This window comes from Pieris rapae, chromosome 13, assembly GCF_905147795.1.
Source record: "Pieris rapae chromosome 13, ilPieRapa1.1, whole genome shotgun sequence".
Classification (NCBI taxonomy): Eukaryota; Metazoa; Arthropoda; class Insecta; order Lepidoptera; family Pieridae; genus Pieris; species Pieris rapae.
In genome coordinates this window covers 3,522,390-3,631,362 of record NC_059521.1, presented here as the reverse complement: position 1 = coordinate 3,631,362, position 108,973 = coordinate 3,522,390, and the positions used below count along the sequence as shown (strand labels likewise).

General features: G+C 33.1%; 2 protein-coding genes and 1 long non-coding RNA gene across 5 annotated transcripts; all 3 read right to left on the bottom strand.

The window, feature by feature from the left end:
• Positions 1-223: 223 nt before the first annotated feature.
• On the bottom strand, positions 224-54,216 carry LOC110991785 (talin-B). 3 transcript variants are annotated; one of them, XM_045630664.1, is made up of 86 exons: positions 53,957-54,216; positions 52,469-52,606; positions 51,873-52,022; positions 51,594-51,697; positions 51,174-51,309; positions 50,476-50,667; positions 49,644-49,725; positions 49,226-49,394; positions 48,852-49,024; positions 47,968-48,123; positions 47,567-47,652; positions 47,167-47,252; positions 45,207-45,300; positions 44,602-44,679; positions 44,250-44,368; positions 43,365-43,478; positions 42,816-42,938; positions 41,820-41,934; positions 41,564-41,641; positions 41,102-41,226; positions 40,915-41,019; positions 40,368-40,529; positions 39,898-40,111; positions 39,392-39,531; positions 38,961-39,063; positions 38,815-38,886; positions 38,085-38,224; positions 37,702-37,794; positions 37,404-37,565; positions 37,024-37,234; positions 36,627-36,760; positions 36,446-36,548; positions 36,277-36,348; positions 34,944-35,065; positions 34,679-34,771; positions 34,206-34,370; positions 33,697-33,907; positions 33,480-33,628; positions 33,306-33,402; positions 32,913-32,984; positions 32,731-32,843; positions 32,427-32,519; positions 31,826-31,984; positions 31,260-31,470; positions 30,782-30,924; positions 29,320-29,428; positions 28,918-28,995; positions 28,294-28,415; positions 28,063-28,161; positions 27,175-27,333; positions 26,410-26,608; positions 24,321-24,388; positions 23,714-23,794; positions 22,845-22,970; positions 22,299-22,406; positions 21,854-21,943; positions 21,573-21,689; positions 21,233-21,351; positions 20,647-20,779; positions 19,957-20,108; positions 19,281-19,410; positions 18,834-18,934; positions 17,762-17,924; positions 17,129-17,221; positions 16,293-16,367; positions 15,867-16,026; positions 15,443-15,555; positions 15,158-15,283; positions 14,032-14,205; positions 13,270-13,412; positions 12,783-12,917; positions 11,995-12,081; positions 8,208-8,310; positions 7,733-7,842; positions 7,061-7,185; positions 6,572-6,714; positions 5,827-5,889; positions 5,536-5,647; positions 4,929-5,007; positions 4,097-4,232; positions 2,889-2,975; positions 2,661-2,781; positions 2,316-2,428; positions 1,862-1,952; positions 1,165-1,229; positions 224-792 (listed from the first exon to the last, which is right to left on the bottom strand). In XM_045630664.1, the coding sequence occupies exons 2-86, from the start codon at positions 52,602-52,604 to the stop codon at positions 700-702; spliced, it is 10,356 nt and encodes a 3,451-aa protein (XP_045486620.1). In that variant the 5' UTR covers positions 52,605-52,606; positions 53,957-54,216; the 3' UTR covers positions 224-699. The 3 variants fall into 3 exon arrangements, with proteins under 3 accessions (XP_045486620.1, XP_045486621.1, XP_045486622.1); XM_045630665.1 differs by lacking the exon at positions 53,957-54,216 and adding an exon at positions 52,823-53,016; XM_045630666.1 differs by lacking the exon at positions 53,957-54,216 and adding an exon at positions 52,724-52,743.
• A 2,070-nt stretch (positions 54,217-56,286) lies between these two features.
• Positions 56,287-91,439, bottom strand: LOC110991768 (apolipophorins). Its single transcript, XM_022257255.2, has 59 exons — positions 91,284-91,439; positions 87,627-87,653; positions 86,736-86,932; positions 86,370-86,534; positions 86,144-86,293; positions 85,746-85,938; positions 85,447-85,610; positions 85,166-85,236; positions 84,405-84,570; positions 83,561-83,743; positions 83,133-83,285; positions 82,640-82,787; positions 81,752-81,872; positions 81,412-81,574; positions 81,060-81,254; positions 80,805-80,984; positions 80,178-80,715; positions 79,891-80,067; positions 79,462-79,808; positions 79,152-79,367; positions 78,735-78,855; positions 78,237-78,612; positions 77,636-77,864; positions 77,128-77,282; positions 76,464-76,623; positions 75,099-75,320; positions 74,458-74,630; positions 73,970-74,078; positions 73,698-73,854; positions 73,260-73,429; positions 72,673-72,818; positions 72,066-72,317; positions 71,113-71,254; positions 70,815-70,959; positions 70,168-70,359; positions 69,678-69,916; positions 68,261-68,359; positions 68,083-68,136; positions 67,838-68,003; positions 67,284-67,465; positions 66,452-66,651; positions 65,479-65,608; positions 64,918-65,089; positions 64,515-64,633; positions 63,951-64,079; positions 63,630-63,773; positions 63,319-63,484; positions 62,262-62,467; positions 61,744-61,875; positions 60,956-61,060; positions 60,627-60,811; positions 60,226-60,457; positions 59,142-59,289; positions 58,663-58,803; positions 58,381-58,496; positions 58,091-58,205; positions 57,369-57,484; positions 56,836-57,030; positions 56,287-56,580 (listed from the first exon to the last, which is right to left on the bottom strand). Exons 1-59 carry the CDS (start codon positions 91,354-91,356, stop codon positions 56,563-56,565), a joined length of 9,885 nt encoding a protein of 3,294 aa, XP_022112947.2. The 5' UTR covers positions 91,357-91,439; the 3' UTR covers positions 56,287-56,562.
• A 9,570-nt stretch (positions 91,440-101,009) lies between these two features.
• On the bottom strand, positions 101,010-105,701 carry LOC110991778. Its single transcript, XR_002600143.2, has 3 exons — positions 105,619-105,701; positions 104,973-105,015; positions 101,010-101,218 (listed from the first exon to the last, which is right to left on the bottom strand). It is a non-coding gene; the product is annotated as an uncharacterized LOC110991778 (long non-coding RNA).
• Positions 105,702-108,973: the final 3,272 nt, after the last annotated feature.

Here is a 108,973-nt window from a genome sequence, read left to right as displayed (position 1 = left end):
AAAAAGGTCGAATGTCTTTGTTTTGAAGTGTCAATGAGATTTGTGAACCCTTAGATAAGCTAAGTTAGTTTTTGTTAGCATCGCTAACTAACTACCCCTAATTTTATGTTAGTTATAAACATTAAAGTCAGCTGTTACCCAGCTGCAAGCGAAGTGTTTCAATTAACATAATATATCTGAACACTAATAACAGAACTTCAGTAGAGTAGAAATAAAAAACATATTAAATAGATATAATTTATTTCACAATGCGATATAAAATATTCATGACACGTTAAGATACCAGATACAAAAGTAACGCTTATAGTAATTACTCTTATGTACAATTTTTTTTTCTATTACAATTATTTAACTGACAACCATTTTCTTTAATGTATGCGCCATTAGGCATTATTACGTGGTGGACTGACAATGAATTTTACGTTTAAGAAGACTAGATTAACGAGTTCATATGGCGAAATAAAATACTAGTTCACAAAAAAATATTATTGTAAAGGAAATTATAGCCTTAAAAATACACATAACGTATGTGGAATGTAATAAAAATCTCTATAAATCTAAAACTACTACATTTATATATATCGTATATTTATCAAAAATATACAACAGATTATTAAATCTATCATTCTCATCATCCGCAAATCGAAAAAAGTATTATTTACTACGATTTTATTATGTCTTCTTGAATTGCAGTCAGCTTTAGTAGTATCGTCTGACCCATCGAATTCTCCGTCCACGTTGGGACATTATCTTCACTGATGCGCTCTCAGCCACCTTCACTATCTCTTGTATCTATAAATATATTTCCAATCTTACATACACATATCTTTAATTTTTAATTAAAAGTTAGTGTGCGTTTCAATATTTTTCGATAACATTTTTAATCTAAGCTTTTACGAAACGTTGGTACGAATATTGTGCCCTTTAAGATTTGATTTTAAGGTTGATTTATTGTAATAAATCTGTAGACTTAATTATCCAATTAAATTCTTAATTGAATGTAATTTTTTTAATATTTCCTATGTCCAGTAAAAAACCTCACAAATGCAGCGTAGGTTTTATGATGATATTTGGATGATATTTTTAGTGTAACACAGCTTTTAAAATATGAAAATATTTATCTCGTTTGTTACGTGAAATGTCGAAATCAAATGCAATACTCACACTGGTCATTAGATTCTGTGCATTGCCAACAAGCATGTTCATGGCTTCCTTATCCTCCTCCGAACCTATAATAAATCTCCGATTATTATAAAAAATAAAACATGAGATGCGCCATGAGTATTAAAAGCCGAGTATCGAAGTTCATGAAAAAGATGAGTCGTAAGGACAAAATTACAAATTACATCTAGCGAAGCTCTGCATTATCGCTCTTTCGTGCTTTATCAATATTAAGTAAAATAAAATAAACATTGTTATTCATCTAAGTATTAGACTTAACGAATAGTATATTTGGCAATATACCGAATGGTACCTGAATATTTGTTGCAAGTCTTCTAAGTACAGTATATTTTTTTATTTTACAGAATCAGTCATATTATATCATTACATATTAGGTACATAAAATTGTGAAGTACTAAAAAAGTTACCACTGAAAATAAAAAAATAAATACTAATAATTACTCGACAAGCCGTTTGATTTCATTATACAGCTTGTCCTTAGACATTCTTATATAATATAATTAAAAAAAACTAAATAACACGTAAATAATTGTCTCAAAATGAAATATATTACGATTTTGTAAATTTTTTAAATTTTCTTAGGCTAGAGCAACTTAGCTAGACTAACTTAATTTGACTGAACAGTTATCATTGAGTTAAATGATTCATATACTTCAATATCATTGTGATATAAACATACCTTGCTTTCCCAACGTGGATCCTTTGACGGTCGTCAACATTTTCAATTGTCCACTGATTAAAGGTATTCTTTGGCAGACTTGTAGTAAGTTCTAGAAAACATGTTAAGCTTATTGATGAGAACGAAAGTTTTTCTTTCAATTTCTACACAATAAAATAGTTTTTGAAACGATTATATATAGATACCTACAGTACCTAACCTTACCACCTAAGACACCAAAATGAATTTATCGTTTGTAGATTTGGTTCCTTAGATTTAGTTTGACTTGACACACGTTGCGTCGAAATTTTATACCGTATTACTATTTCGGCAATGTTTCTATATTATTGTACCTATTTTATGATAATAATATTCTTCAATAGATATATACGGCATATTTTGATATATTCTTGGGAGTATACTATAGTTTAATTAAACAGTAGATATATAATTAAAAGGAAGTTGAAATACATACGTTTCTAATCCTCAAATCACTACACTCCATGGCCAGTTTCCGGGCGAGAGCTGCCACTTCGTGGGATTTGGCCACTATCTCCTTTGACGTCGCTATCAGCTCAGATTTGCGATCTACATTAAACAAACGTATGGGTCACTAGATATTGTTAATTAATTACAATACTGATATTGATTGTTTTCATTTCCGTCTACTGATTTCGCGGTGTCGTGAGGTCGCATCCGCCTAGTAACTTGGCGAAAATAGAATTGATTTATTCATAAAAAATATACTTTATCATTTTCATATTAAGTGACAAGATAATTATTGCTAGTCTGTCTATCTATCTATTTATAGTTGTCTTACCATTATACATATGGTGCGCCAGCCTGGCCATAAGTACTGCGACGCGTTTGGCCACAGCAACCACTTCGTTATCTCGGGCTGACCAATCGCGTACTGCCGCATGCAGCCCATGAGCGGCCGCCTAAAAAAACAAAAAAATTGCCTCATAGGATTCTAATTGTATTTGACAAAATTTCATAAAGATATTCGTGTTTTCACACATAAATAATGTTAATTGAAGAATCTTACAAAGATTGGCTGATCGGCCTCTGGCTCCTTCTGGAAAATTGTTTCTCCGCCGAGAGCAGACTCCACCTCCCCAGTCTTACGAATAATCTATAAAAAGGAAATGTATGATTTATCCAACCTTGTATAGATATAGAGATATACTTTGAGTATTGCAACAAATTAATAAAATGATTTTTAAATAGTTAAAATAGTGACAAGCAAAACACTTATTACACAATTATTGTCTTAAGATTCTGCGAACTACATCGCTTGCGCAAAAATTATTTAAGATTTCTTTTAACAAATACAAATGCAAATATACCGACTCTGCAACAAAATATTCATTCTTTGTCCTAAAGTTTATTTTATTATGTACAAAAACGAAAACCTTCTTTAGTATAAATTTAGTTTTTGTGAAAGTCTCCAAAATACATATGCAAACTTCTTCAGATCATGCGATTAAATTTCTCTAAAAAGCGTAGTTATAAGACTTTGAAGTTGTTAACAATATCGTTACACGCGTTAAGCAAATGACGTCACATTATGCGTGATACATACGATGCGTACGCGGTGCCAAGTACGTATAAATGAGTACTTAAATCGCAGTAAGATCAAATGACATCATAGGTAACAATCTGTAGTAAATTATCCTTCTAAAATAAACTTACAACACAACAATAGTTTATGTGTATGTCTCAGTTTATAGATCAATTATTATATTTTTATTTATTTTTAGACCTATTATTTATACAAATATATAAATGTCCCTTTTAACGGGCCTCAGATTTCTGTACCTCATCATTTGTTAATCTAAAGGCAAGCCGGTTTCCTCACGATGTTTTCCTTCACCGTTCGAGGGAATGTTAAATGCGCACATGGAAAGTAAGTCCATTGATTGAGTTCGAACCTACGACGAGACACCATAGCATTAAATATACAGTCAAAATCTGTTTTAACGACATCGACTACTCATATTTGGTAGTTAAAACCGATAGTCATAACAGCCGATGACGTTGTTATTCAGAACCTAATACAAAAGAATTCAGAACCTTTGATTTTGCTTAGCATAACAGGTAGAGGTCGTCGTAAACGGTTTTGACTGTATTATTAACAACATCATGAGTCTTCTTTATTTTGGTCGGCGAGAGATTAAGAGGAAGAATTATTTTAAAGAAGTAGGCGAAAATAATAACACGGAGCGTCTTAAAGAAGTAACAACAATATATCACCTCAGCAGCAAGATCGGTCTTGGTGTGATGTGCCTCTTTGATACTCTTCTTGATGCTGGCCAGGGTTTCTTGAAGCTCAAGGTCCTTCTGTACGTTGGCGCTTGACATACCTGCTTCCACGACTCGGTTACCTAGCCTAAGCATTACCATAATAACATTCTCAATATTAAAAGAAAACAAACTGGAATAAATTTCCAGAGGACAAAAGAGGATGCCATAGATTGTAATGAGAGGGATATTTAAAGCGCTTAAGGCACAACCTTAAGAGAATCAATCATTTTGACTTCTCTCGAGCGTACATATAATAGTTATTATTCGCAAAGTTAACGTTACAGAATACTACTACTGTGTTATTTTTTTAGCTGCGTGATCGTATTTAAAACTAAACGGAACCATTCGTGTAGCAATGTTAACCTAAAGTCAGGCAGGTATCGTATCAGGACCGTAAAATCGTATGGCGTCTACGACTAGAATATCTATAGAAGTTATAGAGCAAAATTATCGTAACGACCAGAAGTATGACCAGTTATATCGTACAATCTAAGTATGATAGTAGTTTACTATCGTACTTGGTTTTAAAAGCATCTCACATACGATAATATACATTATTGGACGTTGTAATTTAACAGAAAAGGATCAAGACCAGCGCTCTTAAAGTGTTAGTTATTCTCTATTAAAGTTAATCTCTGTAAATAGGTGTAATTATACGTATTACATTTTAACTATTTTCAAACAATCCCGTTAAATAGACATATAAAGGACAAAATAAATTTAAAAATATACATATATTTTTTAATTTATTTCTGGAAGTAAAATATGTAATGTTTCTTACCTAGTTATAATAGATGATGCAAAAGCTGCTTTAATGGGATCATTTTTAGAAGCTTCTTTGATGCGGGCCATTGTTTCAACTGAAATGCCACGAAAAAGTAAATAAAATAACAAACATTTAATTACAGTGTGTTACGATATTTTTTCAACAATATAGATACGAATCTTTTCTGGCATAACGTACACGGGTCGCATACGACGATGTTTATTATACTTACCATGATTATTTATAATTACGTATGAATATTACGAAATAAAAATCTAAAGGGTATAAATAACAGTACAGATTTTTTTATTTTTGATTGAATTTTATTAATTTTAAATTATGCCTTTGTTCAAAAATATTTTTTTTGTTCATCTTATACATTTGCAATTGAGTGTTTATTATAAAAAGGGTTATTTTTGTATCGTTTTTACAAAAATCCATGTGATACGATAAAAAAACATTACTTTACAAACAATATACCTGCATCGGTTTAAGTCTCATTCGTACGTTCATAAAAAGAACATTCAGTATTAATTTTGTTAGGACCACAGTTTATATAGTCGTTGGCGACACAGATTAAATTTTTATTCTCAATTTAAAAAAATAATTATAATTAACTTACCCGCTGCTTGCGCGAAGTCCACGGGATTCACTGCGCGGTCACATAACTCCCGAACCCGAGAAAGCGATTCAGCGTATTTCATTACCATATCTCTATAGTTCTCTATCGCTTGCTATAGAAATACAAAAAATCTCAGATGTATCTATCTATCGCACAAACAAATATAAGTGGATATTACGTATGCAAACTTCTAAATGAATATAACTAATGATGCAGAAAACAAATGATTCATTTGTTTGAATCTTAATTGCAAAGTAAATTTAAGAACAAATAATAATTAGGAATACTTACGTCATCTTGACTTTTAACCGAATCTTGTGCAGCTTTCACAAGCGATGGAGCGAGAAGTTCTACCTATTAGGGAGATAGTTTAAAATTATTTTACAGAATTCGTTATTGTTTTCATTTTGTTAAAACTTTTAATTGCAAAACTAAAAGTATTACGTTAACTATTTATATGCAACAAAAATGAGATTCCAGTTTGATTCACGACGCTCAAAAAAGAGCTTATTAATGTACAAAGAAAGGTAATCGCGCTATGTTCTGTTGGGAAGATACGACAATTCAAGATATAATGAAGTGTGATTTTGTATTGTATTGTGTTAATCATTTTACTTTATTTATTACGTAATCAATAACAAGCAAGTACACAAAAATATAGCCAAAGATGAATACATAATATTTACAAAAAGGTTTAAACATTTACAAAACAGAAAAAAAATCAATAAAAATTATTCTATAGGTACATTTAGATAACGAAATTTTGGTTGTGTTGTGTGATGGTTTAAAAGTGAGGGTATGTACGTGAAGGTGTGTATGTGAGATAATAGTGCTCATGATGCTGTAGATATACTCATTTTAACCATATTCCACAATAGCTTGAACAAATCAAGGCTTAAATATTTGTGGTATTTGGGCTGCGCAATACAAAAATGATTTTAGTGTTGATGTGAAGAACATCAAATCAAGCATGAAGTGGGAAACAATTTTTACTTTAATTACTAAATATAAATAAGCCATGTTTTATTTTTTATACCTGTTTACTGGTGTTTATAATGTCATGTCTGATCGGTGCAGTGGTGGTGTCAGACACAAACTGAGCGGTTCGTGAAACGCGGCCAAGTTGTGCGAGAAGTTCTGCTATCTTCTTGTCCAACAGTAGGTCACGCCGTTTCACGTCTGATAATAATTTAAAAATCCCCTTATAGCGATCAATTTTTTTTTGTTATAATAATCTTAGGGCTAAGTGAATACGTCTAAAAAGATGTGGACTAACAAATAATATGTTCAAACAATATGTTCTTTACGTGTGAAACAATAATTACTGAAACGTTTAAATATTATTATTAGGCATTTTTTTAATACATTTAAAATCTAAGCCTTTCTTAGTTGGTTAAAAATAATCGTAGACATCGAAACGAGAAATGTTATTTTACTTTTATTTGTAAAGTTGTACACAACAACCTGAAAATATATATTTATTATAGTCGATTTTTCAATTAAAAACTGTATGTACTATCCATACCTGTTTCTTTACGTATATTCTCGATATCTTCTAAGGGTTGTTCTTCAAGGAATTCCTCTACGACCCTCGTTACTACGCCTCGTTCTAACATCCCCTTAAGTTCTCTCAGTCGCTCCAATAGAAGGCTTGAATAATTAAAATTGCTATTATAAAATCTATGAAATATAAAACTGATAGTCATATAAGCGCATATCATCATATTAACCATCTCTGGGTCGTTAACTAATATGAGGATCGGTGAAGAGCAGTATACTGTATGATTTGGCGCGAATAATTTGCTACCACTAATTCCAGTCCTTTTATACGTCAATGCTTCTTTTATAATTTTGAAGATGACGAGTAGACTTTATCTTGATGGCGAACGTCCACGCGATATTTTCCCTTCGGAGTTGCCAATCACGATGAGCTTCTGTAAGCTCTCGTCAGAAAATTACAGAAGAGAACGCTAAGAATATTGCCCCCTTATAATGCTTTTTTAATTTTATTTATTGGCCAACCTCCAGTAATGGAGTGGCATTTGAAGAAGAAGAAGAACTTTATAATGCCTATAGATTTAACTTAATATCGAAATGTGTTATAGAACTTATATACGAGTATAGACATAATACAATCTAATCAAATCTTAAGCAGATTTTTCTTGTATTCTGTTATTTTTAACGGAAATGTACAAACCTCGCTTTCGCACTTTGATATTTCACGGAACACTCTTTAAGAAGTTCTTTTGACTCTACGACAACGTGAAGCATCTCTTCTTTCTCCGGATCTTTTAGATCCTCACATATCTGAAAAATAATGAATACTGTTAATAAAAATGAGAAAGAATAATTTTAAAAATTATGTAGTCCATGTAGCCTCTGATTTCTGTATCTGTTTCATAATAATTTGTCAATTTAATAGGCAAGACACATGCCGTCAACTTTATGGGTCTAAAGCAGGTCTCCTCTCGATGTTTTCTTATACCATTTCAACGAATGTTGATTGCGCACATAGACAGAAAGTCCATTGGTGCACAGCCGGGAATAGAACCATCGACCTCAGGGATGAGACTCGCACTCTAATGCCAATAGGGCAACACTGCTCTGAATTATATATATATCCTTTATATATGTATAGAATTTAAGAAAGTTTATCAAAAAGAGAAGTATACCTTGTCACCCATGTCAATAATATTCTCAGCTGCGCGTATCGCTTCGTTCTTGACATCTTGTTTGCACGCCGGGTTCCGGAGCCATTTGTTGATCAAGTCGATTCTAGAAGATGTTTACATATGTTAAATATAAAAAAACAGATGAGAAATACAAACAAAATTGTATCATATTTTTAAAGATTTTTCATCTATTCTTATATAGATCTTCTGTGCCTGTATTTTGCTTATTTTTGAAAGCTTGGGGGGTAATGGGGGAGAACGGACTCAACATCTTTCCGGCCCCAACTGTCAACCTCACCTGCACGCGCGGACAACATATCATCCGCGGCGGTATTCCTATACCGTGGTCCCCCTGCTAGATAACGGACGAGGCAATGGCGACCGAGCCGTGGCGGTATAACCACATTCCTGACCAGAGGTCAGAAGAGGCTACAGTGGCCTTGGGGTTCAAATAACCCCTAAAAGAACTGGCGCAGAAGGCAACGGGAAACCACTGCAGCTTATCTCCCAAGACAATCGCTATGGAAGTACACACAATAGAATCACGATTGCCATGCGAACCGCCTAGCCAGCGGCGCCGCGTCGCGTCCGGGGCGAGCGGTGGGAAATGGACTACCGGCCATGTTGGAGTTAGAGACCAGGCTCCACGTGGAGATAATGCTACTGGAAACTCCGTAAAGTTGCGAAAAATCCAGAGAATAGGCACGTGGAATGTTCGCGGGTTGCTAAATACCGGTAAACTTGACATCGTGGAAAGGGAAGTCACTAGATGTGGTTTATCCATTTGCGGTCTAACAGAAACGCACTGGAGAAAAAATGGGCACTTCTTTACCGACGCCCATGCTGTTTACTTTTCCAGTAGCGATGACAGTAGCCGAAACGGAGTAGCGATTCTTATTCCTAAGCATGAGAATAAAAGTGTGATAGGGTATGAGGCAGTTAGCGACCGCATTATATCTATGAAGCTCAAAGCCTCACCTGTAAACTTAAATCTAATACAGGCATATGCCCCTACTAGTGAAGCTCTACCCCTCGTACTGGAGAGTTTTTACCAAGATTTACAAACAACAATTGCCAAAATCCCCAATAGAGAATTACTTATAATAATGGGTGATTTTAACTCAAAAATTGGCGCAAACTCTGCCCAGTACAGCAAATGTGTAGGAAACTTCGGACTTGGGGTATGTAACGAAAGAGGTGAAAGATTCATGCAGTTCGCAGACGAGAACAACATGGTAGTGGTAAACAGTCTATTCCAACACCATCCCCGTAGACTGTTCACCTGGACATCACCTGGAGGTAGAGCCAAAAACCAGATTGACTACATACTAATAAGATCACGTTGGCGTACCTCCATTCTTAATGCCCACACGCTCCCTGGGGCTGATTGCGGTTCCGATCACCAACTCGTCATCGCAAAGATGAGGTTGAAGCTCAAGGCCACTCGATCCTCCAAGATGACAAGACGGATTGAAATAGCAGATAACGAGAAATTCACTACATCCATTGAACGGAATTGGCAAGATTGGAACGTTGTGAGCCGCAATGAAGCAACACCAGACACGCTATGGAATAAGGCTAAACAACTCATCCAAAATGCAGTCACTGAGTCTAATCCGAGATCAGAAACACGCAAACGTCAACACTGGATGACCGACAGTACCCTTGCCCTTATAGAAGAGAGACGCCTAAAGAAAGCCGCAGGAGCAGACATAAGAGAGTTGAATCAACTGTCTGCTAACATACAAGCCTGCTGCAGGCGAGACCACAATTCCCACCTTCGTAGCATTTGTGACGAACTTGAAAAACATGCTATGAAGCACGAGTCTAGAGACCTTTACCATAAAATTCGTCTTATTACTAAAACTCTACCTGCTAAAACCTGGGCTATCGAGAACGACAAAAATGAAGTGGTAACAGAACTCGAACAAATCTCTGAAACGTGGAGGACCTATTGTCAATCATTGTTCCTAGATCCGCAGTCTCGACTGTCTATAAGCACAGAACCAGAGCCAGATAATTTGGAATCAGACATCCTTCTGTCCGAAGTAAGAGCTGCCATAAAACACCTGAAAAGCAAAAAAGCAACTGGTAGAGATGCAATTCCTATAGAGACAATTAAAGCCTTAGGAGAACGTGGCGACCAGATGTTTCATCTCATCTGCAATAAGGTGTGGCAGACAGGAGTATGGCCTACGGAATGGACACACACCATATTTACACCCCTGCATAAAAAGGGCTCAACGAGGAAATGTAACAATTACCGCCTCATTGCTCTAATACCACACGCTAGCAAAATATTGCTGCACATCCTCAACGAGCGCTTGAAAACCTATCTCTCTGGGGAGATCGCTCCGGAACAAGCAGGTTTTGTCAGGGGAAAAGGCACTCGGGAACAAATCCTCATTTTACGCCAGATTATAGAGAAGTCAAGAGAATTTAACAAGCCCGTATTCATTTGCTTTGTTGATTTCTCAAAAGCATTCGACTCAGTGAAATGGCCGGTGTTGTGGAAGACCCTGCTAGATATGGGCACACCGAAACATCTTGTGCACCTTTTAAGACGGCTCTATGAAGAAGGTACAGCTTCAGTTCGCACAGATGATGTTCTATCAGGTGATTTCCATCCCAGTGCCGGAGTACGCCAGGGGTGTATAATATCACCGCTCTTATTCAATGTGTACACAGAGCTAATAATGTGGATCACTTTGGAGGACTGGACAGACGGTGTAACAATTGGTGGATACAGGATTGCGAACTTGCGTTACGCGGATGATACGACTTTGTTTGCATCCAGTTCGCAATACTTGGAAGAGCTTCTGTTAAAGATGGAGCGAGTGAGTCGTGAATTTGGCCTCAGGATAAATCGTAGCAAAACCAAGGTGATGATTGTTGACCGTGCCGGAAATAATTCGCCTCAAGTGGCTCAAGTCGCGAAATGCAACGTGGTCCAATCGTACATTTATCTTGGGGCCCAGATTTCGAGCAATGGCGGCTGCATCGACGAGATCAAACGTCGGATGGGCATCACGAGAACGGCGATGGACAAGATGCAGAAAATATGGGGAAACAGAAATATAACAAAAGCCACGAAGACCAGGCTCGTGAAGGCACTCATATTCCCCATATTTCTGTACGCAGCCGAAACGTGGACCTTGCGAGATGTGGAAAGGCAGAAAATAGACGCTCTCGAAATGTGGTGCTGGAGAAGAATGCTTGGGGTATCGTGGACCGAGTTTCGTACAAACGTCTCGATACTTCAAGAACTCGGTGTTAAGCAGCGTCTATTTTCAACAGTACAATCTCGCATCCTTACATTCTTCGGTCACGTATCTCGGCGTGGCGATCAGTCCCTAGAACGCCTTGTCGTCCAGGGGAAGGTGGAAGGCGCTAGACCGCGCGGCAGGTCACCTACACGCTGGACTGATCAGATTAAGTCCGCCGTAGGAGAAACACTGAATCAGTGCAGCAGGATGACCTCCAATAGGCAGCGGTGGCGGAGCGTCGTGAAGCGCATTACATCTGCGCCTTCTACTTCTACTACATAGCGATCACGACCGCTCTGCCAAGAGCGAAACGAATGAGAAGAGCCTGTATTTTAAACTCTTAAATGGCTGTACCCACGTTGATTTAGTTTTTTGTGTTTCAAGTTGAGTAACGTTTAAATGAGATGATGATTTTTTTAAGTTTAATTTAAGAAGTGTACCTACAAGAAAATGTTTTTCGGGTCCACTTGTTTGTTATTAACGAGAATTTCTGTAATTAACAAGAGTTAAAGTATACTAACTGTGTCTGGAGATGACTCTTCTGTGGTTCTTGGTTGTCATTAGATATTTCTGTAGCTTGGAGTACCTTCATCTCACTTCCTTTATTTCTGTAATGTCAGTTCTATGTTAGTACCAGGGAATTATGTATTATTTAATACATAATTCACTGACAAAAATTGTTTGCCTAATAAAAAACAATTATTAAATTTAACATATTTATACAGTTTTAAAGTTTCGTGAAATTTGTAGTCTCTGGAATTATCTAATAATACTATTATTGCTAAGTGTCATAACATAGGGCTTGTTTAATTTTGTCATGAGGTATGTGACAGATTTGAGTATTGACTTAAGTACTGAATCAAGCATTGAAACAACGCTTGAAATGACGAACATCTTTACAATTACAATTTATTTCTTTATAACAGAAATTTGTTATCAGAGAAAGTAAATCGAAAAATTATCTTTAATGTCATATAGTAAATATGTGAATAGAACAAAAGCCAAGCAATTGTTTAGTATTAATAAAAATATATTATATCCACCATTACAAAGTTAACTTATTTAATTTTTTAAAACTTTAATGAATTACTAAAATTATAACACATGACGAGATGTTTATTTATATATTAAACTAATTTTTTTATTTTTTTTGTCGTCACTCATGTGATCCTGATCAGCCTTCTGTGCCAGACACCCGCCATCGACTTGACGATTTCCTTACGAGGTTTTCCTTTAAACCGTAACAATAAAAACACTAATTTGCAAATTCTAAAAAAACTTTTTATACTTCTAAATGTAATTGTGTTACCTTATGCAAGTGAGTAAGGCCTCGTATGATTTGATAACTTGTTTACTGATAGCCCCGTACATCACCCACGTGAGTACTTCTTCCTCTGATGACGTCACTTGACTCACCAGACGGGATGTGTCATTTAAGAGGTTTCTGTAAGTCAAGGAATAAATAAAATTTTCTATTTAAACTTTTAAACAAATAATAATAGTGCAAGAGAAATTGAAAAAAATGGAATAAGAAAAAAGCGTAAAAGATCCAAAAATCCCCACTACTACGTATATTGGATTTTTATGTGGAACTATCCACGTGGTAAAAGCATGAGCTTCTCTAAAAGAAAAAAAAATCAAAGAATGACCCCAAATAAATCAAACTTTCAGGTCCTTCGAAACAGAATTTATTTTGCTTCCTTTACACAGGTAATCAAACAAAAGTACATACAATAACAGTGTATGGACTCTATTTTAAGTCTTAATTAACTATAAACAAAGTTAAATAATCGTACTTAGCGTTTTCCATAACTATGCCAAGATTGTGTTTTTCTGCTGTCGATCCATTATACCGAGGCGTTGGCGACCGCTTCATTGTTAATTTCAAACGATTTATAGCATCCAGTAGTTTCAAACTTCTAGAAATGACTTTATCATCCTAAAAATATACAGGGAATATAACGCAGGCATAGAGAAAATGTGAATTAAAGAACGGGAACTATAAGGCTATTTGACAAGATTTTAAAAACAATTTCAGCTATTCTGTTGGTTTTAAATCAAAATGTATCATTTCTAGATCCTGTCAGAACGGTTCTCTATCTATCCTAACGGTACCCAGCCTATAAACATGTAAACAAACTTCGTTTCAAAGTTTTTCGAGTTGATCGTTCTAAGTTACATAATTAGTTCCTGTCGAAATTAAACTCCAAGACAGTATAACTATTAGACAGGCGGAAACCTTATTGAAAAGACAGCAACGGCTTAGTATATTATTAATTTACGATTACTTACAAGTTTTTCTCTATAACGCTTTTGTGGGCATGTTTTTTAAACATATATACCTAAAATAATTTATTTTTCATATTGTTTTATGGTAAATAAAAACCAACAACATAAAATCTCTGTTGTGAACAAGGTTTACGAACAAGCTATTAAGTCAAAGTCAAAATACATTTAATCAGTTGAATCACATTTTTTTGAATAGTCAAATCAACAAATAGTATGGGTGGAAAATGGCTGACTTACAGTTTACGAAAATTATTATATTCCAAACTTACCTTATAGGATGAGGCTTGTATTTCATGTTTGAGTTGATCCATAGCTGAATTAATGACAATGTAGTCTTTTTTAACTTTTGCACTTTCGTCTTCGTTCATTTTCATGGTACAGTCGTCAACAAATTCAGATAATATTTGTATGTGTTTACTTAAAACCGGTTCCAAAGATTTCGCCTAGAGAAAATACAAATCCGTAAATCTACATACATTTAGATTAGATTCTTTAGATTTTCTTAGTCTTACTACAAAAATCGCCAAAGTTTAAAAGCCAGGGGATTTATTTATCACTAGCATTTTTAGCATAACATTTTGAATTTTGGTAGCATTATTGTAAATAACACTTCATACTTCACATAGCACTGTCTCAAAATTATTTTATGTTTAGGCAGAAATCACGAATGTCCACTTACTACTGTACTGACATACCTCTCTCCCTTCATTCACTTTCATGACACTCACCATGCATGGTCGGCGGTTACATGGGTACAATAAAAATCATATCCTATATTTTAAGATATATATATTTTAAGAACACACAGTAACAATTGATAGAACAGTGTTAAGTACAATAGCCGCATCCACACCGGACAATCCATTGCGATCCGATCGCGCGCGGTGTGTACCGTTGCGGTTTTGAATCGCGTGATTCGTAACTTTTATTTATTTTTAAGCATTAATATTTCGTTTTCATAATTTTTGAATATAGTATACAATATAAGTAAAATGTAGCTTGTCGCTGCTACGGCTATTTGTCGCCGTCATTTCACATGTGACTCCATAGCCAGACAGAGTTCATGTGAATCAGTATGGATCGGCTGGAGCGTGTTGGAGCTGCCAGTCAGCATTGCTAAAGATTGCTGTTGGATCGGCCTAGTACGATCCACGCTCCACGCATCGCGATCTTGAATCGTGGATCGCGGGATCGCCGATCCATTTTGGATCGTCCGGTGTGGATGCGGCTAATTGGCATGAGGTCATAGAGAATGGTGATGATAGAGGTTAATAGGTTAAACCGAGAATCGAGCGGTATGGAGTTATTAAGAAAGTATACTAGGAGCATACTCTTAGGCAATAAACAGTCATTAAGATGATTCAGCTTCATCATACTTGGAATGATGGAACAAACCTGTTCTTTATCTCCAGAAATTATTTTCGAGCAGACTTCATCAACGTTGTCTGAAATTTGGTTCAATTTATTGTGGTCTATTAGTCCTTTCTTCGCCGCATCTTGGTTCTCTTCCGAAATCGCTAGCTATGATTAAAAATATTGTGTGTTAATAAAAATTAAATTTAAGATATTTTCAAACAAAATCTTATCAATTGTAAATTTCGACATTTAAGTTTTAGAATTTTTTTTTCAAGACATCTCGACGTATAATAAAGAGTATATAAGTACGAACGATTTCCTTACCAAATAGGTGGAATGTGAAGCGTATTGAGCGCTTGCGCAGGCAGCCGCTGCAACGTACCGCAATGTAGTGCCACACTCAGACTGGGACATCGTTTCTTCGCTATCCAGCTTGTCTATTTTTTATTAATATCAATTACTTTAGACTTAATAAATGTTGATCTTTTCTTTTTATATTAAGAAAAAAAACCGATATCGGTAAATATTTTACGTTGATATCGTGCAATTGTTGAATTTTTTAAAACTTACTGAATGTACAAACACAATAATAAAAAATATAAAAAGTTTTAGATTAACTCATGTATACTCTGGTGAAATCGGAAACAACATTCTGTATTTAAAGGCATCAAATGGTTTTTAATTAAAAAACATAATTTTTTCATAGGATATATAAAAATACTATACATTTACAACGATAAACACTCACGTATGATCTCTCCTTGCGACTGTAATGCGTCTAAAGTATCTTCCAGACTGAGTGCACATGTGGGCAGATTAGGACTAAGTAGAACCTGTTGGAGCTGAATATTGCGTTGGAATTCTTCACCATCACGCTTCGTTTTGTCAGCACGGGACGATACTTGAGCCTAATATGATTAATTTATGATAATCAACATTTAATTACATGTTTACAAAACTGTTGTGGAAAGAATAATTACTAAATACCAGAAACATCTTTAGGGTAAGACAACATTCATGTTTTTTTTTTAATTTTGTTTAAAAAACAGTGTCAGTAATGGTAAGTTTTGGAGTAATAATCGTGGTCATGCTTTACACAAAAAGCGAAAACTAATAAAAAATCCAACTTAATATATCGCAAACATTACTATTGCCCGATTATTAGTATACTTACAAGTTTGTTCAACGCTTCAGTCAGAGTTCGACACGCATCGAGCAGTTTCCTTCGTGATTCTGGTTTTTCGAACTCCTGAGAATTTTATTTACATATAGCCAACAACAAACAACTTAAAAACTCTTAAACTAGATGGTTGGTACTTTGTCGTTATACTCTTGATAACATGGTTCAAAAAGGAATATAAAATTAATCTATACAATATTATGAAATATTGATAAACTATGTGTAGTATAGTATGTGCTTAATCATGACATATACTTTGCAGCTTATTCTAAAAAAAAATTAAACAGACGCGCTACAACCTTTTGAGATCTGGACCTCAGATTTTGTATCTATTTCATGATCATTTGTCATTCTAAAAAAGTAGGTAATCAGCCAGGTATATCCTGTGCCTGACACGCGGTCCACGTTTTGGGTTTAAGACATGTCGGTTTCCTCACGATGTTTTCCTTCACCGTTCGAGTGAATGTTAAATGCGCACATGGACACAAAGTCCATTGGCGTACAGCCGGGGATTAAAGCTACGACCTCAGGGAGATAGTCGCACGCTGAATCTACTAGGCCAATACTGTGCTTATTCTACTAGAGTTACCTCATTAATATAGGATTTTTTTTCTTTTAAGTAAATCATCGTTTCTGAGGAGTTCAACGACATCGTGAGGGATTTTTATTAATACATACAGAAATGTGTGTAAAGTGTATTTGTTTTTAATAAAAGCGTGAGAAATCAAATATTTCTTTATTATAATCTTTGATAAGATTGAATCATAACACTAGCTTTATTACAGCAAGTCTTTGTTGAATAACCTACCTGATTATACCTATTTGCTTACCTGACTGACAGATTCTGAAGTTTCGAGTAGATTATACATCGCAGCTGTCAAATAATGTGTCGCTTTCTCCATTTTTTTCCCCTGGATTACGTCCTATGCGAATGAAACAGATCACACATTATTTACGCTAACGTAGACGGCAATTTTTTTACTTATTTACATTTTATGCAAAGAAATATCTGTTTAAAAAAGGTCGTATTAAAAAATCCAATGGTGTTTCAACCTTTTAGGGCTGGATTTATATATCTGTCTCGTGATCATCTTTTGTCCAATAGGCAAGTTTGTGATCAGTCTTCTGAGCCTGACACATGCCGTCGTCTTTTTTGGGTCAAAAGCATGCCGGTTTTCTCATCATGTTTTCCTTCACCGTACGAGTGAGTTTAAAGCGCACATATTTATATTATTATTAAATTAGTCCAGCACAGACATAGAACCTACGACCTCAAGCATAAAAGTCATGCTAAAGCCAGGCCAATAATGCTTGGCTGTAACAAACAACTTGCTTGTTATTATAAAGTATTCTATATCAATCTAATAATCGATATTTGAAATATATCATTACAATTTGTTTTGAATAAAAAAAATTTCTTATTAGAATTTCGTAAATTTATAGAATTTATAGACATGCCGTACCTTATTTCTGATAGCTTTGGAAAGTGCTGATATCTCTGCGACCACTTCAGCAGTACTGCGAACGGCTCGCGTTATTCCTTCAGGCTTATCACTATTTAGGATGACTGTTCCTATCATAAAGCTCAGCTTTTGTGTTTGTTGACTGAGCTTCGAATTTAATTCACTGCGGAAAGATCATAAATTAAACATTTAGTTGATTTTTCGAATATGGTAAATATTATTAAATGTTCCTTATCCACGAAGTAAAATAACTTTTTGTTGGCCAAAACAGATCATAAATATAAGTAACATTTTATTAAATCTTTCAACGTAAAATACAAAACTTCAGCGGATATGTTGCAGCAGTATTGTAAATAAAGAAATATCTATGTTATTGAAACTCATACCCCACGCACCGTTTTCGCGGTGTGGCGAAAAAGCAATGAATTCAAGTGCATATAGTATGTTAGACTAATAATATTTATACCGTCCCTGGGTCAGGGGGCTCTCTATATTTTACAGTCACGTCTAACGAAAGGTTTAATGATATGATTGTGTGCTTGTTGTATGTCGAGCATTCTCGGAGAGTAATGCGTAAACATCCTTGGCTCGTACAATATTAAAACCTCTTATACTTATGTGTTCTTAGTGTTAGTAATAATTTAAGCTTACAATAGCAAAGCTTTGACATAAACCAACATTCATTATAACATCTAACGATGAGTAGTAGTCGAGTTAGATTTAAATTCTTAGTATTATTCTTTTGTTTTTTTTAATGTAAAATTGTCTTTTAATGCGCTTGCTTGTTTTCTGTTTTTTCTGCATAATTTGTTAATCTATGTAATCTGTTTTGGCTTTCTGTATTGTATTAGTATTTTGTATAATAATATGTATTAAGTAAGCTGTTAGATTACTTATAATTAAATAAATAAATAGATTCTACACATTAGATTTCATTATACAACATCAACAATTCAAACGTAGAATCAATATAATGAAGTATTTTTCATGATCTTTCAGATAGTTCTATGTTTTTAAATCATATTGATTAATAATTTATATATAAGATTATTTTAGTAGTTTAGAAACTTACTTAATATCACCGTCAATTTCACCATCTTTAAATGTCATCAAAGTCTGGAGATAATTTCCATCTGTAGCTTTCTTATCTTTTGGTATGTATTCGTGAATTTCCTGAAACAAAGTGAATCAATGCTCCTTAATACTTATTTAGTGTAATTCTTTGTATTGACTTTTCGTTCGTTAGATTAAGGTTCTATATTTCTTTTTACATATATCATTTGGTTATGCACTTCTTGCCTTTTACGCATCTTATTTTTTTTATTTTTTTTCGCGTACTAAGTTTGCCGGGAAGAGAGCACTTGTTAGAGATAAGGCCGCTCGTTGCAGCCTTTAAAATTTATATGTATTATATATAAAAACACATACATATAAGACAAACTGGTAACCTCATCCTTTAAAGCTGGTTAAATAATTTTTATCATCTAAGTCTCGTTAAATTAAGGAATGCAAGACTTACTTCCACAATTTGCTTGGTGATATCTGTGACGTCATCGCCATCTGCATCTTGCCAGGTCGCTACTCGTCTGCCACTGGCTAGGTTCCGTTTCTTTAGTAAGCTTAATAGCTTCTTCAAGTGTTCGTTTAATCTGAATATAACATTATTTTAGATGTCTTGGTTAAAATATTAATGAGTTTTATTTACGGGTCAACAAAATGAGTGTTTCTCATAAATAAAGGTATTTTACTAATAAATAACAAATCATTGCCTAGCATCATGTTATAAAGATGACGATTTTTTTTGAGGGACGCGCTCATTCCTAATTGAAAGAATATTTTTGTCCATTTACCGACAAAGGAAATATACAATGCATGACAAAATTAGTAAACATACATGTTTCAACTAGCTGGCTGTACTTTGAAATGAGTTTTGAGTTCCTAACAAAAATCTTTTGTTTTCATGATATTAGAAAGAAATGTTTTTTCAGTCACATAATTTCTTTTTTTTCTTAATATCATAAGTAGCACTTTTCCAAGAAATATTTAATTTACGAAGAAATTATGTATAAATTTAAAAGAATATAACTTTTATAAGCAGTTAAATGATTATTTTGCGTTTACATATATTATATGGATTTAAATATTTCCGTATCGGTAATTTTATAAAAAATTTAATTCAATAATTATATATTTACTTGAGTTGACTGGCTGGATCCTTGGGTGTTGCAGCCAACATCCTCATAGCATACTGAGTAAGTGCATGCGGTACATCATCTTGTTTCGCTATCACAGCGCTAGTAAGTGGTTTTTGTGCTGTTTTAATTGCTTCGATATTTACAGGTGTATCCTAAAAAAGTATTTTAAACATGCATAAACAAAACCACAAGAAAACCTAATTAATTGCGTCACCAAAGCGATCTCTTAGGCGTTGATGAGAATAATATGGTAGGCAGTGTTCTGAACACAGATTAAAGACGCTATTGCCAATTAGGACTGAACTGCCTCGGGCGATTGTTGGTGGCTCCGTGGGGTTTCAGTGGGTTTGCACGGAGCCGAGTCCCACATAACCCTTCACAGGCAACCGTGCCGCGGCAGGGTATGCGTAACGCATTTATTTCCCCACGAAAAAAAAATTTTTTTTTTACCATACCATATTGGATAACAAATAATATAAGTCACACATAACTGTAGTTACTAAACCTGAACAAAAATCATATTTAAATAAAACTGATCCTATATAAATGAGAGTTTGTTAGATTATTTACAACTTGACTTCCGAGTGTTCTTGTGACAATTAAAATCAATGATTGTTATTGTAATTTTTACGAATTTAAATTAAATAAATAAGTCGACATGTTAATACACGATACAATAAATGAACATACGTTGTCCGTAGCTTCGCTCATTTCATTAGCTGTCAGCAACAATTCAATTTTCTTTTCGGCATCTGTCAGGTTCTGTAAGTCCTCCTCTATCGCCAAGCCGGCTGCTGATGAAACACTGCCTTTTGCGGCGAACCTATTAAGGTTCATGAATTAAAAAATGGATATTAAAAGAAATATATAAATACTTTGTTCTCCCTCAACGCATGGACTAATAGTAATAGTATAGGTAGAGAGGAGGAGGATATGCTGCAGCTAAAAGCCAGCAAGTGGCGGGAAGTGAGACAAGGAGGGCTGAGGCCTCGTTTCTGAGGCCAAGATACATTTTAGGACGCAGAGGAGTGCGAGTAGTGAGTAACTCCTTATCGGCTTGAATCTGATAAGTCCTTCCGTATTATAATAAATAATTATTTTAGGTTACAGATTACAAGGTGACTTGCCTTCTTTCATTGACCCTTCATCATCTACAAGCCTTCACATACTGGTTTCCATACGTACTGGTAGCTTTCTTATAGAAAATAGGCAAACGACCAGGAGGAGAAGCATAAATAAATAAATACAATAAATAAAGTGATAAATCTAAACTTACTTTAACAGATCGCACTTTTCGATCAAAGCGCGTAGTTTTTCATGAAGCAAATTCCTTGAGTTATTGTCAGTTATCATCTCAACCGAGTCCTGGATAGCTTTTACATTAGCATCGCATTCCTATTAAATTAACATAAATTATAATAGTAAAATAATAAATACTTAGTCTTAATTACATAAAAGCGATTAAATAAAAAAAAGTTTATTTTTAATCAATACAAGATGAAGCTTTGTAAAGCCGAAAAAGCTACGTATTCACTATAATCTAATTTATTTTAATTTAAAGGGAGTTGAAATAATTAAAAGTTAATTCATAAAAAAAATTTAAATACTCTCACTACCTGAGCGAATTGTTCCGTAATCAACATGTCATGCAAGATTGAATCTTCTGGAATGTCTGGAGTGTTTGACAAATTTTCGGCTTTTCCTATTATATCGTCGCATGCGTCTCTTATATTCTGAAACCATTTACTTACATTAAAACCATGGTTAAATAAACATTGAAGGGTGCCAGGATCACATTTCATTTCATTACAATTTTGGTTTGACCTATAGGCTTTTATTATTAACTGGGACTGTCTAAGCACGTCTTGTAAAAGTTATCTATTGTATTGAAACTTACCACTAAAGCTTTCTTAGGACAATTAGGGTGAACAAACTCCGTCGATTGGTAGAGTTCATTGGCAGCTGTCATCACGTCTTTGACAAATAACTAAAACACAAATTTGATTAAGACTACATAAATTATAATATCCTTTCGTTATCAAGATCTTCATCTTTTATTTTCTTTAGAGTAGAGTTGATGATTACAACCCACTGAAGTATTTACGAACCAAATTGACTTAAAATGCTGGAAACGCATTTGCGAGATCTCCGGTAATCTATGGGCGGTATCCTGCCCATTTGCCTCATTTTTATGAGCATGTCGGTGTCCTTAAAAAGCCAAGGAAAGCGAGGGGTTCATTTATCCACAATCGGCGTTAAACGACCTTAGATATAATAACCTCTCATAAAAGCATGCTCTTAAATCGGAAGGAAATAAATGAAACAACCTAAAAAGTACTTACCATTAAATCAATTATATTAGTTTGCGCATCGGCTTCTCTTTGTCCTACAAGGCAGAGATGCTGAACGTTCTGTATAACGTTTTCTAAGTCTTGACGCTTCTTTGCATCCTGAAAACATTGAAATAATCACCTTTGGCACAATAAAGGTTGAGTTTCATCATCGTCGTCAAGGCAGAATACGTAATACCATCACCTCGATGTCAGTTATGGCATAACTGAGCGTTTTTCTAAGGCAGTTTTTGCCCTTCACCACCACTATGTGGAACCAGCTGCCCACAAAGGTATCTCCGAACCCATTCGACTTAGGGTCTTTTAAGAAAAGTGCATACCAATTCTTAAAAGGCCGGCAACGCACTTGCAAGCCTCTTGGCAATGTGTATAAAACACGTGTCCATGGGCAGCGATGTTACTTAACATCGATTGAGCCTCCTGATATATAGAAACAATATTGTAGATTTAAAATAATATTGTCTTTAGTAAAATACTCGCAATGCCAATGTTACATATCTCCGCATCTATAAAAAAACTTAACATTTAGAGTCTTACCACGGGATCTCGTTTACAGCGTGCAGTTGCCAGGTCCAAAGCACAGAGGGCGGCAGTCAACTCATTGGTGAAGCATTTCAAGGCACTATGCTTCTCTACTGAGAGGTTTCCGTCTTCCAATTCACTCTAAAGAAAATTATATATATACTATTGGACCCCACCGATACTGTCCTGTACACAGGTCTTAAATAAAATAAAACCTAATTGTAAATCCAAACAATTTTCCGAATCCACTTGAACTAACACGAAAATACATCAAAAACGGTTTTTAGGAGTTTAATTATAAATAAAGATATACAAGTGTTTTTGTTGTTTTTTATTTTATATTATAAATTATTCCTTTTGTTTTAAATTTTAAACCTTCTCTGAACTCCCACTATTTATCCCACTATTATATTAATATTTAAAGATCAAAATCAGCCAAATCGGTCTAGCAATTCTCGAGTTATAGATATTTTAACGTAATGGTAAACTTATCTTCCTCACAAAGTCAAGATACCTACAGTCTCGGTAGTGTAATGTGTCTGAAGTCACTAACTAAACTAACACTAACGTCACTAACGACGCATATACTCTATATGCGTCTTTATCACATACAGAAAATAATCAACTTCTACACATCTGCAAATGACAGCGGCCAACTTATTAACATCTAACTCTATTATTAGTACCTGCATCAAATCGATTATATTTCGGAGAATCTGTAAGTTATGTTAAAAATTAGAAGACAGGGCTTTACAACAAACATTATAGCGACGGCTTTGGTTAGATAGACTTTATTATATAAAAAAGAAAGAAAGAATATCATTTGATAAATGAATTTAAATGTATACACATTATTAGGTAAATAAATATATAAAGCACAATACCTTTGCTGAGTCAAGAATCTTTGATGCCAATTCTTTAAGAGGTGTGTCTTCTATCAATAAATCTTTGTCGGGTTTCGAATCCTGTAATATAGGTTATATTATCTCTTTTGTATGGATTATATTGTAATTATTGCAATTTAAATAAGTATAATGCGTATAATACGAGTATATGAATTAACTGTTGTTTACCTGTAAATTCAGAAATCTACTAGTGATTTTTATAAACACAAATTTATAAATAAACTTGCTCGTATCTGATATGTATTTAATGAATACGAAAGTATATATTATAAGTGATAGGTTTGCAAATATATATTGCAGTAATCTTATTTCAATCGCATTATTCACAATATATTATATACATTATATTCCTGTTATGATATATTATTAAAAAAAACTAAATGCAATAATTTTAGATCACACATCTAACTGGTGGTACAGTTTGGGAAGAAACGTTTCCAGATTAAAGCCTCGAGGCTTGAATGTACTACTACTAATTTTAAAGGACTGCACTACTCTTTCGAGGTTAACTTGCATTTACGCTGTGATAAAAATATACTTTCGATATTAGATGTTTTATAGGTAGGTAATACTAGTATGAACTTACTGAGTCTATTTTCTTATTCGTATTATCATCAATCTCAATATCCGCTTGTGGTATCCATTGATTGCTTTCTATAAACAAAAATATTAATAATGGTAGGGGAGCCCACGATGCTAAATGGGGATTTACTCGAGCGTCGTGGAGACCTATTGGGTTGCAAAGCTTAGATGATAAGAAGAAAAAAATGTTATATGATATATACCTTTTCATCGGTGGGGAAAGCGGCTATAGATGTTTAAATATGTAAAAAAAAACTGTTGCATGGACATACTCGAGCGCGTCAGATATTGATAGCATCAATGTCCTACGTATTTTTAATAATGTACGTATGTTAATCTGATCATTTGCATGATGGGGGTGGTTGTACGTAAGGGTTAAAAATGTAAAAAAAAAAAAATTTATCGAGCGCGTCAGGTTTTCTAAGGGGGGTGTTAAGTGCACCAAAAAAAAAGCTCTCATTCAATAATCTGACGATTTCGATCTGACGCAAACTCTCAGCCATTATTATAATGTGCAAAAAAAATTCGCCATTTTGAAATACTCGAGCGCGTCAGATTAAGATATATATGGTTCAGATTTATATTCTAAACGTACTGTCTCATAATCTGACGATTATCTAGAGGGATTTGCCTGATCTGACAAAAAAAATATTAGAAAAACGGTTCACCCTAAAGGCCATCCCTGCAATTCCATTCCTGGGTGCTTAAAATAGTACTTATGAGCTCGCAGAGTTCAAAGAAATAATATTTCCATGCGTTTGAGTTCTCCCAGCTCGAAAGTTTGATAGAAGTTTCATAGAACACTATTTTTGAAATTTTCAAACCCCAATAACTTTTGAATGGATCAAGCAATTTTCCCGCGGTTGACGGCGATCGACGCATTTTTTAAGCTTTAATTATTTAATTTCATCAAAAACGATAATCCGATATGAAATGTCGAAGTTATGTGATAGAAACACTTTTTTCGGTTTTCTTTCGTTCACGATATCTCTCGAATGAACCAACCGATTTTGACCAATTTGGTGGCAATCGACGTCGTTTTTCAAGCTTAAAGGTGGATTAGTTTTTGAAGTTGATGGATAAAGCCGTTTAAAAGTTATTGCAAAAAAACACTTTCAAAAAAACAAATTGTTATTTTTTTAGATTTATCAAAATTTCTCAAAATTTATCGGTCCGAATCGGTTCAAATTCACATGAAATCTATTTTTGAGGGAAACGCGGAGAAGGAAATGTAGGCATCACGCAGCTGCACGCGTTTATCGCACGAACTTTATCGACGAAATTTTGTTATTTCGGCTTGCGGAAATCGTCAGATTATATATTTTTCAATATTCTTGAATTATTTCATTCAAAATAAAAAAAAATTAGCTACGCTCGAGAATGTCCAGATGATGTTTTTTTTTTACAACTTTGCTGCCCTCCCCTCTCTTTACGTCACTCTCAAATTGTCAGATTAGTGGAATATACACTTTTTAGGATGTGATTAACTCACACTACCTTAATCTGACGCGCTCGAGAATGTCTGATGATCAATTTTTTTTTACTAATCTGATCCTGTATCCTTCACGGGCGGCCTTATATATGGGCCTCATATTTGGTGAAGGTACTTAACCGGGTACAAGGTATCCCCCTGTATATTAATCTGCCGCGCTTGAGTAAATCCCGAAATCCCCTCTTGGGCTCCCCTACTATAACTAAATGCACTGATAGATTACCAAAGCGAATGTCACCCATGTCCGTAATTCCCTCGACAAAGAGTTTGATTAATGAAATAATCAAGTATACTTGAACTTATAGAGATAACGGAATATATTAAATCCGTTTTAACTACAACTCTCACTAATTTCAGAAAAATATTCGCACATATCTATTAAAGAGGTTATTTTTTTAAATAAAATAGTTGGCGATTAAAAAGAGTAGCGGAGAGTTTCTTAGTTTCTGTTGAAAGTCCTTGATTTGAGAACTCTAAGTAAAATTACAGTAATTAACTTTTTGGTTTTCAAAAATAACCCAAATTAATAAATGTATTTTAATTATGATTAATAAATTGATTGGATTTAAATTCGTACTCTTTCATCTTTATCTAAACATACCACGAATGATGTCCTTGAGTCTGTAAAGATCAGTCTGCAGGTGCTCAAGATCTTTATCAAGTTGTTGACCCAGTTGTTCATCAGACGAAACCAATGGAGACCAGGCGTTGCCAAGCTTTTCAGACAGCTCATTAACTTGGTTCACTGAGTCTTCGAGTACAGATTGCGAACATTCAAAACGTATACTTGGGGATGTTAACTAAAAGAAAATTACATAACACGTCCATATTAGAAAAATCAATGATTTTTAAATGCGTTTAAGTTGTGGGGTTTTAAAACATTTACGCATATTGACAACTTATTTGCCAGGATTCGGTCACCAAAACGGATTGTTTGTTTTAAAATATTATAAATATTATATTTAGACTTGAGAAAGACAGAATAATTCATAAATATACTAAAATTAAATTTATAACACATCTGCCTCCTGTAAGATTAAAAAAAAATAAAGGGTGGCAAAAATTGTATAATGAATAAAATAGGCCACACGGTTAAGACGATAACAACATGTTATTATCATGAAAGTAAAATTATTATAATTAGGGCCTGTTTCACAATGTATGGATAAAGTGCCAAATACCTATGCAACACATAAATTATTCGAAAGATAAAAATTCCAAATAAGATACTTCGAATTTCATGACGTATAGCGCTATCTGACAGTCGTGAAACGCAAAAATACTATTTATCCTACCTATAAGTAATAAATAGCTTATTTGGAACTTATCTTGAAGAAAATACAGTAATTTATATTTTAAATTATACCTGAGCATTAGTGAGTAGCGATTGCGCAGCATCAGCTAGTTGTACTCCGGTACGGTCCAATGGCTCTGCTTCAGAAGCGTCTAGGGTTTGAGCGAGCCGAGAGACGCGAGACAGCATTAAGGACGTCCTCTCACACGCTGAACGGGCTGTGTGTACGATCTGATGACAAATACATTGTATTGTCTTTTATTAACATAACTTTTACACATTTAATAAAACACTTTTTTACGGATTATAGTTATGTATTATTGTATTTAAACTTATAATTATTTGGACATAATTTTAAATTTAAACCGTCACCGTGACCACGCACGCTGTAAAGCACGCGAAACGTCGGTTTAAATTTAAAATTATGTCCAAATAATTATAAGTTTAAATACAATAATACATAACTATAATCCGTAAAAAGTGTTTTATTAGACAAATACATTTATTCACAACAATACATATATGTATTAGATTACTTTATATTAATGAAATTGAAATAATTTTACTTATGAAAATCAGCACATGTGCCATTAAGAATATATCATTCTCTAATACACATATTTGAATTCCAATAATAACATATACAGAAAATACTAGTTTTAGGCTTGGGCCACAGATTTGTGTATCTGTTTCGTGATCTTTTGTTTTTCCTTTTATGCAAGTGCGCAGCTGTGTGTGTGTATGTTACACGCCGTCGACGTGTTTGTGTCGAAGACATGCCTCGAGATGTTTTCCTTCACCGTTTAATTTAAATGCGCATATAAAAAGTCTATTGATGCATAGCCAAGATTCAAATGCACGATCTTAAGATTAAGAGAGGCACGTATCAACCAACTTTAGTTTAAATATACTAATACATAATAGGTACTTTTCTACATGATAGGTTTTTGTGAACCTTACCTCCGCTTCCTTCTTGCTCTCTGCTTTCTTGTAAGGGCTAAATATGAAATACAGCTTTCCAGAGGAATACGCATACTTCGACAAAGCGTCTGATAACTCCTACAATCAATCAAAATATACAGTTAAACTTAACATACTAAATACAGTTTTAGAATTCTAGAATAGTTCTTTTTTACACTAGAACAACATTTATTTTGACATCCCTAAAATCTCGTGCCAATTATTACCAACCTCAGTATTGTCATTTTCAAAATTGCCAAGAACTCCTTGAGTGGCCTCGCACAGAGCTTTGGCTTCTGCAATCATTTCTTCCTTCGCGTTATCTTCTAAATACTTATGCGTCGATAAAATATCTGTGAAATATACGAAGACTCTGTTACCACGGCACGCACCAAATTATTATTAAACTTTATTTAGGTTCATATCTCTAGATTTTTTTTTTATAGAACAGGGGGCAAACGGGCAGGAGGCTCATCTGATGTTAAGTGATACCCCATGGACATTCTCAATGCCAGAGGGCTAGCGAGTGCTTTGCCGGCCTTTTAAATAATTAAATCTGATATTGCTTACATCCGTCTCTTTCTTTAAAAGAGACGGATGTAAGCAATGCTTACGTTGTAGCAAATAGAGAGTATTAGTTTGTTGTACTTTGATATGACGTATTAGAATCTTAAAATATCATTTTCAGTATATTTCAGACAAAAGAGAAAAGGCACAAACTGTGACCCGTATTATTAAATGTTCAATACATTTAATACATACGGAAGTCACACACAGCACTCTGATTATTATTTAGACTTCTAACGACTCAGTACCAACTTGTATAGGTTATGTTATTTTAATTAAATAGCTTACATTTTATAGTCTCCGGTGCCGTTTGCGATATATTTTGCACGAGTTCTTCTTGGACTTTATAATCAATTTCACCACGGCCTGAAATTAAATCTCAAATATTAAAAATATAAATATTTTCGATAAGAGTCGCAAAAAATCAGGCTAATTAAAAAAACACTATCAAAAATCTGATAAATTTCTTTGAGCGGTTTGAGTCTAAGTCAGGTCGGTGTTCTCAAGTGTTTTCACCGAATGAGACAGTTTTAGATGTGATGTGTGTCGAACGCACGTCTTAACTTGAGTCATGATTAAGCCTTCACTGATGATGTCTATATACTGTCAATGTGTTGCATTTGTAGTAAAACTTATTAACGACATTACAACTAAAGCTGAAATTTATACTTGAATGAAAATTAAACTCACCCGTCATAGCACGAACCAATAAAGCGATTGATTGATTTAATTGTGATAATCTTTCGCACAGCAACAACTTCGTCGGTTCGATTGTCGTTTTTTCAATACATCCTTGGTCCTTTAATAAAATACAAAACCATATTACTATTGTGATGAATTCTCACAATTCGATTCTCGGTGTATAATATAAAACGCCTGCTTTGTTACAACAATCTTAATATATATATTTCTTGTGTGCGTGTGTATGTGACTGAACTCCTCCTAAACGACTGGACCGATTTAGACGAAATTTTTTGTGTGTGTTCAAGGGGATCTGGGAATGGTTTAGATTCACAATTTTGTCCGCTGGACAATGTTTTTTTAATTAATTTTCAATTTATTAGTTGTTGTTGATTTTGGAATGTTTTACATTGGATCCGACAGACGGCGCTACCATCGCAGTGTCAAATTTTAAATAATATTCGAATTTTAATTTTAGTCTGTCCCGAAATTTAAAAAAAGTTTTGTTATGATTGTGTTATATCGTGTGTGACCATGTGCTGGATCGTTAGATATTGTCATAACATTTGAATAATAATTTTCATCAAAATAACTTACTAAAAATTGAAATTTTGAAATTAAAGACGTGTCGACAGGACAACGTCTGTCGGATCCGCTAGTAATTATATATATTTTCAACACTTCTTATCCTTAAACAACCACACAGCTTACAATTTAACGTCCGTCTTGGTCAAGCGAATTGGTCCGAATACCCTCACTTATTTTAGATCGTTTTAAGACGACTCGTCATTCTGTTCGTAACTATCGGTATCGAATCAATCAACTTACTTACATCGAGTAAAACATATTAAACAAATACAAACATCAAATAATCTATAATGTAAATTATAAATATTAATTATAAACATAATAAAATTGTAAAATAATAACATATTATCATAAATACGTTACATCGTGAATCAAGTACAATCATCAAATAAAGTAGCTTGTAAATTGAATATAAATATTATTAAAAAATAAACGTGTTTTAAATAATAAATTTGTAAAATAATCATAAGTAATCTTAAATTTATTACACTATAAACATTTGCATACGCATTCAAAAATGTGACAAAAATTAATGTTACGAGTTAAACATGGTAAGTAATGTTACGAGCTATGTGATTATATAAAAAAGCCGTAAATTTCTAATAAATGATAGAGCATTTCTTGAAACGGTCAAATTACATTACAGCTTCCTGAAAGCGTGATTCTGTTGTAGAAAAATCTAGAACATTTCATTCAACTACTTTCAATCTTCGTAACAGTATATATCTCAAAACTATATACCGCGTTATAATTTTGACAGATTAAAATGTAATAAAAATACCATTAAAGACTTGACGTATAACGCACAAATTGTTATCTAATATACTGTTAGTAATCCAAGGCGCAGTCAAGATGTAGTAATTGTTAAAAAGTTGATACCTACCTTAGTCATAATAGAAACAAATTCCAATAGTGGTGGCTCAGGCAATTCCCTCAATCTCTCTTTGGAGGCCAGTTTTTCTATTGCATTTAATTTATCCTTTACCTCCAAAACTTTCGTTTGTAGTTGTTCTTTATCTTCATCGCCTGTAGAGAAATTGAACCAACATCATTGCACATTGTATATTCGAAATTCAAATTTGGAATCCATGACAGGACATAGTGCAATTTGTAATAGAATAAATCATGTTATTACATAGGTAATACAAGTTTTGTACTTTATAATTCCAAATAGGATTTGTCAGAATAAATGATAATTCAATTACTGTATTTCTAGAGCTTGAAATATTTACGATGCTTAACTAAATAAAATAAAAAAAAATATCCATATGGAACGATCCGTTCGGAGATTTATACAACATTTAATCATAAAAAAAATATTAAATAAAAAAACAAATATAAACTTGCCAAAAAAAACATACCACTATCAGACGTGCAAACATTTCTCAACTCGTTCAGAGTTTTCTGGAGCTTATTGGAGTCATTTTTCATTTGATCAGCCAAATCCTTATTGTGGGCTCCAGTAAGGGGTGCCCACTTGTTGTCCAAGTCGTGAATTTTCTTTGAAAAGGTGTCCGTGAATGAAATTAGTGCATTCTGACACTGTGGCTCCTCCATTGTTGGTGCTGTTACCTAAATATACATAACAAGGATTTTTTATCAATTGACACGTATATATATTATTATATATATAAATATATTTTTATATATATATAATATATATATATATATATATATATATATATATAATTATATATATAATATATAATGAATATATTATTCTATATAAATATAACATTTTTGAAAAAAATAATATTGAGTAAACCACTATAGACTATCGATATTTTTTTTGTTATTGTTTGTATACTAAGTTCATTTTTACGGTCCAGTTCGGTTCATCGTATTAAATTTAATGTCGCTTTTATTAACGCCCTTACCAATTCTAATTCGACGCATGATGTGTTTATAGTAGGTAGGTTTAACTTACTTGTGCAGCGGTCAGGAACACCTGCGCAGTGTCAACTATCTTCGCTCCACAGACATCGAGTTCTGTAGCCTCTTCAACACCGACCTTTTGGGCTAGTTGATACACTTTTGTAAGGTATACCGATGCGTCTTTACACGCACCCTTTGAAAGGTCTAATATCTATAAATCAATAATAATAATTATTATTAATATAATTCATGAATTTATGTCTAACCCAGGCGTGGGATATTTTGGAGCACTTTATTATGTTCATATATTTTAAAATAATATACAATTTTATTGTCTTTACTTCTACAAAAAGGTCGTTGAATATATTTATATTTTATTATGTAATTAGAAACATTTTTTGCTGTAAAAGTTGTAATAAACTTAATATATTTTAAAATATCGGCAAAAGCTACATTTTAAAATTGTAAGAACAAATTGTAACATTAAGTTATGGTAGACCGGACTGACAAAGTTATATTTTACTTAAAAGTGCCCTCAAATTTATAACCAATTTTTGAACGGTTGTATAGAATGTAAATGGTCTTAGAAAACATGAAAATAAAATATCTAATTAGCTGAATCCAAGTCTTGTTATTAATATTAAAGTACATACCCGATCTTTCTTTCTTTCATTTGATTTAGGACTACATTCTCTGTATATTGCTTCCGACTGGTCAGCATACTGCATCGTGCTATTGTTAAGGTCCTAAAACAGAATAATGTTCTTAATTTAAAAATAAGCCGAGTCATCGCTCTTTAGGTTTTCTTGCAAAACCCATTTTAAACAGTCTTCCTATTTCCAAGACACCTTTATTACTGGTGCCAAGTACAATTTTTGTATATATTCATTCCCAACACAGAAAATCTTGGAATTTTAAGCGGAAATATCAACAAAGTAAAATTATTGACTCGCTTACCTTATACCTATCCTCTTCGGCGCTTTTGCATATCTCTTGAACAGTCGTTATCATTGGTTTAATTTTTTCAATCATACTTGCTTTTGGGTTTTCACCGTCAATACACTCTCCCGCTAAAATTAAATCACATATAAGTATATTGTGTTGCAAGAACATACAATTATTACCGATAAAAAAAATACCTTTAACGATTTTTGGGATGATGTTGGAAATCGAAAGAAGAGCCGACGTAGCAGCATCGTAGTCTGGTGTATCTGAACGAAAAAGATTTTTGTCAGTTATTTGCATATTAACTTGAATGTCTTTAAGCATTCATTTATTTAAAATAAGTTGAACAATCAGTAAAACAAATGAGCAGTGTTGGTCTCACATCCATAGTCATACGTTTGTTTTATTGTATGGAAAGCATTGAAAAGACGCCATCATGCCTGCGATGTATAAAGATGCCTGCGTGTGTCAGGCACAGAATATCTTGCCTTTACAAAACAAATGATTACAAAACAGATACAGAAATTTAAGACCCAGAACGAAAGGCGCCACTGTTATATAAGCAAAAACAATTAAAGAATTGATACCTGTTGTAGCATGTAGTAGCGATACAATAGCTCCATTGAGTTGTGCTACGTTTTGTGACAAAAACGCTCTAGGCGAGGTATTTGACTCAGATCCAACCTAAAAAAATAACTCTAGGTTTGATTTTTCCTTTTACTATTTAGTGTAAACAATAGAATTATAAAGTTGAAACGTACCATTTCAAATTGTTTCACTCCATATTCGCTGTCTCTTTCTAACTGTTGGATCGCTTCCGACAAAGCTTTTTTACTCTCTGTTAAACTAGCCTTGAACATACGTTTTGGTTCGTCCTCGATAGTAGACTCACGAGTGACGTCACAATCCTCTGATAAAACAATATTAATTATGTTATAATGTTTAAAATAATTAAATGACTAACAAATTAGTACTTACGTTGTGAAGCGGCATGATCTTTTAATTTATCCAAAGCCTCCATGACTCCCATAGTTTTACTAATAATAATTTCTCGATTGTTGATTTGATTCGGATCCTCTAATAATGGTTTATATGCTAAAGCTAAACTTTGTATTTTATTCGCTAGATTTTTCGAAGCTTCTGTCAAAGCCTCTTGGCAAGACGGCTCATAGAGGAATGGCGCTGTAAGCTGGACATAAAAGGATTTTAATACAATGCAACTTATTATAAATATTTGGGCAATATTTGTTGATACAAAATTGCGCTGTATTATCTAGAAAAATAATTCTTGATTAAATAAAAAAAACGGGTTTGCAATATAATACGTTTAGTCAAGTGATCTGAGAAAAGCTTTGAATTTATACGATGTTATAGTTTTCATACATAAAATGTATTCGGTTCAATCATATATAATTTTCTTTCTCATGAAACTGATGTTTTAATTTATTAATATATACTTGTTAGTACGTAGAATCGATTTGACATACCTGAGCACAAGATTCAAGTTCTTTCGCCGCGTATTTACAAGCCATAATAGCGTCGTTTAGTTTTAAATATTCTGGTTTTAGCTCATCATCTGCCCCAATCAGTCCACGTGTCTGGTACAATAATACAGACGTCTTGTCTCCCACATCCTTGGCCAAGTCTACTGTCTGGAAAATTTAAGAAGTTTTAACATCATATTTATCGAAATTAACTTGACTAAAGATAAAGAAAAGTACAAATATAACATTCAAATGTAGAATAGCAGTGATATATAAAGTCCCTGGACACTATGGCAGGGGAGTAGAGTGAAAATTAATTTAAAAAAAAAAGATAAAGAAAAGTACAAATATAACATTCAAATGTAGAATAGCAGTGATATATAAAGTCCCTGGCCACTATGGCAGGGGAGTAGAGTGAAAATTAATTAAAAAAAAAGATACAGAAAAGTACAAATATAACATTCAAATGTATTTACCTGATTTTCTTCTTTGGGTTTTGAGTGACGCTTGAAAATGAAATTTAATTTTCCTGATGACTTTCCAAACTTTTCCACCGCATCGGTTAGACCCTAATAACATAATATGTGATAAGCTCTGCATTCCGATAGACAAGACAAATTTTCAATCTTATTTGACGACTTTATAAAGCACCGTATCACACTTGTGAGCCTGGCAGTGTAAGTGCTCATGAGCGTTGGTACTAGTGGGTCTCGTGCCCGTTATTTCTATAAAAAAACATACCTCATTGTCATGCCCCGCGGCGTGAGTACATATATCGTGGGTTGCATCAAGAATGTGTTGTAAGTTTTGTCGTAACTCTTTCTGTTCGTTACCATCGATGTGGGCCTCAAGAGTTCTGCCATCTAAAATGTTATAAACGTAAGGGCCTGTTCCACAATGTATGGATAAAGTGTCAAATAGCTATGCAACACATAAATTATTTGCATTTCATGACAAATGGCGCTATCTGACAGTCGTGAAACGCAAAAATACTGTTTATCCTACCAATAAGTAATAAATAGCTTATTTGGAACTTATTCGGACATTGTGAAACAGACCCTAAATCTTCAATTTTTATATAAATGAATAATGAATAAACATTAGGTTATTCATTATTATCACAATATCTTAATATATATATTTCTTGTGTGCGTGTGTATGTGACTGAACTCCTCCTAAACGACTGGACCGATTTAGACGAAATTTTTTGTGTGTGTTCAATCTGGGGATCTGGGAATGGTTTAGATTCACAATTTTGTCCGCTGGACAATGTTTTTTTAATTAATTTTCAATTTATTAGTTGTTGTTGATTTTGGAATGGCGCTACCATCGCAGTGTCAAAATAATATTCGAATTTTAATTTTAGTCTGTCCCGAAATTTAAAAAAAGTTTTGTTATCATTGTGTTATATCGTGTGTGACCATGTGCTGGATCGTTAGATATTGTCATAACATTTGAATAATAATTTTCATCAAAATGGCTTATTAAAAATTGAAATTTTTAAATTAAAGACGTGCAGACAACAAGAGGACAACGTCTGTCGGATCCGCTAGTTTTTATATAAATGAATAATGAATAAACATTAGGTTATTCATTATTATCACAATAAACAAGGTATAATCATATATAGTGGACACATATAATGTTAATTTACCATATTGTAAACAAATAAACTTGACATAATTAAATAGGAGGCCAATAGCCATATAGAGTTGTAGCGTAAGTGTATTACCTACTAACATTTATAAACATTTTCAATGAATGCATCGTCAAGGTCTACATTACTATTAAGATTTTCTCTTTAAATTGTAGGCGTGTTTTATTTAATTAATTATTTTTTCGTTATCTTGAATAATTTTAAAATTAACCGCGATATGAAGAGAAGGTTCTAAACAAAGATACGATTGCCTACTTTGGTACAGTTGTCTATATATATAAAAAGTTATTAAAATTGTTGGCTATGGCTTAAATTTTATTTCTTATATATGTAACGGGTTCATAACGTATAAAGTCGTGGGTATCTAATGTAGTTAGCACATGCATTTAAACAATTTGTAGTTTAGTGAGTACTTACCTCTGATAATCTCGGGTGTAAGTTCAGCAATAGTTTCAATTGCAGCATTCGTTTTTTCATAATTGGGAAGTCCTGTCAAATTAAAAGCATTATATTTTACAATTTGATTTGACACAAAGATATATAGATATAGAGATAAATAAGAGAATAGTTGAGACTGATTTATTACCCGATATTGAATTACATAACTGAGCTATCGCAGCATTCAACTTTGCTATTTTCTTTGATAACTCTTTCTGAAGATTATCACGATTCGCTTCACTTTTTACGTCCTGTAAAAAAATATATTCAATATAAAAAATAGTACTTTTAGTAATATGTTTGCCTTAAGTACGAAGAAATACTCTTACATCATTGGAAATAGAGGGATTGTTTAATTTGTAGTCTGCATCTTTCAAAGCGTCATTAAAACGAGATAAAGACATCACAAACTTGAGTCTCTGTTCCTTTTCCGATTCCGGCAATGTTTCGGTATCTACCATATCTGTAAATTAAGTATCATTATAATTAATCCATTATACTTCAAAGTATTGTGCTTTTGCACTGATGACGTACAACAGAACACCTTCATTCACACCTATGTTTCCTGTGGATTGAAATTGTGAAGTAAAATTGACTGTACGCACATAACTTCCAAACAATATTTGTTATATAAGGCTAGGTTTCATAACGAAATTAAAAAAAACAGTTCAATTCACTCTTATGATTATAATATTTTTGTCATTTGCAAATTTAGAACTTTCTTACCATTTCTAGCACAAAGGTCCTTCAGCTTATCTAAAGCTTTCACGAGATCCTCGTTTCTTGCCGCGAGAGTATTACCGTAGTAATACCGTTCTGGTTCTGACACTATTGGTTTGTATGTATCGTTAAGAGTTTGAAGAGCAGACTCCAAGATACCACATGATGCTTTCAATGCGGATTGACTAGCGATGTTCTCGATGGTAGGTGTTGTCAACTAATGGTGTAAATTTAAAATATTATATAGATATCTATTGAAAAAAAAGTTGGAATAAAAAATCATTCACAGTAGTAAAACTATAGTAAGTAAGTTCATTTTAATACACACTAAATTAATAATATTAAAATAATTTATTAAGATTATAAAAGCTTAAATATATTTCTACCTCAGCACAAGTAATCAAATCTTTGGCAGCATCAGCGCATCGAACTCCAGCTGCTTCCAGGTCTTCAGCGCGTGGGTCATTACCGATGGAAGTGAGTAACTCACTGGTGTCCATTAAAAGTGCTGATGTCTTGTTACCCACTTCCTTGGCTTGCTCCATAACCTAATTATGAATTTGAGAGAACAATCAATGTTAACATTGATAAGAGAGAGAAAAGATAAGTCGGTATATAATTTTAATTCAGATCAAAGTTCGTTTTATTAAATTATTTGATAAATAATTTTTAAATTTAACTTACCACGTGCTCCTTATTGACGTTTGTAAGGGGATTGTACATCCATTGAAGTTTCTTCGTAGCTTTCGCAAGTTTTGATGCAGCAGCATTAAGATCCTAAGAGCATAAGATAAAATATACCTAAACGAACAGTTTTTGAGAAAATCTCAATAATTCTATATATAACTAAATATCCAGCACATAAAATCTATTATTTATACCAAATACATCTTGTATGATGCAAGGCCTTTATCTAAATTTTTGATAATTATGCAATAATGTTACGAAAAATTCTTTTGTATAACGAAATATATATATATATATATATAATCTAAAACCACATCCAAGAACTGCAACAATAAAACTTTGGTCCATTACAAAAATACTAATAATATAAATAGGCCTACTGTTTTGTTATCATCTTCCGCACTAGCGCAAACTTCTCTAGCAGCGTGGAGTATATCGTTAAGATTGTCTAACAGTTTTTGTTTGCTGGTTTCATCGCCTCCTCCTAATTCATGTAAGCGTTCATCAAGTGCCTTAGAATCTGAAAAAAATCAGTTGTCTGTAACGACTCTACTGAAGATGACTCTACTTGAACGTGACAACGTCATAAGAAAATACTGATAGAATGGTTGCATTTTTCAAAAGAAAATTTTAATTTTATTTGTTTGATCGATATTTTGTATGGATATAGAGAAGGAGGTAAATGGAAATTGAATTGATCAAGTTAAATTTATTTGTACGCATAAATATGCTTGCACTTTTACAAGCTTTAAATGGAACGTATAAGAGGTAACGACGCGACGCGAGGTAACGCTGCATGCCGCCTCCATCGAATTATAAGACGTTGCCACGTCAAAAATAAATTATCACTAAAATAACCAGATAGTGTTGGCCTAGTGGCTTGACAGTGCGGCTACTAAAATACAGGGCGCAAACAGCATTTCTTAGATCCAAAAATCGATGGCGTGTGACAGTCACAGACCTACGTATCATTTACTTGCCCGTTAGAAATCAAATATCACGAAACAGATACATAAATCTGAGGGCAAGATAAATTGTTGTAGCGTCACTATTTTTTTTAGCTCTCAAAATATCACTGTTGTTACTACGTATTAGAAAATATATATTTACCTTGTATGATTTTTGGAGTAATTTGTGAAATAGTATTGATTGCATCATGTATCTTTTCATAGTCAGGTGATTCTGTAACATTGAAATGGTATATACAACTATCATTTCAAAATTTATTTGAAACAATAAATTGAGACTGAAAATACCTGATGACGTTGCTTGGAGCAATGTTGCGATTGCAGCATTTAATTTTGCAATGTTTTGACTTAATTTAGATTCAATCAATTTTATATCCGCCTTTTGTGGATTCTGAAAGAAGATTGGAACTGTGCTTATATCTAGTAGTATATATTAGAAATTTGAAGGCATTCTAGAGACATAGTCCTTTCTTACGATTTTATATGAATTGAGTTTGAAGCCAAAACATTTAATTATTTCTCTACAGTCTACTAAATTATTTTAGGTCCCAGTAGAACAAACAAACTGAAAATCCAACTGAGATACAAAAACATACTATACCTAATAAAGTCTTTCCAAAAAAGACCTCACCTCATTTAATTGATTTACACTTTATTTGGTTGCGATTTAAGAACTACGTGTTTTTTTACTATACATAATATTTTGCTTTCATACATACTTCGGAATGCCTTGGTTCATCAAAATCACTTAACAGCTGATCCTCCATATCTACTAAAGCTTTACGGGCTCGTGATAGGATAAATTTAAGTTTTTGTGTCTTTTCATCAGAACCTCCATCAGAATTATCGTTTTCATTTTCTGTAAAAATAGTGTTTGATGTAAGATGATAAATATCATCCAGAAAAATGTATTGGTTGCGGTATTTAACCGCAAGGTTGTACAAATATTTTTTCAAGTCCAAGTAGGTAGATAAATTCTTTTACCTTTTCTACATTAGGACGTTATTTTAAGAATGTCTTATATATTAAGAGAACTGCATTGATTTGGATACATAAACGTTGAGATTGGTATCGCATTCGCTTTTGAATTATGTTTAAAATAATTATTATCTCAAAGTTTCATTTAAGCTTTGACGCAAATTCTCGTAAATTTGACAAAAAAAAAACAACCTCATTGCTGTGCTTTATTGGAACATGCAGTTCAATTAGAATAAAAAAATCTTACCATTTAAATTAGCATACGCATTCATCAATCTTTCTAATGCCTTATTTAGATCAGTTACTTCATTAGCCAGCCTTTTGCCATAATAATGTCGGCCAGGATCATCAACTATAGGTTTATAGATTTGAGACAAGTGCTGTACTGATGAAGTCAGATTTTCGCAGGCCCCTGTTAATGCACTTTGACAGTGAGGTTCATGAATCGAAGGAGCGATTAGCTGAAATGTGAATAACATATATTTATATGTTATTTTCTTACAATAACAAAAATTCCTTCAAATTTTAACTTACATGGAATATAATATCAGTGTATATAAGTTTTAGGGCAAGACTATGTTGCCTAATGCTTACGAGTAAAAAAAATGCAACTAACTGCTCAAGTATTTCAGATTCAAGAAGTAAGATTCTAAGATATTAAAAAATTTAATCACACATATACATGTGCTAGAAAATGTAATCTTACACACATCTTACCTTCGCACACTCGTATAGTTCTCTCGCAGCATCAGCGCACTTCACCCCAGCAGTGTCAAGTTCCTCTGAGCGCGGATCTTCATTAATGATACTATTTAACTCACTGACTTCAATCAGGAGTTTTGAGGCACTTTCGCCGACTTGCTGAGCAAGGTCCATTATCTGTTGAAAAAGGTTTGTTAATGCCTTATTGTTGATTACGTTGTTGTTATCAAATATCCTGAATAATAAGAAAATCATTTCATTCGAGTTATCCAATAAAATAATGGTTTAATTTATCTAAATTACGATTAAACTAAGCCTTAATTTAGTAGGTTTATCTGCAGAAGAAATCTTATTTAAATTAAAAATTGTTGCACGACCCATAAAATAATCATGATTTAAATAAAGACAGGCGTTTGTCTGCATTTCACTTGACGGAAGGTAGGATACAGGCTAAGTTATATATAGGTATAAGTACCTACTCTTAACTTGAAGAGAGTCATTTTGTAATTATCATCATGTTGGAAAAATGGACGCAGAAGAAATTATTAAAGTTAAATCTTACCTCGTTTTCTTTATCAGCGACTAAGTTCATCTTCTTTCCACGATTAAATTTGTAGATTAAGCTTCTTGATACTTCTCCATAGGCATTGCCAGCTTCTTGTAGTTTCTGTGAAATACAACAAATCGTTCTATATAGTCTAATTACGTGGCTGTGACTTAAACATCTTTTTCGATCTCAATCACATTACCTGTGGATCATCTGTACCATTAAGTCTGCAAAGAGCGGCCGTTCTATCAATCAATCTCTTTATTTCATCAGTAAGAGCTAATCTAGCTTCATCATCTTCGGTCATACTATTCAAAGCCTTTACATCTGCAATAGAACCAAAATATATTACAAATCCGATATTAAACGCGTATGCATTTTCTCATATAACATAATAATAATAATAATAATAGCCTTTATTTCCAAAAAACTTTACAATTTAGGGATGATAAAACGTTATTCAGTTAAGTTTTGGTTTGTCCACCGTTGGACATAGGCCTCCTCCTTCCGGTTCCACTCGCGTCTGTCGCGGGCCAGGCGCGGCATATTCATTTATCATATCTCTTATTTTTTTTTTCAGTTATAATTTAGTTATTTCTCTTTACCCCTGGTATTGTTGGTAACTTTTCGACATTTATTATATCCTTATTTTCATATAACATACCTTGTAGTAATTCTGGGACTAATTCCTTGATAGTGCTCATACACGTTACAGCTGTTGAGTAATTAACCTCTTTGGGGTCTGCAAATCGTAATAAATATTATAATAAATAAATATAGTATCTTAATTCATTTAAACTTATCGTTATAAGACCGTAATTTGTAAGAAACATGTATTTTATGTACAAATTGTTGATTAGAATTATCAAAGAATAAAGATTGAGAATATATTATAAGTAACGATTTCAGAACCAACATACCTGAGTGGGCAATTATGAGGGACGCAATTGCAGCATTTAATTTTCCCAATTTGTGATTAACACTCTTCTCCAAAGCTGAATAAATTAATGGATCTCCACTTGTACCGGCGTATTGCTAAAAGTTAATAAGGATTTTTTTAAACTGTGGCAAATTAAAAATCCAACTACCATATCCATAAATTTAGTTAAAAATGAAATGAAATACGTTTATTTGGAACATAAGATCATCATGGTATCACTTATTCCACGTCATTAAATTCGAACCTGTTGGCATCCCTACTCATCGGCAAAGAAGACAGAGGGTGTTGGCCGAGAGAAAAAGCCGGCGTAAAAAACTCTCGGTACTCTTAAAAAAAGCAAATGATCAAACAATTCTGCAAATTAATTAGAAATAGCCTATCCAGCACTAATCCCAGGCCCTTATATCAACTAGATCTTTATTTATGATCTATATTTATTTTTATTATAAGACTCAATATACAGGAATGTTTCGATAAAGTAGAGTGCACTGGCCCCCACAGTAGGACTAAAAAAACCTTTTTACACAGCTTTTCTTTAATACATTTCTTAAATTTAATAAAAGGCAGAGATAAAAGAGGCTCTGGGATTTTGCTAAAGAAGAGTACGCCTTTTCCCAAGAATTACTAACTTTAGACAGTCTAGTACGGGGAAATTGCAGCCTGCGTTTGTTCCAAGTATTGACATTGTGCGTATGTTCTATTCTAGTACACTTATCACTATTGTATACATACATAATATTTTCATAAATATATTGCGAGGGAAAGGTAAGTATATTAATTTCCTTAATTTTATCTCTCAGAGATTCCCTACATTTTAAATTATATATTGCAGGAACAGCTCTCTTCTGCAGAATGAAAATAGATTCGACATCAGCAGCATGACCCCATAATAATAAGCCATACGTTATTAAGCTGTGAAAGTAACTAAAATAAACAGGTGCTTTTAGCTGTATGGACATCAGTCAGTTCATATTACCTGGTCCAAAACAGAGTAACAGCTATCAAGAACGTCGTGAGTACTTTCAACGACTGTTCTAAGTGACATCCTTCTAAGATTTGCTTCTGTTTGTTCATCAGCTATAAAACTGTTGCGCGAGCTCTAGAAATTCATAATTTTCCTTTTATTGTGGAATATTCTTACATATTTAGAAGCAAAATTCTAATGTAGGATATTATATCAAAAATTAAAAACATTTTGAATATAATTACTTAGTACTCATTTTAATTATATTATAAATATAACATAAAGGTTAAACGAAATTAAGTATAATTGAACACGTAAATTGCGCCAAAAAGTAATACGACGCAATGCACCATAGATAAAGACGGCGCTGCAACATATAAGTAACCTTTTTAATAGGTCATAGACAATGCATGCCTCTTAAATGCGTATAATCGAATGTAAAAAATATGGACTTTCTTTTTGATTCTTTTTTCAAATATTTATATTGTACGTCAATTAGTTGTTTAGTTTAAAATTAGAATTTACGATACAAAAAAGTTTATGCGCAAATTGTTAACTTACATTTATAAACTGAGACCGCCTCTTGCTCTTGGGGTCCAGTGACAGATACATCTGTGCGGAAATATCTGCTAACTTTTTAGCTATTTCATTTGCCGATTCCAGTTTATCTTTATCCTAAAACATTCCATAATTGTTATGAACAAATTACTGAAATAACAAAATTAATTAGACTTATTGTCCGTATTAGTGCTGGGCAGGCTACTTCTAATTAATTTGCTATATTTGTTTTAAAATATGTGTTGTTTGATGATTTTCTTTTTTAAAAGAGTTCCGAGAGTTTTTTACGCAGGCTTTTTCTCTCGGCCTACACCCTCTGTCTTCTTTGCCGATGAGTAGGGATTCCTACAAGTTCAGATTTAATGACGTGGAATAACTGATATTTTGTCTATCTAATGTTCCATAATAAACATATTTATTTAGGTTTTTTTTTAAATAGAGTTGAGTAAAAAAGTACAAATGGTGCCCATGGTACATAAATGAGTAGGGATGCATACAGGTTCGAATTTAATGACGTGGAATAAGTGGTACCTTGATGATCTTATGTTCCAAAATAAACGTATTTTATTTATTATTAATAAACGAGAAAGGCAACTTAGAAGATGAATCGACCAAATTAAAGAAACAGCAATTAGTACATGGCAAAAAGTAGCATAGCGCAGAGAGCAATGGTGGGGTTTTGAGACCCTTGTTAAAAAAGGGTACAAAAAACCTAAAAGAATTGAAACAGACACTTATTTAAATATAATATTATCTGAATTAAAAGGTTATTAAAAGAAATGTCCTGCATCCTCCAGAGTTCCTTTTTTAGTAAACGTTACATTAAGGGTATATATGTAGGATAAGTAAGCAATAGCAAGGAATAAAAATGGGCAAGCTTAAACTTACGTAATCCGAACTTTTGGCTATATTTGATAGATTGTTAATATACTCGCACAATTCATCCAATTCGTCAAGTAATTTCTTTGATTGTTCGTCGTTAACTTTCTTTGCTGTATCTCTTACGCCTTAAAAAAAACAAAGTTAATTTATGTTTATTATTAGAACTGGCTGGAATTTTGGTACATCCAAAATTCGGTAAGATGTACGTTAGCAAACCCTAGAACCTTATCAGTTAATTGCCAGCAAAAAAGTTAAGTATCCACGAAATAGAAAGAAATGTGACGCCACCAAGAGTTGCAACAAACTCGACACATAATGTTACTAAACTGAGATAAACCACATTAGTTGGAACTTTTACCTTTAACCACAGCAGGCAATTCATTTTCCATGTCTGACACAATATCATACATACTCCCATAGTCCCCTTCATTTCCATCTGAAAACGTGGCAAAATATAAATGAGAAAACTAATTTAATTTTTTAATATCTTAAACAAGTCATGTTCAAATCACGGAAACAAGTAACATTCTAAAATCCAAATGAAGGAACCGGCCCAGATGGAAATCAGTCACACTTTGGAAAATCGTGTTCTCTCAATGCCGTTAACAATTGCTTACAGTAAATCTTTATCATTGGGTATTTTTCCCTATATATGGAAAACAGCAATTGTAATACAAGTAAATCCAACGAATATACTATAGGCCTATATATATATATATATATGTATGTATGTATATAATTGTATTCTAAAAACTTTTGATTAAGTATTTGATGAGTCATATATCCCAAAACAGCATGGGTTTGATGAGGTTATAGTTTATTTTTAGTTATTGATTTCTTTTTTTTGCGGTTGCTTGTTTAAATTTTTCTCTATTTTATCTAATGTGATTTATGGCTATGTGTATGGGTGTTAAATTTGTAATGAATTAATGAATAAATACAAACCAATTTCAAACGTTTTACCTGACAGAAGAACAACAGTTTTGACAGAAAGAGAGTTTATTCTGTTTAATCTCCTTCCAAACATATGAGGGGGCTCGCCGAGGGTTTCTCCTATCTGAGAAATATTATATTTCAGATTGAAAATTGTATTTTATCTAAGTATTTTTCTTTACAGTTTTCTATTACTATATTTAGAAATGAATGAAAAAAAGATGCATTCGTAATGTCTAATATAAAGTCATTGGGTACTCCACTACTTCTACTGTATTGCATTGTCATTCGTTTAAGTGACACGACGCATAATAATGTATACCTATCATTACAGCGAAGTTTTATAACTAAAAATGTTAATGCTAACGACTTTAAAGCCTTCATGTCTATCACCGATATTTTTGCATTTTTATGTACTGAATTCTCGTAAAACATGCTCTGTGTTTTCTACTATATACGACGTCAGACGACTTTAAGGACTTACGCGGCTTTGTAAACTACACTTTATTTATTTATACTTAGTCTGGCCATAAATACTGATACAATTAAAAATAAACAAAATATTACATTTTAATTTGGAATCTGTTATTTTCATATGATTGTGCATTAAGTTTTCTCATTTTGGCGCCAATACTTTGTATAATATTTTGCTATATTAAAATGCAGTGGGGTGATGAAGAGAACCGAATCGCTGTGATTTCATTACCAAAGTAGGTATAAAGCTAAATGCCCATGAGTACTGGGCTATTAATAGGTACAATGAGACCTCCTCTATTTGTGACAGAAAAATATCTGGCCTTCCACGTAGTCTTCTTAAGAAAAAGGTGGTCAAAGCAGTAAGGGAAAGAATTCGAAGAAATCCTGTCCGAAAGCAAAAGATTTTATCTCGGGAGACAAAGATAGCACCTAGAACCATATTGCGTTTTTTAAAAGATGACTTAGGACTTGTAGCCTATAAGAGACGTTCTGGTCATTTCTTAAATGATAATTTAAAAAAGAATAGGGTGATAAATCGAAAAAATTACTGAAGCGGTACGCAAAGAGTGGTCACAGAAAAATTTTGTTTACGGATGAGAATTTTTTTACAATCGAGCAACATTTTAACAAACAAAATGACTGTATTTGTGCTCGAAGCTCTAAGGAAGCTTCCCAATAAGTCGCCAGTGTGCAACGTGGGAACTATCCGACTTCAGTGATGGTTTAGTGGGGTATTAGCTATGAAGGAGTGACTGAGTCATACTTTTGTGAAAAAGGTATCAAAACTTCGACACAAGTGTATCAAGATACCATCCTTGAGAAGGTAGTGAAGCCATTTAATAACACCATTTTCAATAACAAAGAATGGTCCTTCCAACAAGACTCGGCAACGGGTCATAAAGCTCGGTCTACGCAGTCTTGGTTGAAAATGAACGTTTCGGACTTCATCAGCGCTGAAGACTTGCCGTCGTCTAGTCCCGATCTTAATCCGCTAGATTATGATTTATGGTCAGTTTTAGAGAGTATGGCTTGCTCTAAACGGCATAATAATTTGGAGGCCCTAAGACAATCCGTACGATTGGCAGTGAAGATTTTTCCCATGGAAAGAGTGCGTGCTTCTATCGATAACTGGCCTCAACGTTTTAAGGACTGTATCGCACCCAATGGAGACCACTTCGAATAAGCTTTTTATATTATAAATTGTTGTTTATTTATGTATTAAACTAACACACTGTAAAAGTAAGAAAATGTTATTTGCAACAGAAAAAAATATATTTTTCTTTGTTTCAGTATTTATGGCAAGACTAGGTATATTAACACTTCGTTGCATTACATAAAAGATAAAAAAACTTTAGTAAACTGAAGGCTTTAATCTTTAAAATCTTCCAACATTAGCTTTGATTAATTAAACATTGTTTGACACAAGAGTGACAGGGACAAAGTATTCAACAATTGTGGATCTATATATATTACGTGTATGAATCAAGGTTATGCTAATGTGAAGTTTACGTACCATTCCTTGTTGACTCCTATCCCCTCGATTGACGGTAACAACTTCATGGACCGTTGTTATTGTTGTCCCTTCACTTGACCGGTGTCCTGAAGATATAATTCAGAGTTAGTGATAAAGTTATACTTTACCCTCAGTAGGTCTTATTTTTCCTTACTTATGTTACTAGGATGCAATCGCTTATTAGAAATAAGGCTGCCCGTTGTCTAATATCTTAAACTATTTTTATATGTATGTTTAAGGTAACGAACAAAAATAAATAAAGTGGTAAACGTGTTCATAATAATGATTATAGATTTCGTTACAAAGACGCCGTATCAAGCTAAAAAGTACCCTAGCCTATGCTTTGTTTAATAAGTAAAATTGGTAATAATTTAAAATAACCATCTTATTAAGAATGTACCTTGCTGCACTGAAATTATACTGCTAGGCCCGACGAATGATTGTTCGACAATTTTCGACGGTACTATATTTTGGATTATCGTACCCCTGAAACATTGATAAAGCTTAAAAAAATAATCAATAATTATGTATATTATTTTCTAAATAATTACTCTGACATGATATTATATATTTGTTATACAGTTAAACAAAATTGAACATATATTACGTATTAAAATATTCCTTGGCTATTTCCAACAAAGCTTATTTGTACTAATTGATAATCTGTCTTTACATATAGAGATTAAGATATAACAAAATATATATAATATAAAATATACGCAAATATTGGTATCCGGTTTCCTTACATTTTTTTTAAATTTTTAAATTAGTTTACACACTGCATTTGTAATATTATTTTACCTCGATATCTCAACATTTTCTTCGCAAATGACATCTCCCTCGGTGTGCACTACGTTGTAAGGAGCAGCGAGCTTCTTGCGAATTATGTCGATGTAGCCTTGGAGGATATCTTTTATACGGAAAGCCTCGTTTGTTTTCACTGCATACTCTTTTTCACTAAAATTTTAATATTATAATAGTAATAATTGACATACTTATTCTTTTTATGAGAAAATTATAATAACTTTCAAAAAATAACATTGTGTTTTATAGAGAGGTAACTTTCATTTATTTATAGCACGTTATGATGATTCAATTTTATTCTATACTAATATAAACGTGTGTTTGTAACAATTTGGCTCAAAAAGTACTGGACCGATTTTAAAAATTCTTTCATGAAAGATATATTTTTATTGCATGACGCTGTTTAATATAGGCTATTTCAATTGCAATAAAACAAAATAAGTATAAGTAAGGTACTAAAACTACAATAATTTTACCAAAGTTTAAAAAATATCTTTCATCGCATGCGCTGCGATAACTATTGATGATAGAAAAAAAACCACAACATTAAAGAACATATCTACAAAAAAATGTTTAAATAATACATGGTGAAACCAGGAAGGAACGCTAGTTATAAATAAAGATAATAGAGTCGCAGCCATATAATAAAAATGCCATCGTTTCCAGACTATCTATGTTATTACTCATCACATATACTCGCTAAAATTATCTCTTATTTTTCAGTTTAATAACTGTAGTTTTAAAAAAAATCTTACTGTTTTAAAATAATTATACACCATATTATATGAAGTTCTCTAGTAAATAAATCTTTAATGTTACTAAATTATTTAATATAAATAAATAATATAAAATGAGGAGATATCTGGTGAAATTAAAGATACCTATAATCTCCAAAATCCAGGGTGAACGATTCACTAGCAGCACGGTAGCTTTTCACCTGCGTTAGTGGCCACACTTGCAAAATCTCTTTGGTGTCCTCGTCCAACCGTAGTATAGAGGATGCGTTTATTCCCAGCAGACGTGGAATGAGTTTCTTTTTGCCCTTATGCTTCTCCTGTAATGAGAATATTTACAAATGAATCCACTTATAAAGCAGCCATGCGTTTAACTGTTTATATAAACCTTGACTTTTTTTATAGAACAGGGGGCAAACCTGAGGAGGCTTACCTGATGTTAGGTGATATCGATGCCCATGGACACTCTCAATGCCAGGACATTAAAGATTACAATGATCTAGCCATGACATAAAATTTACCTTAACAAGGAAGAACGTGACTCCATAAGTAGGCAGCTCCCGCGCAGTTTTTGTATACAAATTCTTTGCCTCCAATGGACTCAAACCTTGGTGTTTTCGGTGCTCTTTGAATATTTTCTTTTCAATACCCCATGATGTTGCATATTGTGCCGGGAGGAATTCTCTTAAGCTAAAATATAAATTTAATTATAGATAATTTAACCAACCCGTAAATATTGTCGTAAGTTAACAAATACTATAGAAGGTGCAACTTATGTACCTGAATGATTATCCGTTAAGTTAACAATTGATTTAAGAAAGCATAGGTTTTATCGTTAACAAATTTACTTAATTTCATATATTTTTTTTGGAAATGTTATATGGGAGAAAAATAAATAAATAATTATAATTATTATTATAAACTACACTGATTACTTACTTTTCTATAAAACCAGGCTTGTGTTTCTCCTCATTAAAGTCTTCGAAATGTACTTGACATTGCAGTCCCGCAAATTCGATGGCTAAAAATAAAAAGGCTTTACAATCTATATCGCTGCATTTTGAAATAAACCGATACTTTATATAGAGCCATAAACTATGGACTGTTGATAAAGCACGTAACAAACAAAGTTATATTGAACATTCACAACTATCGCGGAATATGCTTAAAAGGAGTATTAAAAACACACACACACACACCCATACGTATACATACATGTGCAGGATATGCTTCACACGATCACACAACACAGCAGAATTAGAATTAGCCGAATTATTATATTATTGCTTAGTTAAATGTATTAATTATTTTTATTGAAATTTCTTTAACATTTATTTATATATTATTTATTTCTTCTTAAGTATGTTTTTTTTTGTTAAATATAATTTATGTTAGCTGTCTCTCTCTCTCTAGCTCATGTCTGAGCGTCGTGGTCAGCAACGACGCATCTAGAGCGGACTATCTGCTTCTATCAGTTTCTATCCAGCGCTACTCTTATGACACTTTGAAGACGATGAGTCTTTCTCTTGATCGGTCCATCTGGCTGGTGAACGGCCACGTGATCTTTTGCCTTCTCTGTGGTTGGTGGTTGGTAGAACCACGTGGTACCAACCACGATCAGTTTCTCCAAGTTCTCATCGCCTTTCCGCATTGTATGGCGGAATACGATACGATTCGCTTTAAGCATACGGTAGAGAAGCGAGTTCGTATGCGAAGTTGGGGTCAGGATTGATTGATTGTTGTTAGGATTACGAAATAAATAAAAAAATACCTTTCGCTTCCGTAACAATCTGCCGTCCATCTAAGATAGCATCCCTAGTCTGGACATATAGCAAGTTTAATTGAACTGGGTCCCGTGCATCCACCTTGCGGTCAGAGTAGAAGAGCCTTCGCTTGAATAGAAGAGTCTCTTTTGGATCAACACGAAGTTCACGCAATGTTTTGTGTTGGTCTAACCATTCCACTGAAAGAATTATTATAATTATAATTAAAAAAATATTAATAAACATGTATATTAGTATAATACACAGACTAGGGTTAATAATATTCTGAACGTTAGCATTAAGTTTTAGCATATCGGATTTCATGGTTGCATTGCAGCGCAAAAAACATACAGACATAGAGCCCGTAGTGTCATCGGGCAGACAGGCATTTCCGTTGTCCACTTATGTTATTTCTGAGAATTCGTAATTAATATAATGAGCAGTGTTAGCGTTCGAATCACTGCACCATTTGATTTTTCGTTCTGCGTGCGCTTTCAAAACTTGGCTTACGGTGAAGGATAATACCGCGACCATGTTAGGCACAAAAACATTAGCCCTTAACCCAGAAATAGAACCAATCTGAGGCACAGATTGAATTGTTACAGCAGATTATAAATTATTATTCGTAAGTAATAATCAAGTATTACTGTATTCAAGGAAACCAAACGCTTGGAAAAAAACAGATGACATTAAAAAAAGAATATACCATTGTCATCCGTTTTTAGTTTTTTGCTGAGCTGTTCCAGTTTGGCGTCTTTTTCACGTGCTTGGGCTTTCCTCTTTAGAGTGAGTGTTCCGGTCATTGGCTTAGTTTCTTCTTCTATTTCCATATGCTCACGGCACTGAAAATGTATTAATTGTCTTTTGAATAAGCCATTTATGTTATACCGAAACAGGTAGTAATGTTTAATAACGTTAAACAAATAATATATTATCTTATGTTGTCCATTAATTACTTATATGTACATATATTTATTACCCTCGTGATACGCTTATATGCGAATATCACCGAATTAATACACATGATTAAAAAATAAAAAGGATAAATTGTTCAGGACTAGAAGCTAATATTCTACTAGGTAAGCAAGCAATACACAATATATTTTTATAATTAAATTGAACCTACCAGACCGTATTCTTCGTAATTAGTAGTTCCTATCTTGTCACAGATGGACAACATCAGGTCTCCTATTGCCTTCGATTCATCCACTTGAAGAGTCTTCACTGAACCTTTTCATCCGAAAAATATATGTTTTAGAATTTATAAATGAAATATAAATGAAAACGCGTATTCCAAAACTACTTTTTCGACCTTTTAGACATAATAAAAAAAAAAGTTAAGTGGCAATACTTTACGTGGAAACTTCTTATAAGTGATATAACACGTTAGTAAATAAAACTGTACCATCTAACATTCGAAGTCGTAGGTTCCTCATTCTCTCAAGGTAGTAGAGAGAATCACCATCACGCAGCATGTAGTACTCTAAGGTCCTGTGATCCTCTAGCCATACTCCTGAGCACTCGTCATCAGCAGAAGTCAAAAAGAATCCATATTCTATAATAAGGAAAATACTTTGCAATATACAGCATATCAGTGAGTACCTACTTGGTCCAGTGTAAGACAAAACAAGATAAAGAATGATTTAAAATATATGTGCATAGCAAAATATACCTTAAGACAAAAGAAATAAAGACATCATAAAAATGGACGAGAATTCAAGCCGAAAATCAATATTTCAAATTTATTTTCTAAGCTTAGATAACAGATTCTAATAAAATTTGGTCAATTATATGTATAAAACGCGCATTGTATTGCTACAGCATTTTTACTTCGCAATTTTATATATAGCATTATGCCTGATATGTCAAGAGACTGAGACTGCACTGAGTTCAAAAACCCTTGCAGGAACAGTTTTGTCATTTGCAACGATGTTCGAACTTCGAGAGCATTGACTTGCGGGTCATTCGTCGGTTATAAGAAAATATATGTATGTACTGTACCTTTATCTGGATTTAAAGAGACAATCTTGTCTTTAACGATGTCGTGGACATGTGAAACTGTGGTTCTTGTATCGAATAGTAGGGTCTTCGTCACCGAGGCCTCATCTAGGATTATTTTCAACGAAAGAGGCGCCATTGCTGGAAAAATATATTGATTATTATAAAATTTTATTCGTAAATTTGTTTGTTTGTATTTGTTACACTCAGACCGTATACTCGTATAGAGCATTACGATTTATATGGATCTTAAACTACCTTCAATACTTTGTTGCTATAAAATGCGGTTTACATTCCACACCAACCGAATTGGTAAATTATGTGATTATATATATACTTAGTAAAATGAATACATACACAGTTATAAAGGTAAAAATTAAGTAACGAATTATTAAAGCAGGAAAACCAAATAACTATACGTCTGGAAACCACAAACATAAAATTAATTTAGAAACGGAATTATCGAATTATTATTTAAGAAATATTTAAGCCCGCGTTTTTTGACGTTTTGGACGTTTTAACTGCGTACACACACTACACACAACTTCCGAATGTTAGCACAATCTGATGAGAGAATACGCTATTAAACCGGTTTAGTACTCAATGTTTTCGTAGTATAAAATTCGTCATTGTATGATTTCATCACCTACGCAGGTGACTGTTCCTTACAGCTGATAGGAGATTAATGAATCATAGCAAGATTTTGATTAAAGCTGTCATCGTCACTGACGAAATTTCCCGTTACGCATTTCAAAATACATATTCAAACATATATATAAGTATATCCTTATGCACTCTCCTATAGGAGGATGTTATTGGTAATTATTATAATATGCCGTTATCACCTACCATTGGTATTTTTCAAACATACAATAATAAGAAAACATTATATTTGTAACATACGTATAAGTTGTATAATTACAATTTTCTTAACCTACAAAGTAATAATAAAAATAATTTAAATTATGTAAATAAACATAACAAATAAAATATGTATTTGAAATTAAAATAAGAATTAAATATTATGTTGTCGAACTGGCCTTATCTTCCAGAAACGCCGAATGAAGATCAATAATAACCAAAACAAATCGAAAACCGAAATAATTAAAAACAATAAGCAAGTCGATTTAAATGTTACTGATATTACTAGGAGTTCGATTTTATTGTAAGCCACAATTTATGTTCATATATACAAAGACGTCTTATTATTACTGTAGTTTCTCTAGTGCATTTAACATGGTACTGCTAAACCAATTTGTATGAAACTTTATAATAGCATTTTACAATAGCTGAACTTACGAATTTATAACGTTTACAAATGATAATAATGTCTAATTTTAGAACAGAAAATAGTTGTTACAAATTATTCTAACAGATGTAATCTAGTCAAGCACAATAAGAGTTTTATAGAAAAAATAAAAGTAATTCTAAATATTGTTATTTATAAGTTAAATATAATTTAATATATTAATTAAATAAACTGTGACTGACCTGAACACGTCCTCTCCGCAGCACTAATTAGTTAACATTGTCCTGTCCTGTGAGTCAGGGATATTATATTATCGTAATGTTTTCCTTCTCGTACTTTGAATGGCTTCTGCTATATTAGTTCGGATTTATTGTCAGGATAGATTGATAACGCGCGTAAATAACGTTTCTTTCGTATTGAATTTGTTGAAAGTTGTCTCAAGGAGCTAGCCAAGTCAAGGTTTACCTGATTGAATTGATATAAGTACTTTGATGCCTTTTAGAGTGATGGTATGGGTTCGATTTGCATTAAATAAAATTTTGCTAGAATAATAAATTTTAGCATATTAATACTAAGTCCCTATTATATGTTGATAGTTGAGTAACATACTTAATTTTGCTAGAATAATAAATTTTTGCACATTAATACTATGTCCCTGTTATATTTTGACAGTTGAGTACCTAATCTACTTTTTTACTTAACATAAAACAAATTACCTAAAGATTTTTCCTCCAAATCCAGTAGTGGCTTACTGAAATAAGTTTCCAGAAAGAGTAATTAGTGCATCCTCTTTAAACTCATTTAAAAACAGACTGGATAATTTAACCAAATCCGCACGCTTCAGCTTGTAAGCGGCTTGTGTGTTTAACTATTAATTAATTAGTACATAATAATATCGTTAGTTAAACATGACTTAGTGGTAAACGCATATCATGTAATAACGAAGTCATAAGTTCTATTGCTGGTGAAACAATAATTGTTCCACGTTCATAGAAATTACTGATCATCTAAAAATACTAACAAAGCAGTCGCAGCAAACATTGTCGACTAATGATTTTAATAGACTTGTGATATAACATACACTAAATTATGTTTATACACTTACTTTAATTGTTATTTTATATAAATATATTTTAGAAATCAATAAGCGAAGCAATCGTATTATTAGCATATAATTCGTTTGTGTCGTCCCGAAATCACGAGCCTCGGCGAAGAGGGCCAAATAATACTAAGCGTCAAAATAAAAAATGCTTCTTACCGGTTCGTCTCAAGTGCAGTGACCTATTTATAGTTGTATAGGTATGTGTCGGTCAGTCGTACAAACACGGCCCGTGTGTGACGCATTATGACCTCACGCGCAAATATTATGGAAACCACACGTTATTAGTATGGAATAGATATGCTAATTATCTTTTGTTTTGCTTAGTAGCAATTCTTATAGTTAAACGACTAATTATATAGGTAGTTATTGTATTTAATTTTGATTGGATTATGTCTTCGTATATGTGTTGTTTGCGGTTTTAATTTTAAACATTTTAGAGATTCGTTGGGTTTAGAGGATTTGATTTAGAGGACTTAGCCAAGATGTCTTATTGTAGTGTATTTAGGCAGTGAAAAACTAAATTTGTATAAAAAAATGTCGGCACGAACACGAGTTCGTATACAGTAGATAGAGAGAGTATACAGTAAGATACGAATCTTACTGTATATCTAAGCCCCCAGGCAGATGTGATGTGTTATTTTTAAATTTATTATATTTATTCAAGCAATTAATTCTGATATAGATATATGTACTAAAGTTTTCATTTTGTTTGCTTATGACTGTAATTTTTTATCGTTTAGTTTTAGATATTATTAATTTTTAATAATTTTTTTTGTTTATTTTGTGGTTGTTTGTTTAGTTTTTTCTTTAATATATTGCTTATGTAGGTACTAATGTAATTGATGTGTATGTGTATTAAATTTGTGATTTCATATTTATTGTATTTTTAGGCATACACTTTTTAGGTATATATAAATAAATTAAATAAAATGATATTTAATTTGTGATAGGATTTTAAACAAACTTTCTTGACGTGCCATTTATATATGTATAAGAAATTTACAGATACAGCAGTGTTTCATTATTGTCCAAAAATAGCCAACATTATTTTATAAGCAATAGAAATATCAGAGAATTATTTTAATTTATGAACTATATACAACGTATACACTATCACATTCTTCTGTAGAACTCTAAGGATAGAAACAATATGTGGAAGTCTCTCTCTCTGCGAATAATCAGGAGCGGACTATCTGCGTTCCCCGTTTTCTGTCCGGATCCTTCTTACATTATACAGTTTTAAGAAAGATTTACATCCACCGGCCACCGGATCATTTTGCTTGTGTTACCAACCACGATTAATTTCTCTAAATTACCACATACCCTCCTGCGTTGCATAGCCGAAATGTTTGCTGATTCGTTGTCGGCATATGGTAGAGGCGAGTTGTTGAATGTATTGGTGTGCTTAATCTTCTATGTATGGTGTATATAGATATTGGTATGTTTAATAGAAGCAATGAAAAACAAAAGTATTACATAATTTTTTATTTTAATACAAATTAATGGTTACTTACAAAAACTGCGCTATGGTATAAATAGTTTTAAAAATAATGGCCTTGAACTCGTCATATTTTAATCTAAACCAATTTAAAGATCTGCCATCTGTTGTTGCGAGAAACGAAACAAATAAATAATTTAATAATACCAATTTTGTTATTTAACAATAGGTTTAAATTCGAAAGAGATTTTTTTACTATCCATATTTCAAGGCCCTTGTGGAACTAATGTAGCGATCACAGTTTTTCTCTACTTCCTTTTGCGAGACTGTAACAAAGAAATGTTATGTTATTATTATTATCAATCATCAAGTGAGGAATTGAAATTTTCAAGGGCATTTGGATAAATATATATAGAAGCGAATACAGTATAATATATAAAAAAAAACAAAACAAAACAATGGCCGATCGGGTCACGTGATTTTTTTTTGTCCAGTAAATCATTAGATTGGGAACCAATGAATACCATATTTTAAGCTTTAGACCTAATCATCAAATGGGAGTTATTAAAATTATGACTTACAGCATCCTTCTTGTCCTCGGTGACACAGAGGGAGCGTACTCTGAAGGGGTCGACGTAGGTGCAAGTGCAGGACTGCACAGACGAGTACTGTAGTAAACGGTTGGTGATGGACGCCGCAGCCGTTTGAAGGAACTGCTTACGCTGAGCGGGGCTAAAGCCTCTGTATGTCGATGCGGAGAACACGAAGCCGTCGGTCTAGAAAAAATAAAAAAAAACTTAAGATTTCTACCGCTTTTGTGGTAGATTAGCAAACGTTGGATTACAGAATTATATGGATTATAGGATGAACTGCTTCATGTTGTGTAAGTATGATTTGCTTTATAGATGTTTTCATAGACATTTTCCTGCGTACGAAAAATAAGACTTGTGAGCGAAAATGGGCGAGGTATATAATTTATCATTTTCAATAAAGTAATCTTGATTTTCCTTCCAATAAAGGTAATTTATTTGTTGAATATAAACCAATGTGCCTGGATTATTTTATAAAATCAACTAAATTAAAAAAGATTTGCTTAGTTTAAAAAAATACTTACGTCTTGTGCGAACTCAACACATCCGTCCCTCTCTCCAATGTCAAGGTTGGCTCTTTGCTCTGTCGTGTCCCGTTGCTTCTTGTCACCCAACACTAGTACGGAGTTCCTAGAGAATCCTGCAAATTATAAGAAAATTTATTAAAAAGGTAGCTTTTCATAAAAAAAGTATCAAATTCTAGCAATTTCGTAAGATTGTTCATACAAGGAATATACGCAACTGATATTGTTGATCATAAAATTAACAATAACAGTTATATTATTACTACACGAATAAACACAATTTAATATAAACAAAGTTAATATTGAAACTTGCATTCTATTGGGTATCTCTATTGCACAGACGTGTGTCAGATCAGCAACGAACAGCGAAAGACAACAGTGATGACAAAAATTATGTTAATATTAGTTCTATAACATTTTACAGTTTCAATTTATTAGGCGCGTACACACAGAGCGAGTAGCCTCGCGAGGCATTTGCCGCGCGAAGCAGTTCCGTTAGTGTGGACGTGCCCGGTCGAGGCAAGCGCGCCCGAGACATCGAGTATCGGCTTTTTGATTTGCTCAAGGCGTTTTGCCGCGCATACTCTGGAGGCTCGGACTTACCGCACCCGGCCGCCTCGCGATAAGTTTCCTCGCGCGGCAAATGCCTCGCGAGGCTTCTCGCCCTGTGTGGACGCGCCTATTTGTAATTTGTAATAGCGCTGTCTAAAGTAAATACTCACCGACAACTGGTTTTCCTCCAACTGGCGCGAATTCCTTGGTATCAGTGATAATGGACACACTGTACGCGTTGTTTTGCATCCATATATTTTGTACCGCTGTACGGAGTGTTTCCACCTGAAAAATATATAAGCTTGATTATCTGGTCTAAAATATCAATTTATAATGAACATTACTGACAAAGTAAATAGGGACACTGTAAAAGGCTTGCTTAAATTTGTGACAGAAATAAGAAGAATTTCTCGTGATATTAAATATTAAAAAATTAAAAAAACAAATAATAAGGACTTACCAAGAACAGTTGTGGTACGCATCGTCCTCCAATGGAGCTGATCAGATGTTTGACAGCGCCGGGTCTGAGCGGCAGTTCCAGAATGGAGTTGTACGAGGTCATAATGTTGGTCAATCCTAGGGAATTTAATTGAATGTAAATTGAAAATTTAATTTACGTGTTATATAATTCCTAACTCGGGGGTAAGCTAAATATTGAATATACCATATTTAAAAGTAACTTTTTATACATGATTTACATTATTAAAGAATTAAAAATAAAATAAATTGAAGGAAATCTTACCAAGTGTCTTGTGCAGACTTTCGACGAGGTCAAGTACCATTTTTTCCGCAGTGTCGATGTATTTGTTTCCTGTGACGACGCCGTCATAGCTCTCGTACCTGCTTTCATCATCGAACACAACCTTTGCGGTCTTCAGTTTCACTGTGAATAAAATTCATAGTAAAAGGTCTGTTGATTTCTTGAACCCTGAATTTATCTACACGTAGAAATTATGACTGATGTGTCTTTTAAATTAATCTATGTTATATATCTATCTAAATCTATCTTTTATATTAATATTAAAAAACTGATGATAGTTTCGCTAAACATTCCCGATTCCAGTTTAAAACACCGTATTTGATTCCAATTGTCTAGATAAGTTTAACAATTGGAAAATTAAAATTAACTTTTGAGCATCATATTAATAATTTAAGTTTTAGTCTAGATCAGACTAAGGTATATGTCGCTGCAGAACATAGCTGTCTTAAAATTATACTCACGGTCAGTGTCGTATATGATGGGGTATGGGTACTTGGAAGTAAGCCCCACGAGGTACACCTTAATGTCAGATATGCGCTTGCTCTTCAGACCGTCGATCACTTGTGACACCAGAGGGACAATCAAGTCTTTGTAGTTTTGTTCATTTGCCTGTGGATTTAAGAGAAATTAGTCTTCATTGGTATTCATTCTATCAAGTTAAATCGAGTTATGGTTAGGCGTGTCATCACGTTATAAATATCAGCGCAGGCGCATTTTCTTGTGTTAGAAAGAGACGAGTAATTTTTCAAAAAGATAGAGAGACACAGAGAGTAAGTAACACTGTAGTTGCATGAAATCTATTAACGTAAGTTTTAAAGCTCGTTAAAAATTCAAAATTCTATAATAATTTATTTATATATGTAACAAAATTTACAATTATGAACGTCAAAAAATAAATATATATGAAATGCTTCTAATTTCACATTTACTGTCAGTTCTCAAAACAAGGCCGTAGAACGGAAGAGAAGAATTTACAATAAAATTTCCGCCACTTTTTAATCGCCAAGTTTTTTACACAATGTTTGTGAGGTGTTGCAACCTTGTTAAGTTCCACATGACATCTTAAGTAATCACTTAAGACAAAACAGTAAATTAATAAAAATAAAATAAATTAAAAATAAAAATTTGTCCTCTACCAGCAGGAGGCATTGTGAAATAGGAGCACACACTTACATTCTCGTTATTACATACGATATAAATAACATTACAGACGACTAAATTAATCTTGGGCTTAGATTGAATTTTTTTCTTTGATAATCCTGTTTATAGACCGTTAAATTATAACCCTTCTGGCACACATACAAAGAAAGAAGTCCTTTGTAACGACCGTAATTTATACGCACTTCTACCTCATGATAATGGTTAACCTATACCAACGCCCTCTGTCTTCTTTGCCGATGAGTAGGAATGCCAACAGGCTCGAATTTAATGACATGGCATAAGTGATACCATGACGATCTTATGTAAAATAAACGTATTTTTTTAAATAAATAATACGAATGTACCTACACAAAGAAATTGCCTTGACAGTTAAAAAGAATTTACCTTGGTAACTTCAACAGAGACGACAATATCAGCCTGTTTGGCGGGTAATTTGAACTCGTACTGGTCTCCGACTTTCCTTGGCTGGTCTGCATCCGTGCATTGCACACATTTCTCTGGGAGGATGGCTGGTAACATGCCAGTGAGGGCTAATGCTGTGTAACCTCGGGCGAGGTCACAGGCCTGGTGTAAGGCTTCCTCACCTTCTCCGGAAGCCGCGTGAATACAGGCTTGTCTGTAAAATATTTCTTCCGTTAGGTAAAAGTCTTTTCCTGGACAACTTTGTTTAATACAAACAATGCTAGAAAATTTTAATTATTGGGAGAGCGAAAAAGGACTTCAGGCAATCAAGCTTTATATTAGGACAACATTATAGTGGGTGATCGATAGTTATTCAACATTACCTGAAGGGAGTGACATCGAGTAGCAAGGACAAGGGTCTAAGAGTGGAGGTGCCTCCGAAGATAGCCTCACAAGCAGGTGGAAGAGTGGAGTGAAGTTGGTGGTGGGAGTGCTCCGGAGTCTTCACTTGTGGACAGCTTCCGGCCGTACGGTACGCGTTTCCGAAGTCGCTTTCAGAATTCGTGATCTGAAAACATCTCACATGTAAGAAAGACATCTTAAAAAATAAAATTAACTTTAAATTCTTAAATTTAAATTAATGCTAGAAATAATAATAATATTTTGTAATGTTGTTAAAGTGTATTTTTAAAACTCTAGGAAAATTACAAACCTTGCCATTGGGAAGCCTGAAGTCATCGTATGGTTCGTTATTGCCATCTCCAAGGAGACCACGGAGTTTGCCAAGGTAGAATCCTGACACTTCAATGTAGCACACCTTTAATAAAAATCAAAAACAAATATTTTAAATCTATGATAAAATATTCAGAATTGAAATAAATAATCGCAATAAATCACTTGGTAATTCTACAAAAAACATTATTTTAATCCTCAATACTTTTTTAAACGTATAATTCAACTGTGTCGATAATACGAATGCAATTGGAAAAATATAGGTTGTTAGAGATACATTAAGATTAATTGAAGGGCAAGAGATGTATAACAATAATTTAACTTGTATATTTATACAGCATAATATAATTTTTTATATTATATTGCCACCTCCATGTATACGTATTATTTTTATACTTGATTTTATTAATGCTCTCAAACATCTCATGTTAAAAACAAGACAATCAAACAATGTTAACCTCGCGTAAAAGATATCTAAGAATACTCTCTATTCAGCATAAGCCAGTACAATAATTGATATAGTACATTTTTGGAACCTTTTAGTTTATCAACCTTAGCATAGTGTCGCTTACTAGCGTTATTGGAAAATATATATTTGTATATATATCCGGTACGGGCTTTTTTATGTATTATCATTAAATTAAATTTCATATTTCCCTGGCGCTTGTCGTGTCGGGAATTTCATACATATATTTTGTTAAGAAACCTCGCAAGATATATATTTATATATATCCATTGGTGATTTTATTCTTTAGCGTAAATGCTTACCTCAAGTTTACTTGTACAGAGAGCCATGAGTCCGTACGTCGATCCCATTCCGATGCGCCCGTTGGGTTGTTTGAAGGCAAACGAGGTTTCTGTTTGGACCGGGTAGCCGTGGTTAGCACCGTTCAGGGTTACCTGTAAAAAGACAAATTTATCTAATTATAAAACACTTCAGATTAGCTTTAATTTGTAGTAACAACAAACTATTTTCTGTCTGCTTTCTTTATAAATTAAAAAAAATATTACTAAAATATGGCATCGACAACCCTAAACTAGAAATGCTAAGAAACAAATCTACCACATTTTCATAGCATGGGTCAAAGTTTTTATATGCATAAAATTTCTCCTTATTCATCAACCTGTTTTTATAGTTTAAACATCCATAAAAATAATTCAAATCAAAATTTTGTCTTAAATATAAACAAATTAAATTTAGTGAAAACAGTATAATTCAACGAATCGAAATCAGTTAAAATTTGTTTTAACTACTTTTAAGTGATTTTTTTGTATCAATATAATACCTGTCCGTTCTCCTTGAGTTCAATAACTGTGTTGTCCTTGCCTTCCATAATAAGGGACTTGGGGTTTCCATTCTGCATTTGGAGGAGCAGAGTGAAGTTGCGGTCGACGTGATCGTGTGCGAGTACGTAGCGGCAGTTGCCGGGGAACGTCAAGTGACGCCCATCGAATGTAAATATGTGTTGGCCATTCACGACCACAGCGCGCACTAAGAAAAATTAATAAGTTAATATGAGACATTTAACATGTGATTTTTTTTTACAATTAACTTCACAAAAAAGCTAATAATAAGCTAGCTAGAGCTTATTATTAGCTAATAGTTATAGCTAATAATAAGTAGGTATATGTGAGTTTAAAACCAAAAGATTGATTACAGGAAAGGATCTCAATGACAAACTGCAGTGACCAGATTTTTTTTAGAATGGGTATTATTTTTTTTACATTTTTTTTATGATGTGAAGTGACCGCCGCCCATGGACACTCAATGCCAAAGGGCTTGCGATTGAGCTGGTTTTTTGAAGGACTACAAGTCGAAATAATCATTGTATACAGAATAATCACGAGGATTGAATAACGAAAGTGGCCTAGAACTGAGATCCTGAGTTTGGGGTACGAATGTTTGTGTATGACAAGCGTATATGTCATGCTCCATTGGTGGGTTAAACATTCTTAATATCAGTACATATTACAAATTGTTTGTACATTCGATATGTTTTATTATAAAACTAGCAGACTCGGCCAAGGCTAAAGTTTTCGTTATAATACATAGTAGTAAACTATTCAAGAGAAACGGTAGAAGAACTTATGGGAAACGTTGGTACTTTTAACACAGCGGCATCTGTTAGAATTGTATCAAATAATAAACTAATATTTGCAATAAAATAAAATTGCGACTATAATTAAAGACCTAAGCTATCCTATCTCTTAAGTTGGATCAAACTGTTCACGGTGTGCCAATTTAATTTAAAATCGGTTAAGTAGTTTAGGAGTCTTCTATAATGAAATACAATTTAATGGATAAGATCATCTTTACTTTAAAACCAATATTAAGAAACTTACTCTTGGCTGGCACCTCATCAAATGGGTTGAAGCTACGTGGACGGTAGGTGTAGAACAGCCTGAATGGATCAGGGATGTCACCGTGGATCATTTGAGTAATGAAGCTAAAGGCTGCAGATCCACCGAAGGTTGGAGCTGATACAGCGCTGGGGCTGGAGAACGATGGCTGGAAAAAAAAAATATTTCTCTATACTTGTTTAATTTATGTATAAATATAACATTATTTACTATTAAGTTGTGGTTACAAATGAAATAGACTAGAATCTTGAATCGTATAGCCAAAACCAAAGATTATTAGTATAAAATCTTACCAATCCGAAGATAGGTGTAGTGGAGATACCCAATTGACTGAGGTTTGTTCTGACGAACTGTACCAACGACGTGACCGCAACCACCAACTTCTCGTATACGATCTTGAGTTCTGTCTGTTCGTCAATCTTCTCTTGCCTAAGTTTCTATAATAAAAGAGTAATTTAATTTTAAAGGAGAAATATAATTAAAGAAAAAACATTTCTTTTCGAATATAGCACTTTTATATTTTATTAGATTTTGCGTCAGTGAATTAAAATTTTGTGATATTATCTTAGACCTTACTTCTTCTTAATTTTTATGTAAATATTTATTTTGTATACCTTTTGTACATAGTTGAAGAGGGCATCAGAGAAGTTCTTGGTTTCCTCGGTAGGAAGGAAAGCGCGGACTGTTTGATGGGCCTCTTGAACGATAGCTAAAGCTTGTTCTGGGACTGCCAGTTCAGTCCACTGAAACATTGTATTATACACACATTAAACTAAACGTATATAATGTTAATTAGTGAAATAATCGAGTATAAATTGGCGTATTAATTTTGAAAAATTCTGAAGAAGCGTCGTTCAATGTCCCATAAACACAATATTTATAAACCGCTAATTAAAAATCTCTTATTGTTGTACTAAAAAGGAGTTTTTCAAAAAATATATTACGCAAATTTTAAATGAAATTTTATCATGCTATTACGATTATACATTAATTATAGATTTTATAAAATATTATAAATGGTTACGTTATTTTCAATTGAATTGAACTAAAAAACTGAAACTAAAATATGTCGAACACGCGAAAAATCTGGAAAATCTGTAATCGCCGCTCGCACAATGCAAGTATGCATATATCATTAAGTTTGTGATTTTAGTATTATATTAAACATTTTTAGTTACCTTCTCCTTGATCATAGCTAAGATCGGAATTTCTTGAATTTGTTGTGTGACTTCTGAGCATATTTGAGAGATTCGTACACGCCATTCCTTCATTTGCGCGAAGAGAATGCGGACGATATCTAAAAATATAATATACATGAAAATCTATACTATTGTAGGACTAAAACAAGTATTAATTGAAATTATCTTAATATACAAGTCAAAGTTAAAAAAAATATTAATTCACATAAGTAACATAATGTACACTTATGAACGTCAAAAAAATTAAATGGATCAAATTTTACATTTACTGCCAGTTCTCAAATTAAGGGCGTAGAACCGAAGAGAAGAACTGGTAAATGTATATATGATCAAATGGGCTTACAAACATTGAATTTGATTGATTTAAGCATGAATCACTCACCCTTGAAGATGTTAGAGATGGTGTTGATAAGTTCATCAACCTCAGGCTTATGTTTCTCAAAGAAATCAATGACGATGGCAGACAGATGCGCGGCCGTATCGATAATACCGTCTAAGTACTGGTTGACAACTGCGGATATGTTTTTGTAGAGCTCCTTCAGTTGGGGTTCAACCTGGAAAGTATTTGCTGTCGTAGATATATGGAATACATAGTAATAGACCAATATAAATTCATCATTTTAATTAGTCATATACAAACAATTCCTAGGGAAATTAACTAGTAAGCCTATTAAATTAGAAATTATTATAATTAAATCAAACTGTAATTTAATAAATAAATTTAATTTAATAACTTATGTATTTGATTAAGTCGTGATTATATCTATTAGCTTCTGTTTATCTAATAATATTATTTAATAAATTCAAGGATATAACAAGATAATTATTTTTAAAGTTCGTTGTCATACATAAATATAATACATGGTAACTGGCGACCTCATTGAGAGAAATCTCTATCAGCCAACCAATCACAAGAGATATACCTTTAGTTTAGAGTTCTTACCTGTTGCTCATATAATTCGCAAATCTTCTTGGACACCGTAGTAACGGCTTCGATGGACTTGTCTACGAGTGGCTTGGTAACAGTCACTACTTCGTCGATCATCTTTGCGATGATTTGGATCAAGTCATGTCTAAAAATACATTCTATACTAAAACATCGAAATTTAAAGAATTTTTTTTTAAATCAAAAAATTTACACACCATCACGTACACACCCACACTTTTACACCTTTACACAACACAACCAATATTTATTAAATTTAATCACAGTTAATTGTATTAAATACTTTGTTTGTTTGTTCCCTTTCATAAATCTTTTTGTTATATAATGTAGCATGTATTCCATCTGTGGCTATATTCTCAGTGTATTTGTTTGCTATTATATATAATTTATGTTAGCTGTAGGAGTACAAAATAAAAAAATAATAAATAATAAAAATAATAAATAAATCTTACTACATAATTGTATTTTTACACTGCACAGACACGTACACGTACAGCAACGATGTACGTACGTTGCTGAACGTGCTGAATCTACATTACAATGATATGATATGATATGATAATATCATTAGCTAGGTTGGGTCACTAAAACATTTCGTTCATTACTATTAAAAAATTTTTAAATCCACACAAATTATAACACATTTGAACATCCAAAAATAGTGCGTGCATCTTTCATTAAAACGTGTGAATTTTTTTAAATACTAATAATTCGGTACTCTTATAACGCCTTTCATATAACGCGATTTTAGTCCCTCGTATAACATGGGTATTCCGTTACGTTATATTTCTCTACTTTGACATTTATGATGATTTGTACGCAGATATTTCGTTAATCCCCTTTAACGTAAATCATTTGTACGTACGTAAAGCGTTATGCGAGAAAACTCCTACGACGCGTTTCCTATAACGCGCAACCAATCAACCGTGTTATGGAAGGGTACTAGGTACTGTAATATTTGACAACTTACGCAGCCTCTGAGAGCTCCTTGATGGTCTTGTCGTTGGTGATCTCTTGCATCAGTTTCTGGAAGTCTTCGCGGTACATTTGTTCAAGCTCCTTGGCTTTGGGTTCAATGCGCTTCAGCATTTGCTTGAAGTCCCCACTGGCCTTCTCATGGATCTCCTTGGACTTAGCCAAAAGTGTGTCCAAATCACTTCTGAACGCAGTCTGTAACATAATTTCAGATTTATTTATCTTAATATGTTATGTTACATAAGTGTTTGGCTGTAAAACAGTAAAAAGTAGCTAAAGGCCGGCAACGCCATGACGAAACTTCCGGCAACGCACTGGCGAACCTTCCGGCAATGTCAGTGTCCATGGGTCGATGGCATCACTTACCTATTACATAAAAAAATTCTATAAAAAAGTAATAACTAGATAAGGCCGGCAACGCACTGGCGAGCCTTTCGGCAATGTGAGTGTCCATGGGCCGTGGCATCACTTACCTATTTCATAAAAAAATTGGCTATAAAAAAGTAAAAAACTAGCTAAAGGCCGGCAACGCACTGGCGAGCCTTTCGGCAATGTAAGTGTCCATGGGCCGTTGCATCACTTACCTATTTCATAAAAAATTTGGCTATAAAAAAGTAAAAAACTAGCTAAAGGTCGGCAACGCACTGGTAAGCCTTCTGGCAATGTGTGTCCATGGGCGGTGCTATGACTTACCTATTACATAAAAAAAAACATTTTCCACAGACAATCTGCTCTAGTAACACAGATTCGTATTTGCCATAATCTTCTTCAAGGAAAATAATACCCACTGGCTTTGTGTAAAAAGTGTTAAGTAGTATGAGGCTTACCACAAAGTGGTTGTAATTGTCCCGCGAGATACCATATTCTGAGTTAACGAGATTGTCCTTCATGAATAGGGCTGCGTGTACGATGTTCTTCTTTTGTCCTGGCAAAACGATGTCAACGGAGAAGTCTACGCGTTTTTCGGGATCAATGTGACCGATTACGGAAAGCTTGCGTTCCTTTTCATCTAAAAACAGAGATAGTGTTAAATAATATATTTTTATTTACATCATTGCTTTTCAAATGAACAAGACTATAGAAGTCATTATTTATTGAAAAAATCGTATGGCCTAACAGAAAACATAACTTTCCTTGAAAATTTAAAACCGTGTAAATTTAAAACACTACATTTTATAAGATTTCGGTAAAAAAACTACACTTTTACTTTATTCATTTTAACAAACTCTTAAACTCAACTCGAATTAACAATTATATAAAAGGCCGGCAACGCACTCGCAAGCCATTGTTCGTTTATTATACATCCGTTTCCAGTCAGATCATAAAATCTTTTCTAAATTAATTTCTATATAAATACTTTTTATATCATATGTTTACTTACCACTGTATCCAGTTGTGAACTCGTAGTATTGGAAGTCCTTCACCACGCCGTAGATTTGTACAGGTTTAAGCTGTAAGATGCTGAAGCGGACATCCGCCTGTTGTAGATTGTCCTTAAACACGGCTGATCCTTCCAGGTCAATGACCTTCACGATTGGGGTGTTCCACTAAAACCAGAGAGTATAAATTAATAGACTATAAAAGAAATGTAAATGAACATTTATATATGTACCTTATAATACATACCAAAAGTTTGACGTGAGTTGGATTAGCTTCCAGGTTGAATTCGGCTTTGCGGTCCTAAAAATTTAAGAAAACATTTGTTATATTGTATAATATAATAGGTAAATAATTGAATCATTTATAAAAATTGTAAAACTCTCATAATCTTAAATATCCAGTTATCATAGTAATTTATGCTTACGTTTCCAAGTAGCGGGTGAGAGATGAGACCGGAACTGGAGACCTTAATGGAGTTCTCAGAGGGACGTTGTAGTCCACCACTCAAACGGACCAGGGCCTCCTAATAGATAATAAACCTTTATTACAACCGTCAAAAAGTGTGTATAAACGCAAATATTTTGAAGGATTCAGACAATGTTTCAAGTTTCTAAGCAATCGAGTCATTAGTTGAATAGAAATGTTGTAAGGTATATTGCCAACAAAATGTCTGATTGAAATAAAATCTAGATTTAAGTTAAATACAACTGACAGGAGCTAAGGAGGTTTAAGTATTAGTGTTAGATATTCGGTTATACAAAGGATCTCTTTATTTATGTTTCTTTAAATTGTATTTTTTTCAAAGCATTATCAATATTTGAACTTCTTAACTACATACCAATTAAGACTAGTTAACAGTATTAAATATGTATGTGTTATGTATGGCAGTGTCAAAAATTTCAGCAACGTACCAATGTTTTATAAACCATATAACGGTTTTGAACTAATTTCACTATGATATTATTTAATTATAATGAAAATGGCAGCCGATACCAGCGCCATTGTTTCGTCATATCTTAATATATATATTTCTTGTGTGCGTGTGTATGTGACTGAACTCCTCCTAAACGACTGGACCAATTTTGATGAAATTTTTTGTGTGTGTTCGTGGAGATTCGAGAATGGTTTAGATTCACAATTTTGTCCGCTGGACAATGTTTTTTTTAATACATTAGTAGTTGTTGATTTTGGAATGTTTTACAGACGGCGCTACCATCGCACTGTCAAATTTTAAATAATATTCGAATTTTAATTTTAGTCTGTCCCGACAGTTAGCGCTGCGATCAAATTAAAAAAAAGTTTTGTTATCATTGTGTTATTGTAGACCATGTGCTGGATCGTTAGATATTGTCATAACATTTGAATAATAATTTTCATCAAAATGGTCCAGAATGTTTTAGGTTATTAAAAAAAGTTTGAAATTTTCAAATTAAAGACGTTTAGACAGGAACGTCTGTCGGATCCGCTAGTATAATATATATACATAAGCGTAAGTTCATTATTAATTTTGATAGTTAAATAATAAGAGTGAATGCTAGTCAAAACAATCTTAACATTTTCCTATTATTATTATTTTTTTGCGACTGGACGCAAACTATCTGCTGTGGTCTCTGGCAGAATGATCAGCGCTATGGAACTGTCTGCTCCTAAGCATAATGCTGATGGCCAGTTACAACCACCGCACACACGCATTAAATACTTAAAACGTACCTTGTTCTTTGAACAAAAGAATGTTCTCTCATTAATTTTTTTTTTACGATTAGTTATGTTTTTGTGTGTGTGTTTTGTGAGTAATAAATGTTATCTTTATGTCCATTTTATTCGAAAAATAAAGTGTAAACCTTGCGTATCTTCGGGTGAACGAATCCAACTTCAGCAACACCGTCTCCGCCCTTGTCGTTAACGTTGAGGTCCACCAGGAATCGGGCTCCAGTCTTAGTTTCTGGCCTCTTCTTGTCCGGGAACACGCTGATTTCTCCACGGACCGGGAACGGTAGGGACTTGTCTGTGGGGTATTGGACGAGGGATTCCACTGCGAATACGCGTTTGGGAAGTTCGATTGTGATACCAGCTGGGAATTCTGAAAAATAATTTTTAATATAATTATATCTATTATGGCCGTGTTGTAAGTGGTTTGATAAGGTAAAATAATATTGAATGACAATAATTCGTATGCAAAATAAATTTATTTACATGTTTTTTTGTTTTTTCAAGAATTAGTGTTGGTCTGAAAAAACAGTTATTGTATGAACTTTATAGGAACAATTATTATATACAAAAGCTTAACTAAACAAAAGAAGAAAAATTATACTAAAGCAAATAAATACATACTGCCAAATTCAGGTTTGCTGTATGCGTTGAGATGAATCTTCTCCGTCTCACGGTTTACGTGCAAATTAAGTTGGTATTGCGGGAACATCTTGTCGGAGAACTCGTTCACAGCTTCCAGACCGAACTCAGTCGCAAATCCGAGTTTGCGTAAGTCAAAACCAACGTTAAAGAGGTGTTGGACTACTCCGGGCTCTAAATCGTTAATACAATATTTGTTAGTTTAAATAAATAATGACGTAATGATAAAAAAAGTGTGTGTACTAATGTTCATGCGTTAAAAGTTATACTTCTTAGGAGTAACAAGAAAAAAAAAATTTTTTTCGCCTTATATCGTTTACAGAAAAAACTACACTAACTATAGAAAAAAAAACTGAAATGATGAATTATAGCTAACTTCACGGTGTGGATTTTTTTGACGGTGTGCGCGCATAGTAAAATTTATTTCCCTAACCCGCGAAAAGAAGCATTCCTTCAAAAACATAAATTTCGCTATTCTTAATGTATTTCAGTTACGCCTTTAAACAAATTAAATCTCTTTTAAAAACATCAAACTTGATGTTTCTGTCTAAATTAGATCAAACACAAAATATATTCTATTAATTTGAAACCAAATTAAATAAAAATGTTAAATTAAAAAATATACTCACGATTAACATTGATCTTGGAGTTGAGTTCTGCGTGTGCGCACTGTTTGGTCTCTTCGCAGTAAACATACGAGCTCTTGTACTCCAAATTAGTAATACGGGATTCTGCCACGTGGTTGCGTTCGCCCACCGCTACGTTGATGAATGTCTGAACAAAATTTATTCATTTTATTTTCTCACATATATTAAAAACGTATAAAGATTCAATGTCTTCCTTCACCAGCCTGCTAATACATTGATTGAAACAATATAAACAGATATCAGGGCGAAATAAAACAGGTTGGTATCAAAGGAATTTTACCTCAACTCCTTGTTCAGCGCCCTCTGTTAGCATTGTGCGGATGAACTTGAAGTTAGCGGGTTTCTGTGTGTCCTTGACTTGCAATGTTCCAGAACCTTCAATGATTGTCTTGGGCCCTTCCTCTTTCTTGATGAATGATGTACTGAAACCAATAATAAAGGTATTTAAAACAATGTTTTCTATACTGACTAGCACATAGTGAGTTATTTATTGAGATTTGCATTGTATGTAGGGGTTTTTCATTCATTATTCAGTGAGGGGCCGTTGAAGTTATACGTAAACAGATTTACTACAATTTATAAGACAATGCGAAGGCAGTTTCTAGAAGTATTAATACAGATTATATTTTTATATATTTGATTCGATATAGTAAATTAGTATGAGTGCACATTAGTCTTAAGTACTAAACAGTGGAAAGAAGAACAGTAGTAAAAAATATACACAAGAATAGAGTGCCCCCCCCCCCCCTTTTTGTAGTAGTTTAAGTAGTATAATTGGGGATTCTCTTATATTAAATATTTTTAGTAAATTATGTACTGTACATAATATAATAAAATAAATAAATCTTGTCTAAGACGACACCATTCCTAAAAAAATTCACGAATAATTCATATTGAAATAATGCAAGTTTATATTAGCATTGTATACGTTCATTAAATGAATGTATACAACGCACAATTAATGAACTTTATTATACACAATATACAGGAAATTTAGGGAAAATAATGTGCACTAGGATTCCCTGTGTATTCCCTTCCTTTTGTCATGTTAATATATATAATCAAACTATTATACATAATTTTTTTAATAAAACTATGTTTGCACGATGGTAAGTGGTAAAAGACGAAAGGCCTCGGAAGGAGTAAAAGCGTTTTAGGGTTGTGGTGTGACAGGTGTTTGATGTAGTGTGACGGATGTGTGTGTTTTCAGAAATATTATAAGTCGAAACTCACCTTCCACTCAATATATTCTTGTTGTCATTCACAGCGCTGAATTCTAGCCTCTTGCCATTTCCAGCATCCTTGGTGGTAATGTCCAGACGGTAGTCCTTCAGTTCCAATTTAGCCGAGTTTCCGTAGAATTTAACAAGGATATCTTTGTCAAAGCCAGCCGTGAATGAGGCGTCCAAGTCGAAATCACGGAAGTTCTCTAACTTGATGTCCACTTGACCGCGGTTGATTTCGATTTGACCGTCCATGTGCATTCTATAAAAAATAATTTAGAAAATTTTAACCAAATTCAATTGCCTAGAAAAATTGTCAAGTGCACTATCTCAAAAACGGCTGAACCAATTTTCGTGAAACTGTGATTAAGATTAAAAATCATCTCAATAGGACTTTCATTTTCCAATAATTATTTTCCGGTTTTTGTGAACTACATATAGTAGTAGCGTAAATTCATTATCCTACTAATATATACAGATCATCAAATAAACTCCCTGCTTTTTAAGTCGGAGTGAAGGAAATGTAAGCCATAGATATTTTGTTGTTAAAAATATTATGCAGAATATTTTTGTATAGGTATCTGTAAAGCCAGGATGTCAAAGACAGGAGTTGTTACCTGGTAACCTTCGGCGAGCTTGGGCTGGTGTACTTGAAGTCGATCGAGGGATGGTTGTTGGAAAGAACAACAATCGACTCTGATTTGTAAACGCGCTCGTCTACGGATACCAAAAGTAGTGAGTTGTAGGTGTCAGCGGTTGGGTTCTGTAAATGATAAAATTGATTACCTATGTTAGATTAGAAAATTCTGGAATGTTAATGCTTCTATCCATAGTAAAAATTGAAGTGTATTTTGTATGTACGTAATGTACGCTCTTCGGCGTGCGACCCATATCTATCTCCCTATTTTTTAATGTAATAGGAGATAATTGTGTAAGAGGCTCACCTAATGTTAAGTGATACTGCCGCCCATGGGCACATTGCCAGAAAGCTTGCAAGGGCCGGCCTTTTAAAAATTGGTTAGATCTTTTCTTGAAGGACTCTAAGGACTCGCTTTATTTTTCAACTGTTTCAAAAATTTAAAAAAATGTTTAAGGGAGTTACAATTTTTTTACTTAAAATAGTTCCCAAATCTTACACGTAATGCATATGTACTTAAAATAAATAAACGCATTTCCATTTTATTTTTATTATAAAAAAAATTACCTTGTTGTGCAAGTTGATTGAGAGCCTCTTAGCCTGTGCATTGTCGGGTGCGGCCGCGTCAATCACTAGTTTGTAGTCCCTTGGTGCGGCAATTCCTTGGATAGCCAAAGCCAACGTCTTGCCTTTGCCGTACTGAGCCTTGAAGTTAACATCGCCACCTTTTTCATCGCCTGAAAAGATAAGTAATATGTTTTATTCAGGATTAAAGATCTTATGAGAACATGTCATAAAATTTTCTATTATAAGACGTTTTATTATTTAATATATAAATTGTCGCGTCACAATATTCGTTCCTACACTCCTCCGAAACGGCTCGACCGATTCTTATCAATACATTAAATGCTTCTAATTTTACTCTTACTGCCAGTTCCAAAATCAAAGACCTTTAATCTATAGTTGTGTGGAGAATAAGTTAATTAAACATTAAATAAAGCTTACCTTGAAGTTCAGCCTTGTACCCAAAGTCCAAGACAACGGGGTCGTTGTGGGGCACAATGATTTTCAGTTTGTTGTTACCCGTTTTCTCGTTGAACTTGCCGCTGCCGTCAATCTTGTATAAGTCTCCGTTGATTTGGATCGACTCGATAATAGTTACCTAGACAAGTAATTTTTATTACATTAAAAAAACTATTTAAACAGTACATAACTTAAAAAAAAATCTTTTTTTCTTTGCACAAATGGGATGAAAACTTGGTTCTTAGGTCACTTACTTCGTTGTCCTTGCCTTCAGGTTGAAGGAAGAGGAAAGAAGACACCCATTTAACGTCGTGAGCCTTTTCTAATGGCAGTCTTACGGTCACCGAGAAGTCATTTAATAATCTGAAATAAAATTTAATATTCCATGTAATTAAAAAAATCATTTGATAAAATGATCATTTTTAAATCTAATAGGCAAGTAGGTGATCAGCCTCCAGTGCCTGACACACGTCGTTGACTTTTTGGGTCTAAGACATGTCGGTTTCCTCACGATGTTTTCCTTCAGCGTTCGAGCAAATGTTAAATGCGCACATAGAAAGAAAGTCCATAGGTGCACAGCCCGGGATCGAACCTACGACCTCAGATATGAGAGTCGCACGCTGAAGCCACTAGGCCAACACTATGTAATAAAGTCCATTTATATGAAGTAATATGATAGATGGTGCTAAGAAAATTATACTGCTTGAAAAAAAAATTTTTAGATTAGTAAACATTAACTCACTTCTTTTCTCCATGGTTGGGGAAGTGAGCAGCATATTTTCCAACAGCTTCCGCCGAGAGATCGTCCCCGTAACTGGTCTTTAAGTGGCAAGCGTATAAATCTGTTAAGTCCTTGTATGATGCACTTCCGTCGATCAAAATCTTCTTTGGAATCAAGCTGCCGGATACATCGAGCTGAAAATGATTTTTTTTATTTAAAATTCCAATACACCCGACACTAATTTCACAATAATTATATCTTGACTCGGTGCGGTAAGAGAACCGTAGAGCCATCGTACAGTAACGATCTTAATATTATACTGCTATATTATCATAACTGCTTTCTTTTTGCAGAAACTATCAGTAATCAGTAAGTAAATCATCAAAATATATCAAAGAAAAATACCTTAAAAATATTTTCCTTCAATCACTAGAATAAACATATCAGTTGTGTATCTAATAATTACAGAATATTGAGTGGAAGGTCTAGAAATATATTAATACACTTAATTTAGAGCACACACGCATAGTAAAAATATAACAATTGCATAAAATTATGAATGATTAATACAGAATATATAAATATAATACATACAGAACATACATAAATCATTATATCCCATACTAATCTAATTCCTAATACTAAAGAAGTATGGTTAGTACCTTGACTTTGACATCATTTTTGTCGCCGTTTGGCACATCTTTGTACAAGAAGTTGTTAACCATATTGCGTCCATCTGATAGGCGGATGTCCACGGAGCCTTCGTAGTCGAAACTCTTTTCAAAGTCAGTGTTAATGAGCCTGCCTTTGTACTCCACAGTAGACGCGGCACCTCCCTTCTTTGCAGCGTCAGAGAAGAATCCTTCCACGTTACCATTGTATACCTACAAATTATTTGGATTTAAAATTTCGATCGATATAAGAGTATATGTAAGAACGCACGGCTAAAAATATATTACAGCTAGCAGACTCCGCCAAGCGTTGCTGGGGCTAAGGTTTTTGTTATATTATATGAAAGGTAGATAGATAGCTTTGGTACGTCGGTACTTTTAACACAGCGCCATCTGTTAGAATTGTATCAAATAATAAACAAATAATTTGCAATAAAATAAAATTGCGACTATAATTAAAGATCTAAGCTAAATCCTATCTCTTAAGTTGGACCAGACTGCGTACGGTGTGCAAATTTGATTGAAATTGGTTTGGTAGTTTAGAAGTCCATCGCGGACAAACATGGTGGAAGTGACAGGAGATTTGTATATATTAAGATAAACGCCCATCTTCATTAAGTCCTTAATAGCAAAGAAAACTTCGTCTTTATAACTCTCGTAGCCAGTTGTATAAATGACAGACGGTCTAAAGCAGTAACCGAATAGACTGGTCCAAAAGTAATAAGGAACAATGGAAAACCAATAGATATGAGCCGACGGGATCGAGAGGAGAGCTTGAAGAAATTGGATAACAATGGCACAAAATAAAAGGGAAAGGTTGGAGGAAGCCTTCTCCCAGACAAGGGCCGTATTTATATTTATCAATAAGATGTGGAATGTGATTATTATTATAACTTTCGTATTAATTGTAAAAATGGCTTTATACAAGATAGTTTGCAGATTCTATATAGACGTTCAAGTAGTCGGTCGTGTATCGCTGGATTTAGAGTGAAGAAGTAATTGGTAAAAGACAATTAGGAGGTGGCGCTGGAAGTATTTCGTTTCGGAGGCTCAGTTTTAGATCGCAGATCCAGCGGAATGTGAGTCGTTTTATTTAATAGACTATAATATATACAATGCAAAATTAATCAAAATAACATAAAACACAGTATATTCTAACCCCTAATACTCTCCAAGTATACCCTCAAATCAGAGTACACTACCGCCATACGCTCACCAAATAGGTCGCTCTCCGGTGAAGAGAAACCCATTAAGCATCGAGAGTAATCGAGTTTTGTTTATTGAAAGCCAGTCTGATATATGTTTTTTAGTTTGTAAGAAATAAATATGTTTAAGATATATGCACAATTGTCTTACATTGTCCTTGGAGCTTACGTCCCGGTTTATCTTAAGAGTTAGGCAGCGTTCAGTAGGCAGCACCAACTCTACTTCTGTATTTCCCTTCGCCACGCCAATCAAATCACCGTTTTGATGGACATTCAGCTCTCCCTTCTTACCGTTGTACTCCAGTTGGTTCCTTGAAGTAAATAAAAGAAGATCTCTGTTTAAGTAGTTTCCATTGTTGGAAATAAAACCAGGAAAAGGTATATAAAATGTTGCGTCTATATGAAAGCTTCTATATCGAAGCTTTGTTAAGTTTTTTTCTGGCCTTTTATGTTCAATTTTCAATTACATTTAAGGAAATATCGATTATAAAAATAATAATTATTTATTTGCATTAGAATATGGTACAAACATGTTATGGTACAATATAAAGTTCGCATATTCTGCCACCATTATGGGTCATACCATTAGCTTAAATTATTTTATCACTACACCATCACATTATAAAATTTATTATTAGGTTATTAAAAAATATTTCACGCAACAAATCATGTATATGTAATAAAAAAAATCTCAAAAGTAGTACATAAAGTCGATTTTCAAAAACTCTAGGAAGTTCTTTGATATTTAAGAAGTTTTTTTTTCGTCATCATTTTTTTTTAATTATGAATTTTTAAATATTATGCATTGATCTTACTTGGATGCCACAGATTTTTCTGTCACTTTGTTGTTGGTGGCGAAATGTATTTTGTCATTGTTGTCCTTATCAAAGTTGAGGAACAACTCGACATTTGCACTGTATTCCGGTGCCTTTGACACGAACTTCACATCTGCTTTGATTTTACGTTGCGCCTAAAGTTCATATAGTAATATTAATATAAAATTCCACAATAAAGTACGTTCTAATCCAACGAAATTATTCTATGGAAATTTCTACGCATGTTTAGAAAAAAGAAATGAATTTGTATTTAAACCCTTAAAATTTATAAAAGAGCTGTGATCTGAATATAAACAAGAAATTCTCAAAAAACATTGCATTACACCATGTGCCACATGACATCTTAAGTAATTAATAATAATAAAATAAATTAAAAACAAATAATTGTGCTGTATCAGCAATTAAAAAAATAAAACCTCCGATCGAATCTCTTGATTATGATTGGTTGACTTCTGTGGCAAATACTTTAACACCCAGCGTTTCTTACCTGTTTGAATTCAATGATGAGTACTCCATTTCCTTTGCCCGAGTTGTCAGTGACTTTGAATTGGCCATTAGCGTTGATGGTGTTTTTGAGCAGCAATTTGAGTTGACCGTTAACATTGTCTCCGCGGTTGACCTTAGCTAGGAAGTCCACAATAGTGCCGTCCTTAGCGCGTGACAGCTTAGCGTGTCCGGAGTACAAACTGTCGTTCTCAATTATACCCACGTCGAAGCTGTGTGACAGTGTTATTTATGAGATAAGGTATTCGAAAAATAAAATTAATTTAATAAGTTTTAGTATTTTGTAGATGTTATTTAATAATTCCAACAATTTTTAAAGCTATTGCGTACATTTTATCGCGGGCTTTGAGCGCTACGACTGAATCAAGAAATTCCGTAGCGAAAATAAAAACCTAACACACGATGACGTAATGCGACCAATACGCGTTAGAGCGGGATAGAACGTATACTGCATCTCACTTCGTTTTGGCATCAAATTTAATTTGTACCTTCAGAGGATATTACTAAAAATATTTTGAAATAGGAGGTGAGCTTTTCATAAGTTGAACTTTAACTAGTCACATGTCATAAGATTATATACTCACTTGATTTCCTCCCTTAAGTTGCCACCAGACACTTTGAAATGTCCAATTGCACCAAGGTTCAAATCGTTAGGCTTGTTCCGGTGTGTAACAACTCCAGACAATTCATATTTGGCCATGTTTTTGATTTCAATGTAATTTTCCAAATTAGATTTGTCGGCAGAGACTATGTCGCGTTTTACAAACAGTTCTATGGATTGTTTGTCAACATTGAGGGACATTTTCACTTTGTAATCGCCAACTTTCTTGATCTCAGTGCGGGCGTCGACTTCGAAATCGAATTTGCGGTCGACGTAAGCTCCTTCAACATCCAAATTGAACTTTTTAGGATCGTATTCGAGGTCAAATTGTGCTTTAGCTGGTAGGGCATGGATTTCAACTGAAAAAGAAATCACAATTAAATTCTGAAAAAAATCTCACATAAATTCTGAAAAAAATCACAATTAAATTGTGAAAAAAATGCCGGAAGAATTAATATAGAGTTAAACAATCAATACTTACATTTGTTCTTTGTAATTACGTTTGTAGCATCAGCCCATTTGAGGAGTTGGTTGAAAGTGACCCTGTTCTGTTGGTTACGGAGATCGCCACCGTAGTATAGGTCAATGTCATTGTGAATGAGCTAAAATATATAATTAATATTTTAGCGATTTCAACAATTTATAGAAGTAATAAAAAAAAACTACATGTAAAGACCGCAAAAATAATGTTTGTATTGCAAGTAAATATGTAATCTAAACACAGAGCGTGTCTAAAATGGTTCTGCAACAAAATTATTAATATTTTGTTTTTTTTTATTATATGTGAAGGAGGTTAACAAAAATGAAAATGTCTCGCAGGCCCAAATGTGCCTAAAGAAGTTTCACTTAAATAAAAGTAACATAATGTTAAAATTCAATAATAATAGTTCAAACTCACAGATTTGGCGTTCTCAAAATGTCCAATGATCTTGAAGTTAACGAAGGGGTTAAGGGTGTTCTGGAACTCGATCTTTGCGTCGCTGCCTTTGAGAGAACCACTTAGTAACATATTGTGCTGGCCTTTCTTGGCCTTCAGGTCCATCTCCAACAACTTGGGCTCTTGGCTGAAGTGACCTTCCATGCTCACTGGCTCGTTGGAGTTAGGTATAATGACCTGGTTTCAAAGATAATTTTTAAAGTAGAATATAATTTAAAAGTATGGAACGTCAAAAAATTAGTTTATTATAGAATCGTCAGAATAAGATTACCTTAATGCCTTCCAGAGTGTATCTGACAGCTGGACCATTGGTTTCCTGGATCAACTGTCCGTCAACCTTCAGGTTTTGCTTTCCATTCTTGTCAGGCAATTCATATTCCAAAATTGGCTTCCAGGTCCTCCTCCTGTCATTGCCAGATGCGGTGAAACCGGCTCTTGCGTAGTATTGCATGTCATCCATCTTGGCTTGCACCAAAAGGGCTTGTTCGTTCGATTTTGTCAGTAGAGAAATTTCTCCGTATAGGTTTTTGATTGGAGATTCCAGGGATAGTTTTATGCTCTTCTCTTCTGGGTTACTAACCAGGTCACCGTTGATTTGTGTGCGACGATTTTGTGAACCTAAGAAGATAAGATAAGCATAGATTGATTAATAAATATGCCAGTAGAAGAAGACAGGATGAAAAGAGGAAGTATATAATACCTTCAGCGTCAAACAAGAGTTCGACACCGTATTTGCCGTTCTGCATGTCATTTCTGATGGCGCCCTTGATGTGGTATCCTCGAAGATCGTTCTTCTCTAACGCAACACGGATTTTCGATGGACCGACTACTGGGTACTTCGCTAAGAATTTTGAGATGGATTGTTGGGCTTCAGTACCTGGAAAAGAAAATCATGTAATATTTCAAAAATAAGTTCAATTGTTTATTTAAATTTAATATGAAGAATTTCGAGAGTGGATAAATACATCTTTTTAAAACCACACTTACCAGAGAAGGTGAAGGGAACAGAGAATTCTCCACACAGGGTAAGACCAAGAACACCAGACAGTTGATCGAAACATCCAGAATATTCCTTTTTGTCAGCGTCCACTTTGAGGGCTGTCTGCTTCTCGAGTTGACCTTTCTCCGCAGAGAAGAAAACCAGCTCATTTGAAGCCGTCAGAATTTCTTGTTTGTCAATTGGCAAACCAAGTTGGAGATCGAATCCTTGTCCGTTCTCAATGACCTTAGCGATCACGTGACCGCCAGTGGAGGAATGCAGGTTTACGATTCCCTTGATACCGGCATTCACCAAGTTGGCATCGACCATCATGACCATGGATACCTCAATGTCAGTGCTGGGAACGACCTTGATGTCCACTTTGGCATTTTGTGGAGAACGGAGGATTTGCTTAAGATCAATGTTGGTGGAGAGATCCACGCGTCCAGTGGCTGATCCGATAACATCCAATTTGAGTGGAAGACCAGTTGAGGTGGGGTAAGCCAGTTCGGCGTCCAGGAATAACATGTGAGCGCGGACTTCTTGCTGTAAGGTAAATGTGGTATTTTAGACGATAACGATTTGTATTAAAAATAAAAAATAACAACAGAGAACTATAAAACAAATAAAATAACCTGGAAATGCTTGACTTTTTCAACTCCCTCGTTGAAGATTTTCAGGATCTGATCGAGACCTTTGTTAAAGTCGAAGCCTTTGTCATCTCCGAGTGACAGGAAAATTGCATCAGTTCCGAATAATTTTAGGTACACGTCCAAATCTAACTCATTGTTGTAGGAAGTAGATTCTGCTTTTAACTGAAAAAAATATAAAAGATTTTTTCTAAATACTCAACGTCATTATGAGAATTCTGTAATTCAAAGAATACATACGTTCTTATCGAAGTTATCAATTTCACTCTTGACAGATCGGCGCCCGCGCATGTTGCCGTCCACCTTGTTGAACGCTTCTTCAGCGCGTTTGTACAAGTTATCATAGACTTCTTGCGGCTTTTGTGTTCTAAGGAAACCACGGGGTCCCACGAAATGTTCCACCACACGATCCAAGTTTCCTTGGCGACCACCGATCTGTAAAAAAAAAAACTTTCTGTTACAACCGAAAAAAGTATAGTGCTCTAAGGAGTTTTTCTGGTAGACACATTAAATCAAAGTATGGGTGATTAGACTACGAACTAACTATTAAAAACTAAAAAAACTATCTTTCTTATAAAATAGCCTTAATTACCTCAAACACATTGACATTGTGCCCGAATACTTCAGCAGTCAGGTTGAAAGTAGCAGATCTCGGGAGGAAAGAGTCCTGTGAATAGATCACGGTCTGCTCTAAGTTACCACCAGCACCAAGGGCGTCCACGTTGTAAGAAAACTCGCGGTAGAATGAGTATTTTCTGTAACGTAATAAATTATATATTATATAAAACAAAAGAGCATCAACTTTAAAATAAGGTGCACGTAACAAATCAACGTACGCAGGGCAAAGTTTTTCGGAGGAATTCATTCGATAAGTCTGTAATAAAATATTTTGACATGACAAATGTTAAATATATAATATAAATAATAAATACCTGTCGTCGATATTGAAGTGGCTGGGGGTAGAGATCAGTCCATAGTGCTGCCTAGCGAGCTGCTTGTCAGGGTTAGCCGAGGCGCGGATGTGTCGCAGGGATGTTGTGATGAAACGACCCACTGCGTAAGACGATTTTTTTTAATATTTCAAAAAATATATCTAAAAATCTTGATATAATTTCATACCGAGTGTTTTGGTTTTGCTTGTTTTATTTTTTGTTTTGTGTTTTTAACTTTTTAATTCCTATTCCATTTTGTAATCTAATATAAGTCTAATGTTTTCACTTCTTGTACATATTTATACGTTATATAACACTGATTATTTCCTACTGATATTATAGACGCGAAAGTTTGTAAGAATGACCCTTTCACTTAAAACCAACTGAATGGATTTTTATGAAACTTTACAATATTATAGCTTATACATCAGAATAACACATAGGCCACACATAGGCCACACATATGTATGATGAAAATGTTTGTCATAAATAGTCCTCCTCAGATCCTCTTCACATATATCTATCTCTCATATGTGTAAGCCATTATAGCCAATATAGTGAAACAATAAACATTTATAATTTATTTCAAATGCACATTTGGTAGTAATAAATTGATTTCTAAATGAAAATAGATACTTGTATCGCTGCCGGATAAAGTATATAAAATATGCTTTTCATGCTACATCATCTGGACAACCATTATTTTATCCTGCGCAGACAAAATCGCCGGTACCAGCTATTAATATATAAATAAATAAGAGATTGAATAAACTGTGTTCTGTGGTTATGAATACTGATTTTTTAAATTAATTATTAACCGTTTCAAGTGATGCATTTCCATCACTTAGGTCAACATTAGAAGCTGTATAATACACGACATTTATTTACCTTGATGTACTGGTTCAGAGTCCAACAGAGTCTTGATCTCATTAGCGGACTTGGCACAAGGACACGAAATTACCGCGAGGTAAGCCTTGATACGGATTTCTGAATCCAGCTGTCTGTTCTTCAAAATATCCAGTCCAGTTTTCTTCACCTAAAGAGAGAATAACTTTAGAATGCTATAAATTAATTTATAATTTTCAAAGGCTTCTATAACATATTAGGGAGCGTTCAAGTATTACGTTACTCCCCCCCCCCCCCCCCCCCATAAAACGTTTTTCTGTACCCAATAGTAAAACGTGACTCATTAATCCTAAAAGTTGCCATTTAAGTGGTGTAATGTATCGGAAAGTCGAAAATAATACGCATAATTCAATCTCCGCCCTGCATCGTAACATTCCAACCCTCCCCCATCCAAAATTCGTTACGTAATACTGAAACGCTCCCTCACCCAATATTTTTAATTTGAGATGCCACAGGCTTAGCTTTAAGGACCTACCTTAGCAGCACAGGGGTCAGCCTGGAAGGCTTCAAGGGCAGCGACCTTAACGCGAGCCTTAACGCCATTGTCATTGGCGCAATGGACAAGTTTGTCGATCAGACTGTCATCAAGATGCCTGACGTTACGGATACCCTTAAGCACCGCTACCACCTGAAAATATCATGGTTAGCTTAATACGCTGAGCGATGAATTGTGTCATATTTTACCCACTTCAAAAATAGGAGTTATCAGTTTAACAGTATGTGATACTTGTTTGTCTATACATTTCTCATAAGTAAAACTCATATGAAGATGATCCTCGATCCAAATATGGAACATGACTAGTTTCATCAAAATAGGTATCTGTAAGGATATCGACAAAATTTCTTAAGAGAAATTCGTTTTTTATCAAAACTTTTAAATGAGTAATAAATCTTCAAACTTACATTGTCTTCATCTACTTTAGTCTTGGGCTTGCAGTTTTGCAACTTCGAGGCAAACTTCTTGCTGAGGGTGGTAATTCCTTCAACTTTCGAGTTGTGGCAGTCATGGGAGCGGCAGTATACACCGGCTAGGGCTCCAACCCCGAGATAGAGCTCCTTTGGCACATCTGGAAGATCGAGAAGTCCCTGGAAAAAGATTGAAGGTCATTAAAATGAAAATCTAAATAACTTTACATTACGGCAATTTTTTTTAAAACTGTACCAACCAGTAAAGCATTGAATGATAATTGAATTTACCTTCATCCGAATTACAAGACAAAGCCAGTGTAAGACTCAAAAAAAAAAAAAACATGTGCAATTCACACATGGTAGAAGTGAAACCTTCAAAAACATTTTTTTTATTATTAATCATATATAAATTAATCATTTTCCATTATCTAAATGTGTGTGTTCTTTTAAAACAGTATATTTTAATGATAAATTTTAATTTATAAGTTTAATATAAATTTTTAATTTGGGAAAAACTAAAACATCGAAAGTTTGAAATTCGATCAAATGAAAAAGCGGCAGTAAAGAGAGGCTGTATAATGCCTGCTATCTCATTTTCTCCCACGTTAAATCATATGATGAATTGATGTTTCTGTCTCTCTTTACCGCTGCATCCGGTTTGAAATCACGACGATTCGAAAGAAGTTTATCTATCTCATTTTCTCCCACGTTAAATCATATGAATTAATGTTTCTGTCTCTTTTTACTGTCGCTTTTTCGTTGCATCCGGTTTGAAATCACAACGATTCTAAAGAAGTTTCACTTCAAAAAAAAAACATTAGTCAAAAGTTTTACTTACAGTAGCGGCCTTAACGGTATCGCTGTCAACATGTCTGGCATTCGCGAGTGAGAGGAACACCAATTTCTCTTCTAGTTTGGACAACTGTTTGTTCTTAAGGACTTGTACCGAAGCTTCGATGCTGGGACCAGTACCGGCGCGTAGCAGACCGTCCAGGAATACACGCCTGTTATTAAATCTTATTTAGAATCCTTTATAAGTTCAAGTATTACAGAATCACTATAGGGGAGAGAGGGGTGTCTTTTTTTTTCTTATTTGGTGATTACGTCAATAGTAAGTATGTATTTACTTTTACACACACATTGTCTATTCTTTAAAACGAAATGCATTTTCGAGGATTCCTACGAAAAAATCATATGTTTCTGTACTATAATTTTTAGAGTTTTGGTTTACTTTTGCCGACAAGAGGATGGTAGGGAACGGAGGATAAATAATAGTATATATGCTTATGTAATACTTGAACAGACCCTGGCGTGGTAACTATAGCAATTCTTCTGACACATAAATAAAATAAAAAGCTATATATACATATATCTATATATAGAGATACCGTAGCAGTGATCTCACACCCTTAGACCACGTAAAACTCTACATTCAAGTAAGGATCGCAATCGCTATCGCTATTATGAGTTACGTACTACCGGTGCTGGGTGATTTGATTCATCTAATTTCAATTGAAAATATGAAAACACTTTAAAATATTAATTTCATGATCCTCTAAGATACCTAAGTGATGCCACGTAACAAAAAAAATAACTTACTTCTCCAAATTGTTGCCTTTAACTTGTCCATATACCTTCATGAGGTCATCTTTGGTTGTTACTCTTATAATCTGCAAGTTATTAAATTATGTTAATAAAAAAAAATTAAATCAGATTAGTAAAAACCTGCGCCAATTATGAAAAAAATATTATGCCATAATAACTACAATGTAAGTTGAATATAGAATGTTCCTGAAAGCATAATATATATATATATATATTATGCTTTCAGGAACATATATATATATATATATATATAATACATTTAAATCACACATTACCCTGACTAGCTGGGCGAAAATTCCGGCAGACTTAGATCCAGCTTCATTACTAAGGTGTTTACAGGCCTCTTTGATGGCGGTCAGTACATTTTGTGGGCTGCTGTGGTCTCCATGACCTTGGTGAGGGTTCTCAAAAATGATAGTTCGGCTGACAGGGCAGTTGGCTGTAAGAATTTAAAAAATAATTCAATTTAATATAAAAATTTGTTTATAAAAATATTTTCCTATAAATTATGGATTTATAAAACAAGATTAATGTTAACAATATAAAACACAATAAGATTTATAAAGATAATTACCTCCATTGCCACCACCACCCTTGGTTCCAGAGAGGGTCAGCTTGGTATGAACAGCTGCCCGTGCTCCATTCTCTCCAGCAGAGAATGGCCTGTATACATACTCCTCAGTAGCAGCAACTTTCTCAGGCACACCCTTGTTCACTTTGGTCTCCACACTTAAAGTGGATTGGAGGATTTGAGTGTTCTTGATTTGCTGTGAGAAATGAAAATAATTTAAGGAAAACATTATATTAACATTTATAAAGTTTACACAATTACTAAAATATTATATTAATTATTAAATTTTCCAACTTTTCTATTTCATCTTTGTCCTATCAAGTATATTGAATAATTATTAAAGAATAAGGACATTGCCTTCTAAACACATGATTATTATTTTATTTCAAAATAATACTTACAGCAGTTGGGTTGTAGATGGCTGTGATCAGATCATTCTTGCCTTGCTCTCGGAGAGCACACCTTGAAAGGTCTCTTCTGCGGTGAAGCAATACTGAGCTGCCTTCCTCTGATGAAGACACATCCGTTGGGCATACACCAAATACATCAACCTAAAAATGTTAAATATTATTTCAAAAAACCATACAATGATTAGGATATAATTGAATACAGTGAAGCTTGTATTACCTGTGTGGAAGGCTTCTGTTCAGTCTGCAGCAATGAAATAATGGCCCTCTTGATGTTAAGTGAGGCCCGGGTGTCACCATCCTCTGCACAGATTTCAGCTCCCAATTTCCCATCTTGCAGGTTAAAGCGCACTGCCTTATCTATACCTGATGGTGCCTGGTATTTCTGAAATGGAATTAAAATTACAGATATTAAATATTCTTTGTTATTTTAAATAATATATAATGAAATGAAAAATATTTAATGTTTTCTGAAAAACTAATTCTCTGAAAACATTAAACACATCCTTGACTGTGATTGCTTTGAAGCATAAGAAATACAAGGGTATGTAAGTTATATAATAAATTCGCGTTTATGTCATCTTACCTTGCCATTGGGTCCAGATATAGCCAAAGAGTTGACCTTCAGCGAATGAGCGCAGTTACCCAAAGCAGTTACAGAAACTTGCCCAAATATTTTTACATTAGTCTCTTGCTTCTCAGCTCCGGTCAGATAAACTGATACGGTGCCTTCGACTCCGTAGGTGTATGTATGTCCATTTAAGAAGGTTTCTGATGATGCAGCTAGAAAGTTTTTGAAAAATGATTAAAAATTGTTATCATAATCGTAATTGGTGAACATCAAAATAAGTTTATCTATAAGTTTAATTTATATGTTTGTTAAAATCAGCTTTTTGTTGAATGATACCGATTCGAATAATATTATTGTTATTTATATCCAATAGCATTTATCTTTTTTGTGGTGACATTGACAACTACATCTCTGGTCTTATGCGCCATTATTTAAAATTTGAATAGCAAGTGGACTGTCTATTATTAATAACTAATGAGTAGGTAATCTAAGCCGGTGAAAGTCTAAGTCGGTAGACAATTTGGTCCCATTGATCCTATTGTCCCATCCTAATAAGATTAAAAAGTCAAAGACTAAACTAAACAACTAAAAACTAAACTTATTCCAATAATATATTATTTAGGTTTCATATTAAGGTATTTATATAATATCAATATGAATACAAAAAAAAATATTTCACTTAGAACTTTTAGAAAGGTTTTTATGAAGAGAAGTTGGAGAAATATATAAAAAATGCAAAATTTAGATTTATGTTTTTAATCAAGAAAAGCAAAGTCTCTATAAGTGATTACTAAACTGGTAGGCTAAATAAAAAAACATAATAGGGCGAAACTAAGTTCGCGGGAGCAGCTTGTACTCATTAAAAATCTGTTAGACTAAATGATATAGCTAATAATAAATACTTACATCCTTTGCAGGCTACTGAACATTTATCTGAAACAGAAATTGTATTTGTTCAGTTAAGTATCAAGAGAGAGTAAGAATTAGACACAGTTAAGTAGTTGATTGAATTATTTTCTAAATATCAACCAAAAATTTGTGCACGTGTAACTGATATCCCTAATATTGATGATGCCAATTATTATTGTTCAAACCTCAATATGCCATATTAATTATTTTAGCAAGTTATAAAAAAAATCATTTATAAAACACACATGTTTATTTCGTTAGAGCTCACTCATGTAGTTCCAATTAATCAAACTTAATTTTCCACAATAAAATCAATCGGCAAACTGTAAGGTCCGATTTTCCAAGTTTGCTAGGTTTATCGCAGGTCAACGCTGATAAGTTAAACAACAAATAACAATGTTAGTTCCGTTAAAGGTCCTTTGGGGTCAGGTTATTAATAAATGACTAATGCCCTTGTCAAATGTGAACTTAATAGATTAGGTAACAAATTTTCCTAACGCTCTTCTTGACGCAACGATAACCGTAAAAATAATATTAATTTGTCTGTAAAGGTATCAGATGCCGTTGCTATCATTGTCGATACTGGTTTTCCAAACCTGTCAATTGTATAGAACTTGTATAATAAAATTTCCTGTTAAGTAAAATAATAACTATTCGGTTTTTGCCTAATCCTAATGTGATGCAAATGCGGTGTTTATTTATTTGTTTACATATCTTATGTATTGCCTTTTCATACATATATATATATGCATTATAAATTATGAAGTAAACTAATTACAATAAAACGATTGTGTTCTCTAAGTTTCCTTACTTTTTTTAGCTTTTATCATACCAAAAAACACAATGGGACGTTTTTCAAAAATTTAAGATCATAATAACTTTAATCGGCAAATAATAATCAGGCTACAGTAAAGTCGAGAAGCTGGGGTCAGCGAAGCCCGAATGGGGTCCAATCTCGTCTGGACGACAAATTGGGTAATTGAACCAAACTGCGCCATATATCGCACAACTACTCAATACATCAAATTACATTATTTCTACTTGTGTTAGCCTGGGCGACTTCAGATTTCTTTATAGTAAAGATCTGGAGGCTATACATTTTTAAGGTTCTTAGGGATGGGATGGAAATTCTTTGCTAAAGTAGAACATTTTAGTAATTTACTTATTATTTTGCGTCAAAATTTTATTTTTATAGAGCCAGAAGACCGACAGAATCTCTAGAATCTATTGAGATGAGTTGGTGCTTGAAATGGGAACTTTCCCATGACCACTACCCACATTTTCGCTCATAGCCTGATTGCAACTACGGGCAAAAAAATAATATGTTATAATTTTCGCTAACTTTTACGGATATGATACCTATGACAAAACATAGAAAGAGACTATACATGATAAAGATAAAACATCGAGCTTTTGATGTTTTACGGCACCGTTTTAAATTATCTCCTTAATTGTTTTGTATAATGGTGCACATTAAAAACATACCTATATATATTCAAGATCACGTCTAAGTAACAATTATAAGTAATTTATACAAAGTAATTCAAACAGAAGCTTTAGAAGATTTTAATTTTTATGTTCTAATTTTATTAAGCATTATAAATATTACCGCATTTTATGCTACTAAGCGAATGCCTAAAAGGAGCATAATTATTTTGTATGTATTAATATGTATTGTATAGAAGAATAATATTTATTGTGTGTATACATGTACTTAGGTGCCCCGCACGGATGTGCCAGTTTAGGTTATTGATTGACAAATTAGCTGATTGTCGACATCGTAAAACAACGTGGGAATGCACTCATAATTCAATACAAAATAACAAAGAAAATATAAACTAATATATAAACACAATATAATATTTTCTTTTATATCTTAAATAGAAAGTGAGTGGAGGAAGCGGCACTTTTGCCCAACAATGTAAGCAGAGGAAAATAGGCAATTGTAAATTCTAAATAAAAGTAAGTTGCCTGAGATTTATAAAATAACAGGAAATCTATATTTTTTACCATACCTAAAACATCAGAATAGGTAAGGTTTTTGTGCGACTATAGACAACCCGTTAAGAAACTATCAATATCAGTGAAAATGGCCTGCCTCCTTACTCAGCCCATCTTCAGGCTTCGTTTCTTACAAACAAAAGCTGTGAGCAAACGGTGAAATTTCTCTTTAGACGATCTTCTTTAGATGCAATTTTATCTCAAAACTTCTACTAAATTATTTAATGTCATTTTCTATGATAAGAAAAACAATCCTTGACAATGACTATTCAAAGATGTCTCCGGCTATCAATTGACCTTACTTATCAATAATTACGTTAAAATAACATTACCTTTTGTTTGGTTATCGCACTCAAAATTATTATAATTAACTTGTGACATTTAATTTCTCATTACATATTTTTTTAGTAATGTGATCATTGCAGATTTAATTGCTCGTACTTAACGCTACCTTACCTCATAGATTCTTTTAAAAATTAAAATACATATGAGACGTAGATAAGACCATAGCATATACGCGCAAAATCATTAGAAAAATAAAGTAACTTTATGAAATAAGGCTTACCAAAATACCTGAAGAAGAGAAATTTGAACTTTTTTTGTTCGTTTGCAAGCTAAAGCTTTAAAAATAAATATATTATCCTCAATCGACTTTTTCCTGTTAGATAAAAACATGTTTTCAAATTCTTGCAATTTCGTCAATAACTTATTTTATCAAACAAAAACATTCCTCATTATGGAAGAGTTCATTTTAAATAAACAAAGTCTTTCATTAACTTCACAAACAACTAATTATTATAATCAGCAAAGATGACCTATGACTACTTCGGCTTTTTATGTTATTATGACCCTTCATTTATTGTAAGACAGTTGAAAATTGCTTTTTCTTGGACGTGACATTGATAATACAATCAAAGGTTAAAGTTTCCTTTATCTACAAACTGCGAATTATTATCGGAGTTAGCAACAGTGTTTCTCCACGGGATCAAACATAGATAGTAAGATGAAAGGGTAATGAAGGCACCGTAAGTATTGATGGAATGATTTTCGAAACTCTATGAAGTTTCTATTTTGCTTATGATACACAAATTCCAAATTGAAGAGGCAGATTAGAAGAATGAAGTGATTAGAACATTTGGTGGGTTCATTTTTAAAATTTGATAAAAATCCTATATACCTATCTATAACGAAATAAATTTTCTACATAAATAAATAAAAAATAATTCGATTATTTTTGTTGTAATAAAATGATGTCAAAAAACATATAACTCTGAGTTGTTGTTTGTTTTCTCTAATAATTGATTTTAAAAAAAAGAATGAGATTAGTAACTTAAACTACAATAATTAGAAATCTTGAACTAATTATAAACTATTTGTTATTTTAATTGAAGTTTTTTTTATTAGTAGTACTTTTTTAAGTACGAAACAGATAAAAACACTGTTCTATTAAATTCCATTGTATACGTTAGTAAAATTGTATCTTACTTGAAAAATTAAACCGACTGTATTAAGATCTTTGTATCTTGTGTGTGTGCGTATTTCTTTCAGTATGCATGCGATCTTAACAAATCTTAACAGATCTTGCAATTTTACAATGTAATTGATTAACACTCCTATTTTAGCCTTGTAAATAAAAATATAAAAAATACATACCACTAAGCGCCGGACTCCACAAAATCGATAGCAATAATACAACACTAAAAATGCTTAAACTATTAGTCCCCATATTGTGGGACAGTATCACTGTTATCAGTCTCTAAAAACGTGCGCCTTCGAACGCGACGCAACGGCAAATGCAGAAAAAGCTCCCCCTCCACTCCTTATATAGACGCAGGACTAATTCAAATTACGAATACACTGAACTAAAATTAATTGTTTATTTAGGCGGTGACAAAGGTCATTGGTGATTAGAATCACAGTTATAATTCTATAGTATTTAACACTATAGAATTATCTGTCCTTAACGAAGGCTCCAGTAAATTAGGTCTCTACGCGCAATTACGGAACAGTTAACTAATCTCATAGATGATCGGTCTAAGATTCATCTCAAAAGATCTTGTGAGGAACAATTTTATACTTAAGTAAAAATGTATTTAAACACTACAGATACTTTCATAGTTTCTGACTGGAGACTATACATTTTCTTCTGGGTTATTTCCTATATAGCATGAAGATTAGCACAGAAAGAAGATTGAATTGTAGAAACTTGAATTGAGGGCTATTTCCTGATTTCACAGAAAGTTTATGTAACCACATAGTACATTAAGCCTTCTAGTTGCCATTTTATATAAAAAATATAGTGAAGTCATTACAATTACTATTAACCATTGATTGATTATTCTGTCTATTTATCACTTTCTATACGTATGCACGAACGGGAAAAGCGTTGGTATTTAGTTTTAAAATCATTATCACTTGGGTTATCAACTTGAAAAAGTTTAAGGTTACAACCTATTAGAAGATAAAACTGTTAAATGAGTTAAATTTGCAATATTACTTCAATCATTTAAATCCCTTTTACTCGACGAAAACGGATGCAATTTGTTATCTTTGCAAAATCAGTTTGCTAAATATATTAAAACAAATCTGAAATAAACTATTATTTCTGTCAGTTAAAATAAATTAAATTAGTAAAATTACGTCATAAATATTATACAACAGATATAATAGGCGCTAAGTATGGCTTAAATATATGGGGATGACTGTAGAAGGACCGGTAGTTCAAGGTTGGGGGCACGGCCTCGAGTAGCCCGGAACCGCAGGTCATGATTAGCTGTCTATGTCGGATATAAGCCCGAGTGGGTAGGGTCTCGCTACCCCTCTAAATAGCAGAGGGTTTTGAGTGTTGATCCAGCCCCACAGTCCCCGCGTCAAGTTCGATATTCTTGATGCGGGCCTGCATTAGTGCATTTCCACCTCATTAAAAAAATAAAAAATGGCTTAAATAAATATTTTTAAAAACTAAATTTAAATGCACTGTGAACTTGAGATATTTAATAATAAATTGGTAGGGTAATAGAATCTCTCTGAGTTACTCTTATAGGGAATTTTATAAAATGTTATATACCTGTCGCATTGCATAATATTATTTAATTAAAGAATAATTTAAAAATAATTAAAAAAAAAAATTAAATTATTTAATAAAGAGTAAGTAAGCGTTTAAATGATTATCATTAGTGTGGTTCAACTTTAGACTTCTAGTATTTTTTTAGTGTTTCTTGGTTCGTTGTGTTCGCGGTAGTATTCTAAAGGCGAAAAATTGCAAATCGGTATGTGCAGTTGTTGGAGATAGACTTGCTGATAAATAACCTCATACAAAACTTTTAATACATTTAAAATCATCGACTGATATTTAATAATAATTTTATTTTGATATGACAGATTTTTTGGTTTGATATAGTGGTTGTAAGTACCTTGATTGATGAAAATATTGATTTCGAATCCCGGTCATACAAATAATTAACAATATATTTCTGAGAGTATGTATGTGTCATTAGTGTAGAAGTCAATAAACAACAGATTCACAACATCAATATAATTAAAAACAATACTAATTTGTAGAATAGAGCTTATCTTTAATGTTGTTTTTAAGTATTATTTACAGATTTTAATCCTTTACTGAAAATAAAGACAAGATTTTATGATGTTAATACTGTCCTAATATAGTGTGTATCTATCATATTAAACGCAAAACATAATGTTCTAAAGCCTAAAATCCTTCTTCGAATTCTTCCTTCTTCTTCGTAATTGGACTTTTTAATTAAAAATTAAAATTGTTAGACATGGTATCTTTGTTGTTTATACATATTAGTCTTTTGTTAACAATATTATTACAATTTCCTTATATTATTGCAGTGCCTCGCAAATATTTTTTAACGGTTATATTTGGTTGATTGGCTGTATTCACAAGAATTGCAATATATCTAATTTTTTTTAGGTCAAAAGGAGTTGGCTCTATGTGACGGTGTGTGCGATTATAGATAAAAATTACTCTCATCATTTTTCCCAAACGCGCCAAAAGATGTATAATTTTGAAAACTTGTATTTAAAAATAAACAAAGAAGATGATTGTCAGAAAGTTCAGACTGAATGGATTAACCTTTGTATTGTAGACAAAATATAATTCTTTGAAATAACATTCACTAGAAAACAAAAACAAAATTAATTATTTTTGTTATAATATTAAAAGAGTGTTGGCCTAGTGGCTCCAGCGTGCGACTCTCATACCTGAGGTCGTAGGTTCGATCCCCGGTTGTGCACTAATGGACTTTCTTTCTATGTGCGCATTTAACGTTCATTCGAACGGTGAAGGAAAACATCGTGAGGAAACCGACATGTCTTAGATCCAAAAAGTCGACAACGTGTGTCAGGCACTGGAGGCTGATCACCTACTTGCCTATTAGATTTAAAAATGATCATGAAACACACTCAAAAATCTGAGGCCAAGACCTAAAGAGATTGTAGCGCCAATGATTTTTTTTATAATATTTTAAACGAATCCGTCAAAACACTAGATTGTGTTCGTAGCTGAGGTATCCTATAAAATGATTATCAAATAGTTGGCACCACTCAGTGCTAACCGCACTGAGTGGTGATTAATCCTCAGACAATAGCCCGGCTCTTAAATTTTATGCTGATGATGATGTCTTTGGTATACTTGTTTTTTTTAATATAATTTAAGTTAGCTGTATGTGTATAACGAATTAAATACATATATAATAGGCTCTTCTCTCTTCTGTAGGTATTAAAAAGTCCATAAACGTAAGTTTTTAACCTATACAATGGGCTTATGTAATAATGTTTCTACGGAACTAACCACGGAAACGGATCTAAACCTGTATGAATATTTGTATGTAAGAGTTATCTTATTCAAAATTAGGTCGTTATTTGCTTAACTTATTGCACCATTTTTTCTCTTTTTCGCCCATATTGTAACATTAGGTATGTTTGATATGTGCGAAGGTTAATGAACGAGTTTCATAAACAACGTATAGTTATCACAATACATAAATATTTTATTAGTGGTTCTCATTTTATTATTGGAAATATTTTGTTCCACAGATATTTATATTGGTATAAATATAATTTTGAAGAATATCTTTTTGTAAAACGTAAAGAAAAGTATTTCTTATCGTGAATCAATTAGAAAACTCAAAATTTAAGTTAAATTTTAATATGTATCGAATTTTTAGTTAGATTACTCATCTCGACAGCAGGAAATCTAATAAAAATCACACGTTTTCCTTATTTGTTTTTTGGAATTATCTTCTTTAAAATTTAAACTTTTTATGATACCAAAGCCAGCCAGTTACAAATAGTATAGCCAAAGAGATTTTATTACAATTTCATTTTTACTATACTGCGAAAAGACTTTTTCCCCAACCAAATATTTGATGAACACAACACGCGATTTTCGTCTCTCGGGAATGTTATGAAATATGTTATTATTGTTCAAAATTTGACAGTACCCTTAACATGGTAATAATAATAATAAAAAAATGGATAAATAAATTTGGTCTTCTGGTCCTGAAAACCTGATCTATTAATTTAGTTATAAAAGTTTTCTTACGTGTTACTGATTAAACGAAGTATTTAACGAGCTTTTGAATGCTTTAAAAAGCTTTAATTAAAATCGCAATACATGGTAAGCCAGTCAGGCCAACATGTCAGCAGCTCGAATGGACTGAAAATTCATCGCAAGTTAACAGTAATGTCCGAGTGGTGTTGGCCCCGTAACTTCTGCGTGCGCCTCTCACCTCCGAGGTCGTAACTTCGAACACCGGCTATGCATCAATAGTTTTACACTCTATGTGGGCCGTACCGTACAGGAAAACATTTTGAGGAAACTGGCATGCCATAAACGTAAAAAGTTAATGGCATGTGTCAGGAACTGAAAGCTCATCGCCTACTTATCAAATAGAAAAATCTAATTATCTTGAAATTAATATAGAAACCGAGACCTGGTCGTAGCGCCACTGGTTAAAAAACTGGTTGACGCTTTACTAGAAACAGTATTTTAGTAAATCTTTAAAACTAAACAAAAGGTACAATAATATACTTCGTCCATATGAACTACCCATATCTTCGGCCGTGTGAATATATACATGGGATTGAAATTTAGGTACAAAAGTCCAATCAAGATTACTACTTGATACATAATGAGTGACGGTTGGATAGATGATTTGAGTAAAATTTTCATGTATTGAAATGATGCATTTTCTTCCATTTGACACGTGCAGAGATATTCACATCCGCCAATAATATTGATAACTTTGAACTATTGTACAATGTTGCAATCTGTGTTACCAGGAACTGTGTGTTTTATTGTGAGAATTGCGATTCAAATTTCATTTATGATAAACGCATTTATACTTGCGAACAATCCAAAGACTTTCCTTAAACGAGCCTGCTCATACTCTTTAGAAATCACTCTATGCTATTCTACACAAGGATCACAGACATATGCCGACGTCGGAATAACTAAGGTGGTCTTTAACCTAATTGTGAACCCATACCCACCATATATTTATGTCGTTCGACTACGTATAATACGATAGAGGTGATTAATTTAACAAATTAATTATAACTTTCCCTTAAGACCATCCTACTGAAATAAAATATTCATGTATCAAAAAATATCATCATTCATATATCAAAAAACAGGCTGCAGTTGTTTTTTTTTAATTTGGTAGATGATAATAAAGTTTTTATTACTAAAAACTTCTCATAAGCTGTAGACAGACAGAATTTTTTTTATTTACTTACTCTTTTTTGCCTGTATATACCGAGGCATTCAACACGGCTGGGTGACTGCATGTTGCACCGCGATATTCAGAAAATTATTACGCCATCAAACTATTTAATCATACTAGAAGTTATAGATCAGTGACGTGTAATACTTCCAAGGGGAAGGTGATGAAATTTTTAAAGGCAAGGTGCCTTTACAGCGTGGGCGAGTATTTGGACTATAAGTTTGACAACAATTACGAATAATACCTTATTATTATGACATATTTTAATGTTCTTATTTTATGATTTTTAAAAATTAATAAATTTGCATGCCTATTTTTATATAGCTCATTATACGGATTATTATAAATGTACCATTTTCTTGCAAATAAATAATTTATTATTATTATTTGTTTATTTTTAAATTAAGACTAGATACTGTAATTCTGTAAATGTGTACCGATTACTACTATCTGTGGCAATAACCAATACGATACTCTAAATCGGGCTAAAAAAGTTGTTCTGACCGATATAAACTAACTGTGTAATACTAATTCTCAACCACTCAACCACTAGTCGAAGATCCTTCCTATAGGTCGGAAAATATGCACATCCTTCCTCCACTAAGGTATTTAAATAATATCACTATTGTAGTACTCGGCTTCCGGTCTAGCTCTTTCTTAGTACGAACCTCTAGATCTTTTTAAAGGAAGCTTACTCCTCCCTCAAAAACCGGCAACGCATTAAATTTGGTAATAAGGGATGCTGTGACGGCCTTTTATGGGTAACTTGTAGACTTGTTCCTAAAAGGAAAATACTTGAAGGATGCTGAAGCGTAATATCCAACACAATAAGTGCGTATTGACATAATTAATCAGTCAGATAGTTATGAATTATTGACAAGATACATGAACCTCTCTGTGAGGTGAATGCCATTTATTTTCTTAATCGTTGACAATTTACGATTTCGAGGCACTCTCGATGTCCTTGATAGCGGTTCAATATAAAAGTAACATAACATTTTGTTGTTTTGTGTTTATCTTCTGTTCTGGATAAAAAAGAAGCTTTTGCTAACATTTAAACTTCCAAATTAGCCTTCTGCAATAATTGTCTATGAATGCATTACCAAATAGTTTAAGTATATACATGTCTTATAATTCATTTACCCATTAAATTTATTTCACTATTACACAGAAATAAAAAAAATTTAACTATAATTAAATTAAGCTATAGGAAAAATCTGTAATATTTTGATTAATGTTCGTAGTGGCTTAATTTTTCGCGAAAGCTGTTATTTTTTTTGCTAGTGTTCTAGAAACAATAGAATGTACATGTGTATCTATTATCGAAAATATATGATATAGAAACTGTTTATTAACTGTCCTGAATTCATTAAAACACAGTGTTACTTTATTTTTACAAAAAATGGCCACTGTATTTAGTGTGTAACTGAAAAAATTTAAATCTATATTTAATCCGTAACATAACTAGCTATGCAAGAAAATTACTTAGAAATCTTAAGAAAGAAAGAATTCCGTAAGGTAATCTATAAGTGTTTTATTGTTAATACCAACATAAAACATTATATAGCGTGCAACTAAAAACGTTTACCTTAGCGGGCTATCAATAAACTTTGAACTAGCACTATTTGCTCTGGCACTGATAAGGTTAATTATTACTAATTGTTGATAGTTGGGTGAATGTTTTAACTTCATATAACATTGAAGTATTTATGTAAATTGTACTTATTAATGACTAGAAGCGAACAAGGCATTTTAAATGATTTTTTCATTACCCATACTTCCACACAAAAAATCTACACAGAAACAAAACTGATGAATATAAAACAATTATTTCAATACAATACCAGCTTATTAATCTATAAAATTTTAAATGACTTCATACACACTAACATTACATTCACTAAAATAAATCAAATTCAAAAGCGCAGTTCACGACGCCCTCATAATTTAATTCTACCTAAGTATAGAACCAATTACGGCAAAAAAAACATTGAGCGTTGGGGGAGTACTGCGGTATAATAGACTCCCAAAAAATGTAAAAAGTGCAGGCAGCCTAGCAATATTTAAATTAAGATTAAAATACCATCTATTGAGTGATCCCAATCTACGGAAATGAAAGTTCATCAAGTTCTACCAAGTTTCTTTTTTTTTCAAATTGTAACGTTAGCATATAAGTGTTCTCATGTAAGTGACTAATGTCTATTATGAGAATAAATGTCTTTAAACCTAAATGAGTTTCTTTGTTTGGACAAGTAAAACAGCGAAACGGCAAAAAGTAATGCGCAGATCCCACACTGTTTTACCCGACCCAGTATCGCATTCAACGTCATTTTACAAGCGCCTTTTTGTCAAGAGTTCTTTGCGCTACGTACGTACATACGTAATGTGTAGAAAAGTTTGTTCGAACCAGCAGCTTAGTTATATATCGAGGCGTCGAAGTAGAATACGTATATACAATAATATATACAATATCGATGACATCCCAATTCGACTTAGGGTCCTGTAAGATAAAAGAGTAGCAATTCTTAAAAGGCTCGCAACGCATCAGAGCCCTCTGGCATTGAGAGTGTCCATGGGCGGCGGTATCACTTATCATCAGATGAGCCCGTTTGCCCACTGTTCTATAAAAAAATCCCTAAAGACAATTTTTTGCCTCGCACCAATACTTGTAAAATTTCTGTCCATCAAAGTGTAGCGTATCGTAGATACGCACTAAAATGTACATACTATATGGTGTAGTATTTTCTATACGATTTTGATGTATGTGGCAATATAAATACAGGACACTTAGAAAAGAAGAAAACAGACTTTTAAGATGAGTGAGCATATTTTTCCTATGAGCCTTTCTATAAGAATATAAATTAATTACCGTTGTTTCTGAAGAAATATATCAATTTAACAAAGATAAAAATGGGTTGTGATTTATAAAAATATAGAACATCCCATAAAAGTATTTCCAAATTACTTGACAGGATCCATAAAAAGAACTCCGAAAGCTGGCAACACACTCGCGAACCTTCTCCATAGATCGACGGGCGGTCGAATGAAAAAAAATATAAGAAGCTATAGCTACGAGTAGTATAAAATCTTTAAGTCCAATTAAAAATAAAAGTCATGTATTGATAAGTTTTAAATAAATTTACTTTATTAATGTACCTACGTAAAAATACAATATGTGTTATAAATTTATTTAAAGTTTACAATTTAATCAGTTATATCCAAACCAAACTCTAGAATTTTCTACATCGCATAACCTTGCTTCTTATGTGTTTTGTTAACAAATAACAATACTGCTTATTTTGATAAAGTTAGATAATCTGCCTACTAAACCGAACAAATTTATGTTTCACCAGAATTCAAACACAAGGTTTGCTATAGCCTGACTTAGCCACAAAAGCGGCATTTAATGTCTTTCTGAAGTAAATAGAAGCATCTTGTAAATAAATTAATATAAAAATAAAATACCAATATGCAACGGTAATATTTATTAATAAATTTAATATTCATTGTGGTTTATTAATTGAAAAAATTGTAGGCATATAATACAAGTATTCTAATCTCTATAATCGATTTCAAAAAACACAAAAAAATCGAATTACGGAAACCAATTTAGTGTCAATCATCAGATTTGCGTGAGTCAATACAAAACACTTAAATTGTAACAATAACTTAAAGCATTAGTTTGGTTTCTTTTCGTGATATGATCATCTTCCACATCACACACACACATACACATCACACAAGAAGTATCTTTTACAAACAAAAAGATTTTCAATTCGGATCAGAATCGGTTGCAATTATTTAAAAAAAATTATTTAAAACATAATAACTTATATGCGATTTGGTATTTGCAATTAATATCTGCAGTTAAGATTTGAATTAGTTTTTTTTATTAGATATAAAATTATACATTATGAAAAAACATGCATAAAATTAATATCGACAATGGGTAAATACTAAAATACGAGATATATACATACTCAAAGGATATTTTATTTCTAGAAACTGTATTTAATTTGTCACTTTTATGAGCTATCAGTCATTAACTAATTGAGCATTAAATTTCTTAAGTCAAAATGTTTGTTAATATAAACGTTCAATGGCAGTTCAGTACAATCAATAGATAACTATTTATGAATTTATGTAAAATCAGTGTTAAAAAAATAGCTCGTTTCCTGACCAGAGAATATTTAAATATAATTAATAATAGTTTGTTAAAGGAAATTCTTTTAAGTAAAAATATATCATTAGTAGTATAGGATACGAACTTGCCATTAACTTACCGTGGTAAAGAGCGTACCAATTCTTAACAGGCCGGCAACGCACTCGCGAGCCCTCTGGCATTGAGAGTGTCCATGGGCGGCGGTATCACTTAACGTCAGGTGAGCCTCCTGCCCGTTTGCCCCCTGTTCTATAAACAAAACCATTAAAATCGTAATTATGGAAGGAATATATGGACTTTTAAGATTCACTTTTATCGGTTTTTTTATCTATATATACACTTTAGTATCTATTTTGTATAATATAGTCAAATATTTTAATACGATATTTCATATATATGTATTATCATTACTATAATGTCACTTGTTGACATATGTCAGAACGAATTAAATAATGTAAAAACGAATACTTTTGACCTTTATAAATATATATCTATCTAAGAAGCTTGTTTTACGACTGGCGTAAAAAAGGCGCCTGGTAAAAAATCCTCTAAATGGTCAATGGTAAAATGTATTCCCAAGACGTATTCCTTTTGTAGTTTTATAACCTCTTCCTCTTCTTCTCGGGGCTTTATTCCTCACGTTTTATGTAGCTGGTCACTTTCTCGCCTGCTATCTGAAATTAGTAAATTATAAAAATAAGTAGACAGTTTTTTTTAAAATATTTATAGTACTATTTTAACTAGTTATAAATTAGTTAACACTAGCGACTCGCCCCGGCTTCGCACGGGTGCAATGCTGATACTAAATACATTACAGAAAATCTGTGAACGTTGTATATAAAATGTGGGTTATCCATAAGAGATACACATATACCATCACCAGACTTTTCTGTAGACCTTTTCAATGTGTACAATACTTAGTACATTATTTTGATAAAACTCGTAGGGTTCAGCCTGCGTTTGCAATGTAAGCGGAAAAAATGTAATTATTTACGACATCACATTAGAAACCTCAAAAATAACAGTACTTCTCCACTATTTAATGGATGTTATTATACATATAAACCTTTCTCTTGAATCACTCTATCTATTAAAAAAACGCATCAAAATCCGTTGCGTAGTTTCAAAGATTAAAGCATACAAAGGGACATAGGGACAGAGAAAGCGACTTAGTTTTATAATATGTAGTGATTCTAATTAATTCTTCGAACCGTGTTGTGACTTGTGAATACACAAACGTCGTGTCGGTCAAATAGGAGTTAAACACCACATTATAATATATAACTTATGACATTTTTATTTTACATTGTAATAGGGATAAAACATGGGCACAATTTGGGATATCGACGGCAGTTATTTTATGTTTCCGAGAACATAACTACTGACTAATGAAAATGTATCTAGAATTCAATTGTTGAACATTTTTACCACTAATGCACTGACTAATATGTTTAATTTTCGATCCAGAGGTCATTGACCTAAGTGAAACGACACCTTTACGCTCCAAATATTCATTAATAATAAATCATAAGAGTAGTTTAGAAAGAGAATAATGAGATCAAAAGAAAATGGACGAAACACGCAAGCGACGTCAAAACACAATTTTGTTGAATTATTCAAGCAGGCGTTTGTAAACATCAAAGGCCAGCGCAGCCTCGTACAATAATTTATTTCATAAGATTAATTTGAAGATTACGGCCATTTGAGAAGTACAAAAAATGGAAAAGTTCCAGAATTTGTTAAGTAAGCCATTTTGGCTAGAAATAGTCTAGCCATCTAGATCGACCGAGTACTCCAAATGAGTTAAGTCTGGCCTATAAATTACCGAGTTTATGTCTTTCTAGAATTTTTCGGACTTAAAATTTAAACATTTATTTTTTTGGCTTATAGGTCAAGACTATACCAAATGTATACCGTATATTCATACAATACCATGTTATTATAAAATAATGTTTTATGGTAGGTCATTTTTCATATAATATTAGATAACAACAAAGCGAGGGTTTTAAACACCAAGTATTATCAATATTAATTGAGGACACACTAGCGGCAATAAATTGCATATGTCACGAAGTGCCCTACATAGAGGCAAAACCCTTGGACCACTCGTTTTTATTTTAAGTTCTTGGCTAAGGAAACGGTGTGATTCATTGCATCCACTCCTATGCAAATACAAAATGTTTATAACATGGCATCAAAAGTTCATAAGAGTTATAAACAAAAACCAATCAGCAAAATATCATCTTAACCTTTTATCGTTTTTTAACCTAAGCTATCCAAACCTTGTAACAACATGTCGTCTTTCGAGAACAGTATCGCTTGTCTCGATATTTTTTCAGACACAGTTTTTTAACTAAAAAGTTTAAAAAACTGTTGTCTCAAACCTACTAAAATCTTACAAAATATGATTAGCTTTAATAATACTTTTGTTATAGTTTTGAGGTTACAGGACGTAAACTATTGATTGTTTTCTAGCTTGTGGAGTTGGAATGCATCAATATTAAAATTATAAATTGGTGCGGCTTGTGATGCGACTGAAAAAGCTAAAGCTATTTGCAGGAAATACGGGGATCTAGGCTCCGAATATGATTTTGTCCCATTCGGTGTCGAGACCCTTGGTCCGTGGGGTCATAGCGCTATAAGGCTTTTTAGGGAAATATCAAAAAAGTTAGTCGACATCACTGGCGAAGAGCTGGCAGCTACCTCGGACTAAGAAATAGTCTAGCTATTCAAAGGGGGAACGCTGCAAGTATCTTCGGAACCTTGCCGAAAGGGACTTCTTTGAACAATATATCTTAGTTATTACATTTTAAGGTTACTTATTACATTAGAATTATTTATAAAATAAATATGTAAGTAGATAATAAAACTTAAAAAAATACATTTTTGTTTGTTGTAATTGTATGAGGATTTAATCAGACATACCTATTAAACATAATATACGTTTTGTTAACATATCGACACAATCAAGATCTAAATTCTATTACCGACTTCGTACATTGATAATGCCTATATAGATCCTTAGAATATTCTAGAGTGTACCAATTTAAAAAGCGTTCTAATGCGTCCGAATTGTTTTATTGGGAAAAATATTTTTTATTATAAAAACTTATACGCAAGTACGTCGAGCGGCAGCACATAGCGGCTGGCGGGCGCCCAACTGCAGTCATTCTGCAAAGATATCTATAGTAATAATAAAAACTTGTATGAACAATGAATTTTTTGTAAATGCGAGCTACTTACTAGCCATTGTAGTTTTGTCGTTGCGTTTCTGAATGGCAATATTATTATGCTGCGTTGCTTGAGATAAAGAGGTAATTTTCAATGTATTTGTTTATGTATTTAACTATGTGAATGTAGCTAATTTCTGTTTATACACGCGTGTAATACTCGTGGTTATAACTGTACTGTTATTTCTTGATTTCCTTTATATCCCTTTAAAAATATTATTTAATTTATGACAGTCTATTACTTTTCTCTAAAATTTTTCCTTTAAAGCTTTTTTACAATGTAATTAAGTTAGGTATTTTTTGTAGTGACTTCATGTATTTATTTATTTTTGACGTTCATAAGTGTACTTGTTTATGAATAAAGATACTTTTGTTTTGTGTACAATTGGTTAAGGTAATTAGTGGTGATTTAGATGGTTATCTATTTGTATGTATTGCGTTTTTTCCGTAATATTTTCAAGATTTTAAGTTTTGGTAAGTAACTGTTTTTGTTTTACATCTAATATTATTTTGACAATTTTTTAATGTCTTTTGTAATATTAACTTTTTTGTAGCCAATATAACTAGTTTGGTCTAATAAAGCCAGAGAAGAAACCTCGCGCCCAGCCTAAGGCCTTTAATCGTCAATATATTCAAGATAACAAATAAATCATAAGACAGTCACGCAATGTTGAGACGACGAAGAAATGCTAAACGTTAGTTATAAACACAATTTATTGTCGCGAGTATATAAATAGTACCTAATCATAGAAAAGATGTTATAGAAAATATTTTGTAGTTGCTAATCGCTTGTTTGATGAAGTATATAACAGGAATATTCGATATAAACACTAAGCAGTCGTATTACAGTTTTAACAAAATCACTGATTATTTCTTCTTCAAGACACAATAACAAGATATGGACAATATAAATAACTTCTTCGGATGAAACAATGTCAGACGAATTCTATCAACATATATATCAAAGTATATAATTCGGTGTTAAAACTATATTTGGTCTGAATGCAGCAATAAGAAAGTTGTGAGAATTTCTATTAAATCTAACATTGTTGGCAATGCCGTGGTAATAACGCCGGGTTTATTTTCTTTCTAACTATGAATAAGGACTCCGCCATTTTATTGTACAGTGCAGTTACAATATCTAATATTTTACATAGATTCAATGAAAAATGTTTTATAAAAATACAGTTTTACTTACCAATAAATAACCTTCTTTTGCACCCAAGTTTTCATGTGTATACCTGAAATTACATTTTGACAATAACCAACTGATAACGGGTATGTAGAAAAATAAGTAGGCTATAATAATAATAATAAAACAAATAAATCATTATGCATACATTTATATAAAGTCTATCATAGACACATGAATTCTAGTATCATGAAATTATTGAATAGGAAAAACGTACAATACAAAACCTCTACATCATTTAAGCGGCGACAGACTCGGTTATAGGAAACTGCTTTTAAAAACCAGTGGCGCTGCAAGCTCTAAGAGCCTGATCTAACTGTATCTGTTTCGCGATCTTTTGTTTTTTAATAGTCAAACAGGTGATCAGCCTTCTGTGCCTATTAGAAATCACGCAGTCAACTTTTTTAGGTCTAAGGCATGTCTCGGTTTCTTTAATACGTTTACCTTCACCGTACGAGCAAGTTCTAAATGCGACCATAGACAGAGAGTTGGTGTAGCCGGGTATCGAACCTACGACTTCGGAGGCGCATGCTGAAGCTACTACTACTTATTAAAAGCTTTATTTTAAAGCTAAATTGTTGATAATTCCTTTCCGTCATGTATAATGAAAACTATAATAAGACATTTCATCATTTTAAATAAAAAAACTTACTTTTATGTAACGTTTATCCAGCGTTGATTAGTTGTGATTCAGTAATAATCCTCAATGCAGAGCTGTTGAGTCTAGAATAACTTTTTTTTTTTTTTTTTTTTTTTTTTTTTAGAACAGGGGGCAAACGGGCAGGAGGCTCACCTGATGTTAAGTGATAAGTTATACTTACGTAAGAAATGCATCATAAACTTTATGAGAATGAGTATACTTAACAAAATATTGTTAGGAATGGTACGCCTGGTTAATCTAATAAAATATAAAAAAATACCTTAAGAATACCCAGCCAGATATTCAAAAGGTATTAAAAAATAAAACAAAAAAATAAATGTTAATTAGCCATCTGATACTATATGTAGGTATGACTTTAAAATTACTTCTAACATTTTATTTATACAGTTATTTTTCCTTTATTTTCACTAGCATTGAATTCTCATACGAAATTAATTTATCTTCGAACGAGTTTACTTATATCGATATTTCTGTCGAGTCATCGTCTGCTCAGATGAATAATATATTTTCTTCATTTCAGCATCACTTATACCAACATATTTTTCTTATGACTAGAAATTCGTTAAATTGAACTGTCTGGTTCAATAAAAAGATTTAGCGGAAAATGGTCAGCAATTTTGGTGAAATCGTAAGTAAAATCCTGACATCTGATTGTCGTCTATTGAATTCATTTATTTTTATTTATACTATTACAATGATTTGTTTTTAGACGCGGTGGTAAGGGAACATTTATTTTAGGTAAGTATTTAATTTCGATCCCAATGCTAGCATACATGACTATTATATATATTGACTGATCTATTTTCTTATATGTATCCAACTGGGATGAATCCCAAAGTCACCTCTATGCGCGATGGCGATTATCTCCCTCATGCTGTGCTCGACCTGTGGAGGTTCAGGATAAGGGTCAGCCGCTCGCGCCAGGATCTGGCGGACGACGTCACGTGGGGGAGTCCCCAGTGGCGTCGGACGTGATGATAAACCCAGCTAAAATCATTTTAAAAATAATTACAGATATTTTAAAGTGAAATGAAAAAAGTTATTGATTTACAAGTATCTATTAAAGTTTTATTTGAAGTAGTTTGGTGATATATGAACAGTGTATGTTTTTAGAAGCTTCTTTAGTAGGCAGACTTTATGAAGGTACACAATAGTACTATAACATGGGGAAAGTCAAATAGAACTTTTTTTTATTAGTTTCCAAATTCTTATCATTATACGTGTTTTTTGTAAATATACAGTTAGAGTTTAGGTTTTATTATTACCTTGGCTAAAATTTGTGTTTTGATGTGTTGGAGACGCGCGGGCTCGTGCGGTGTGGTGGCGGCGGCGCGCGCCCATGGGCCCGGCGCGAGCGCGAGCGCCGCGCACACGAGCAGGCAGGCGCGCATGGGCGCCTAGCCGAGAGCGGTTAGCCCGCGCCATCGGCACCGCGCCTTCGGAACATCTCGGCGCCTGCAATAGATTAATTTCATTACTAAATGATGCGCCAAATTGAAAGAAACTCTTTAAGCAATGGTACTCGTCAGCACGTTAATGTCAGCATTCTAATTGTCGACGAAATGCCAAGAAAATACCAACGAAGAGTCCAAAACCAAAGCCTTTTAATATAGTGCTGTTTTCAATTCCAGTGTCTTGCAAAGTAAAGTATACATAATTAGCTATAATGCAAGCGAATCATTATATAAGATATTATTTTTAGTCTAAAATCAATAATCACCGGCACATTGTTAAATAGTTAGGGGTTTAACAATATTACAGAATATAATCAGACACCCACAAACATAATAATGAATCTATATAAATAGAAATTAATTGCCAAACACTCGAAAACGGCTAGACTATAAAGGTTTTTATTAAGTTGGGAAAAATTGCACTAAAAAACTTGAAAACCAGTTTTTATGCGGGAAAAGCGAACAGTGTATAGGGTAGTATAGCAAAACGTTCCATATATTGGTATGTAGCTACTAAAACGGTAGGCTAAGTAAAAATTTTATATTTAGGCAAATCGAAGTTTGCGAGAGCTAGTAGGTACATAATAAAAACTTATATCAGACTAATATCAGATTCCATAAATGATAATGGATATATCATCATCATTATTATCATCATATTACATCATATTACACTACATATATTTACTATCTTAAACAATGTTTTTTTAATTTTATTCTTATGTTTTTCTTTTAAATGTAACTTTGTATTTTAATGCGCTTGCTTGTTTTCTGTTTTTTATAGATAATTTGTTAATCTATGTAATCTTTTTTGGCTTTGTGTATTGTATTAGTATTTTGTAAAATAATATGTATTAAGTAACCTGTTAGATTACTTATAATTAAATAAATACTTAAATAGACTATGTTTACTTTTTTAGCTGAAACAAAAGAGACATTAGTCTCAAATTCCTTTTAAACCCCACATTACTATTCAATAATTTATGCCAAATTTACAGAACGATATCAAATGTACGATTAAATTTAAATCGATTGTGATGAAAATAGGTCGGACGCCGATAAATTTCATTACACTTGTTTTATTACAACCACTTATCTTAACGGTACTTTTAAATCTACGACCGAAATTTACGAAGAAATTTTAATTGGATTTTCAATGTATAAAGTGTGACTACTTAGTTTAGTTTAGCATTATTGAACTAGACTAAGCAGAAACATAGAATTATTATAAAGAAGGTTTGAAACAAATGTATTAATAAGTAGGTAATGTAAGGCGTCATCAAACAAATTTCAAATTAATGCGGAATTGAAAACAAATACTCAAACACAAACGATTCAAATTATAGCTCCAAAAACAGGCTCAGTTCGGAGTTTTTCGTTTCAGTTAGGTCCTAGCATTATTAGTATTAGCTTTAATATTAACGTTTATATTTGTGTATATGTTACGCCATATAGCCAGCTGCAATGCAATATATTTTGTAATCTTGACGTATTTATGACAACCAACTGATTTTTAATTTGACACATGACATAAACACCTTACACTTTATCAAAATAAATTAATATAACAAAAAACAATAAATAACCTAAAAATATAATGACTAAAATATATTATTAAAAGAGCAGGCAATGTTCCGAAAAAGTTTGTGTATTATATAGACAATAAAAATATAATTAAAAAAACTTACTTTTCATATGACACTTAAGATTTCGACACAATTTCCTATAATTAAATTAAATATACATATATATTTAAAAAATCTAACGATTAACTCTTACGCGTTCCAAATTGCGTGGCGTCTATACGAATACTGGTATTTCTCTCAGAGCTTTATAATTTATATAGCAACCCACGCGCTAATAATAGGAAGGCTCTATTGAGAACACCTGGG

Bases quoted from the DNA above. Each gene is read 5' to 3' on its own strand.
- LOC110991768 (XM_022257255.2), bottom strand. From the start codon at position 91,356: ATGGGGACTAATAGTTTAAGCATTTTTAGTGTTGTATTATTGCTATCG. The intron at 80,716-80,804 runs GTTATTTTATTT...TTTACCTTACAG, and splicing joins AAAAAGTCAAGCATTTCCAG to CAAGAAGTCCGCGCTCACAT. The intron at 79,809-79,890 runs GTATTATATACT...TTATCTTCTTAG, and splicing joins ACTCTTGTTTGACGCTGAAG to GTTCACAAAATCGTCGCACA.
- LOC110991785 (XM_045630664.1), bottom strand. From the start codon at position 52,604: ATGGCGCCTCTTTCGTTGAAAATAATCCTAGATGAGGCCTCGGTGACG. The intron at 24,389-26,409 runs GTATGTTTAGAT...TTTTGTTTATAG, and splicing joins ACTCAAGGACATCATTCGTG to AAAGCAATCAATGGATACCA. The intron at 20,780-21,232 runs GTAAGTTTAGAT...GAACCTTAATAG, and splicing joins GAAAAGTGCGATCTGTTAAA to GTTCGCCGCAAAAGGCAGTG.